The sequence below is a fragment of the Colletotrichum fructicola genome (genome assembly GCF_000319635.2).
Source record: "Colletotrichum fructicola Nara gc5 chromosome Unknown KSG_Nara_v1_contig11, whole genome shotgun sequence".
NCBI classification, from domain to species: domain Eukaryota; kingdom Fungi; phylum Ascomycota; class Sordariomycetes; order Glomerellales; family Glomerellaceae; genus Colletotrichum; species Colletotrichum fructicola.
Window position 1 is genome coordinate 2,630,031 of NW_027094061.1, and position 121,004 is coordinate 2,751,034.

General features: G+C 51.0%; 26 protein-coding genes across 26 annotated transcripts; 20 read left to right on the forward strand and 6 right to left on the reverse strand.

Annotated features, from left to right (window-relative positions):
- Positions 1-10,822: 10,822 nt before the first annotated feature.
- On the forward strand, positions 10,823-11,441 carry CGGC5_v017243 (uncharacterized protein; the record flags this gene model as incomplete). The annotated part of the gene is made up of 3 exons (XM_066153854.1): positions 10,823-11,169; positions 11,239-11,300; positions 11,353-11,441. 3 exons carry the CDS (start codon positions 10,823-10,825, stop codon positions 11,439-11,441), a joined length of 498 nt encoding a protein of 165 aa, XP_066007016.1.
- Positions 11,442-12,949: 1,508 nt separating this feature from the next.
- CGGC5_v017244 (uncharacterized protein) lies at positions 12,950-13,962 on the forward strand (the record flags this gene model as incomplete). The annotated part of the gene is made up of 2 exons (XM_066153855.1): positions 12,950-13,562; positions 13,625-13,962. 2 exons carry the CDS (start codon positions 12,950-12,952, stop codon positions 13,960-13,962), a joined length of 951 nt encoding a protein of 316 aa, XP_066006933.1.
- Positions 13,963-15,726: 1,764 nt separating this feature from the next.
- CGGC5_v017245 (uncharacterized protein) lies at positions 15,727-16,368 on the forward strand (the record flags this gene model as incomplete). The annotated part of the gene is made up of 1 exon (XM_066153856.1): positions 15,727-16,368. One exon carries the CDS (start codon positions 15,727-15,729, stop codon positions 16,366-16,368), a length of 642 nt encoding a protein of 213 aa, XP_066006831.1.
- Positions 16,369-18,482: 2,114 nt separating this feature from the next.
- On the reverse strand, positions 18,483-19,373 carry CGGC5_v017246 (uncharacterized protein; the record flags this gene model as incomplete). Its single annotated transcript, XM_032028479.1, has 1 exon — positions 18,483-19,373. The coding sequence occupies one exon, from the start codon at positions 19,371-19,373 to the stop codon at positions 18,483-18,485; it is 891 nt and encodes a 296-aa protein (XP_031875248.1).
- A 5,378-nt stretch (positions 19,374-24,751) lies between these two features.
- On the forward strand, positions 24,752-26,806 carry CGGC5_v017247 (uncharacterized protein; the record flags this gene model as incomplete). Its single annotated transcript, XM_066153857.1, has 5 exons — positions 24,752-24,787; positions 24,868-25,052; positions 25,105-26,540; positions 26,633-26,706; positions 26,756-26,806. 5 exons carry the CDS (start codon positions 24,752-24,754, stop codon positions 26,804-26,806), a joined length of 1,782 nt encoding a protein of 593 aa, XP_066006939.1.
- Positions 26,807-31,043: 4,237 nt separating this feature from the next.
- On the forward strand, positions 31,044-33,467 carry CGGC5_v017248 (Retrotransposon-derived protein PEG10; the record flags this gene model as incomplete). Its single annotated transcript, XM_066153858.1, has 2 exons — positions 31,044-32,576; positions 32,647-32,715. The coding sequence occupies 2 exons, from the start codon at positions 31,044-31,046 to the stop codon at positions 32,713-32,715; spliced, it is 1,602 nt and encodes a 533-aa protein (XP_066007087.1).
- Positions 33,468-33,523: 56 nt separating this feature from the next.
- Positions 33,524-36,857, forward strand: CGGC5_v017249 (Transposon Tf2-6 polyprotein; the record flags this gene model as incomplete). Its single annotated transcript, XM_066153859.1, has 3 exons — positions 33,524-33,542; positions 33,612-36,364; positions 36,687-36,857. 3 exons carry the CDS (start codon positions 33,524-33,526, stop codon positions 36,855-36,857), a joined length of 2,943 nt encoding a protein of 980 aa, XP_066006833.1.
- A 121-nt stretch (positions 36,858-36,978) lies between these two features.
- CGGC5_v017250 (uncharacterized protein) lies at positions 36,979-37,770 on the reverse strand (the record flags this gene model as incomplete). Its single annotated transcript, XM_066153860.1, has 4 exons — positions 36,979-37,313; positions 37,365-37,580; positions 37,656-37,695; positions 37,738-37,770. 4 exons carry the CDS (start codon positions 37,768-37,770, stop codon positions 36,979-36,981), a joined length of 624 nt encoding a protein of 207 aa, XP_066006979.1.
- Positions 37,771-39,214: 1,444 nt separating this feature from the next.
- On the forward strand, positions 39,215-40,475 carry CGGC5_v017251 (putative sucrose utilization protein SUC1; the record flags this gene model as incomplete). The annotated part of the gene is made up of 2 exons (XM_066153861.1): positions 39,215-40,388; positions 40,471-40,475. 2 exons carry the CDS (start codon positions 39,215-39,217, stop codon positions 40,473-40,475), a joined length of 1,179 nt encoding a protein of 392 aa, XP_066006839.1.
- Positions 40,476-44,387: 3,912 nt separating this feature from the next.
- Positions 44,388-44,960, reverse strand: CGGC5_v017252 (uncharacterized protein; the record flags this gene model as incomplete). Its single annotated transcript, XM_032028274.1, has 1 exon — positions 44,388-44,960. One exon carries the CDS (start codon positions 44,958-44,960, stop codon positions 44,388-44,390), a length of 573 nt encoding a protein of 190 aa, XP_031875433.1.
- A 1,984-nt stretch (positions 44,961-46,944) lies between these two features.
- Positions 46,945-47,436, forward strand: CGGC5_v017253 (uncharacterized protein; the record flags this gene model as incomplete). The annotated part of the gene is made up of 3 exons (XM_066153862.1): positions 46,945-47,168; positions 47,238-47,251; positions 47,348-47,436. The coding sequence occupies 3 exons, from the start codon at positions 46,945-46,947 to the stop codon at positions 47,434-47,436; spliced, it is 327 nt and encodes a 108-aa protein (XP_066007086.1).
- A 1,208-nt stretch (positions 47,437-48,644) lies between these two features.
- On the forward strand, positions 48,645-49,660 carry CGGC5_v017254 (uncharacterized protein; the record flags this gene model as incomplete). Its single annotated transcript, XM_032028273.1, has 2 exons — positions 48,645-49,257; positions 49,323-49,660. 2 exons carry the CDS (start codon positions 48,645-48,647, stop codon positions 49,658-49,660), a joined length of 951 nt encoding a protein of 316 aa, XP_031875432.1.
- An 8,997-nt stretch (positions 49,661-58,657) lies between these two features.
- Positions 58,658-62,404, reverse strand: TRA1-5 (putative AC transposase; the record flags this gene model as incomplete). Its single annotated transcript, XM_066153863.1, has 5 exons — positions 58,658-58,732; positions 58,810-58,841; positions 59,455-61,409; positions 61,459-61,811; positions 61,970-61,972. 5 exons carry the CDS (start codon positions 61,970-61,972, stop codon positions 58,658-58,660), a joined length of 2,418 nt encoding a protein of 805 aa, XP_066006758.1.
- A 1,277-nt stretch (positions 62,405-63,681) lies between these two features.
- Positions 63,682-64,552, forward strand: CGGC5_v017256 (uncharacterized protein; the record flags this gene model as incomplete). Its single annotated transcript, XM_066153864.1, has 2 exons — positions 63,682-63,690; positions 63,749-64,552. 2 exons carry the CDS (start codon positions 63,682-63,684, stop codon positions 64,550-64,552), a joined length of 813 nt encoding a protein of 270 aa, XP_066006810.1.
- A 792-nt stretch (positions 64,553-65,344) lies between these two features.
- CGGC5_v017257 (Retrovirus-related Pol polyprotein from transposon TNT) lies at positions 65,345-68,293 on the forward strand (the record flags this gene model as incomplete). The annotated part of the gene is made up of 1 exon (XM_066153865.1): positions 65,345-68,293. The coding sequence occupies one exon, from the start codon at positions 65,345-65,347 to the stop codon at positions 68,291-68,293; it is 2,949 nt and encodes a 982-aa protein (XP_066006753.1).
- Positions 68,294-69,123: 830 nt separating this feature from the next.
- CGGC5_v017258 (uncharacterized protein) lies at positions 69,124-70,125 on the forward strand (the record flags this gene model as incomplete). The annotated part of the gene is made up of 1 exon (XM_032028465.2): positions 69,124-70,125. One exon carries the CDS (start codon positions 69,124-69,126, stop codon positions 70,123-70,125), a length of 1,002 nt encoding a protein of 333 aa, XP_031875261.1.
- Positions 70,126-71,327: 1,202 nt separating this feature from the next.
- CGGC5_v017259 (uncharacterized protein) lies at positions 71,328-74,618 on the reverse strand (the record flags this gene model as incomplete). The annotated part of the gene is made up of 3 exons (XM_066153866.1): positions 71,328-71,404; positions 71,445-71,474; positions 71,528-74,618. The coding sequence occupies 3 exons, from the start codon at positions 74,616-74,618 to the stop codon at positions 71,328-71,330; spliced, it is 3,198 nt and encodes a 1,065-aa protein (XP_066006817.1).
- Positions 74,619-75,645: 1,027 nt separating this feature from the next.
- On the reverse strand, positions 75,646-77,875 carry CGGC5_v017260 (uncharacterized protein; the record flags this gene model as incomplete). Its single annotated transcript, XM_066153867.1, has 2 exons — positions 75,646-77,213; positions 77,284-77,875. 2 exons carry the CDS (start codon positions 77,873-77,875, stop codon positions 75,646-75,648), a joined length of 2,160 nt encoding a protein of 719 aa, XP_066006814.1.
- Positions 77,876-80,014: 2,139 nt separating this feature from the next.
- Positions 80,015-81,644, forward strand: CGGC5_v017261 (uncharacterized protein; the record flags this gene model as incomplete). The annotated part of the gene is made up of 6 exons (XM_066153868.1): positions 80,015-80,084; positions 80,156-80,298; positions 80,517-80,536; positions 80,595-80,622; positions 81,335-81,376; positions 81,477-81,644. 6 exons carry the CDS (start codon positions 80,015-80,017, stop codon positions 81,642-81,644), a joined length of 471 nt encoding a protein of 156 aa, XP_066006813.1.
- Positions 81,645-83,250: 1,606 nt separating this feature from the next.
- Positions 83,251-84,594, forward strand: sp8b-0 (Transcription factor Sp8; the record flags this gene model as incomplete). Its single annotated transcript, XM_066153869.1, has 2 exons — positions 83,251-84,003; positions 84,058-84,594. The coding sequence occupies 2 exons, from the start codon at positions 83,251-83,253 to the stop codon at positions 84,592-84,594; spliced, it is 1,290 nt and encodes a 429-aa protein (XP_066006811.1).
- Positions 84,595-91,490: 6,896 nt separating this feature from the next.
- On the forward strand, positions 91,491-93,468 carry CGGC5_v017263 (uncharacterized protein; the record flags this gene model as incomplete). Its single annotated transcript, XM_066153870.1, has 3 exons — positions 91,491-92,997; positions 93,063-93,325; positions 93,376-93,468. The coding sequence occupies 3 exons, from the start codon at positions 91,491-91,493 to the stop codon at positions 93,466-93,468; spliced, it is 1,863 nt and encodes a 620-aa protein (XP_066006757.1).
- Positions 93,469-96,591: 3,123 nt separating this feature from the next.
- CGGC5_v017264 (uncharacterized protein) lies at positions 96,592-98,145 on the forward strand (the record flags this gene model as incomplete). Its single annotated transcript, XM_066153871.1, has 2 exons — positions 96,592-97,096; positions 97,187-98,145. The coding sequence occupies 2 exons, from the start codon at positions 96,592-96,594 to the stop codon at positions 98,143-98,145; spliced, it is 1,464 nt and encodes a 487-aa protein (XP_066006893.1).
- Positions 98,146-98,254: 109 nt separating this feature from the next.
- On the forward strand, positions 98,255-98,827 carry CGGC5_v017265 (uncharacterized protein; the record flags this gene model as incomplete). Its single annotated transcript, XM_066153872.1, has 1 exon — positions 98,255-98,827. One exon carries the CDS (start codon positions 98,255-98,257, stop codon positions 98,825-98,827), a length of 573 nt encoding a protein of 190 aa, XP_066006807.1.
- Positions 98,828-99,892: 1,065 nt separating this feature from the next.
- On the forward strand, positions 99,893-103,210 carry CGGC5_v017266 (uncharacterized protein; the record flags this gene model as incomplete). Its single annotated transcript, XM_066153873.1, has 5 exons — positions 99,893-100,109; positions 100,181-101,889; positions 101,948-102,331; positions 102,372-102,921; positions 102,975-103,210. 5 exons carry the CDS (start codon positions 99,893-99,895, stop codon positions 103,208-103,210), a joined length of 3,096 nt encoding a protein of 1,031 aa, XP_066006805.1.
- A 3,798-nt stretch (positions 103,211-107,008) lies between these two features.
- Positions 107,009-107,746, forward strand: CGGC5_v017267 (uncharacterized protein; the record flags this gene model as incomplete). The annotated part of the gene is made up of 1 exon (XM_066153874.1): positions 107,009-107,746. The coding sequence occupies one exon, from the start codon at positions 107,009-107,011 to the stop codon at positions 107,744-107,746; it is 738 nt and encodes a 245-aa protein (XP_066006804.1).
- A 27-nt stretch (positions 107,747-107,773) lies between these two features.
- CGGC5_v017268 (uncharacterized protein) lies at positions 107,774-109,303 on the forward strand (the record flags this gene model as incomplete). Its single annotated transcript, XM_066153875.1, has 1 exon — positions 107,774-109,303. One exon carries the CDS (start codon positions 107,774-107,776, stop codon positions 109,301-109,303), a length of 1,530 nt encoding a protein of 509 aa, XP_066006834.1.
- Positions 109,304-121,004: the final 11,701 nt, after the last annotated feature.

Here is a 121,004-nt window from a genome sequence, read left to right on the forward strand (position 1 = left end):
TTTGCGTCCTACCACATACTAAATAGACATAGTCTCCCCGGCGAACGCAGGCGGCGTACCCGAGAACGCGAAAATGCCTCTTAAACATCGTGATAATGCTGCTATCGTACTTGCCAGCCTAGCCTTTCTTAATCTGAATGGGTGCTTCCTCGTGAACTGGAACGGTCCTCGGCTATTGTGAAGTATATCGAACGATGTGTCTGCCTTGTAAACGGACAGGCTGCAGCTACTGCGACCGTAGAAGGGTCAAACTATGTTTAGGCTGGCTGTCCTTTGGTAACTCCGCCTAGAGGCTAGTATACGATTATGATGTAGTATTTGAAGAAATCATTTGGCCTTGCTAGTAAAGCGCCTTTGATCTGCGGTCGCTAAGCTGGGAAAGAACTCGTTAGGGGAGTGGTCTTTAGTCTTATCCTCATCTGAAAGTTGCTTGTTCGATTTGTCAACAAGGCCCATCAAATCGTTAGCTGGATTCTTATTCGAACCCAGCACAGGCGGACAACGTGGCTGCATTGAGGAGATGATAGGGTTTATTTGCGGTGATGTGAAAGGATGCAGCTTATAATGACTGGTCTTTGCCGGAAGCGCGTGTGCTGGATCTTTGTGTACTATGAGCACAAGGTCTCGGAAGGGGCCAGAAGACAGTTATCATTTGCTAGCAGGTCGGGCCTGGTGGGCTTGAAATAGCCAGAGCCTTTACTATGCGCCGTGGAAAGCAACCCTGGTATGTTCCGCCCTGCCCTAGATAGCCGCCTAGAACCCTACAAGGCCTGAAACCAGGGAGTCACACTCTGGCTCTATTAAGAAGCATTCGCTCCTGCTACAGAGTATCAATAGTGAAGAAGCTGAAAATTGCTGTACTGATGGTCTTGCAGTCAGCGTTCAGTATGCGTTGCGGAGACAGCTTGGCATCTATGTAGAGGTTCTTTCCTGTTGCCTTATTTCACTCCCAGCGAGGAAGGCTCTGAGCAACCTCACACCCACAGGAGACATTATATTATCTACAATCTATATATAATATACCCAGGACTCTTATCGCTATATGCCCAGTGCCTGGGCCCTGCTGTTGCAGTAGAGCTAGAACTAGGTAATGGTACAAATATGCAGAATAGCCGAGGTTGCGGACGTAATCAGACGACTTCCACCTCCAACATATACATGGTCTGCTTTCCCACCCACCAGCAAACATGTAGTATATCACGAGGTTCGGCGTGCGAGGGAATTGATCAACGGCATCTAGGAGCATGGGAGCCTGAGGCTGTAGTTACGGCGAACTAAGGTAAACAGTGAGTCGGTGTGAGTGCGTTTGACGTGTGCCGGGTGTGGGATATGTAGACCTTACCTCTATGCTGAACTGCTGAAGGTGGTGATGGATGTCCCGTTAGGAATCTAGCTAGCAGCCAAGAAAGGCACGAAGGAATTCACAGCCATTCTTCTCTACATGAACCGACATAAGAGGGCTGTAACAATCAAAGCGCCTGAACGCATTTAGCCTTTTTTGGGGTCTATCAATACAGCGCGGGAATGGAGGGAGCCGCGCACCCCACCCCCCACCCCTGAAACCTAAAAAGAAAAAGGGGAAAGTAAATAGATCTTCCCCTCGCAGGCAGACACTTCCGTCTCGCACCCGTCTCCCGTGATCTGGGCCCCTCCACTAGCGGGAGTGGCTAGTGGAAACGCAAAGCCGAGACCGAGAACCAACGACATGGTTGGTCCACCGGGGGGGAATCGTCAACGCATCCCTGAACATCCTTCTCGGCCGTCGAGGGAGACGTTCTGCACGCAATTCGCGCGAACCTCCCAATATAACCCTACTAGCATATTGGGTCAATCGGGCCACCGAGGTCTAATTGCCAGGCTTATCCATACGTAGCTCTAGCGCCCTACATATAGAGCGAGGCGTGGTTGTGGACTAGCGTGCGGCTTCTAAGACATTTTTACTTCAAGAGCAAGATGGTCGGTCCCCGAGACCCGTCCGCCCGGGACCCGGGCTGCAAGTAGTTGACCTGAAGGCGAGAGACGTTGCCCTAAAGGCGGGACGTTGTCCCTATGGAGATCAGCACTGTCACTGCAACAGCAGAGGAAACATAATAGGAAGATGCTCTGCCAGCACAAGCCAAGGGCAGCGACGAGACATAGAAGTCCTTCTTTGCCTCGTTATTTATGCGTATAGTAGACCTATATACATTTCGCAAGCAGAGATTTGCGTGGCCAGTCATAGTACGTGCGTGCTTCTATCGCATCGCCTTTATCATTTATAGCATCGAATGATACGTTTTGCACTTGACCACAGTAAAAGTCCCGTGAACTAGCCCAAGACTGAAAGAGGGCACGTGGATTCACGACGATCTTGAAAGTCCGACAGGCTTCACCAGGTGTCATCAGAAGCCAGTCGTGAAACCACGTTGGAATAAAGTTTGAGAGCGGCCTCAACCGCGGTAACCAGTGCTTCAATAGGGACCTCTAACAAGCCGAACCATAAACGCTCAAGTCTTCCTGCGGCTCTCTACTAATAGGGTTAATTCCGCGCTGCACCTCATCAGGGTTGGAGGTGAAGCTTTATAGTAAGCTGGGCTGCAGGAACGTGACCTGCCGCGTTCACGCTTCGCTGTGCTATGCCACTGATTACTGCATGATGTCGGCACCTTATCACATGCAATTTCTTCTCTTCTCTCAGGATGCTCTTTTTTGTTTTTTAAAAAACAAACAAAAACAAAAAACAAAAAACAAAAAACAAAAACAAAAAAGCTGTGTTAAGCGGAATGACGGAAATAGAGCGGTATGAAACTGTGATTATTTACGACCCCGCATCGAGATCTACTGACGTCACATAGCAGTTGACGGGGTAGATTGAAGTTTCAGTTGTAAAAGTAAAGTGCAATGATAATATTCGCGAAAAGCATAACTGCAGTCATGGTTCGCATAACAGCCTTCTCGACGACCAACCCTCCCAACCCTGATCTGGCAGAATTGCTATCATTATGAAGGGGCTAGCCTCAACATGTATACCCAGTAAATTTATTCACTTCTTATTTCTTTCACTCTTTAAATGCTTCTTTGTCACCTCTTAGCCCACCAACTGCTTACACGTAGTACTACCCTCAATGCTTGTCCAAAGCGCAAACCCTGCCGCTCCCACGCGCAAACATCGTCAAGTGCGCCAGTCGTGTGATGCTTGTAGTCTGCAGAAAGTCCGATGCAGCAAACAGTGCCCGATATGCCACCGGTGTGCGAAGAAGGGGCAGTGCTGCCAGTACAGCATGTCCATGCGTACCGGTAACCGTTGTCGACCGACCAATTCATACAATATGCCGGGGAGTAGCACAGCAACGTTTTCACCATTTGCAGCTCCCCAGTCAGTGTCGCCATCGCTCAGTATGATAGAGTATCTCTTCACCCAAAGCCAGACATATTGCTCCCAAGGCTTGTTTGATGACTTCATGGACTGGAGCCTACCGATCGACGCGGCCTCTATATACCCGCTGGAGCCTATCCTAGAGCTCGTATCAGCTGATGGTCCTCCGACTACCAGCGAAGTGTTAAGCCCGCCTGGTATCCAAAACACGCTATACTCTTCACAGCATTATCTGAGACAGCTTGATGGGAACTGCGACATCCTATGTACGGGAGATTCTAGATCCACCGAAGACGCAAACGATAATATCCAGGACGCCGGCCCGCGCCCACAAGTGAAGGGTGACGCCCTCAATCCCGACGGAACACGCCAGGTACACGACTGCGCTACTGAGGCTTTGAGCCTCTTAAAAAACCTCCATATATCAGCGAGCGACTGTCTGACGGTTGTGCAACGCCCACCTCGTCTCCTCGCTATCGAGGGAGACTATAAATCAGGGGAGAGAGATGTGGGCGACATGCTATCAGAAAACGGAAAGGCACTCGCCAGGCTCAACAACCTGCTAGGCTGCCCATGCTCTAGCAAGCAGGAAATCCTTATTCTAACGTACCTGGTGATTGCTAGAATTGCGGATTCGTACAGCCAAATCCTCGGGATCAACGACAGCACTGAGCCTACAGTAACCCATCCGACAATGCAACAGCCACACAGGATAACGTTAACGGCTGTCTCATGTATCGGCAGCTACTCCTTGGACGACAGAAGCCGGAAGGTCCTCAGCGCGCACCTGGTCCTGACGCAGGTCAGAGATCACGTTCAGCCTCTATTGAAAAGAATACGTCCCGACCACAGCTGTGTTCCCGATTCGCCGCCACTTATGTACAGTCGGTGGTACCCATCGCTCTTAAAGCCTCTTCGGTCGACGTTACTAGTTCACCACCACTCTCACGTTATGGACGTGCTCGACGAAGTGTGTGCTGAGGCTAGTAGTATAAAAATAAGGTGCTGACACTGTTGGCCCTATTTGTAGGGCCATGACGCCTCTCGGCCCTGCGCCCTCGTCGCGGAACAAAACCCCCGTTGTCCATAGTTGTTAGCAGTATTCTCCTCAGCAGGAGGCAGGGAATCAGAGCCAAACTTGTAACCACCTGGTGACGTGTCGCGAGAGCCCGCATTTCTTTTGCCTCAGGTCGCGCATATATATGGCGTTGAACGCTTAAGTTTCCTTGCTCGGCTAGTGTCTAGTAACTTGGAGTTCGTCCGTTTCTCAATACTATAACGATCAGGGTGGTGTTTTAGTGGGGTGGAGGAACTAGAAGATTATGTACCCTCGTACCTCAGTCACTTAGCAGTATTCATCGTTCGTATAAAGTGTTAAGCGCACACACACACCCCTCTTCTAAAGCATGTCCTCTAAAACCTCCCAGTATCACCTACCGACTGCGTCCTTGTCTTCGCGGAGCGTCAGTTCTTTTATACAACACTGCTAGCCATCTATTCCCTGGGCCGGGCGGCGAAATTCGGACTCTGCAACCTCCTCGTGGTGCCGCCTGGGAACCTATCTTTTCTAAAGGTAGAGCCAGTGCAGAGACGTTACGGCGCGCAAGTGCAAGTGGTGGCGGGCGCTGCGCACGAAGTTTTTCTGGTGCGGCGGAAGGGCGGGATCGGACCAGAAGTGAGGGATTTTGGCGTCGCACAAACATTTTCACACGCGCCACCAACCACCAAAACACCAGCAATATCGACAGATATCGAGAGACCGAAAACCGAAATGCGAACGCGAAGCTGCCCAATTTCGAGGGAACTAGGTAAAAACCACCCGACGCTGCTTCTCGGGGCAGAGACAGGGCACCCTCACGCCTCCCAGATCTGGGAAATACCTTCAGACAGACAGACACTGAGGCGGGTTAGTCATGGGATAGATGGAGGCTACGCCGGCTGGGTAGCCCTCAGGACAGCCTAGGGCAAGACATGGTCGGCCTGCCGAAAACCAGCTGTGAGGCTGGAAGCACGGCCGGAGACGGCGGCGGGTAACGGGAAGCTGGCCCGGGGGGTTGTGCCCTCGGACAACCAGTGGGCCGTAGCAAACACATTCGAGCAGCAGGCTACAGAAAGGAAACAACCCCGACTCGCACTCGGGCTGCTGGAGGAAGGAGGGTGTTGAAGAATTGCCCCTAGGGGGACCGGTCGGATATGGTATCGCCTTAGGGCCCGGCCTCCGGGCCCGGCCCTCACTCGAATCGTACCCGGGGTATCACGGCATAACGGGAGGAACGCTTGGGTCACCGCTCGCGCCGGGATGGCGCCGCGCGCTTTGGAAGCTGGTAGGGTGTCGCTATTGTGGACTGGACGTAGGGGAGGACCTGAGAAGGGGTGTGTTTGGCTCGAGAGGACGGACGCGCATGTCGGTAGGCTTAGAGAGGGATATGCCCTTGCGGCCTGCTTAAGGTGCAAACTTCTATTTGGGTGGCTAAGGACTGGGCGGTGGCGAGCCGGTGGTCTGGACGCCCGCTAAAGGGGCTGGCTACCCCTTTGACTATTAGGACCCCTAGGTACTGAGAGGGCTCCAGTAGACTCTCTCTCCCTGTTTTGGGGAAAAGGTTAGGGATTGCGGACTGTAGGAAATAGAAGTTCCAAGCCAACCATAAGGACTGCCCAGCAAGGCCCTTAGTGGTTAACGGCTCCCCCACCCTCCCAGGTCGGAAGGAACTCTCCCGGATCCGTAAAGCCGGGCAGAAGGCCTATGAGGCCCTCTATCAGAGCAGCCAGGCCGGCACCCACGCCCGCAGCACCCAGCAACCTAGCAACAGCCTGACGAGCCCTCAGCCTGGCTCTAAGCGACCACGAGCCCCTACCCCTACCCAGGACTCAATCATCGTAGCGGACGTTAGCGATACAGCAAGCTCTAGCAGTATGGAGGAGGATGAGAATGAGGCTGAAGCAGACGTCTCTGACAGCAACCCTATCCTACCACCACTACCTACCCAGCATACCCCAGCTACCTCAAGCAGCAGGGTCCAGCGGGTAGCTCAGAAGCCTGATTATAACGTTATTAATGCCTACACCCACCTGGACCTCGACTCGGAGCAGTAGGCTCAGGACGGCTCCCCCACGGGTATTACGGGTCGCCCAGTGTAACGTGGGGAAGATAAGCCCAGCTCATACAGCTCTCCTAGAGCTCTGCTGGGCAGATCAGATCGATATAGTACTGATCCAGGAGCCCTGGATAGGCTATAGAGATAGGATGCAAATCAACACTCACCCAGGCTATAACTCTTATGTGCCAGTTGACTTCTGGAACAGCAGGGAAACAAGGCCTAGGGTCATATCCTATATACGAAAAGGTCTAAGGCTACAAGTACAGCAACAAAGACCTACCCAATCAAGGGATATCCTATGGATCAAGGCTGACAATATTACTATTATAAACGTCTACAGGCCACCAGGGGAACCTATAAACCATACAACAAACATCCTCCTAAACTATCAACCGCCAGAGAGAGCCCTTATTGCTGGGGATCTTAATGCCCGCCACTCTTCTTGGGAACCTAGCTCCCAAAGCCGGAATCGAGGAGATGATATTGCAGAATGGGCTGAAGGCTGTAATCTTGACTTCATCGGGGAAGTTGGGGCCCCTACCCATACTCACGGACATACACTCGACCTTACCTTCTCAAATATCCCCTTTGCAGAGGCCTATATCAGCCCGCACCTACATCCAGGGGCTGACCACCAGGCTATTACAACTATCATCCCACTAGGCAACACCCAGGAGCAGAGGCGACAGACTAGTCACCTCTCAGTACCAGACTCAGCCCTACCTCGACTTGCTGACTTGGTAAAGATAGGGCTCCCAGCCCTACCCACCTTAGGGGATATACCTGCTCCAGCAGAAATAGACACCCTAGCTATCCAACTAGTCAGCCTCCTCTCTACAGCGACTCAGGCTATAGGGAAGAGACGGACTAACCGGGGTAGGGGAGCTCCCTGGTGGACAGAGGAGTGTTCAGAGGCTCACCGAGCAGCTATTAAGGCTGGGCAACGACAAGCCCAGGATCCTGGGCTGGTACTACCACCGCCTATCCTCGAGGAGCAGAAGGCCTTTCTATCTACAGTTAGGAAGGCTAAGCAAGTCTATTGGACTACAAAGATTAACGAGGCTGGGTCTAACCAGGAACTATACAAAATCCTAAGCTGGCGTAAGTCTAGCCTAGCTATAAAGGCCCCGCCTCTTATAGTAGATGGACAAGCAATCAACAACCCCTACGATAAAGCCCAGGCTTTACGGAAGGCCCTATTAGAGAGATTTGACGCTACAGACGGCCTACCTGGAAACCCGTTTACTGTTCCTATAGTAATAAGGCGTCTAATACCCTGGCAGCAAACAGTCAGCATAGAAGAAGTACGCCAGGCTACTCTCACAAAGGCTACAACCCCTGGGATTGATGGGATTACTACAAAGTTACTACAATCTATTTGGGGCCTTATAGCTACACCTATACAGCAGCTCTTTCAGGCCTGCGTTCAGACAGGTTACTTCCCAAGAACCTTCCGCAAAGCAGAGGTTGTTATGATCCAGAAGCCAGGGAAAACAGACTTATCTAAGACTGGGTCCTGGCGCCCGATATCCCTGCTATCCTGCTTAGGCAAAGGCTTAGAGCGGCTGATAGCAAAAAGGATGGCCTACCTTACTATCCTAGAAGGGGTTGCCAGCCCACAGCAGGTTGGAGCCCTACCAGGGAGGGCAGCTGTCGACCTAACAACCTGTCTTACCCATGAGATCGAGAAGGCTCTGGATCTAGGGCTTACGGCAACACTAGCCACAATGGACGTGAAAGGGGCGTTTGATTCTGTCCTACGAAATCGACTTATTATTAGGCTACGACAGCAGGGCTGGCCTAGCAGTCTGATCAAGCTGATATACACCTTCACCTCTAGTCGAACTGCCCGGGTTAGGCTAGAGGACACAACTACAGAGGACTTTCCTCTTACCTGCGGGCTGCCACAGGACTCGCCACTATCCCCTATTCTTTTCCTGCTATATATAGCTGATATCCTAGCTGACGATCAGAAGCTACGGTTTGGGTATGTAGACGATATAGGCCTGCTGGCTTCTAGCCCATCCCTTGAGGGTAATGCTGCAGCCCTCAGCCAGGAGATAACTCAGATCCTCAACTGGGGCACTGATAATAAGGTTGCGTTTGACCCAGCTAAGTGTGAAGCAATCCACTTTAGCAGAAAACATAACCAGTCAAGAGACCTACCAGATATACAGGCAAAGGACCTTGCTATTAAGGCCTCAACTAAGCCTATACGATGGCTAGGGGTCTGGTTTGACAGGAAACTCACCTTCCGACACCACGTTGAAACAAAGGCAGCAGCAGCAAAAAAGGCAGTCCAGTTTCTACAGCACCTATCAAACACAAAAGGGGGGCTCCCAGCAGCTGCTGCACGGAAAGCAGTTATTGCCTGCGTCCTCCCAACAGCCCTATATGGGGCTGAGACCTGGTATGCAGGCTTAAATAGACCAGCCAGGAACAGAAGCACCACTACTACTGCTAGCAGCAGTGCTGCCAACCAGGTGGCTACAGTTAGTACAGGGCAGAAGGGCCTGGTCAAGAAGGCAGGGAAGGTCATAACAGCAGCAGCGAGGGCCATCCTACCTGTCTGGAAGACCACGCCAACTAGCAGCCTCCTCCGAGATGCTGGCCTGCCTACGGCAAAAGTAGCCCTTGAGGGAGTACGCTTACGCTTCGCCGCACGCCTACAGAAGGTTGACCAACAGCACCCTTTAGTCCCTAGGCTCTCACAGCCAGGACGGCAGCAAACAAGGCTTCAAAGAACAGCAGCTCTCCTACCTAAGTGCCCAAGGCCGCTGCTCCTACAGCCACAGTACCTCCTAGGACCGCATGACCCTACAGCTGGACAAAGTAAGGAGACTGCAGCTAAGTCGTTTCAGGCCTGGCTTAAGACTGTGCCAGATAACCATACAGTTATCTACTCAGACGGCTCAAAAGCCCCTGAAGGGGCTACAGGGTTCGGCTTTGTTATCTATCGCAGTAATAGACGGATAGCCCAAGGATGTGGCCGTCTCAGCATTGCAGAAGTATTTGATGGCGAGGCGGAGGGGGCGAGGGCAGGGCTCCAAAGGGTCCTCCTTACATCCCAAGGCCAGCCTATACACATCTGTATCGATAACACGAGCGTTATCCAGGGGATTCAAAGTAGAGCCCCAGACTCCTCTCAAGCTGCCTTCTTAGAGATTCAGGCAGTAGCCAGGATATATACTATACAAATCCACTGGTCCCCAGGGCACCAAGGGATAAAAGGAAACGAAGAGGCTGACAGCCTAGCCAAGGAGGGCACAACGCTGCCGGTCCCTAGAGGCTTACTGCCAACCCTATCAGGGATCAAGCGGCTTGCTAAAGAACGCAAACAGCACCAGCATAGGAAATGGTGGAAGCAAGAGGCATCCCCCCGTTATACCCAGCTAGGGCTGAAGGCCACCCTTGGCTGCCCTCCTGAATTAGCTCTACCAAGAGCTATCCTTCATCATCTCCTAGCAGCTCGATCGGGCCATGGGGACTTTGAACAATATCATCAACGCTTCAACCACACAGAAGCACTACTTACCTGCTCCTGCGGGGAGGCTAAGGAGGTGGACCACCTGGTCTACTGCCGAAAGACATTAGTGAGGAGGCAACGGTGGCCTACCCTCCACCCTTATAGTCGGCGGGAGCCTCTAGGACCTGTGGGCTCTCTAGAGCGCTACTTTAAGGGGCTAATCATCGACTCAGAAGGCTTTCAGGCCTTCCTCAGCGTGACAGACTTCTTTCAGAAGATCTGCCCGCGGTACTAAGAGATAGGCTGCAGCCTATCTCTAAGCAACCGGGAAAAAAAAAATCTTATAACGGAACTAGGGCACCAGTGGGAACTAGGGACGGATGGAACACGTAGTAGCCTGCGGGCAACACTTGGAGGACGTTAAGAAGCGGCATGTGCTTAGAGTATATAGATAGAACCTGCGGCCCTCCACGCCATATACCCTTCGGGAGGTCTGCCGCAAGGGCGTTTGCGTCCTTGCCGCCACGGCGTTAAATATAAAACAAACAAACAAACGAGTCTGCCAGTTCATCGGCTACGCTGATGAGGGATCCACCTTCGGCTTCTCATGTGTCCGTGGCAGAGTCGCCGACGGCTGAGTACTATCTGAACCAACGATTGCTGCGCACTGAGAGTTCCTCGGATCATTATTATGAATCGATAACTAGGCAAGACAAGCTTATAAAACCCGAGGATTCGCGGGTACCTACACCGTTTCCTTCCGCATCTACTTGCTATTGTCTTTCAACTTGCATCCCCTTGAACAGGATGAGGCTTTTGTATTTCCTCTCGTCCTGCATGGCCGTAGCTGGCCTTGCTGTACCAAACCCCAACAATGCTATAACAGTCCGTTCACCAGGCGATATGGCAACAACAGGCAGCGTTGTCTACGACAAGGACGGGATGCTGTCCCGCGATTTGAGCGCAGCTTGGGCAGCAGCTGAGAGGGTTGTGGGCACTCTCCGTCACAACACACACTACTACTTCATGTCCTGTAATAAAGCATATCCTGGACAAAAGGGTATGACACCTAGTCAGCAGTATACCATCGATCAGACGGGCTGTCTTCACGTGGGTCTCATCGTTGGCAAGACCGCCTTTCGCCAGAACAAGTTTACAGCAAGCTACTTGCACGTAAGGCGCCTGGCAGATAACCCCAACACCTGGACTCAGACACGCCATGACTGGGATGAAGTTAAGCGTATGCAACGGTACGTCGTCTATTGGTTATGAATCACTAATGCGCGTTGTTGGAAAGGGACTAAACCCATGCTATCCAGTATTGATTATGGAGGTACTACAACCTCTTCTAAAGCCAACATTGATAGAGTCATTAGAAAAGGTATGTTGCCGTCTTGCTGTGGATGAGCTATACTAACTGACCACCTCTGTAGGCGAAGAATGGATCACGCTCTCCAAGGGTAAATACGACAAGGAATGGAACTGCCTTGCGTACTACCGTTTCATGGCTTCTAAGCTGTAGAAAGGAATGGGATATGGCCCACGATCGCAATAGCACCTACTAACCTATCAACCTAGCAATTTCCAAGGCTAGCCACATATTCAACAGGACAAACGTGAGTGCGATGGAAAAAGTCAAGATCATGTTAGGTTTCAACGCCATAATGACCGGACCTGTTTCAGCGGTCTAGACCAGTTTCTCCTAGGGCATTAGGCAAACCGAACGCGTTGTGGATCTCCTATGCTCCAAAACTCTGATCAAACACCATCTCTGCCCCTGAACATTCAAGACTCAAATGACTAGAGGTCTGTTCACGCCGTTATGTCTTCTGGCCATTGTTCCCTTTTCACTAGGCTCTGTTAAAAAGTTCCAATGCCCCAGCTGTTTTTTTTTTCAGGTCGTCTAACTACTAGGTGTCTGAGCGATTAACACAGGTTCCTAAAATGTCGTAGCATGTTTAAGTGTTATTTGTTCTGCTTTGTGAAGGGGCTGATGGAGGACTGTAGTGTCAGTAGTCTGTGATGTTTAGGGGCGGTCAATTGCAGTATATCTGTCGAGCGAGCACTTGCTTCTAGAATGTGGATTCGGTCCCATCTAGCCAGTTGTCCATCTCTTCCTGCTCATCTTCATAGGATGTCAAGAGCTTTGCTAGGGGTAAATGGGCAACGCAACCCTGGACTAATCAGTAGCCTTATAGTGATCATATGCAAATGAGGGATGCTTCAGTCGGATGAATGTCATTTTCGATTGGATGGTCTCGTTCTCGCTATCCTGTCCGGGCGCGCGGTAGCTGTCGGCCGAGCCCGCTATCCGGGCCCAGGAGCTGACCGGAATATAATTTGGGACGGGGTAGAACATATCGGTCAAAAAATGAACCACGAACTCCAAGCACTCTAATTACCCCTTGACAGGGGTGGAGCTAACGCTGCCTCAAACGTGCGCTCCTTTCATAGCCACCATTGCCGAAGGGTACTAACTGGGGTCACGGGCAGCTTCGGCAGCCCCGGGCACCAGTAGGAAGGGCCCCGTTAAGTGTTTAGCGAAGGCAGCACCTAGTGGGATCGCGGTATCCGTAGGGTTATACATGCGATGGGCACCGGAGTGGGGGTGAAAGGGAGGGGGGGAAAAACGATTAAAAAAAAAAAGAGGAAACATACGCAAACACACACACACTCAGTCTGCAGTTCGTACACTGCCGTCGGGTAGTATCTATCAGATTCGGCGAAACCGGCTCTAGCCTTCTCCTTTGACCCACGGCCATGCGCAGGGGCCCAGGGTGGATAATCTGGTTGATGTTCGCGACACCTAAGTAGAGAAGGGATGAATAATCGGGTGCGATGCCCTGCAAAGAAGCGTGCTTACGTTAAGCATACGACGTCCTGCCCCAACTTCATAAAGCCAATCCTTCCTGCGCTTGGCACTATTATTTATGAACTACATAGCTTCGCTGGCTGTTTCGCGATCCTCAAGGTCGAGGACTTTCTAGCTTCGCAACATTTGTCTTGTAATAGATTTGGTCGGTTTTACCAATGGCACCGCCTCTACAGCTCTCTTGCACCATCTACTGGTCCCTAATAACCTTGTTCTGGCTCCTAGCTGTCTCATCAGAGGCTGCGCCGCTTGCGACATATCATGGCCGGGGCTTCGGCTCCTCTGTGTCGATAAAAAGAAGCGTCACCGACTTCACCCTCTGTGAAGTAGAAGCCCTCGCTAGGAATAGTAGGGGTGGATCATGCACCCAGTTCCCGAGGGGTATTACTGTTGTCGGCCGCGATATCACCAAAGGCTGGTTTGATCGACAGGAGGCAGCAACACTTCAGAAGGAGTCTGAGGTTGACGTTAGCTTTTTTAGTCTTCTAGACACCCTTGACCCGCTCAGCAAGCTCCTTGACCGGAATAAGATTCCCTGGGCTGTTGCTGGTGGCCTCGCTCTGAAAATCCACGGACAATCAGATCGACACACAACCGACATCGACATGGTTGTACAGACCACTATGCCTAAGCTACGGGCTGCACTAAGCAAAGACAAAAAGTACATAGTTCCTGGGCCTGGATGGCCGAGCGAGGCTCACCTGCGGGTTTATCGCGACCGAGGAAGTGCAGGGAAGCCTAGATACATCGAGATTGACCTAGTGATCGCCGGTGAGTTAAGCCCCCTACTCCGGAGCCTCCGGCTGGTCTGCGGACACTAACGGCCGGCCTAGGCACCTTGACGACACCCGAAAGCTTGCAGGTCAATTCGAAGGACTTCAAAGTGGAAAACGAGAGAAAGACGCCGATCAACATTCACGTCATGCGGCTCGGCAAGATCTTCATGTCGAAGGTCAATGCCTTAGCAGCGGAACATCGAAAGAAGGACGATAAGGACATGAAAGACATCAGCTGGATCATCGACAAGACCCCGAGGGCCCTGCTCAACGTTCAAACAGACCTGTCGTACGCTCTGCGGCAGCTGGTGATTAAGCATCTCGTTCGCTTAAAGTCGCCCCTGGTTAAAAAGGCTAGGCAGCTTCTCGGCGTCAACGGCCCTGCGCAGCTCTAGAGAGCGTCACCCACCCCCCTAACCTGACCAGCTACTCCTATGTAGTAAGCATGTCTGTCCGGGTAGATTCTAGGTATGATGGCTATAGAGACGCGAGTATCGGGGGGCAGGAAGGGCTCGAGAGGTGGTTGCCTCCATAGTGAGCTAGTAGTCTATCTGCTGCTTACTTGGAGTCTCGCCTAGAGATGGCTGTGATGGCTGTGGGTTAATCAGGTCACGAATAAGGGCGCGGGGACGGCGGGAGTAGCCTCAACTCCCTTCAATACCGGCCGAGGCCCGCGATGGTATTGATGCACCTGCTGCATGTACCCCGGAAGGCCGTATAAGAGGATTGTGTTCGGTACATCTGAAACCACTTATAAAGTTCGCCCAGATGTTACGCACACACGGGTATTGACTACGCACACGACAGGTGTAGAAATATATTCCATCGATACATCAGCCTTACTAAGAGCCGTCAAGCTGTACTATCTCTGTTTACACGCTCAGCGTACGTGCACTTATTCTTATCGTCGTGATTAAACTCTCTTGCTGTTTGGGTCGTTTTATCACCTGTTGTTGTTTTTTTTTCTTTTCTTTTTTTCCCCCCCTCTCCCAGAGCACCTGCATAAGTCCGGACCGGGCACCCGGCTGCCAGGGAAGATACGCCTCAGCAGGCAGGAATGATGGGATAAGATGGATATGGCGGTGTTTTAGGTGAACGGCTTATGATGGTGTGTGGTATAGACTGTAGCATGAGCCGAAGCTGGAGGTGAGATGTAGATAATGCTACTGCTGGTGGGCTCCGCCGCTGGCCTGCGTGTGATGCTTTGCCGGCCTGGGCCTCGTGGGTGCTGATTCACCCGACTCTCGGGGCCCCCGATCGACGAAGTGCCCCGAAGTGAAGGTGTCTCCTGATCCCCTGCAAGGGCGAGAATCGTCATGGCCATCTTGTTGACGTCAATAGGCCTCTTCTTGTGAACGTCCGTGGGCAGCGGGCAACATATGCGCCCGAGTACAGAGAATACTTCTAAGATATAAAGCAGGATTGGAACTCTGGAGTAGTATACTTCTTGACCAGGTACATAGAGACTTCAGGGATGATTACTTCGGGATCGGACACGGGACGAAGACGACGAGAGAGAAACCCATTCTTGTCCTCGACGCGACTTCTTACCTAGTAACGAGAGTCCAAAAAACCCAAAGTAGCTCGATCGAGAGGAACAGTTGATATGTTTAGCTGTTGTTTTAATGACATTGATATCGTGATTGTGGTTTTGTTCCTGGAATGAATCCCTTTGGGTACCTAAGGTATGTTAACAATGACACACGGAAATATACACACTTCTCTTTATTAGGATCTTTGTAGTGATTAATGATATTTTCTGCTTACATTATACTTGTGTTTCTTGTTTGATTACTTATTCTACGACTACCTGATGTGTTTAAAGCAGAACACTGTTCAGGAAAGTGCTTGATGATCAAACCCCTATTGCCATTATACGAACACAAACACACACACAAACACACACACACACACACACACACACACACACACACACACACACACACACACACACACACACACACACACACACACACACACACACACACACACGTATCTAAACATATGTATATGTGTGTATGAATATGGAAACAGGCCAAATGAGTCTCTATGGTATCCGTACACTAAGCTAGTAAGCCCAAACGTCGACTTCCACACTTCCATCTACTGACAATACAATACAATATCGTATACCGATCCTTAGCTGTTCTGTCCTAACCATGTATTACGTCATTCCCCTCCCCCATGAGATCCTGAGATTGATTGCTCTGGGGCTTAACACCATCGAAGACCGCATCAATCTGTCCCCCGTCTACCACACAGACACACCAATTCGCACCCTCATCGAGGGTGAAATTGAGGGCGAAATCGATGGACGGGCACTTTTCGCAGCCATCATCACCGGGGACACTACACTTCTCGAACTCGCAGTGGATTATACTAAGAGGAACCACCCCGATAAGTTAGATGTCACCTTGCCACCTTACTGGGGTCAACTCCGGGAAGAGGGCGACCCGCCCCCGCCCGTGATGCTTGCGGGATTGCAGAATATCATACCCTGGATTGATGACTACACTGCCCTTCAAGTAGCAATCGTTGTTGGGAACAAGCGGTTCGTCAAGAGACTGCTGGAAGAGGGCGCGGACGTAGCCCTCAGGAGCCCCGGGCCATGCTGGTCTTGCGATGACCTGGACGACCCTGGCCACCCACCCCACTTCAATCCCGACTTTGACGCCCCGAACGCAGCCAAGACACCAATTCATACTGCCATCTGTTATGGACAGTCCAAGATTGTCGAAAGACTCATCAAAGCCGGAGCTTCAGGCATTGTTTCCGATGGCGACTCACCTCAGCCCCAATGAGTACGACTTGTATCATTGGTGCTTGGTGCTTGGAGAGCCTCACATCCTGGAAACGAGCGTTCGGTCTCAGTGCTTCACGATCTCTGCTGTGTTTACATACCCAGGTCCAGGACCATCAAAATCGCTAAACGCATCCTTCAGCAGAGAATTACATCCATCACGGACCAAACGTCGTGGGGGCAGCAGACTCTACCCAGGGCTTGTCGTACCGGGCGGTTTCGATACGCGAACCGGCTCGCGCAGCAACCCTGTGTCAACGTCCAAGCCCCTGTGCCCTGACGCCCAACCTAAACACTCCTTCTCGTGGCACTGGGGGCCGCCGTGGACCTTTGCTCAGGTCGCACGACCACACAGGCTTGATACGACGCCCTCCAGGACGACTTCGATGTATTACCCCAGCTCGTGAAAGCCCTCATCAAATCGGATGACATCGATGTGACTGCCAAGTGACCAGACGGGTCAACAGCCGCCCATCTGTGCGCCCGATTGGGTGGCGATGGCAAACTGTTTGGACGTGGAGACAAGAGCATCATCCAACAGCTTCTTGACGCGGACGCTGACGTCTCCGTCAAGGATAACGATCAGTTGGCCGCCCTCGATGTCGCGAAGCGTTTGCACAGCCCTCTCCCCTCGGCCGCGGTCGCTTCAATACCCTGGCCCCACCAGCCGAGCAGGTCCAGCGGGGCGAAGGGCATGTCTCGGCGTACTTCATTCCTCTACTCGGAAAAAGCCTGGAACAACTTGGGTGAAGCCGACTTGCGCGGCAGGTTCCACGTTGACGTGGGATGGAATAGAAACCCGAGGTTCTTCGTCCGAGGTCTCCATTCGACCGTATCACCAGAGCCCGTGAGGAATCTGTAGTGGGTACACGACCCTAACGGGCCTAAGGGGTGTATGCAGCAGTCACAGTCCTCGGGAGGGGCAGGACATCGAAGTATAGACCGTCGTACTGAGTTCCCTATCCAAACCATACAGCAGATGTACTGGAGTGCGTGCTCAGGGCCCGCCTCAAACCGTCCTCTCATCAACTAAGGTAGTGGGGTACTAGGGCGGAGCGGCAGGATTGAGCACGACAAATACTGTATCGAATTCGGAGATGGAGGAGGTGATAGTGCGGCACATCATCTGCGCTTGTTCTTGCTGTGGTTGGAGGCTTACGTCCTGAACAAAACGGAGGTATCAGCAGCCGTGCTCCGTAGGAAGTGGAAACTGACGCCTGGGTGCTGAAGAGACGGTAGGCAGTGTTTTGGAGTAGGGTTCCCTAAAAGCGGTAGTTTTGAATATTAGACAAAATATCATGGAATGGAATGGACGTACGCATAGAGATGTGATGGTGAGTAAGGACGTTTGGGGAAGATGCTGACGTGGGTATATATAGGTATGCTTGCCTAGGTACCTTACTTGTTGAGAGAGGAGCAAAACCAGTGTGGTTTGCCTTTGGATGGAAGGTCTTGGTCATGTGTACTGATGGCATGCGAACCCCCACTAAGACACTTTTCCAATCACACTAGCCTTCAAGCTGCTTATCCCTTTCATTGTCATAGGTAAGGTACAACCGTAGGAACAAATAGCAGCGGCGGAAGCAGTGTTTGTGGTGTGATGGGCATGATATGATAGGTGGGGTCACCAGGTGCGGTCTCTGGCCGTTCTATAAGTCCTCTAATAAGCCACCGTGCACATCAGACTGGCGCGTGCAATTAAGCGCGGTCTCCGATTGACCGGCGGGAGAAGGGGAAGTGGATATCATGGGTTGGCTGGGGTTGAACATTGCCCCGAGACCAAAGCCGTCATCACCTAGCGGAAGCGGTGGAAAGGCGACCAAGTACTAACCGACTGTGTTCTTCTAGAAATGGAGACCTGCTTGCTGGCCCTCCATGTTCATCAATAGGTACCTAAGGTAGGCTGGCTAGGTAGGTACCTTGGGTTGCCTACGGGTTCTCCACCACCCACCCAACCCCCCCTTACGACACGCAATACCTGTGTAGGTTACCACCGCAACTCCTTCCCTCTGCCACAAGCGGGCAGCCTGCTGATTTCTGATCCTCATGCGTCGCAAAGCCACCCGACACGTCCTTGCTCATCCTCGCAGCCAGACGCCCTAGCGTCAGTCCCGACTATCCCTTGATCTTGGCCTCCAGCTCCGTAGGGTGGGTGATGGCCCAGTACAGCAGTCCCATCGAGAAGAACGTGGACTTCTGGTCGCCTTTGTCTTCAGCCCTGCACTCCGCAATCCAGTAGCGCGCCACGATGTCGTCCTGCAGCACCTTCCGGAGGCTGGTCTTCTCGTCGTCGGAAGGGTTGACCCTGGCAATGCGGACGGCCAGGAGGTGCATCATTGCCATGGCGAAGCTGCTGACGTGGTTGCCAGTGGTGTCCCAGACGGTTAGCTCGTTGGTGGACGGGGTGCGTCCGAAGTACTTGGCCGAGGTTTTGCCAGGCACCTTGTTGGCGACGCTCAGGTACTCCTGGAACAACGCGGCATAGAAGTCGCCCAGGTGAGCCCCCTCCTCGCCAGCGCCAGGCTTGAAGGGGACCCAGACGTGGGTGGTGTCGTGCTTCAGCTCCTTGCGGCAGCCGCCGGAGCCGTCGGGGACGGTGATGACCTCAACCTCCCAGAGAAGCGTTCCGGGGACCTCCTCATGTATGCCATCCTTGAAGAATCTCATCCGACCATTCTCCTGGAATGCGTCCTCATCCCACTCCCGACCGATCTTGATACCTCCATTCATGATAACCGAAAGCCTGGTCGAGTCTGCTTGCTGAAGCTTATCGAAGGCCAATGATAGAGCCCGAACAGCCCCTGGCACGGCGCAGGAGACAACTTGGTGGCCCGATGTGAACTCCTTCATCGTGAGGATGGTGTCCTGGCACAGGCGGCGGAGTTCGGCGTCCGTCGGCCTGCTCTCGAGGGTGCCCTTGGTCATCGACTCAGCAGCATGACGGGAGGCGAGGTTCCTCGAGATGAAAGCCAGGGTATCATTGACCGTGCGCTGCGGGGAAGTCATTGTTGCGGTCGTTTTTGTCTTTCCTTTCCTTTTTTTTTTTTTTTTTTTTTTTTTCCCTTTTCCCTTTCGTTCCTCTTCTTTCTCTCTGCGGGGTCCCCTGAGCACCTGTTAGCATTGTGTAGGTAAGGTTGCTCGGAAGGAGCGACGGGTATCCATGGGGTAGCGTGCTCTCTACCTTAGTGAGGATTGATGTGAAGTGCGGCTAGCTGAGGCTTCGGTGTTGATGGGTGATGTGTGAGAAGAAGCTTGAGGTTGTTGCTAGTGGTGGTCTAGGAAGGAAACCTGAGCTTGTAGGATAGGGCCGAGGGTGGAGATATTCGTCTCTTGCACTGCATGCACCCCTGGCCTGGTGTCTTGGGCGTGAGGGAAGGAAGGTAAAGCGGAAGCTGTTGGCCAAGGCCTGCTGTAGCGGCGGCGGCGGCTTCTGGTCGTGATTGTGAATGTGGTTGTGGGCGGGGTTGTTGTTTGTAGTAGTAAGGTACCTAGTGGTGGTGCTTGGGGGAACCCGACTCTCTGGCCCGAGTCTGGTCAGGAGTGAGGCCTTTTCCTAATGGCAGAGCTGAGAGGTCTCGACAGAGGCTAGCCCGCGTACGGAAGGTACCTTACGTACCAGCAGGCAGGAACAACCCGTGGGCTCGGGTGAATATAGCAGTAGTAGATAGCTTTTGATAATGCCGTATCTGGCATGGGGAGGCTTGTGGTAGCAGGAGCGGTGTCGTAATTGGGGCAAGTCCTCGGCTAAGCCCTCGTTTGAATGTGAGTAAGGCATCTAACAGCAGTGGAGTCAACGCAAGCTGGCGGGGAAGCTGCGCGCCAGCGCAGGCAAGAGACAAACATTTCAGGCATGAATATGATAGTGGTGTTTGTGAATCGCTTGTGAGGATGATGTCTCAGACGACAAAAGGCAGTTGCAACGGTTGGGTCGCGACTGCCCCCAATAATTAACTGTGCATACCTCACCTCCTCTCTCCACGTGGGCTCGCGCGGTGGTGCGGGGCGGTGCCTCAGGTAAGGTACCAGAGAGGGCAACAGCTATCCAATCACTCCTACTGCCTAAGGTGGACCATTATTCAATAAATCAAGCAGACGCCCACGAGCAAGTCTCCCATGTCTGTTACCAACCAGCTTTCCCTCAGCCTGAATCTGCTTACGTTGCTCCGATACTTGCTTATTGCACGTGCAGGGAGCTCCTTCCCCCCCTCTCTATGACAATCTCTCTGTTTAATACATATATATATGTAACATTGCGCCTGCTGTACTTTCAGAAACACCTACAAAGCATCACATAGCTACGTTCACATCACATCGCCTCACCTCGCCCTCGCCCTCCCCCGCGAGTCGTCACAACTCACCCGGCTACAAGTCGAACCCCTTACCTATCCTAGGTTCCTTTCCTCTCTTTTTACGCCTCGGAGAAAACGCACTAAAACAAGCGGGGGTCTCTAAGGTGACCACCGGTCCCCTAGGTCCGAACCCTCCCATTCCCACGGCAGGTGAGGGTGTCTAAAGACGCACCTTCCTCACACGAACCACTTAGCTTCCTACTTATATACGGCCAAAGCCGACTTTTGCTTTGCAGTCGCCCATCCCTCGTCTCCCGTCTTCAACGACAGCACAGCTAACAGGGGACATCATCTACTATTCCTTTGTTCCCCTTTCTGTCCTCACAAGTGAGGACTTCCCTGCTTACTTAATAATTCGAGCATTGGCGAAGAACCGTTCTATGTCGCTCTCTATTTAGTACTTACTTTATCTTTCGTCTACCTAGCACAGTAACCGCCCTGCAAGAGGTCCGCACCACGAAACGCTGCAAATGAAGATGGATAAGGAGCTCTTCGCCAGAAACAAGTACTGGGATGAGATACTGATGACGAGCTTCCCTCCGGATACGAACACCACACGATGTGACACGGCCCGGACGATTGGAACCTTCCACCCTTTAGATTGGGCTTTGAGAGTCTAGGTATCTCCAATAATCAACTCTAAGATATACCTTAGCTCTAATCCTTTCAGCGGGTTGGAAAGGTACGCGACCACTGCGCCTTCTTCATCGGGAGTACGACAACATAAACCAACACAAATAGCTCGTGGTATTAACGCACAGCACCACGCGGCTATCTTGATGCTCCATGGGCAGGCGGTAATGGGCTCTTATGTGCCCACTTGATAGGGCTTAAGCACCCCGGCTAGTTTGCACTCAACGACGCTTGGTGGATAAGGGTTAACTCGGATGAGGATTTTGTAACGATTCGAATGTGATATCTTTACATCTTCGTATCTGTTTGCGTATATATATATATATTTACACCTTTTTAGAGCGAAGAAATATAATCTGCAATAAGGTTACAGCTGTCTTCGTCGCAATCCGAACGTGTAATGCAATCGATCCTATCAGCCTGGCTCACAGGGATCCGAAACCGGTAGCTTGCTGTTCCCGGACGGGCGTTAACTATTATACATAATACGCGGTTGGGATAACGAACGCCGGGCAAAACTGGACGACGGAGAGGCTGGACGAAGAACTGTCTGTCATACCTACCGATACTCCATCCTCTCTAGTGAGAAGGTTTGAGTAAACATGGCATAAGATGAAGCCGGTACGGAGGGGCCGCTATGTAGGTTGAGGCTCCAAGTGCCTGGAGCCGATTATTTAGCTGTAGGGAGGGCCGAATGCGGTCCGTACAACGCTGTACGACGACGGAGAGTGCACATAGCGCTAGGAAATGTTAGGCTCTAATAAAATATCTCTATTAATCCTCAGTAATACGTATATAAGGGAGGACCTGGACTGCCAGCCGTACCCTTCACAACACAATCTCTCCAGGACAGGCACCGATTGTTCCAATCATCATCGTTTTATTGCGGGTTTGAGATAGTTAGGCCTGGGCCTAAAAGAGAATGACCGTCTCGGTCGCCCGGCTAGTAGCTAAAGTCAGCATACTATACCCAGCTCCCGGGAGGGTCTAAATAAGTACCAGACGAAACTGGACGACAGAGCCACTAGATATATAGATCCCGGGCTTGATAGCAGAGACGATGGAGGAGAGACGGCTATGCGTGAAAGACATTCCGACGTAACATACTAGGTGGTCACTACTATGGAGATTATGAGATGTAATAGACGTAGTGTACACTATTTGCATAATGCTTCAATTGCCTCTCCGGGGAGCCGTAAGAAGGCGGGGGACACTATAGTGCATTTATAGTTTTGGCAGCTGTCAGTAGTCCGTCTGCGTCAGACGCCGAGCTGGCATGTCTTCGAAAAGTTAGGGGAGACCAACCCTCTACCCTTGGAGGGTAGAGAGGTAGGCAGATATAAAGAAAGATGCGGAAGGACTTTCATTTGTAGCCGACAATGATAAGGGATGGCGCGAGATAAATCGACATTGAAATAGGCTCCTACAGCGATTGAGCAGGGCCTTCGTAGCGCTGGGATCCGAATGAACGCTGCCCTGGACAACGCCGGATGATAGGCAGAGTGGAGACGTTGGGTAAGGTACCAGGTGGTGGAGGGGTTTAGCTTCTGAGTTCTGAGGCTTGCCCTAAGGATTCTGGTAGGAAGGAAGTAGCCGCCGCCTATCGCTTTCTTTTTTCTTTTTTTTTTTTTTGCGAGAAAAAGGCCTGGGTTCGGGGAACAGGTTGGCTAGCGACCGCTAGTGTGACCGCTGGTGCGGTGTCGATGTCCGCAAACTATAACCCTTCGGCAGGACGGTGGATCGGGGTGATAACGGAACATAATATCAGTCGGCGCGGATGAAGAATTGGAGCGCTGGCGAGACGCCTTTTGCTAAAAGTCCCGGATTTAATACAGGCGGTAAACCTCAGAAGCCAAAGGTCCAATCTTGACCTTGCTCAAGCTCCTTGGATTTAAGGTGGTCGGTAAGCCTCGCGACATTAAGAGTTCCTCCTCGTTGTGCTCACCTCAGCCTTCTTCTTCCTCTTCTTCCTGTCGACTTGCATCATCCCGTAGCTTCCATTGTTAATTTCGTGATCGGTTGACGAGATCCTAGACATCGCTGGTGTTGCCTTTCCTCTTCTTTGCCCGTTGTGTATTCATCGGGGGTGGGAGATGCGGCGAGATCCCGTTGTAGATGATGATGGTAGTTGATGATGCGTCAAGACCACCCGGAACAGGTTAGGCGAGGCCACCTTAGGGAGTAAACAAAGGGCCTACGAGGTTATATATAGGTAGTAGGTTACAGGCATCTTGTGAGTTAGGGGGTGGCGCAGATTCCGGTAATCCGTTCTCTTGACCCTTACTGCAGCCCGCCTCTGAAGAGCCTTCACCCTGTGTCACGCACCTATTGACATGATAATGGTGGAGGAAGGGGTGGGATGCACCGCACCTGTCGTAGATATCAAGGAGGAAAAGAAAAGAGGAATTTATCACTTTCTCAGGCTTGGAAGCTACGTCCCTGACGGCTTGGTAACTGCCGCTTCTGTCGGCACGATCATTTGAGGAATGGGATAATCCCTTCCTTCCCCCTGAGGTCGCTACGCCCAGTAGCATGCACCTGCTGCTTGCGCCTCGTCCCGGATCTGGAAACTGTTGCCTTCTCCCTTATTGAGTAGGTGTTACCTGTCTCTGTACCGGTGAGCTTGCTTGCCTTCTCTCGCCATCTCTTTTGTTGCTGCTGGCTTCAGGCATCTACTCCCGGCCCGTCTCTCCTTCTTCGAATCGAGTGGAACCCTCCACCTACATCACCGGTGCAGCCTGCCTGCACTCACGCTGCATCGCAACTGCCTCATTTGACATTCACCACCCGCCGCCCTAGGTAAGGTATTTAAGGCGGCCGAGGCCCATCTGCTACCCTTTTCAAACCTCTCCTGGACATCAACAGCATCACATCACATCACAAACAGGCTTCCAGGCCTTTCTCTCCGTGACAGACTTCTTCCAGAAGATCTGCCCGCGGTACTAGGGACTAGGTCTTGACCTAGACCTTAGTAACAACCCCCTCCTCGTAGAGGATCGGAAGACCACAACGGAACTAGGGAACCAGCGGGAACTAGGGACGAATAGAACACATAGTAGCCCACGGGCAAGATTTGGAGGACGTTAGGAAGAGGCGTGTACTGTAGAGTATATAGCTTGAGCCGGCGACCCTCCACGCCATATACCCCTCGGGAGGTCGGCCGCAAGGGCGGCTGCGCCCTTGCCGCCACGGCGTTAAATATAACAACAAAAAATCTTATCCCCCGAGACATTTGTGATGATATCCATTGCCGTTCCCCCCCCCCGCAACTGCTGTAGAATGCTATGATGTCCCACGATTCCAATTCCAGCCGATGGGGGGTCGGGACCCCTGGTGACGCTCGGACTTCTCAATGGTTCGGACGTCGCCGGCGCTGAGGCCTAGACCTTGAGGCCAAACGGCATGGGCCAATTGCTGGGCAGGCACACGCTGTTCCCGGTTCGCGCATTGCCTGACTCGTGGTCCCGGGGTCTCTGAAGCATGCATCCGCAACAGGCTATTGTTAAAGCGCCCTCCAGAGCGTCCTGGCTCTCCACGTTCGGCCATATCTAGCCCTGCTTGCGCGCGACGCGGCCAGTTTCCTACAGAGTGGCAATAGGCAAGGAGTCTATGATCAACAATCGCATATCCCGTCGACCTGCCTCCTGTCGCGCTACGAGATCCTCCGCTGCACGCTTTATTATCAGTCATCCTGCGCGTATAGGTATGCTGCATCCGCATAATTGTCGGGCATCATACGGGACTAAGCGTAACAGCAACCAGGACACGTGTCGTTCTAGTGACAACAGCGGATTGGCGATAATTCCACACATCAAAACACGGCCCATCGCAGAGGACCAGTGTGGATCAGGACGTTTTCCCTTCTCCAGACCCTTGGGCCCAAGACGACCTTCGCCTGTCTTCGAAATGGTCGACGATTTGCCAACGCTCCCAGGCTCTCTCATATGGGACAGAGGCCGATCGGAGGTGCGCCTGGTCAGCTCGCCATTCTCATCGTCCCCACCCATCGCCATCGTCAGGGACATCCGCCCGTTACTGAGCCGCCCAGCACGTCTGAACGCGGTCCGCCATGCTACTGTGTGCTGTTCGCGGGCGTCAGAGCGCTTGGAGGCGGAGACGGCGATGCAGCGTTCGACGTTGGGGCAGGTGGCCGAGCCCGTGCCGCATGCCACAGGGGCGATGCTGCCGCTACACGCGGACTCCGTTGCTTCTGGATACGAAGAGGTGGGCACAACGCAGCCGGCAGGAGCCGTCGCTGCTTTGGCCGTCTTGCTGTCGCGCCTGCCTGCTCTGGAGACACTCGAGATCCGGACCTTTGACCGGGCCGAAGATGAAGAGGACGACGAGCAAACCGCATCTCTAGCACTAGGAGACCCCGTCATCTCCCTCCTCTGCCGGGAGATGCTTTCAGCCGCCACCATGGCCTTCGCACACGTCAGGACGGCCAGGGTCGTTGTACCATACCCGGACGATGACCCCGCCGCAGAGTTCGGCTTTTACGTCAGCGCAGACACTGTGCTACCCCTGTTTTACCTCCCGCAGGTCCGCACCCTCGAGATGCACCGCGTTGAGGACGATGGACGGTTGGTTTCATGGCCCGCCGGGGCAGGCCCCGTCTCCGCGACGCAGCTTAAAGAATTATTCATGAGCAAGGCCCAGCTGACTGAAGCAAGTCTGGACCGACTTGTGCGAGCATGTCCAGACCTGGAGGTTCTCCGCTGGGAGCATGTTATCGATGCCGAATACGCCCGGTCGTGGCTTGACTTGGACGCGCTGCGCACATCGCTCGAAACCCTGAAGCACTCGCTACAGGAGCTGTCCTTCAGCGTGATTCTCTGGACATCCACAGCTATCGACTGCGGCGAGCAAGGGCCGTGGGGTATTCGGGGCACGCTGGCGTCACTCAGGGGGTTCTCTCAGCTTAAGCGCATCACTATCTCGCTACCGATACTACTTGGGTGGAGAACAGATAACTCGGCAAGGCTCGCCGACGTGCTCCCCGCTAGCATCGAGTGTGTTACAGTCACTAACGAAATGTTCTTCTGGTGGCACTCCCGATGGGACGACGTCAAGTGGGAGGCGGACGACCCAAGCGCCCCAAGGTGGCACACACTCGAAGCTAAAATCACAGAGTACCTGGAGGCTAGGCCGTCAAGCTTAAGGCAGCTCAAGGTCGAGGTTTGGACAGCCGGTGAGACATCACGGGCTGAAGAGTTAAGGGACAGGCTGACATCAGTCGGGGCTGCTACTAGTGTTCACGTCACTGTTGAGCTGAGGTCATAGTTACGGAGGCTAAAGGAGGTGAAAGGACGGAGGACTACAGACATATTATACAAGTCAAGAAGCCTTTACTTATGGTAAGGTGACTGGTGCCTCGGGTGGAACATCTGGTTGATAGTAGCTTAGCTGCGACTGAGATCACTACGTAGTCTCAAGAATCATCAAAGAAGCTATTAGGAGCCCAAAGACCCAAACGCATATGTAGTAGTTACCCACCAGCCTGTGTACGTCTAACATCAGCTAGAGCACCCTCATCTCACCACTGATCCCATGACTAAGAACGTCTAACGATACCTTGGACAGGGCAGGGAAGTATATGACGTTTCTCAGTGTTCATAATAGTCTGTTTCCACAACGGACGGAGAAGTGCATAGATAGGCTAATATAACCCTGTTTTTCTTTGGTCTCTTTTGCTCTTTGCCTTTCTCAAGCATCTCCTCACACCTTAAAGCAGCAGCTGACACTGACTGTTGTACCAAGGACCGTTAAAGCTAGACACGATGTTCAACAGCTATAGGTAGTCACTTATGCCTTTGACTACAGAAGCAGCAGCAGCATCCCGTGAGGGCTAAAACGTCATACCACAACACAACGCCTAGGCCGGTTGCCGCACAAATGAGCTAGGTAGTCCGAAGTTTCATCTTTAAGCCACTCTAGTGTTCAGGAGCATTATAGGGGGCTAATTCTCTTGTATCCCGCCGCTAGGTTCTACAACGGGGTGGTGAAATCAGGGCTTCACACGAGTTCAGTCGCATATAAACAATCTGCCCACTGAGGTTTCACTCATTGACTTCAAAGGGCCACGGATCAGCTGTACTCATAAAGATAGCGGCAAGTGGCGTCAAACCGTAGCCGGGTCCAGGATTCCAGCCCTCCGTGAAAGCAGCGACAACTTCAAGTTATCCACAAGCTAGCAGTGGGATACTGCGTAATACTCCTAGGGTCGGCCTCTCGCCGGCTACTGGAAGATACGGACTATATACCTTAGGTATAGCTTATCCCAAAGAACTGAGATAGCAGGACGAGGTTGATGGACGTTTGGCAGGCACGACGGACCACCCTAGTATCTTAGCCAAGGTAGAAGTCAATATGCAGCGGGAATAAGAGGCTGCAACGCCGCGCAGCAGAGAGATATGGCCGAGGCCGCCCACTGGTATAGCTTAGCATAGTGCGTCGTGGCCCACCCACCATACGCCCTGTAAGCCGGGAGGATAAAGCAGTTTGGAACTGTCGCCATCACTACTTTATTATTTTAGGAGTCGCGTAAGCATACGTACGTTACCGTATGTTATAAAGACGAGGTCGGGGCACGGACGGCCCTCGTGATGTAGCTAGTGGATCTCGTGATGCACCTCTTCATTTACGGGGGCTTTAAGGTACTCGGGAAGCTCTGTGCTCTGGCTATTCCATCTATTATGTGTTGGACTTGTGACCTAAGAACCTCCTGCCTCCTGGCCGAACACGCCCTCTCCGAGGAACTGTGTAATCGCAAATGTTGATATATTCTCACCTTCACGTCAGTTTCCTGTTCTGATCCCCTATCTCGAAGTGCCGCCGCACGAGCCCTCTATTCAAGATAGTGCCGGGGCCACTCTTCTTACAGGATGTGCCCTAATGTGTTGTTACTCAGGCCAGCGTGGGCAGGTGGTTGAAAGGGAGGCACATGTATAGCTACGAGGGACTGCTGATCAATTTCCAGTATCTCCCTCCAGGAAGCGAGAGATTTTCCAAAGGCGGGAGATCTGTCATGTGCCCTCACATCTAATCCGGCCTGCCTCAGCGAGAGTCCACTCAGCGTCCGTCATCTGACACCCATCGGGACGAATCATGATATCCCGCTACAGGGATGCTTGTGATCTGGCTATGAGATTCAAGGCTACCGTCGGTTCCGCGTGGAGCTTGCCCGCCTTGTTGGCCGACTCGGCCGGGGGGACTGCGTGCCAGTCCTCAGAGCGTTCGCAAGGTGGTAACTGCAGCAGGTCAATGTATTCATTATGAAGGTAATAAGGTAGCATCTATAAGCCTCGCCATCCGTCGCAGCCTGCAGTAGGCGATTCCAAGGCTAGACCCTGGGCTAGCTTACAGATAGGCCTCGGTTAGCACATTAGGCTGTGTGCTGCCGTCCGTTGGTGATTGCGATGCTAAACACCTCGTTTCCCGTCCTTGCGTCTCTTAACAAAGTGGACGAGTCCCAACCTGGCGAAAAGAAACGCAATCCACTCCGCAGCGCGCTCCATTCTACGGCTTGATTTGAGGCCGTAATAGTCCTCTAGCGAGGTTGAGGATACGGGGTTGACGTTAGCGACGTCATCAGCACAGGCAGACCGAGACCGCTTCCCCCCAGGACGAACGGTGCACAGCTTGATTAGAGATTCGATATTACATCAGCATGAAGAGGATTGGGAGGGGGCAAGTAAGAGAGGGGACACCCCGAAATAGTGCTCAAGGGTTGGGGTTCTAGTCAGGCTGGGAGCCAGCTTGCGCCAGGGGTCTAAATGTTGGTAGGAGCAATGTTGCAACTCGTACTTCCTTTCTCAAATGAGAATCCTCAGATGAGGAAGGAAGGTTTCTTGTTCATCTCAGCTACATCTACATGCCCTTTTATCTTCGACCCTGATATCCTATCCCTTGATATCCTATCCCTTGATGTCTTATCCCTTGATATCCTATCCCTTGATGTCTTACTCAGTGCCGAACATAGCCGAGAGCATCCCATGTGACAGACCTAGCCTGTTACAGTCCTGACAGGATAATACCTATTAGAGTCGTTCTTGCTTATGCTGCGCTGGAGCGATGGACAAAGTAACCGTGGCGAGAGGGCTAGAGGGATGGTTTAGACGTTAACACGCTTGCCTTCCTTATACGTTACTGTTCTGACCGTGATAGGAAGGATCTCATCTTGAATAGTGTGTTAAAGTCTTGCGGCTAATGTCTCTCTAAATCTCTGAAACAATTACTGGAATCTCTAGAAGACGATAACGTGATTAATCAATCCAACAAAACACATCTCCTCGACACATGTACTCTTCTACCCACACCGCTAACAACAGGCAAGGCTTGATTCTCTTTTAGCTAACGTCCCCCGGCCCCTGCTTTCCAGCCCCACCAGCATGCTGACGTAGCCAGGCTACGAAACGCTGAGTAGGGAAGACTGGCCTAGGCATCTCCCTCGGTGTATTTCTGAGTATGATGTCCTGGGTTTACTGGCCATTTGGCCCTAGTTCAACACGATTGTCCAGGATTATAACGGAAAGACCGCAGCGGAGACGGGAACATTTACTAGTTTAAGGCCAGATAGTGGTAGTCGTAGACAAATGCGCAGCACTTCACTTCATGAACATAATCTACAACTGTATCTATCTAGTCGGTGGGGGTTGAAGGTTACGGCGATTGTATGTCTTGTGAGAAGAAGGAGACCTCAGGTTTCGGACAGCGCAGTGGAAGACCTGCAATGGTCGAGGCTCATGGTGCCACTATAGATAGCCTTAAAAGTATTGAAGTCAAAGCACACAAATCTACATGGTTTGGACCGAGGGAGTCAGTGGTGTCGAAGCCAGGCGGCTGATAGTGCCTGGGTCCGGAAGATCCCTATAGCGAGCACGAAGCGATAATGCTAGTGGTGGGACGAGTTTGCAGGCGCACCGCAAAAAGCTGATTATGCGGCATACTACGGACGGAGGTAGTGAGTAATGAGTAATTTTAAACACTACTCTCAGCTGCTATGTTAAGGTTGGTTTGCTCAAGACTGATACTGATGCCTATAGCCTGCTGGTGTGGTTGGTGATAACGCGCCTCCAGTTGTTACGACCCGTTATGCATGGATAACAGTTAACCGACCCACTCGGGCGTCGGGCGGCTAGGACAGGACATTTGTACTATGCAGGATCATGGGAACAACAGGGACTCACTCAGGAACGGAAGAACTATGGTACAGGTCACGTGATGATAAGGAATGAGCATAGATAAGGGACCCACAATGAGCGCTCAGTGGAGACTTGAATGAGCGCTCATCCCACTCTAGAATGAGCGCTCATAGTGACAAGGGGCACAGCGCTCATGAACAAGCAGAACTGTTCATATAAGACTTATATATATAGTATGACCCTGAGCCTGGCTCATGGTCATACTTCCATAGCTCTTCAGCAATCAACTTAGTATTCATCCTCAGGATACTCTCAGCTTACCTTCACTGCGAATTACTTGTTGAGTCTAAGACTGATCACCTTAGCCTCTGAAGATCTGATCTACTGTTAGCCTACGACCTATGACCCAGACCACGACCAAGTGTACTGTTATTACGTCTCAATCTCCAGCTTCTGTTAGCAGACCCTACTGTCGGATAGCTGACCGTAACACTTTGATTGCTCCTGTTCAGTAAGTTGACCATTGAAACCTACTAACAGTACAGACAAGAATGTCTTCACGCGCCTCCGCCAAGTCACCCACTCCGGGAAGCTCTTCTTCCTCCAAACAGCCTGTCAAGAGCCTGGCTGAGGAACTCGAGGGAGCTCCGATGGCAGTGGACTCGGACGACGAAGTCACCCTCAAAAAGGAAACCTACGACAAGCTTCGAGCCCGAGTCAAGAAAGGAGACGACGACATTGCTAAGGTCCAGGCCATGTACAACGAAACCGCCAACGAACTCCAAGGCCTCAAACAGATGATCCAGGAGCTCGGCAACGGACCTCAGAGACTTACGGACCTTGAAAACGGAATCGCTCTCCTAGGAGGACAAGGCAGCAACCCTCTCATACAGGAACTACAAAACGAAGTCAACACCCTTCGGGCTGCTGCCAACATCGTCACTACCCCCACTGGGGGACGACAGAAACTCAAGCTCAGTGCCCCTATCACCTACGACGGCACCCCTGGACAACTCAAGTCATTCCTGATCCAAGTCAAGAACTACCAAAACTTCCACCATGGAGACTTCACCAGTCAAACCGAGAAAGTCGTCCATGCCGCCACTTACCTACGAGGACGAGCCCTCAAATGGTTTGAACCCATCCAGGAAGAATTCCTCAAGTACGAAACCCTGGACGAGTGCTCCACCGAGACCCGAGACATCTACAGCAGTTTTCAGGGATTCGAAGATGCCCTACGATCTCTCTTCCAGGACCCCGATGAAAAGCGACAAGCTGAAAGAGATCTCGCACAACTGCGACAGACTAAGTCAACCAAGGAGTACGCCGCCATGTTCAGACAGCTCAGCATTCAGCTCGACCTCACCGAGGAAACCAAGATCTTCATGTTCTATCAGGGACTTAAAGACGAAGTCAAGGACGAAATCGTCAAGATCGATCGCCCCGAAGACTTCCTTCAGTATGCCGACCTCGCAATCAAGATCGACAACAGGCTATTCGAACGACGCAAAGAAAAGGGCGAAAAACGACAAGGACCCAACACGGGACGCAAGTACCAGTGGCAACCCCAGCACAAGTTCAACAACCAGCGGAACGACAACAGACCCCGCAGCAACTGGAACAACAATCGACAAAGCACCGCTTACGGACAACACAGCGGACCCATGGATCTTAGCATGATGACTAAACCCAACGACAGGAAGCCTTGGAACCCCAAGTGCTACAACTGCAACAAGCAAGGCCACATCGCCAAAGACTGCAGACAACCCAAGAAACTTCCCTGGAAACCAGTAGCCGAACGACCTCGACAAGTCAACACGATTGCAAAAGCCTCACATGCATCCCAATCTTGGACCGGATGCTACGACGATGACTGCCGAATCCACCTCGAAGACAAAGAAATGTCAGGACACTACCCAAGGGACAGCAACCCTGGACGATCCGGATACGACATGAGTGCCCCGGATACTCGCCCCAGAACCCTGGCAATGATGCATTCCAGCAACAGCAGAGTTGCCAGAAAACCAGTTGAACAACTCAACGAGATGCTACGAATCCAGCGACTAGAACCAATCACCTCACATGTGAATAACCAACAGTCCCGCCACGAAGAACAACAAATCCAGAGAGAAATGGAACTAATCCAGCAGGAAGATGCCCGACAAACGCATCTACGCCAACAAGAATCAGAGGAAGAACCAGAACATCAGCATGATCCTCTGACGGAACAACAACTTCTCAGTATGACCAGCAACTGGACTTTTGGAGAAGGCGAAAGCTCACCCTATGACTCGGACGAACCTCGCGACGTTGCCCGACAACGTACTCAGACAGAGATTACCTATGGGTTCACCCCCAGTGTGGACGACTCTAGCTCTGAAGAGGAACCTGACGACCAGGAAAACAGAATCAAGCAACTCCTGAAGTACCAGGAAATCGACATGCTTCAAGACAAGCAACATCGCCACTTTTACGGCACCTCGGCAAATCAGCGAGATCGGGACTACACCCCTCAGCTACACACGGAAGACCACCCCGCGCTGAGAAGCAACCACCGACTTCACCAAACCCTCTTCTGGCCCCAGTGTTTCCACGACAGATGCAAAGAACACATGGGAGAAAAGCACGACTACCAATTCTACCCCAGAAGACACAACGACGAGCCCATCCGCGAGATTTACTCGACATCCGCCATGATCGGATGGACCATGGTACTGTTTGAAGATAACCTCGCAGTCTTCAGACCCAGCCCTCAGTTTCCTATGAGACGTCAACATGACAACGACATGAAGTGGGACGAATGCCAACAAGACGAATGCCAGGTTCACTACCAAGAAAAGGCACGCGCCTGGAGAGTCATGAAGAACGGACCCAGACCTCCACAAGTCAAGATCCGCGAGAACAGCCTCACAAAAGCACGACGGGAAGGAAAGCAAATCACCTACCCAGGACACTCAGAGCAGTCAAAAAACTAGACTCGCCTACCGACGAAGAACCACGACAGGCAACAAGAAAAAGGTTCATCCACCAGATGTCACAAGGACATAAGGGTAATATCGAACTCGAAGTTACCATCAACCAGCAAACGACACTCGCGCTAATCGACAGCGGAGCTGAAGCTAATTACATCGCCCCTCGAGCCATCAACAGGCTAGAAGTACAATGGGGAGGAAAAGAGCGACCCTATCAGTTACACACGGCAGAAGGAGAAGAATTCAAGTACGAAGGAGGTACCATCTACAACGAGACTGCGCCCCTCGAGATGAGTTACCTGGATCGAAAAGAAAGAATCCAATTCGACATTGCCGACATAGGGACGTACGACATAGTGCTAGGATTACCCTGGCTACGGACGAATAACCCACGGATAGACTGGAGCAAAGGCCAACTCCATTGGGACCACGACGACTCAGTCCCTGAGCAGCCCTGTCAAAACCAGGCCTCAAACGAGCCGATACAGCAAGAAACAGCAAAACGATACATCTGCTACCTCAAGGCAAAAGAAGCCACGTCACAACCATTGACAACGACGGATCTCGAACAAAAGAATGATCCACTTCTGTCTATCCCAGAAGAATACAGAGTTTACGAGAAACTCTTTGCAGCCGAATTAGAAACCGGACTGCCCGAACACACCAGTTTCGACCACGAAATACCCCTCAAAAAAGGGAAGGAACCACGCTTCAACAAAATCTACGGACTCAACCAGACAGAGATGGAAGCTCTAGACAAATACCTTGAAGAAAACCTCAAGAAGGGATACATCAGACCCTCAACGTCACCAGCAGGAAGCCCAATCCTGTTCGTACCCAAAAAGAACGGAAAACTACGATTATGCGTCGACTACCGCATGCTCAACGAAATGACGATTAAAAATCGTTACCCACTGCCACTCATCGACGAAATGAGACGACTCCTCCACGGAGCCAACTGGTTTACAGCTCTCGACCTCAAGGGAGCCTACAACCTGATCAGAATGAAGCAAGGCGAAGAATGGAAGACCGCCTTCAGGACACGAAAAGGACATTTCGAATATCTCGTCATGCCCTTCGGCCTTACCAACGCCCCTGCGACTTTTCAGAACATGATCAACCAAGTCCTACGCAAGTACGTCGATATTTGTGTAGTAGTCTATCTCGACGACATTCTCATCTTCTCACCAACACTTGAAAAACACAAAGAAGACGTGCACCACGTCTTACAAGCCCTCCAAGAAGCTAAGCTGTTGGTCGAGCCTGAGAAAAGCGAATTTCACACACAAAAAGTGGAATACCTCGGATTCACCATCACCCCTGGCAAAGTCTGCATGTCAGAAAACAAAGTCAAAGCCATCAAGGAATGGCCGGTACCCAACAACCTCAAGGAAGTCCAAGGATTCCTAGGTTTCGTCAACTTCTACCGCAAATTCATCAAAGACTATGGCAAGATCAACGCGGCCCTCACAAACCTCAGCCGCAAAGACACGCCCTTTACATGGGAAGAACCACAACGAACAGCATTCCAGAAGATCAAGGACCTCATCGCCAGTGAACCCGTCTTGGTCATCCCAGACCCGACAAAACAGTTCGAAGTAGAACCCGACGCATCCGACTATGCGATCGGGGCGCAACTATCTCAACGAGACTCAGAAGGACGACTACATCCGTGCGCCTTCTTCTCTCGCAAGCTCCACGGACCCGAACTCAACTATCAGATCCACGATAAGGAACTCATGGCAATCATTGAAGCCTTTAAGGAATGGAGACCCGAGCTCTCAGGAACCACCCACGAAGTACTTGTGTATTCAGATCACAAGAACCTTTCACACTTCACGACTTCGAAAGTGTTGAATAAAAGACAGATTAGATGGTCGGAATTCTTATCAGAATTCAACTTCCGAATCATCCACCGCAAAGGATCAGACAATGGCAGAGCCGACGCTCTTAGCCGAAGGCCGGACTACAACGTCCCGGTACCTGAAGAAACCCAGGTGATTCTCAAAGGAAACAACGACGGAGACCTCGTGCCAGCAACCAAACTCTTGATGATGGCTGGACGATCTAGTACTAGCCTGACTAGCGAGCTAGACGACGAAGCTATCATGGAATTTCATGCTCGCCCCGCACACGGTCACCAAGGAATCACCAAAACCTGGAAACGACTACGGCAACAATATGGAGAAAAGGTCACTAGAGAACGTGTGGCAAAAGCAATTAAGGATTGTGAGGTCTGCCTCAAAAGCAAACCCGCTAGACACCAACCTTATGGTATGCTACAACCTTTGCCTGTGCCGCAAACCGCCTGGCAATCCATATCCCTCGACTTCATCGTCAAGCTACCGAAGTCTCGAGAACCCCTTACGGGAACACACTTTGACAGCGTTCTTGTCATTGTGGACCGACTCACGAAGTACGCCTACTTCATCCCGTACAAAGAAGCAAGCAACGCCGAAGAATGTGCCTATACATTTCTTAAGTACATCATCGCCAACCATGGAACACCCAAGGAAATTGTGTCAGACAGAGACAAGATCTTCACCTCCAACTTTTGGAAGTCAATCATGTCACACCTTGGCATCAAACAATCAATGTCCACTGCATTCCACCCGCAGACCGACGGACAAACAGAACGAATCAACCAGATCCTCGAAACCTACCTCCGCGCCTATGTCAACTACAACCAAGACAATTGGGTTGTACTGCTACCAATAGCCCAGTTCGCCTACAACAGCGCAGTAGGAGAAAGTACCAAGGAATCCCCCTTCTACCTCAACTATGGATTTGAACCTACCGCCTATGGAGAACGCCGAGCAGGCCCAACTGCAATCAAGGCTGTCGCCTCAGTACGGCAAATCAAGGATATCCAGGAAAACACACGCAAAGAACTCGAATTTGTACGACAAAGAATGACAAAATTCAGCAACAAACGAAGGATTGAGGGACCAACCTTGAAAGAGGGAGATAGCGCCTATCTCGTACGGCGAAACATCAAAACAAAACGACCAAACGACAAACTCGACTACAAAAAACTCGGACCTTTCAAAATCTCACGAGTAATCTCACCAGTCAATTATGAACTCGAACTCCCGGAAACCATGAAGTGTCACCCAGTATTCCATGTCTCATTACTCGAACCAGCTCCACAAGGATCACGGACGAACGACCTCATCATCGTGGAAGACAATGAACCAGAATACGAAGTAGAACGAATCATAGACCACCTCAAAGAGCCAGAAGGGTATCGATACCTCGTCAAATGGAAAGGATACGGACACGAAGACAACACATGGGAACCAGCCAAAAACATCACCAACGCAGCAGAAGAACTCACGATCTACTGGCAACAACACCAAGAACGAGAAGTCACACCGGCACCTGTTATACTAGTCCAGAAGAACGCTGGATATAAGCGAATCAAGCACCCACATCGCTTCACCGAACCACCAACAGAAGCAGATCGACCACGACAAGGAAAACCATTTATTCGCCTAGGAACACCAGAAAATAACTAGGACTCTCCCGACAAAAAATTCGGAGTAGCAGGATTCCAGTCGAACAAAGCATCCACATTCGAAGCACTCCAAGCTCCCGTTGACTGTGCCTCCAAGGTAGCAGCCGACACGTCCTCCGAAGATTCAGCAACAGCTGCTTTACCTTTCCTAAACACCATTCGCTTCTCTTCCCGCAATCGCTCCAACTTCGCTAGCGATTCGTTCAGTTCCGACTGAGCTTTTTGATAAGCCTCCGCCTTTTGCTGCAAAGCAGCAGCCCTTTCACGAAACCTCGCCTCCTCCGCCACTTCCGCCTGATCCAGACGATCCGACTCCGCCACCAAACGATTTACTGCCCACCACAATCAGTAAGGAACTATGCGACACGGCCAAGAGAACCCACGAGTACAGATCGCATCCTCAGAAGCATCGCAAGGAATACCAAGACGATGACAAGTCCCGCAGATGTCGGAATCCGGAAGAAGCAAACAGCGCACACCACGCGAGCGACAATTCGAGCAAGGCATTTCGTTTTCAATACCCTCGTTAATAAATCGAAGAATTCGGAACAAACGGCGACGAGTCGAGGCACCAGAAGACTTTGGTTTTTGAACGCGACCTGACATGGTGTCAGCATCATGAGTAAATCAGGAAACACGATTGACGGATCCCCAACCTGGGACCAACGACCTACTTATGTTGGGTCTTGAGGACAAGACCTTTGGAGAGGGGACCTGATGTTACGACCCGTTATGCATGGATAACAGTTAACCGACCCACTCGGGCGTCGGGCGGCTAGGACAGGACATTTGTACTATGCAGGATCATGGGAACAACAGGGACTCACTCAGGAACGGAAGAACTATGGTACAGGTCACGTGATGATAAGGAATGAGCATAGATAAGGGACCCACAATGAGCGCTCAGTGGAGACTTGAATGAGCGCTCATCCCACTCTAGAATGAGCGCTCATAGTGACAAGGGGCACAGCGCTCATGAACAAGCAGAACTGTTCATATAAGACTTATATATATAGTATGACCCTGAGCCTGGCTCATGGTCATACTTCCATAGCTCTTCAGCAATCAACTTAGTATTCATCCTCAGGATACTCTCAGCTTACCTTCACTGCGAATTACTTGTTGAGTCTAAGACTGATCACCTTAGCCTCTGAAGATCTGATCTACTGTTAGCCTACGACCTATGACCCAGACCACGACCAAGTGTACTGTTATTACGTCTCAATCTCCAGCTTCTGTTAGCAGACCCTACTGTCGGATAGCTGACCGTAACACCAGTCTTGCAACGTTGAGGTTGTAACTACTGCTAACCTATCGCAAGCCCTTTTCACCCGAAAGTTGTGGCCGGATGAGCGGATAAATTAGCTTGATGCCTAGGCCGAATGCGTCAGGAATAGTGCATATTGGCATCCTTAGCGGGGCCTGTCCCTTATCTTATGCACTAGCTAGTTGCTGCAGTGGGGACGTCTATTAGTTCCTTCTTCCGAAACTCTATTCTGGGTCTAGGATGGAGACACACATAAACGAGCGACGCCTTTGGTCTTCAGTCGCCCCCATTTGACCTCAATACCCCCCTTCCTCCTCTTTTTCGTCACCTTTGCCCGCCTTAGTTTGTATTAGTTCCCGCCCTACCTTCCTAACGAGATACCCTTATAAGTCGGATCAAAAACGAAGATGATGTAGTGAGTATTGCAGAACCTACCCTCAACCGGAATCCATTATAGCAATTCTAAAACCACCTAGAGGAGTAGAATGTTTCAAACCAGATCTAAGCACACGATCGACATAGTAAAGATAAAAATAGTGGACGTGAACCCTTGGCGCTATTGTTCATATGCGATCTCGCAGACGTTTTGCTTAGGGTTATGGAGAGACCCGTTTTTAGGACGACATGCCCCCACGAAAAGCTGTGTCTAAGCCCAGGAAACGGCCCACGATAAGAATCAGGCAGGCGTGTGATACCTGCCACGTCCGTAAAATCCGGTGCGACGGGCGTCACCAGTGCATCAACTGTCTCTTAGCTAAGGTTGATTGCTCATATAACGCAGTTCCGAAGAGACCGGGGCCTAAAGGGCCGAGATATGGAGAGAGACCTGATATTCGACAGCAGAAGGGACAAACTCCTGATCCTCACTACGGCATTCCGGCCTCTAAAATCCAGACTGCGAACGGACACGTCTATCGATCGTGCTTGACATGCTCCACATGCCAAATACAATGGAATATAGCCGGGATGGGTGAGAGGTTCCGGCCATCGCCGCAGCTATCAACTCACACAGTCGGACAATACCTCGACACCTATCTAACGCACAAATATCCCATCACACCTATGATAGATCGAGCACGCATAGAGGAGTACATCCGCAACTTCGCTCAATGCCCCGGATGCTATGGCGTTATTGTGTCCTGTTGCGCCACCGTCGCTTCGGACCGTGACGTGTCATCGGCCCCTGCCGCTGATTCGCCAGAGTTGCCTCGTCAGCGCAGCCATTGCGACCTCTCAGAGCCCTCGGCCGACTTCTTAGTCTCTGAAGTGCTGCGATCGAGACGGTTCTGTCACCTCGCGGACAACCAGTCCCTTACACAAGTTCAAACCTCTTTCATGCTGCATTGTGCACACCCTAGCCCCCGCAACGACTATGCGGCTTGGTTCTACCTTCGTGAAGCGATAACTATGCTACAGACGCTTAGGTACCATGAAGAAGCCACTTACGAGGAGACGGCCGACCTGTCTGTTGCAAGGGAAGCTAGACGGGCATTTTGGGTCCTCTTCGTCACAGAACGTGCTTTCGCGATTCAACGACATAAAACCCTGGCCTTGCATTCTACAGTAGACCTACCTTACCTCGATCCACTTCTTGGGGACTCTGAGATCCTGCATGGCTTTCTTGATCTGATCTCCCTCTTCCGGCCTTTCGATGCCGAATTTATTACAGCGTGGAACTCTTATGCGGAACGTCAGACGATTAAGCCGGCGAGGCCCCCAGATCATGAGCAGCTTTGCCAGCTGCAGAGATCTCTGTCAAACTGCCTCGCCGACGTGTCCGCCTACCCTGAGTCGCAGCAAGCCGAGCTTTTCGTCACATGCGGGTGGCTTAAGACTGTTGTGTGGCAGCTGTGCTTGTCAGTGACGACGCTGACGAGCACGGATTATTGCGAGAGTATGTCACTAGGCTATCCCTTGAGCATAGCCCAAGACATTGTTCTTGTCCTCAAACTCTTACCCCAGAAAACCTTTGCTGTAAACAGGTTCAGCATCTTAGAGAAGTTGTCCCAGGTTGGAAGTTCACTAGCAGATGTGCTTTCATTGAACACACCCGCTATTCTCCGGCCAATGACGCTTGATGCTTCTACGGACATTCTGATGGAGATTATCAAGATCGCAAAGAAGATGCTCGGAGCCGGTTGTAGGTCCCCCCCCCCCACCCCAAGCTCAGTCAAAGAGTTATGCTAGAGAAGGATAAGTATTAAGAGATGGCTGTCGTCTAGGTTAAGAAGCGTTTTGATAGGGACATCAGAAGTGTTCTGTTAAAGGCATGCTTTTGAAATTGGCATCCCTGTCTTTAAAGCTTCGTGTACCTAGCTTGCTCACCTCTCCCTTCTACTAAGCACTCGCTTCCCCCTTATTGTCGTTCCATTCCTAGTGGATGGATCGTTATAAGGGTTCAGGGCGCACCGCAAACCGTGCCTAAAATGGGAGCGCAACGTGCGGATGAATAGAGCCAAGTGTGGAGTAAGGAGTAAGGTTTGGGATACTTTGAGACTACCTTAACCGGCGCGGAATCCTTCATCGCCGGCTAGCGATTGTATCCGTGACTACCGGTGACAAGTACTATACATGGACTACAGTTCACTCGCGTCACTTTGCCTTCTAATAGGTGGGCATAATATGATGAATGGGGAGTTACGTGCCCGTCTTAATATTTCTTTGGTCACCACTGGGTGGACACTGTTTGGTCTCCTTTTGCTGTGAGTATCACATAGTGTTAGCTATCCTTATGGTGGAGAGCATAGGGATAGACGTGCCTGCCTACTAGGGTGCTGTACTATCCGCTTGCAAGTTGCAGATGCCCCTGAGGTGAACTCTAGCTCTAAGTTTTCGTCCTAGAGTTGAAGGCAGGATCCAAAACAGGATCGAACTAACCGAGTATCACACTAAAGACTTGTCCTAAGATGGTCTTAAGGACTAGAACGGGAAAGGCGCACCGACATGGATGTATGTATGTGCTGATCTTGCTACGGATGCGAATCTATGGATGATGAACTAATTCAATTGTATGCGGTAGTGCAGCATCTCTTTGGATGGCTTGTTTTGTGACTAGCTGCGTGTTTGTCTATGTACACTTAAGTAGGTATATACGTGAGGCTGGAGAGCGAGAAATGGCTGATAACGACCCACGCTTGGCGTTCCATCCTAGGCAGGCTAGGTTCATTTCCTCACTAAATCAACTTGTTATTCTCGTCTGCACAGAAACTCGCCGCTAATTAAAGCGACCACCCGCCGGCCGCCATCACCGGACTTCAGTGATAGCAGGTGACAACGCAGGTATTAGAAGTTGGGCCTGCTTAACAGGCCAACTAGTTCATGGTAGTATAATGTGCTTTGGCATTGCGTGCGACGCGCGCGCCCATTGACACGACTAGTCTTTAGGCCGTTATTTCATTGAATCGAATTCCGCCTAAAAAGTCTTGGCAATGCCACCCTGGGCGCTATCCTACGTGGCGTTAAAGGCTTAGCAGACCCTAAGCTTTGCGGGAGCATCGACACTATAGTAGGAGTTGCAGTATACCTAGGTCGGTGTGAACACAACACCCCTCAAACCAGAGAACTTACAGTAGCAGAAGGCAGATACAGTCGTTTGCATAGCATGTGACCGTTATGCTAGACTCAAGTAGCAACTCGCCTTACTTTTGTAGTAGAACCTTAAGGGAACAGTGTCTACAGCGGATGCTAATAGAGAAGAAACGATGGCAATGATGGGTGTAGCGTGTATTATGGTCCATGGACGGACGAGATGGTAAAGTGTATAGGAGTTTGTCTTGTCTAGAATGAAGCATAGGTAAGGTGGCTGGAGGTTCTATTTAGGGTTTATCTCAGAGGGTGCAGTTCAGGAGGTAGGTTGATAGCTGCATGTGAGCACCTGTCGCTGAGGAACAGGTTTAACATGGATCGGAATGTTGGATTCGTGTATGTATGACAATGACTGTTCGTATGTACGTCAAGATTGATTGCGACACCATGATATACGCATCTCCCTACTGTATGGTATGATGTTGGCACTGAACCCTCTACCGAGAGGGCTCTGGACCCACAGAATGTTGACTGCTATAGGGCGGCAGACGTGAGACTAGAACGACGAGGATGCGTGGCGTAGCTGTAGATCATAACACGTTGAACAAAGAACGGGTTCACTTATGGAACAATCCGGCGTCTGAGAGGGCCTATCGTCGAGGATGCTCTTCAGCGGATGAGATTGGGCGGGAGGGAGTTCTGTTGATTGTTCGGGGTAGGAGTGGTCACTTTCGTATTTGCAGGCACCACCTCGCAGCTCAAGCAATTTCCAGGAGAGTGGGACGGATGACAGGCGCAGTAGAATGCTGGGAACAGCTGCGCCCCCTACCCTTGTCCTAGGTATCTCAGATTGAGACGGTTGTGTGTGTAAGGGTCTAGGACAAGGTCGGTGCCATTGGTCTAGCCTACTACTACGAGCATTCCAAGCTGGAGGAAAGAAGAACCATTCTGGGAAAGAGTGGTGCCCTTCTCATCTTTAAATACATGTGAGTCTTCTTCCAGAAGCTTCCATTGAGTAAGGGCCGACAAGGTTCTCATAACCTTCCACGATATTCTGTAACCTTCCAAAGTATTCCATAGCTGAGGGTCTAGCCGAAGCTTCATATCGGTCCATAGACCGTGACAGTGTGAAGCCTGTTGTGGAAGGATGGTGGGATCGGCCCGCCCTGCTATGATCTGCACCTTCCTTCCGATGCAAAAGGGTGAATATATAACGCAGTAAGGCCGGGTCTCGTCGTCCCAACGACATTACAAACACTGGAATAGAAAACACGGAGCAGGGCTACCTAAGACCTAAGGCTGTCTTCAGGCCTAGCGATGATTCTTGCCACCTGCCTTGTGCACTGGCTCACTGAGCTAGGCTGCAGGGCTTAGGGCGGTCCAAAATACCGGAACGGATTGAATTTGTGACTAAAGTTTAGAATCATCATATAGGCTCAAGCCAAGGAATAATTCATTCTGTTGTTAGTATGAGTAAGGAATCATCAAAATGTTTCCAACGCTGCTGCTGAGCACTAGCACGACGCGAGAGTACCCACGCTCGACTGAAGAACGCTGTCTGCAGTCGTTACAGTAAATTAAAGCAAACCTGGATAGTATCTGGATCATTTGTCTCAACGAAGCCGACTTTGAAATAGTCAGCGATAACGTGAAGAAGAGCCTCTGTTCTGAAACATGAGTGCTAGTATGCAGCGAGCTCTACCCCATAAACGTTGATGAATGAGTCGGACTGAGGTACTTGATGACAATGAAAACACTAGGGCCGAAACGATGGCGAAGTAACAGTCAGTAAAGTTCACGTCCGCTGGACAGCTGGCCATCTATCCGGCGACAGATGAGCGCATAATAGTTCCCGAATTTATAGCTAAGTGGATGCGGTGGGCTGTACGCCGCTTGCCTCTATGCTGTGCTACCTACTACTTATCCCTGATATCTCTATCGCGCGGCTCGACCTGCCGCCCTTCCTACGTCTAAGAACCTAGCTGGCAAGGATTTCAATCGAAGAGCTTTGAGAAGCTCTGAGTTACAGGGCGTGGATTTCGGCTGCTGATGATATGACCTAGTGCGACCCAGATCGCCGCCAAATCGGTCTTTTTACGACTGGCTTGCTGCTCCGCGCTTCTCCTGACCACTGATGATCGAGAATATGTTGTCTACTGGCTTGGTAGATGTTCTGCGGAGCATCAATGAACCCGTAGGGATACTCGCCTACCTCGGCGCGGACCCTCATTGAGGGTGGGCCGCGAGCGAGCGTGGGGAACGACGCTGATTTGTTTATGCGTGAACGTTGGGAACGGCCGTGGCAATCTTATGTCGACTTTCTTGCCGGGCTTCCGTGGCACAGTGATCCCTTCGTCCGCCATGAACTGCCTGCACCCCCACGTTAGGAAACCCTCCTGGTTGATGACTTCACCGCCACCGCAGGGGTTTTGAGCTGTTCAATAAGCCGGTCAGCACGACGTAACCCATGTAACATACACTGGCAGGACAGGCACGAACTCACGGCCTACAACGCCTGTCTGGCCCCCTTTGCCGTAGGCTACAACGCGAATGGAGCGCGGGTGATTGTGGGCTCGTTGGGAGGCATCGCTGTCCAAATGGTACTCGGGAGGCGTTAGACGAAGGCGTCGGTAATTGGCGCCATAATCCAGGGGAAGGACCTGGTAGCAGAAGGAGCAGGACTTACCTGGTGGAGAGCGAAAATCTCCGCACAGCCGGCCTCAGTTCGATGCTTCTTGTTTACTGGGACCTTCTTTTGGCTCTGTAGTCTGGCTTGGCATCGGTCAAGGGCAGCGACGACTCGTGGTTTGGAATGCTGGGGGGCGAGACTGTACAGAGAAGGGCCGCTTCCCTTCAAACTGGACGAGATAAATACGTCCTTCTCGACGGCCATAACGGCCATCATAGCGGGCTGCTCCTGTGGCCTGACGCGATCAGCATCAAACTTGGTCTGCATTTGGATATAAGCCAAGTGAGCAAGCTCATAGAGTTGGTCATCGTTGAAGAGTGTTATAGTGTCTTGGGTGAAGGTGAGCTTAGAGGAGTAAACCATTTGTTGTGCTTTGTCTCGGGCATTTGTGTCAAGGTTCAGGCCGAGATCCTGAGCTACAATACTTCGGAGGAGAGCGAAGAGCACAAGGATGCCGGACAGCCTAACCGCCCAGCCCCGAGATGCAGGAGTCCACATTTCGAAAGACGACTAGTAGTAGACAGCAGTTGAAGAAACCCGCCGTGTAGCTTGCCGGGGAGCGGACGGTTTAGCAATACGTCAGTGGACAGCAGAAGGGAAGCCGTGCGCAATAAGTACCTATGTCCGGTCGAAGAGGCTGGAAACCTCTCGGTAGCTATTCCCGAGACAACGAGAGGATCCCGCGCGGCAGAGCCGAGAGGGCTACCGTAATTACGCGGTAGCATAAAGATGGGTCCCACCCGTCCTCCGGCTCGAGCAGTCACTTGCTCTGTAGGGGTGGATACTAACAGCGATACGGCTTGACGGCCTGGGTGCTCAGGCCGCCTGGAGAATGCTGGTCAAGATCCATGGTCAATGACATGTAGTTAAGTTACTCGTCCACGTTGCCGGCTATGACTTGACGGGCATCGCCGAGGCCGCAGATGATATAGCAGTTAGGCAAAGTTTCAGAAGGTCTCTCAGGATGCGGTCTGGTGGCTTGTAGATCGCTTTCCGCAGGTCAGGAGTGGGCCGAAGGCAGACTACCTTGCTAGGAGAACGACGTTGCTAACGAGATCTCCGTTCATAAACCAGTTCTCTGTATCTGGACATCTAGACAAACGTTTCGTATTACCGTAAAAGTCTGCATCAAAGGTTAGGGTGTGCGCAACCGCTAGGGTTCTCCGTTAAGTGAGGGTGGTGGCAGTTGGTAGCGAATGTTCAGTCTGTGAAGAGCGACGCAATCGGGTGTCGATGCTGCAAAATGGCAGCGAAGCCATAGAAAGTGTAGGGGTGTAACCAACGGCCGGTGGGAGAGAGGATGCAAAACTAGCTGTTGAACTCCGCGGTTGAAGCCGATTGGGCTTGTCGAGATAGCCACTGGTCCCAGATGATGCTTTTCAGGTGCTGGGAGTGCACATAATGAACGCTAGGGCAGGGAGATAGACAGAAGTTAGACGGAGCATCTAATGGAAATACACCTCACCATCTACGTATCCTGTTGACTTCGGTTGGCTTCTTGGAACTTCGAGGTCGAAGGTACTGAGTGTACACCAGAGAGAGCATCTGACGTCAGAGGACGTGTAGAAAAGGTGAAAGGATATGTGATGTCGAGGGGAAAGGTCTGTGCCGACGTTAGGTGATTGCATGCTAGTCAAGTGGAGAGAATGAAGAAGGGTGGCAGGGGTTAAAGTAGGCGGTACATATTAAAGGAAAGGAATGAGGTGAAGCGGAAAGTTACGCTACGGTCGAGGCCGAGTACGCAGGAATATGTCAAGCCATGTCAAGATCAATCTATTCTAATAAAATGTCCTGTCACAGCCGCCTAACCTAATACCTTAAGTGGGTCAGCTCACTACTATCCTTATGTGCGGCTTGTCCCGTCAGCCTCTTGAGTCCTTCCGTAGTCATAGAAGCAGTGAAAATGTTGCGGCCTCCAGATCCGGCCCCTTGTCGCTACCCAGCTTCTGTATCGTTAGCCTGTCGCGGTACTGCGCTTATTAGCTCCGTTCACAGGTCGAGTAACATGGCTATACCATGAGTCTGCCAGTTCATCGGCTACGCCGACGCGGGATCCACCTTTGGCTTCTCATGTGTCCGTGGCAGAGTCGCCGACGGCTGAGTGCTATCTAAACTAACTACCACTAGGCACTAAAAGTTCCTCAGGTCATAATCATTGATCTACAACTAGGCAAGGCAAGATTATAAAACCCGATGATTCGCGGCTACCTATGCCCTTTCATTCCACGTCTACTCATTTTGCAAACTCGTGTCCCCTTGGACAGGATGCGACTTTTGTATTTCCTCTCGTCCTGTATTGCCGTAGCTGGCCTTGTGGTACCGAACGCCGACAATGCTATAATAGTCCGCTCACCGGGCGACCTGGCAACAACAGGCAGCGTTGTGTACGACAGACGGAATCCTGTCCCGCGATTCGAGCGCAGCTTGGGCAGCGGCTGAAAAAGCCGTCGGTACTCTCCGCCACAACACACACTACTACTTCATGTCCTGCAATAAGGCGTATCCTGGTCAAAAGGGCATGACACCTAGTCAGCAGTACACCATCGATCAGACAGGCTGTCTCCACGTGGGTCTCATTGTTGGCAAAACCGCATTCCGCCAGAACAAGTTTACAGCAAGCTACTTGCACGTAAGACGCCTAGCGGAAAACCCCAACACCTGGACTCAGACACGCCATGACTGGGACGAAGTCAAGCGTATGCAACGGTATGTAGCCCATTAGTTGCGAATGTCTAATGCGCGTTATCGGAAAGTGACTAAACCTATGCTGTCTAGTATTGATTTTGGAGGTACTACAACCTCTTCGAAAGCTAACATTGACAGAGTCATCAAAAAAGGCATGTTCACCGTCTTACCTTGGATAAACTGTGCTAATTATTCTGTAGGCGAAGAATGGATCACACTCTCCAAGGGTCAATACAACAAAGAATGGAACTGCCTTGCGTACTACCGTTTTATGGCTTCTAAACTGTAGAAGAAAAAGGCAATAGCATCAACTAACCTGACAATTTCTAAGGCTAGCTACATATCCAACAGGACAAAAACAAGTGCAATAGAAACGGTCAAGGACTGCAGTTTCAGTAGTCTGTAATGTCGTCGAGCACTTACATCTAGAATATACACTCGTTCCTACCTAGCCCGTTGCTGTGCTCTCCCTGCTCACCTTAATGGGGCATAATAAGCTTTACCGGCGTTAAATAGGTAACGCAGGGCTAGTTAGTAGCCTTATAGTGATGTTTGATATAGCATAGCCTTGATGTTTTCTCGAACGCAATCTGGCTCTTGCAAACTTGTGGTAGCAGTGTGATACTTCATTGACACTTTCTCGGTTAACGTGCCCTCATAACCTTTCCTGAGTACAACCAGCTTGCGGCCACAAAAGGAGCATTAGGACATAGGGTAAATACTAGAAGTGAGACTGCGCCTGTTTGTATTGCTTCAGACACAAAGGGGGACGCTTCAATGAGTTACATACTGTTCTAGATGATCTCGTTCTCGCTATTTTGTCCGGGCGGGCGCGGTAGCTGTCGGCCGAGCCCGCTGTCCAGGCCCAGGGGCTGACCGGAATAGCTAGGACGGAGTTTAATACATTGGTTAATTAATGATCTACGCACACCTTGGACTCTGTTACCCCTCAGCAGTTGTGGAGCTGACGCTGCCTCGAATGTGCGTTCCTTGCATGGCCGCCATTTCCGAGGGGTACTAACTGGGCTAAGGACAGCTTCGGCAGCTCCGGTCACTAGTAGGAAGGGCGCGGTAAAGTGCTTGGCGAAGTCAGCACCTTGGGGGGAAAACAGCAGAAAAAAAAAGGAAAGAAACCATGCAGTTCGTACACAGCCGTCAGGTGATATCTATAAGATTCGGTGAAACCGGCTCTAGCCTTGTTCTCTAACCCCTGGCCAGGCGCAGGGGCCCAAGGTCGATAATCTACATAATACTTAATTCTCGCCGCCTCGCGATACCTAAATAGAGGACTGATGAATAATCGCGACGGGTGCGGTGCCCTGCTAACGAAGCGTACTTAAGCATACGACGTCCTGGCACAACTTTATAAAGTCAATCCTTCCTGCGCTCAGTAACATTCTCATCAGCCATACACCCTCACTGGCTTTATCGCGACATTCAAGGTCGAGGACCTTGTAGCTTCGCGACATTTATCCTATAATATATTTAGTTTCACTAATGGGGCCGCCTCTACGGCTCTCTTGCACCATTTACTGGTCCCTGATAACCTTGTTCTGGCTCCTAGCTGTCTCGTCATGGGCTGCGCCGCTCGCGACACATTATGGCGGGGGATTCGCCTCCTCTGTGTCGACAAAACGAAGCGTCACCGACTTTACCATTTGTGAAGTGGAAGCCCTCGCTAACAAGAGTAGGGGCGGAGCATGTACCCAATGCCCGAGGGATATTACTGTTGTTAGCCGCGATATCACTAAAGGCTGGTTTGATCGACAGGAGGCGGCGAAACTTCAGAAGGAGTCCGAGATTGACGTCACCTTTTTCAGTATTCTAAACACCCTTGATCCGCTCACCAAGCTTCTTGACCGGAATAGGATTCCCTGGGCTGTTGCCGGTGGCCTCGCTCTGAAAATCCACGGACAATCAGATCGACATACAACCGATATCGACATGGTTGTACAGACCACTATGCCTAGGCTACGGGCTGCACTAAGTAAAGACAAGAAGTACATAGTTCCTGGGCCTGGGTGGCCGAGCGAGTCTCACCTGCGGGTTTATCGCAACCAAGGAAGTACAGAAAGGCCTAGATACATCGAGATTGATCTGGTAATTGCGGGTGAGTTAAGCCTACATTCCAGAGCCTCGCCTCGGCTGGTTTGCGGACACTAACGGCCGGCCTAGGCACCCTAACGACACCCGAAAGCGTGCAAGTCAATTCAAAGGACTTCACAGTGGAGAACGAGAGAAAGAAGCTGCTCAACATTCACGTTATGCGGCTCGGCAGGATCTTCACGTCGAAAGTCCATGCCTTGGCCGCAGAGCATCGAAAGAAGGACGATAAGGACATGAAAGACATCAGCTGGATCATCGATAAGACCCCGAGAGCCCTGCTTAAGGTTCAAACAGACCTGTCGTACGCTCTGCGGCAGCTGGTGATCAAGCATCTCATTCGCCTAAAGTCGCCCCTAGTCAAAAAGGCCAGGCAGCTTCTCGGCGTCAACAGCCCAGCGCGGCTCTAAAGCGCGTTGCCCAGCCCCCTAACCAGCCATTCCCACGTGGCAAGTGTGTCTATCTGGGCGAATGTTAGGCGTGACGGCTATGGATACGGGAGTATCGGGAGGTTGGAAGGTCTCGAGAGGTGGTTATTTCCAAGGTGAGCTAGTAGTCCATCCGCTGCTCATTTGGGGTCTCACCTGGTGATAGCTGTGATAGCTACAGGCTTAGTCACAAATGGGGGTTTAGGGACGGCGGGGGTAACCTCCCTCCGCTAGCGGCTGAGGCCCGCGATGTAATTGATCATTTACTACGGCTACCCCGGACATCATCCGGGAGGACTGTCTTTGCTACGTCTGAACCCCTCTGAAGTTCACCTGGATGTTGCGCCCACACGTTATTGATTACGCACGTAGTAGGTATGGAAAGGAATTCCATGCTTCTTGTCAAATATTCTGTTGATCTCCCTCTCGTTGTTCTCGTCCTTCGGATTCTCGACGATGTATTTAATCTCTGCTTAACTTGACTGAGACCTTAGTTCTTATGATTTTCTGAGAGCCTGATATGTAGCGTAAGGAGGCACAGAGATACTGCGTCGTTGCTCTTGGCCGCAAGGACACGACCAAGCCATTCTTGAACATGTGGCAAACCGGCCTTCCGAAGACGTTTGATGTCGCTAGTAGCAAGGGCTATATCGTTATATCGTTTGAGTAGGGGGTGCATATGAGATTTATTCTGAAGGAATTTTAATTTGGGCTATGGTGTGATAAGGGGCCGCTTCTTCTGGGCCAGGCGGTTGAAAACCCCCCTTCATATACCCCATGGGTTAGCCATGGAGGCTACGCTGTGACCCTCCACATGTTTCCCCGTTAGATCAATACGGCAGTAAAAGAGGTGCGCCTCCAGGCGGCAAACTGCCAAAGAAAAGTTAGAAGGGAAGGGGGAATCTATTAGTACACCGGCCTAAAAGGCTGTTAAGCTGTATGACCTTAGTTTACACACTTAGCATACACACTCATTCTTAGCATGTTAAACCTAAGGTCTTAGCGATAGTCGTTGTCATATTGTTTGCTCTAGCCTCTATCCTATAGTAAAAGCACCCTATTTATATAAAGCAGCTTGATGTAGCAGATTAGTGGCTTTCGGCGGCGTCCCAGGCTCTTATCTTGGCGATAGGACGGATGTCTCCGAAGTACTTCGCAAAGAGCTAGCCAGGCACCTTTTTTGCCTCTTCCAGGCCTTGGTCCAGCCACTCGGCGTCGCAGTCGGCCAGGTGAGCCTCACGCTTATCGCCCCCAACGCCAGGCTTATAGGGGACTCGGGCGTTGGTGGCGTCACGCTTTAGCTCCTTGTGGCAGCCACCGGAGCCATCGGGGACTGTGATCACTATAATCTCCCACAGGAGAGTTCTTAAGACGTGTTAGACACTATCCTTGAAGAACCTCATGCGGCTATACTCCTGGAACGCGGGACCGCTCTTATTCTCTTCCGAGCTCCATGCCTCCGGCTATGATGACGGACAGCGTAGTGGCGTGAGCGCTGTTGTGAATCTTTTCGGAGGCTAACGTGAGATCCCGGACAGCGTCCGTGATAGTGCAGAAGATCACCAGGTGCCCTAAGGTGAAAGGGTTTCGTTGTGACGATCATGTCGTTAATAAGATGGCGGATGTTGTCGTCGGTCGGCTTGTTATCCGATGCCTCCTTGCTGGTCGACTCGGCATCATAGCGGGAGGGAAGGGGAAGGCTTGAACGGATGGACCGGGTGGGGGGGGGGGGGGTTGTTGAGCCCGGTCAGAGGGAGTCGCAAGGTAAGCTACATGGCGTTGTTGAGCGTACGGTAAGAAGCTATTATTATGAGTGGCTCTTGGATCCCAGGGCACCTGTCAGCATCGTGGAATAGGAAAGAGCACTGGGGTTTTATGGAGGCCGTACTGTCTGTTGGTCCTTAGTTTATGGTGCTATCAGACTCAGTCTGGGTGTCGTTGGTCATAATTATGTAGAGTGATGAGGTTGTCAGAGGTGGGCTCAACTTATGTGCTGGGGGCCTGAGGCGCGCTGATTGCGAAGATGCCTGTCTCTTGTAGCCCTTACTTAGTATGTGCAGCGTGGAAGGAGCTGCTTATGGTTGCTGTGAAATATTTGATGCTGTTTGGTTATGTATGGTTGCGAGTGCGGTAGTAGTGATAGCGGTAGTGGTGGTGACGGTAACGGTGGTGATGGTGTGTCAATTTAGATGTAATAATGTAATGGGGGGGTTTTGTTTCTCCCGAATAATTAGGAAAGGCAGTTGTAGTTGTGTGGTGTCTTCCCTCTCTCCACCTTCGCTCCTGCCTTCCGACATACCGCCTAGCGCTTTCCCAACTACACAGGCTCAGGTCAAATTCCCACGTCGCGGTCGACTGAAGGGCATCCTCGCGAGGCTCGCTCGCCCACGGGAAAGAAACACTAAGGAAAGAAACAAGAAAAGAATCGAGAAAAGGGGAGGGGAAAAAAAAGTGATCCACACACAAGCAGGAAAGGAAGAACTACAGAAGACTCGTGCTACCTACCTCTCAAACCTCTACCAACCAAACCTCTACCAACCTCTACGCACCTCCGTCAAACTATAATCGCAACGAAGAAACAGTTACACCTTTATCGCTATCTTGACCGTCTACTATTTAGCAGATGCAGTGAGTATAACGGAATACTTCAAACGTGTCCTCCGCTGGGGGCGAGCGCTTTAGGCCTAGTGACCCTGCAGATGACTGACCGTTAAGTATGTGCCTTGAATATGATTGCGTTGGGGATAACTCTGCCCCCTCTTCCACTGAGGCGTTGAAGCCGAGAAACCTAGCAGCATCGTTCGCGTGGTGCCTGCAGTGGACGTTATTAGAAGGCTGCGCCACCCCCTCTACTTATAGCTGCCCTCTACGCCACCCCCGCCAACGCAGTAGCAACGAGGAGGTGCTAGCTAACTAAACAAGTGAGTCATGGAGACGAGTTAGCAGTGGCTTTCCAGTTCCACGGAGCTTAACCTAAGAGACGGGCAGCGGGAATGGAAATCCCAACCAAGATCCAGATAGTCCACGGGGGCGGGGTCTGATCGTACAGGATTTCAGTGTAGGAGCGGGTAGTAACCCCATAGTAGTCGAGGACTTCGGGGTGATTTTTAGTGCGGTCTAGCTAATATAAGTACGTTCGTGTTCGATTGCATGAAAGCAGAGGAAGTAAACCGTTCTATGTGTGTTCTCAAAACATCCTTATCTCCAGTACTTCTATCACAAAGTGAGAGTGGCGGTCTTAATAGACGCAATGTCTCGCCTTGGGGGCAACATCCTGCGTTCGGGGCAACAATTTCTTACGAGCCGATCGCTGCTCCCAATAAGAAGACCAAACGCATTCAGGCGCTTTTGTCGTCACCACCTTGTATCATTCGTCCAATTTCAGCCAGCAACGTTGCGTTGGGGCTGGTGTTAGGGGTAGGAAGTTTCAAACGACTATGCCGCTCGCCTCCCTCTGCACACTATGCAGAGAAGAATCACGGTTAATTCTGTTGTGTCTGCTTCTCTTGGCTGATGACTAAATTCCTATGGGGACCTGCATCGTCACCTTCAGATCGGCATGGGGGTGAGGTCTCCGAGTTCTGCATCCAGCATAACTTAGCCGCACCCACACCGACTCACCGTTTAGTTCGCCGCAACATCCCAGCCCCAGACCCCCATGCTTCCCAGTCTGGTAGTCATGCTATCACCTGTTATCGTGGGGCATTAGGAGATCGTAAAAGAACTATGATCCGGTCTTTATACGCAGCTTAGCGCCCAACTATGTAATAAAAGGGAACGGCAATACAGGCATATCATCACTAAAAGGTTTGGTTGCCCGACCAGCTTATAAGAGAGGTTCCCCTTTACGCAGGACTCTCGCCTTGGTTGTTTCCGCAGCCTAGGTCTTCCCAGATGCGGTGATTCACTTCCTTCACACGCCCAACTTCGGCACATACTACGTATTTGCTGGTGGGCGGGAAGCAGACCGTGTATATGTTGGAGGTGGACGTTGCTTGAGTACGTCCGCAACCTGAGCCATCCTCCATATTTATACCGTCAACGATAAATCTGCTGTGACAGCAGGGTTCGAACCCTAGGTGAATGGCGATAAGAGGCCTGGGTACAAAGCTCGCACGGATTGTGATGTCTTCTGTGGTTGTGACGTTGCTCATAGTCTTGCTCGCCAGAAGTGAAGCTATAAAAAAGAAAAGACTACACGTCTCCGCAATACATACTCAACGCTGACTGCAGGGCCATCAGTATAGCAACTCACAGCTTTAGTGCTGTTGGGGTCCTATTGCGGAAGCAAACGCACTTCATTAGACATAGAGTGAGGCTCATAGTCCCAGGCCTCAGAGAGTTTCAAACGGCCATCTAGAGCTAGGACAGAAGGTATCAAGGTCGCTTTCCATGGCGCATAGCAAAGGTCTAGGCCTATCGAGCTAGCCAGGCCCAACCCGTTAGCAACCAATGACTGTTTTAGGGCTATTCCTGCCTGAGACCTTCTGCTCATGTTACCTCAGGCAGAGATCCAGCGGACATACCTCAACTCAAGACCAGTCATTATAAGATAAGCTGCATCCTTCCACATTACTACAGGTAAGCCGCATTATCTATTAGATGCAGCCATGCTGTCCACTTGTGTGGGATTCGAATGAGAACCCAGCCGACGATATGATGGGTCTTGTTGACGAATTAAACAAGCAACTTTCGGATGAGGACAACGCTAAAGACTACTTACTCCACTCAAGGGCTCTTTCTCGACTTGATGACTGCAGATCAAAGGCCCTTCATGAGCAAGACCACAAGACTTCTTCAAATTCCTACATCGTAAACCTATAGTGGCTCCTAGCTGGAGCTGCCAAAGGACACCCAGCCCAAACACGTCATGACCTTTCTACAGTTGTAGTAGCTACAGCTTGTCCGTTAGTAAGGAAGACATGTCGTTCTGTCTGCTCAATAATGGAAAGCCGAGGACCTTTCCAACTCATGAGAAAGTACTTATCCAGATCCAGAGGAGCTAAGCTAGCAAAGTAATTGCAGCATTATTACGAGGTCTAAGGAGCGAGGTCGTATTCCTTTTCGCTGGGGAGACTATTTATAGTCGGTGTGCAGTCTGATGTAATAAACGCAGACTCTATTGCTGCTGTAGGTTGTGGTAGATCGAGTAATTGGAGGCTAAGATGATTTGTCTTAGACTTGACTACTACTCGTAGAGGAAGGTGAGCTGAAAGGATCAGAGGATGCTCACGAGGTTGATTGCTAGAGACTTGCAGAAGTCCAGCTATAAGTCACCTCAGGCTCGGTATCAAGTAACCCTTAGCCCTGAAGAGTAGTCGCCGTACTGGTAAGTAGTAGTGCTGCCCCCGATCCTGGAATGGTCTCTTAGTATACGAAACTAGGTTTCTAGAACTAACAGGGCAAAAGCGGGCGAGTGGTTGCTCTACGTTATATCAGAATTCTACATTATATTTCATCTATCATCTGAAGTCATGAGTGGAATAGAAGCTTCTAGCAGATACTCCTCATCATCAACCCCCTTCTTCTTAGCACCCATCCGGCAAATCCCGATTTCCTCGAGGGGAACATTTTCTATCCATACGTGTCCCCGGTAGTCCTTCAGGATCTCCGTCGCGTCAATAAACCCCCCGTCGGCAATCTTCCTAGCATTCAAGATGGTGGCATGAAGGAATAAGCTGAAGCCTCTCTTATCGAAGATACCGGCATCCTCAAAAACATGCCGGATTCTTTGGCATAGCGCGTCGAAGTCATATTCGAGGCACGTGGGGTGCGCGAAGAGGATTTCGGCACGTACTGGGTCTATGCCAGGAAAGGTTCCTATAGGAGGCCAAGGAGCGAGATTATGATGGGGTTTTGAGGAAGCAGAGGAGTGATGCTCTGAAGAACCTGTGTTGCCTCTTCAACGTCTTTAGGCTCCGGAAGAGTCATGACTCCTAGAGTGAGGTGGATCGTGCTGAGGGGACGCACTGCGGACGACGGGATGCTGACATTGTCCGCACTAGTGATGTATGACTTGAAAGCGCTCAACTCAGCGGACAGCCTAGGCCGCGACAATCGAGTGACCAGTGGGATACAAAGAAAGTGTGTGGGTTTCATAGTGAGAATCTATTGTGATAAGCAACTTGATAGAAGTAAAAAGACAGGTCATCTGAGTCTGGACGTATCCTACTTTTGAATGGCCCTTACCTAGCTGAAATCGGCATGCTAGTCTGGCTTCCTCCTTACAATTTCTTTTCAATAACTTAGATAAGTCATCATTCCGTTGGACCATCCGCCTCGCGGGATGTCCGGATCGACTCTGACCCACCGACCCACCTGCGCGCAACACACAAACGCGAACATTGAGACCCCTGGCCCAAGCTAGCTCCTAGCCAGACTAAAACCCCGACACTTTAGCACTGTTGCTAGTTTTTCCCTCTCTTGCTCTCCCCCCCCCCCCTTCCAACTGTTACGGTCAGCTATCCGACAGTAGGGTCTGCTAACAGAAGCTGGGGATTGACACGTTATAACAGTTCACTGAGGTCGTGGTCTGAGTCGTAGGTCGTAGGCTGATAGTAGATCGGTCGTCAGAGGCTAAGGTGATCAGTCTTAGGCTCAACAAGTAATTCGCAGTGAAGGTAAGCTGAGAGTATCCGTGAGGATGAATACTAAGTTGATTGCTGAAGAGCTATGGAAGTCTGACCATGAGCCAGGCTCAGGTCATACTATATACAAGTTCTGCACAGTATCTCTTGTGGTGGCTATGTAGGATATCCGTGCTATCCAACATATCCATGGATAGCTGGGATAGCGGACATATCCAACATATCCATCTTTGCCCTGTATCCGTGCTGTTCCCGAAGTCACGTGACCTGTACCATAGTTCTTCCTTTCCCGATGGTTCCTGGTTACACCTGTGTTACTGCTTACATATGTTCTGTGTTAGCCGCCGAGATGCCAGGCGGGGCTGTTCCAACGTGTCATGCCTGTCGGGTCGTAACACCAACCCACCGGATACTGTTGATTTAACGGGGTAATCTTGTGGAAATAACGAGGATGTCTCTTCACCACCAGGGTAACCCTCTTTAGGAAGAAAGAAAAAGAAAACGGAGGAAAATAATCATGCACGAAAATGGTCACGAGACAGCGGCCCAACTAAGACTAGGACGAAGCTGTCCACAGTCACATCTGCCAGAGTTTGTCAAAAAAGTCCAAAATACAGTACAGTACAAGAATACAATACTGAATACAACACAGGTATGTGTGTTGCATTGATGTATTATACTCAATACATCTTTTCAAAATGTAGTACAATATTGGCGTATTATGTTTTGTGTTTTGTGCGGTATTCTTTTATTTTATTATATATGTGTTACGACCCGTTAGGCACAACACGTTGGAACAACCCCGCCTGGGATCTCGGCGGCTAACGCGGAACATATGTAAGCAGTGACACAGGTGTAACCAGAAACCATCGGAAAAGGAAGAACTATGGTACAGGTCACGTGACTTCGGGAACAGTACGGACACAAGACAAGGATGGATATGTTGGATATGAGCTATCCTAGCTATCCATGGATATGTTGGATATGAGCTATCCCAGCTATCCAGCATCGTAAGGAACTGTTCGGAACCTGTATATAGTATGACCCTGAGCCTGGCTCATGGTCAGACTTCCATAGCTCTTCAGCAATCAACTTAGTATTCATCCTCACGGATACTCTCAGCTTACCTTCACTGCGAATTACTTGTTGAGCCTAAGACTGATCACCTTAGCCTCTGACGATCGATCTACTATCAGCCTACGACCTACTACCCAGACCACGACCTAAGTGTACTGTTATTACGTCTCAATCCCCAGCTTCTGTTAGCAGACCCTACTGTCGGATAGCTGACCGTAACAATATGTTCATATAAAAGGCCTTTTTAGTATAGTTGTATAGATTTATATACTTTAAATACTATTGATGCAATGAACTACTCAGATTAAGAATATTGGAAAATTATATACAAGCCTGTAATCTGCACGCATTGCGTGCGCAACGTCCAGAAATTCTTACAAAATCAGGTAAAATCGGAAAAAAAAGTTAGGAAAGTTCCTCTTAGATATGGCGAATTTCGCGGTTAATATGCTAGGATTATGGTTAGGGCTTAAGGTCATAGGTCAGGTATTAGGGTTAGTAGTAAGAGGTTTGTGGTTGTGAGATGTGGGTTCTTCCTGTTAGTACTGGAAGGGGGCAGAGTTCTTGGAATTTTTGACATTTTCGACTTGGAGGCAAGGGGTCAGATGGGCGTTTTCGTAGGCGTGAGGCGTTATTATAGGAGGAAATGGCCTGTATAAGTACATAGAGACCTGCTCAGCCTACGACAAAAAATACCAAGCAAACAAGCAAGAAACACACTCGTTTTTGTACCTTTCCCGTTTTTCTCGATGACTTGAGTGATCAGTTCCCTAAGAGCCCTTGGGATTTTCAGCCCAGCCAATAGCAAAAATCTATCAAGTCCTACCCTTTGAAAATCGAATAAAAATAGGTGTTTTTTGGGCTCTTGTGGCCCTGGTCAGCCCTGGTCTTCGTCCTCCTTCTCGATCCCTGCTATGCCTCTTGGATTATTCGAAGCCAAGAAGGGGCAGAATACTGTGTGGACAGCGCTACTAAACTTGTTCTCAGCAGCGCATTTTCTCCTAGGAAACTGCACAACCCAAGAGATAAAGTAGAAGTTATGGATGAAGCACAATTTGGTCAGGGTTGCATTCATACAACCATCTTCATATCTCTTGTGGTTATGTGGGAAATCGATGCATAAGTGTTTGGGGATTTTCAGGGGGTTTTTCGCCTGAAGTGGAGTGCCCAGCACGACCGATGAGTTTTCTCCCTTGCCCCGTTGCAGTACGTGGGTGCTAAATAGGGGACATAGGGGTGCCGAATAGAACACCTCGAATTAACGGTGTCCTTCCCAAATACCTATTATCACATCCAATAACCTGTTACGAGCAGGTCAGGGCAACCAACTGTGGCACAAAGCAAAAGCTTCGGTAATGACAAATCCGTTGTCATTATCCCCTGTTCTGCACTATATAGTGTTACGGTCAGCTATCCGACAGTAGGGTCTGCTAACAGAAGCTGGGGATTGAGACGTAATAACAGTACACTTGGTCGTGGTCTGGGTCGTAGGTCGTAGGCTGTAGTAGATGGGTCTTCAGTGTAAGGGTCTAGGACAAGGTCGGTGCCATTGGTCTAGCCTACTACTACGAGCATTCCAAGCTGGAGGAAAGAAGAACCATTCTGGGAAAGAGTGGTGCCCTTCTCATCTTTAAATACATGTGAGTCTTCTTCCAGAAGCTTCCATTGAGTAAGGGCCGACAAGGTTCTCATAACCTTCCACGATATTCTGTAACCTTCCAAAGTATTCCATAGCTGAGGGTCTAGCCGAAGCTTCATATCGGTCCATAGACAGCGCTGCCGCTAAAGCCAATAAATCAAATAACGCCAAGATTTGACTGATTTGATTGCCCCTTCGCCAGTATTGGTTGATTTGCCCTGTTGGCCAGTATAACAAAGCAAATCCATAGAACACGTGACCCAAGCCCGCCAATACAGATTACCTAAATAGGAAATAAATGAAGCTATTCACAACCGGTCATGATCCCATCAATGAGCTAACCTCACTCCCCACAGGCATAACTCTGCCCTTTAGCCAATTCTTCGTCAGCTGCAATTGACCCATAGTCTGAGGCTTTATTGAGTGCCTTTGCGACGTCAAGGTCAACTTCGCAGTACTGAATGCCCTCTCACAGTCAGTAGCCATAGCTGGTGTTACCATCACATCAAGTGCTAGTCTACTAAGTAGAGGGTACGTTGACTTATGGTCTCTCCACCACTCAATAGGATCGCCTGTGGGTTGAGGAGGTTGCCTGAGGTATGTCTCAAGCTCATCCTGCTGTCGAGAAGTCTCACAACCACGTTTACTCTGTACCCATTGCCTGAAGTGGCTGTCTTCATGGGATGGAAGTGTGATCTCAAAAACAACCGTAGGGTCATCAGACTCTTCCTCTGACCTATACCAGCGGTCAAAGTAATCCCTAAGCCCCTTCTTTGCATCACGAACCCACTCAAGCTGAACCCCTTCATCCCAGACGGCCTCAAGGTATGAGATACCAAGTGAAGGGTGGAGAATAACACAAGCAGCAAACAAAGGGGACTCCTCTAACTTCGTATAATAGGAGGAGAGCTTCTGCCATGCCAACTCAACAGAAGTACGAAGATGCTCCTGGTACGAGGAAGAGAGACCCCTGAATCGAGCAGTACGTTGGCTGCAGTCCTCCCTTACATGTTGTGGAAGTATAGATTCCTGAAGAGGCTGGGTCTGACTGTCGACTGAAGATCGAATGGGACGCCCTGATCGAGTCTGTGATGGTAGGGACTCTTCATCAGCAGTCAGATCGATCGTAGACGACTCATCTTCCTGTTGAGAATCAATAGGATGGAGTATGGAGTTGTATAGACTCTTCCACTCCTCTAGATGCTCAAGGAGGTACTCCATGCCAGTCATGACTTCCCAGAGACGACCATGCCCATCCCCTTTACCCCATCCCTCTGTCCTCTTCGTCTGCAGGTAGAAAGGCTCAAGGATAGATCTAATCTCAACCAAGACTTTCCAGTCTTCTGAAGAAAGGAGGTCATCGTCAGGTATCCTCCTGGTGGCAACATCCTGCTCCTGAACCCAGTTGACGTAGGTCTCAATCTCTGCCCTCTTCTGAAGAGCTCGATGGATCATGAGGTAGGTGGAATTCCATCTTGTCTCGTTGTTGAGGAGATGTGACTCCTTAGACCCTTGGGCGAATAGCTCAAAGTCTGACCCAGCATCAACTTCCTGGGCTGCTTTCCTGAATCGCTCAGATCGCTGAGGGCAAGCCCTGATGAACTTCACGATGTTGCGAAGCTTGCCAACTGGCCCAGTCTTCCTCCAGAGTCTCAGATCTTCTTCCTCATGGTGGACAGTCTGGTAGAAGAGTGACTCAGCCTCAAAGACTTCGCGATCAGCACCAAAGAGAAGAGCCCGTGCTACCAGGTTGAGGATGTGGCCGTAGCATCGCATTCTCCTTGCCTGACAGTCGAGCTGATTCATCGTGGGGTTAAGTCTCTTGAAGAGGGCGAAGACACAGGTATCGTTATTGCTGGCGTTGTCACAGACCACCACACCCACTTGGCTAGTGATCTCCCACTGCTGAAGAGTCTCGTAGATGTTGTTTGATAGGTTGAGACCACTGTGGTCGCCACTCATGTGGTTGAAGGCGATGAGACGAGACTTGTGCTGGCCCATATTGTTGACGAAGTGGGCAGTAACTGCAAGGTAGGCGTAGTTGTTGGGTGAAGTCCACAGATCAAACCCAATATGGATCTTGGTGAGGGCACTGTGAAGTTCGGCCTTAACGTAGGCTTGGCCCCTGGTGAAAAAAAGAGGAAGATGGTCCATCATTACAGTCCTGCCCCATGGCACTTCTTCAACCAGAGAGGGGTTGTGAAGTCGTAGAAGCTGTTGGACGAAGTCGTCTCGGAAGTGGTCGAATGGTAGATCATTGATGATGATGATGGAGAGGCAGAGATCTCTGACAGTAGCCACTTTGGCCCTGGGTACGTGGGATACCTTCCTCCTTTTTGACAAAGGAGTACCATCCTCTGAGCTATAGAGAGTTTCCCCTGAGCTTATGTCATCGGAAGAAGGATCCCATTGTGTGATCTGGTGGCATCTGTATATAGATTAGTTAGCAATAATCATAACAGAAAACATATACATACCTGCGAAGATGGTCTGCAGCAGAGCTAGAAGCAGCGGCAGAAAAGAACTCTGGCTTTCCTTTACTATCACATCGTTGACAGCACCAGTAAGCACCAGCTGGCCCTTCATCACAAAGCTCAACAAGGAAGACCCCATGGTCCTTGATCCAACTCTTCCTCCCCCTGCCTCCTTTACGGGCCAGCTGCTCTTCAACCACGTATCTCTTATTATGCCATGTGATCGTAGGGAGGTCAAGGATAGATGGATTTGAGGGAAGGACGATGGAGAGACTGCTGGCCACTTGAGTGGTGACGCTTGGGGGGGATCGAAGCAGTTGAAGTGCGTTGGTGGTCAATGGAGTAGGGGATAACATCTGTGAATAGCATCGTTAGTTGTGAGTATTTGGTCCCTGACATTTTGGGGTATTCCAAGGGGATAGTTAAGGAAAACGGTGATGGGGACAATGAGGGGCATGGAAATATAGCAAAAGTGTGGCATTATCCCCCTTGTGTGAAAAGGGAGGCACAACACCATCATGATCCATGGTTCTCTATCACGGCGATGCCATCGCCGCTGATCGAAAGAACCAAGACATAATCGTGCCTGGGGAAAAAGAGCTTCCTGGTGCAAAGGGTTAGTAGGAGCAATGTTGCAACTCGTACTTCCTTTCTCAAATGAGAATCCTCAGATGAGGAAGGAAGGTTTCTTGTTCATCTCAGCTGCATCTACATGTCCTTTTATCTTCGACCCTGATATCCTATCCCTTGATATCCTATCCCTTGATATCCTATCCCTTGATATCCTATCCCTTGATGTCTTACTCCAGTGCCGAACATAGCCGAGAGCATCCCATGTGACAGGCCTAGCCTGTTACACCTGGATGGATGGGGACGCCCTTATATAGGGCCATGGAGAGGGGGAAGAGGAAGAGGGGGGGAGTAGCTGACGTACGGTTGAAGTCATCATGGCAAAGGTAGGCAAGCCTAGGATGTTGGCGATGTTGCTGATGCTGGCTGCTTATGAGGCATGAGGAAGAAGAAGAAGAGACGTTGAAAGAGGGCGATTCTACTGCTTTTATACCTATATCGAACGTATCTGGGAGTCACAGATCACTCAGGAGTATTATTTAAAGAGGAAATTTGGCCAGAAGGGTAGAAAATAACGTCCTAGAGCTGCCATGATTAATGGTGCTGCATATAGAAAAAGAAAGCTGACCGTGTTAGGCGTGAATATTCGCGATAATGGCATCCTATTGGCTATATGTATGCTTATATAATATGCCAAGCCAAATCAACCCAATATATCAAATCGGGGGGGGTCAGAAATTGTTTAATTGACAGTTGGGAATAGCTTCAATTGTTTGATATATTTGTTAGTAGGTTTGATAGATTGGCTTTGGCGGCAGCGCTGTCCATAGACCGTGACATTCAGAGGCTAAGGTGATCAGTCTTAGACTCAACAAGTAATTCGCAGTGAAGGTAAGCTGAGAGTATCCGTGAGGATGAATACTAAGTTGATTGCTAAAGAGCTATGGAAGTTTGACCTTGAGCGAGGCTCAGGTCATACTATATACAAGTCGGGTTCTGAACATGTTCCTTTGTTGTTGGATTGACGACTGTGTCTGGATAAAGGGATGCTAGAAATGCATTGAATAATATGCAAGAACCGATGATGATGGGTAAATACAAGACAGAACCCCGCTCGGACCGGTATAGGAGGAAATCCCTCAATCAAGCAGAACAATCACCTTTTGATCAATGGACCTCAGTGGTATTGCATTAAATCAACATCGTTTGTCTAACAATTAAGAGTCTCATATCGCTCTAGAACAAGCTTCGTGCAATCTAAGCAGATACGATGTCGACCAATACCGCTTCGTCGAAGAAGGTGCTGCTGCGGACCTTCGAAGACTGGGGCCGTTGGGACGAAGAATTCCAGACGAAGTCTATAAGCTTGCACCTATGGGATTGCATCAATCCTGACGGCGAAGAAGCGTTGATGGAAAAGCCCCAACGACCAGCATTTGAAACCTACAATCGGAAGGTTTCTTCTCGCGCTGCCGACCTAGACCAACTTTCCCCACAGGGAAGACAGACCCGCCACGGTGGGCAATCGACTCAGACAGTCAGCCAATCCTCGACAGGCGACCTTGCGCTTTCGACGACTGAATCGACCGACCCACACTTACGCGCTCGAAACTTGTCTGAACTGACGGCAGAAGACAAAGCTTCCTTCACATTCGAATGGCGAGTGTATGAGCAAGACTACAAGGAATACAAAGAGCAAGAAACGAATTCAGAGAGGTTGAAGGCGTGGGTCATTGATACGGTAGACTATGGTTTGCGCCAGAGCTCCTGTCGTGCAATGTGGGACCTCAGGACGTGGTACGCCAATCTACGGACAAGTGTTGGTGCCACTGAGAGGGAACAGCAGACTGCAGCCCGGCGTAAATACCAGACAGCCACGAAGATCCTTTCTAGTGTGCCTAAGGATTTCGCGGGATGGATCACCTCCTGGGAGATGGCCACCAACCATGCGCTTGTGAGAAAAACCGGAGGAGTGGAAGACCCCAACACCTGGTTTGAAGATTTGACGAGAGCCATCCAGCCAATATTCGGCGGTTGGGTCACCATATACGCTGGAATCTACAAGGATAAGCTTGAGGAGAAAACATTGACGATTGGGGAGGTCGCGAAGGACCTCAGGAAGGAGGCCGAGCGAAGGGATCTCCTTGGCCTTCAGGAGAAGGGATCACGACTCACCAGAGGCGTGTTTGGCCCGACCTTTGCAACAGGCCAAAGCCAAAGCATGTTACCTCAGCTGGAGGCTACACCAAGCAACGAAGAAGGCGACACACAGACCCGAAACCAAGCTACAGGCCGGAAGCGTAAGCGCGCATTCTCGCCAGGGAGCCCCGATGTGGTCTGCAAGGCCTGTGAAGGTGCTCATGGGCTGGAAAACTGCTACTATGTGTTTCCGAAGAAAGCCCCAGCATACTTCAAGGGAAGAAAGCTGATACGTGACGCGGTTGACCATCGCGTCAGAAATGACGCGTCTTTGAAAGATGAGATCAGCCGCATTAAGAGAGTTAAACCAGTCGAGGAGATGGATTGACTAGGAAGGAACGTCGGAGAGTGTGGAGCTAGCTTCATCTCATCCAACCTGACACTCCCTAGTGCGCTTTATCCGCTGAAGAACTCGGCTCTTCTCGACTCAGGAGCAACAGTCCATATCTTCAACAATGTCGATCGGTTCAATCACTACCGAAAAGGAGAGCTTGGAGACTTCGTTCTAGCTGGAAAGCAAAGAGTACCGATTCAAGGATACGGGAATGTAGACATCCGTACTGAAGGACCTGGGGGCTCGAGAATACTCCGACTATACGACGTCGCCTTTTGCGAGAATTTCCCATGCAACCTGGTATCGCTTCGGCGACTACAGAAACGTGGATACTGGTGGGATACTCGACCTGCGTGCAACTACCTACGGTCAAGCGACGACACTATTGTCTGCAAGTTGGTGGATCGCCATGATCAGTTCGTCATTGAAGATGTGCCTCTGAACACCACAAAAGGTGTATTTGTCACGCGGAGGCACAAGTTCAACTCCTGGACCGAGCGACATGCTGTGAAAGCAGACGCATTACGATGGCATCTTCGCCTCGGACACCCCGGTCCGCAATCTCTAGAACGCCTCGTCAACACCTCAAACGGAGTACGAATCAAGGGACCTACTACCGTCGAGTGTGACGGATGCGCGTTATCCAAGATCAAACGTCAAGTGCATCGCCAGCCACGAAATACAGGACAAGGACCCGGCGAAAGATTGGCAATCGACTTTCATGACCTACCCAGAGATCCAATGGGGAGGAAAAGCGTGATGTTGATAACAGACCGCTGGTCTGGAATGATTTGGGATTATTACCTGGTAGAAAGAAGCCTGAGCACAATCGATATAGTGCTCGAGAATCTGTTCGGCATTCTTCAACGGCAGTTCCAAGTCAAACCAAAGGCCGTGGAATGCGATAACGAGATTCTGAGAGAAGGAATTGTCGCTTCCTCGTTCCTCCACTCGCACCACATCAAGGTCGAATCATCAGCACCCAACACCCAGGCCCAAAACGGTGGAGCTGAGGCATCAGGTAGAGCAGTTAAGATGAAAGCGCGGGCCATGAGAATAGGAGCACGACTTCCCGAACATTTATGGGTTGAGATATATCGCGCAGCGGTGTACTTGTACAACCGAACGCCAAAGTACATGTACAGCTGGCGAACACCGTACGACCGATTCCATACAGCTCTCGCACACAGAGACGGAATCGTGGTTCAAGATCGAAAACCACATCAGGCACACCTACGCGTCTATGGGTGCAAAGCATACGCCATGACCTCAGAAGCTCAGCTGCAACAAAGGAAGAAACAAAAGTTGAACCCTAAAGCATGGATTGGATTTCTCGTTGGATACCAGTCAACGAATATATATCGCATCTGGAATCCACAGACAGGACGGATCATTGCGACAAGAGATGTCATCTTCAACGAAGATGAACTTTTCAACGGAAATATCAACCAACTAAGAGATGATATCCTTCACATTGGGCAGCAAGAGCTAATTGATTTACTCAAGCAGGTAGAAGAGCCAGAGACAGACCGAAACGCTACGACGGAAGACGACCTGAGCGGTGCCGTTATACCCGAAACATGGGATGGCCTTCAAGGAGAGGACGAGAGCGTCGCAACCTGGCTCAGTCGGGAAGACGCCGCTCCCCAAGAAGAGGAAAGAGATGCGGGAGCTGAACAGTTGGAGGCTGAGTCTGATCAACCAGCTGGTACCGACGAAGGCTCTGGAACATCCGGGGACGTGGAAGTCGATCAGGGGAAACCAGAAGGCGGCTCGGAAGACCAGGCAGAAGCCGGCACCGATGACCAAGCCAAGAATTCTGATGCCCAAAGTCGTCCGTACCTGTCCCCTGTGTCTCTTCCACCGACGGCACTTCTAGTCATGGCGATTCGGGATGATGTAAGTCGATCAAGAGTTGAGACTCGCAGATGCGACAACAACAAAGACGTCTTCGAAGTATGGAAAGCAGCCTTCTCTGCTGGACGTCAAGCCACACTAGTCGGCTTGATGGATGGCAAGAAGATTGACAAGGCTAAGCTCCAGCGACTCCTCAAAACACCCGACAGTTTACATCGAAGGCAAATGCCCCCATTACCACGGAGCCACGCAGAACTCAGGCAACATCCTATGGGAACGATCTTTGAGGCGGCGGAGCAGGAACACTTGCGCAGCCATTCCGAGATGAGATCCTGGATCGAGATCAATCGACAGGACTCCCGGGCAAAGGACTGTCAAGTCCTAGACTGCATGTGGGTTTACGTATATAAGTTTGACAAGCATGGACGGTTTCAGAAGGGGAAGGCTCGTCTTGTCGTCAGAGGAGACCAACAGGCCAAGCCCGTCAATGAGGAGACATACGCCGCGACACTAGCTGGACGATCCTTCCGCACGCTGATGGCGATTGCTGCACGCTTCGATCTCGAGCTCATCCAATACGATGCCGTCAATGCGTTTGTGAACGCAAGATTGGACACAAACGTTTTCATGCGGATGCCACCAGGCTATAGGAAACCGGGAATTATCCTGATGCTCCAGAAGGCACTGTATGGCTTAAGAGAGTCGCCCCTTCTGTGGCAGAGAGACCTCACGGCTACCCTGAAAGAGATCGGATTCGAGTCCGTGCCACACGAACCCTGCTGCATGACCAGAGGAAGTATCATCATCTTCTTTTATGTTGATGATATCGTCCTGGCATACAGAAAGCAGAAGGAAAACGAAGTTCAGAAAGTCACAACAGAACTACGAAAACGTTACGAACTGACGGGAGGAAAACCACTGCAATGGTTCCTCGGAATCGAAGTTCTCCGGGATAGGAAGAAGAACCTGATCTGGCTTTCTCAGTCTGATTATATTGACAAGATCGCTAACCTTGCTGAAGACATAGATCAGCGACACGATGTTCCCATCAGACGCGAAGAGCTACGTCCATACGAGCCACGGGCAGTCGTTGCGTCTGTCCGGCGCTATCAACGGAAGATCGGCTCAATACTGTACGCCGCTGTTATTACGAGACCTGACGTGGCCTTCGCAGCGTCAAAACTTGCCAGGTTTAATGCAAACCCGGGACCTGAACATCACAAGGCTGCCGATCGAGTACTTCTTTACCTCAGGAAAACAGCGTCGCTGGCCTTACGGTTTGGCGGAGGCGACGAGTTCATCGTGGCGAGCGATGCTTCATTCGCCGACGACACGGAGGACCGCAAGAGCTCTCAGGCATACGTCATGCGACTTTTCGGCGGCACCATCGGTTGGAAAGCAAACAAACAAGCAACTGTCACTACTTCAACGACCGAGGCCGAGCTACTCGCTCTTGCGCAGGCAGCCAAGGAGGCTATGTTCATCTCCCGGCTACTTGCAGAGCTTGGAGTACAACTGGACGAAGGACGCATACGAATCCAATGTGACAATCTCCAGACGATACAGTTAGTCAACAAGGACATCACGAAAATGCAGACCAAACTTCGACACGTAGACATACACAATCATTGGTTGAGACAAGAGGCGCAAATGAATAGGATCAAGGTGGAATATCAGCCTACCACGGACATGATCGCGGATGGGCTCACCAAACCGATGCACCATGCGTCATTGGAAAGATTTGTCGAACAAATTGGTTTGGCCGATATCTCTACGCATCTCAAGAGAAGAAAACTGCCAGGACTGGAAGAAAGAGAACTCTTGAGTAAGATGGGGAAATTGGATCTGGATCCAGCCGACGCACCAGTCTCGGCCTAAGCGGCTTCAACTGGGGGGGTGTGTTGGATTGACGACTGTGTCTGGATAAAGGGATGCTAGAAATGCATTGAATAATATGCAAGAACCGATGATGATGGGTAAATACAAGACAGAACCCCGCTCGGACCGGTATAGGAGGAAATCCCTCAATCAAGCAGAACAATCACCTTTTGATCAATGGACCTCAGTGGTATTGCATTAAATCAACATCGTTTGTCTAACATTTGTACCTTGAATCGTTTTGGATCATTTTGATCCAAAATGATCGTTATCTTATCGTCACGTGATTTCCACTATAGTTCTTCCGTTCCTGAGTGGAGTCCTGTTGTTCCCGTGGTCCTGCAGTACAAATGTCCTGTCATAGCCGCCCAACGCCCAAGTGGGTCGTTCGGTTGTTACTCCTGCATAACGGGTCGTAACACCTTAAATAGCTGTATTTCTATATGTCCTTTGCGATAAACGCTACAAATATTACATGGGATACTTTCCAGCCTACTTTTGCTGCTAATTACATTATATATGAAGCGTATGTACAACCTGATAGCAGCATCTCTTAGTCATCCTCCTATGCGGGGATCTCCACTACAGTGCTTAAGCATGTGTCTTCTAGCGACACAGCTTCAACTTCACAACCTCAGTCCCTACTCACCTCAACGGTCCATCTCAGAATGGCGCAAGGCCGACTCACAAATCTTCCCGCAGAGGCTGTTGGGTGTATATCAGAATACCTCGAGTCGCTCGATCTGCTAAGCTTACGCTCCGCCTGCCGGGCTCTAGCTAACAAGACATCTGGACCTTTCCAGGACCATTTCTTTCGCCCACGCCATATCATGCTTGAACGTCAGAGCCTCCAGAACCTGGTTGAGATCTCCCGCCATCCAGTTCTCCGCTACGCGGTGCAAGTCGTCGAACTCACCACGGATCACCTGGTCGCGCCTCCGGATTACATGAGCCGAGTGGACTATGAGATGTGTGGGATTAACGATGAATATGATTGCATCAGGCTCAGCGACGGTGAGGCTTTGTCACTTGGCGATGACAGTTACGAGGCTGTTATTGAGAGGTATAGGGCCGAATGGGGTAGCTACAGGGACTTCCTTCTGACAAAGGGAGATTGGATCAGGGACTTGGTCGAAGCACTATCCAACCTCCCTCATTGCAAAGCTGTCGGCATTGACGATGGCGTCCGTCCCTGGGGGAGTCTTCGACTTGGTCGCCGCATTGGCACGTTTCCGAACCGCTTCGTCACTCCCTTCCAAGCCCAGAGTATGATCTTTGCCACCACGTTGATCAGAACCCTGTTCATAGGACTGCTGCACAGTCGCCATGCTGTAGAGAGACTCTATATTCAGTTTGGCGATCTGAAGACGGGCTGCACCTCTGTCACCCCACGCATGCTATCAACGATTCCTGTGTCTGCAGACACTTTGAGGGGTCGGCTTGCTGCCATCAAAACCCTGCTACTTGTGGTCAACCCAAATAGCCACGAGAACACATTTAACAAGGATGTGAAGAAACTGGTTTCGAACACCGACCCAATCCAGACCGCGGATTCCGATTGTTGTCCAGAGTTCTGCGGCTTCCTCCATCTTTTTCCCACGCTGACCAACTTCACCTTACACTTCAATCCCTGCGACCAAAGGCAGCAATTTCCGACGCTTTCCGAGGATCTTCGAATTCCCGGCCTCCGGACCATCCGTATCGAATTCGTCGATTGCACCAAGGATGAGCTTATGATGTTACTAGAGGGGCATTGGGACACACTCTGGGAGCTTACTCTCGAGTCTGTTGATATTACTGGAGGGGGGCGAAAGACGTGGTCCTTACTGTAAGGGGCTGGCCCCTAGGCTTGTTCAACGTAGAGGTGCCGTCGATTGACTATTCTAAGCTGAAGAGGAGAAGGACTTTACAAGAGTGGGCGCCTAGCTACAGAGATACGTGATCGGGCTAGGCGGTGTGCCACGATAGAATAGTGGATCCGGCGGAGCCGGATCTCGGTAACTGCTCCGGCAGAGCCGGAGATCCCGGCCGGGCTCTAGCCCGTGACACTTACTTCTCAGCAGTCTCTAGCGTAGCCTCAGGTTAGAGGCAATAGACTTAGGGAACTGTATAGTGGATGGGTTCTGTCTTTGTTCAGGCTTCTCGATAACATTTCTTAACCAAAGGTTTTGCGCAAATAGCCCTGAGGAGATTGAGGCTATGCGGTTAGCGTTAGATGGGTTAGAAGAGTTAGAAGCGTTCCCCTGGTTAATACGATCTCATGATGAATAAGGCAGAGTTAAAGTAACGTATAAGATCACCGCGTCCACAAAGATTATGATACCCACTCGCCTGAAGTAAAGCATTCTTATTCCACTCTAACCTGCTTCAGTGATATATAAGCTATATACCTAGCTCCCTATCACCTATTACCTATAGATCTAACCCTGAGGACCCAGCTGCTGCGCACACTATATACGCGCTGAACATATAAACAAACGGCTAAGCGTCCTTTCCCCCGTTGCCAACGTCTCGCTCATCACATCGCTATCCGCCGCTAGGCTTTATCAGCAACGTCATCACCCTCATTCCCAACACCAGTCGAGAGGCCTCGTAGCTTGGTGGTAGAGCGCTCCTCTAGCTAAGGAGAAGATCCAGGTTCGAATCCGGGTGGGGTCGTTCATCCTTTTGTTTTTCTTTTTCTCCTTTTTTCCCCCTAGGTTGGCTGACGTCGAACACTTGATGCCCTTGAGGGTATGGAACACTTGATGGCCTTGAGGGCATGGAACACTCGATGCCCGTGAGGGCATAGAATACTTAATGCCCTTCGGGGCATGGGTTAGCTAATGCTTTGAAGGCATAAGACCTGCACACTTACACACCAGCGTTTTTAGGGAGTTAATAGGCTTCTTCATTAGGGCGAATAAAGTATAGGAATCCCTCTAGATGATAAGATATAAAGAACCCTACTGATCTTTAATGATACTCCCACAACGCTCCGTCCAGATACTGTCCTGGCTATGGAATACTATACTAATGAAGTCGTCCGGCTGTTTCAAGGTAGACTGTAGTTCTCGGAGTGTCCGGTGGAGTTCCTCTCGAGGCCGGAGCTGTAGGTCTGTGTTACGCGGGCTATCGCGGTTGCTTTTTGAGGTGACCCAACCTAGCTCACGCAACATCCGGTTACTGCACCCCTTATGCTCTGCAGCTCTGTTAGCATTATAGACCTCATACTATCCCTGCGTTATACCGTACCAATCTTCTTCGTCATCTCGGCTACATCATAGGCCATCCCACTTGAACCCTTCTTCCAGGGGAAAGAGGCGGGGTAGAGGAACCACATCATCCTCGTGACCATGACGAGGGCCAGCTGGGCCGGGTCCTTCCTCTTGGCTGCGGTCCCGAATTCGCGCGACCCAGGCGCAACCTCCGGCGTTTCCGATGAGGAGCAAACGGTCAATGTGATCATCAGCATCAGGCAACAGAGGGGGTCGTCGATGTTGTTAGAGAGGCAGTTTATCGCCAGCTGATAGTGGTCTAGAACCCGTAGGTCGCCCTTGTTAGAGAAGATCGCCTTAGCCTTGAGAAAACCGTCCGTGATAAGGCTGGGGACGTTGGTGAAGGGGAACCTGCAGCCGAAGCTGATGGTTCTGCGCGTCTGCCTGAGCGCCCGGTCGTGCGCAGCTTTCTCGTGCTTGGTTTGAGCTTCCTGCGCCGCGCGCCTCAGGGAGCCTGGCGGACCGGTTACTACTACGTGCGCGACCTCTCGACCGCGCAGGCTGACGACGGTGGTTGACGTTAAGCGGCCCTTGACGGCGTCAGGCACCCACTCAACACCGGCCGCGAGGAGTCGGCCAGCTATCACGGAGACCCACTCGTCAGGCTTGAGTCCGTTGCTAGCCTGGTTGCCGCTAGTTATGGCCGCCTGCAGATGGTCCGGCCATGTCGCGTTGACTGGCGCGGATGCTGCCCGCCCCTTCTCGGTAGAGACAACGCGGAGAAGCTCAGTAGCAAAGTCATGCCTGGTGCGCGTCCTCGACGAGGTTATTTTTATGCGCGAGCCGCCCGAGGTGAGACCGTCAGTTAGCCGCTGTAGCGCCATATGGGTGAAGGCGTCTGGCGCCGCTTCCCACGCCTCAACAGCCGACTTACACGCCTCTTTCTGCTCTAAGGTGATAGGTATGCTACTAGTGTCGCTACTACCTTCTTGCAGCCTGCGCCGTAGTTGGTTAGCTATGAAGAGCTTCGTCTGGGGGATCCACATCTCCCGCAGGAGTTCCGTCACATATTCTGTCACAGCTGCATGGCTCTTGAATGCGTCCCAGCCTAGCTGGCTGAACCAGATCTCGGTCTCCCGGTGGGAGGCAAGGCGGTCGCCGTAGTGGTGCTGTAGCTCGCTAATATGGAGCAGTATAAGCCTTCCCGTCTTCGCGGAGCGGGGCCACCGGCTGGTGTCCATGAAGCAGGTCGCTGCCCCGGCTGGACCGAAGTCTAGTACGGCTGGGTCGATATAGGGCCACGCCCCAGCCAGAAGGCTGTCGATGGTGCCTAGCGGCCGGAGCACCGTCTTCGGCAGGTGGCGCTCATGCCCGGTGAAGATATACCCACCAAGCCGGTCAAGTACTGCAACAGCCTCAGAGTGTGCGAGGTCTAGGCCGCGCTCGCCGCCAGCAACGTAACGCCGTTCCATCTCACAGATAGCAAGCTCAAACAGGCGGCAGTAGGCCGACATGATACGGGGGAAGATTCCGACTGGTATAGACCGAAAGATATGGACATACGACTCATGCTCTGTGAGGAAGAAGCGCATGAGTTGGAAAATGGGGCGAATGACGTTCTCGAATGTGCGCTCAACGCTGTCCATATGTCGTATGTTGAGTGATACGACCTGCTCCATCCGGTATGCTACCTCATCCTTCTCGATAGCGATGTCCAGCTGCCTGCGCTCTCGCGCAAACGGCTTAGACTCCTCAGGCTGCTCGGGCGTGAGGTCGCCACGGATGCGACGTAGCAGCCTCTCCCGCCTGTCTCTTGTGTATGACATGGCGGATGTGTGTGACGTTGGCGCTGTTAGCGCTGCTGTTGCGTACCCCTTCGTCGCGAGGAGGGCGCTGGCGCTGTGGCGCACGCTTCTCTTGATGTTGGAGTAGCCCTGGAAGTAGCCGAACGACAGCACGTCTGCGCCCTCATTGCGGTCGCTCATATTCCCCTGTAGAGCGGTGTAGAGCGAGTTAAGGAAGGCGGGCGGCTGGCTGGAAGAGAAGTTTCCATACGTGGGGTGGAAGGCCTGCGGGTAGAAGGTGTAGTCGCGGTTCCCAGGGTACTCTCGCGCCACCATGTTCCGGTCGGCGAGGAGGCAGCGCGTCTGTGAGCCGCCCGACTCGCTATTGATACAGACTGCGAGGGCGTAAGATATAGCACTGATACTGCTGAGATCAAAGCGGGCGTTGAGCTCCACGATCATGCTCTGTAGGTCCCTGCTCTCTCTGAGCATCTGCTGGTACTCCCGGCCTTCCACTGTATCGCTATGTGTACTTTGTCCCTCGTAAAGAGAGAGCTCTTCGACCTCCTGCCGAGAATTTCCATCTCTGAGGCCCTCCTCCTCGGCATCCTGCTCGGCGTCCTCCACCCCTTCCTCCTCCTCCTCCTCCTCCTCCTCATAGGGTATATGTCTCTCGCGCGGCAGGTCGTAGATAGTATCGCTGACCTGGATCTCGATATTCGCGCCGTAGTCATACGCGTGAAAGGCCGGCTCGTGGCGTCGCCAGAATGAATTGGGATTGTGGGTGCTAGCCCAGGCGGCCCAACCGTCCATGAACTGCTGCTGGAAGACCTGCCACTTAGCCGAGCTTATGCGCTGGGTACTCTTTGTCCCCAACCGCCAGCAGGCCTCAACCCCCTCGCCAAGCAGTTGCGGCGACTGGAAGACGCCCACGATGTATGCGGCCAGCTCGCGGGCTAACCCGGCCGGCATCCCGCTCTTGTCCAAGGCTGTTGGTCTCTCGCGTGGGGCCCCGCCCCTGGAGGTCGGCTCGTGCGCCACGGGGTGCATGACGACGAACCAGACCTCTCGGGTACCAGCCTTGGCGACCCTGAACGTGCGCCCGGTGATATCGAACGGGATGCCGCCGATGTGCTTTGCGCTATAGGGCGCTGCGTATGACTCAAGAGAGAACTCGATGTTGTCGAAGACGGGCCCGTCGCTTTTTGTGATGGGGCTGCGTGGCTTGCCGACGATGCTGAAGAAGTCAAGGAAGAACTGCGAGAAGAAGGCGTCCGTGGCCTTCGCTGGCGCGCTACCTCCATCGCGAGACCCAAAGTCAATCGTGTGCTTCTCCTGTAGCATCTTGATAGCATCGGCTGGCTCGAAATCACTTCGGAGGACCTTTTCGATAAAGCGTCTGGCTGAGGAGAGGGGTGAGAGGCGTCAGCATATTCTTCTCACTCCTAGTTTAATTCCTTCCGTATATACACCTCGGAACCGGTGGTGCCCTGAGGAGTGGTCCACAGCCCAACGGTGGCCGTTCCGCCCATTATCGCCTTCATCCTCATGTTGGCGGGTTGAGTCCTGGTTGCGGGCGAAGGGACCGTTACCGTCCAGGCTAGAGGTATCCTCTGTATCGGCTAGGCCATCACTATCTACTAGCGACTCGGTGATAACATCTCCCTTATAGGTTAAAGACATCTTAGTGTAGCTGCGGTGGGATGCTAGGTGTTACTGTTCACGGTCTTGGGTGTGCGTAATGTATGTGTGTGCTAGGTGAGGTCTCTTGTACTATACTCTCTGGGGATTCTATGTAGGACTACCTATATATCCTCTACTAGGAGATTACTTACTAACCACTTATCCAGTAGGGTATTGAATACTGCTTGTTGTCCTGCTCCCCATGTAACTCTCCCCCACTATAAGTCCAGGAGGGCAGATATGCAGCATGGGCCGCCTGTGTTTTATCGGGGAGAGTGGAGGAATCCTCTTGCCCTCTTACGAGACGAAAGCCCTATTAAGACGGCTTAATATCCTGTCAATAAAAACAAAACCTCGAATTGGCCTGACAGTGGTCTGCCTAAGAATGTACGGTCTGCACAAATGCCCTCCCGGGCGTGAAGCTGATGATGACGACCTCAGTAAGGGATAGACTGGGGCACACCTAGAATTTGGGGGCCCACTTAGTGTGAAACTAGACAACCTTCTTTGTATGTGCCCGCCGGGCGCAGGTATTTGCTGAGGCACAGGTATTTGCTGAGGCATCTTCTATTGGCTACGTTTCAAACGGGCTGGCTTGCAGCGTTCTTCAGATCAACTTTCCCAAACGAATTGTCTATGTAAGGTATGCAAGGGATCCCCAGGCCTGCAGACGCGACCACGACTGCTACTATACTGCTCTGGCTGGTTTCCTAGCTCTAGGCCCCAGCTTCCAGCGTGGAACTGGTTTCTGGCTGGCGGTGGTCGCTGGCCCCTTGGGCGAAGGCAGAGGGCGCCACTGTTGATGTGACGGCGGCGGCGAGGAAGGGGGGGAGGGGGAGGAGGGAATACTGTTGCGGCGCCTGGGCTGTGAAACATCTCGAGCATCGTCGTCGTCATCATCATCATTGTTATTGTTGTTGCTGCTGCTCTGTTGGCGCTGGCGCGCAGACTGCTTAGTGGTGATGGCGGGCGCGTCCTGTGTCGGCTGGTCCTCGTCGCCAGGGCAGTCCAGCGCTGCTGCAGATCCGTTGGAGGGCGTGAGGTAGGCGTTTACGAGCTCCTCCACCTTCTGCTGGGTAGCTTGTCTAGCGGCGACGTCCTGCTGGCCGGCGAGCTTGAACAGATTGGCGCAGAACCCCTGCACGAGGGTAGAGGCCTTGGCCTGGCGCTCGCTTCTCCTTGTTGCGCACTCCGTCGTCCACAACGGGCGTAGCGTGTAGCCCTCCCTGTCGGTTGACTGACGCACCATCTTCAGCAGACGCGCCCACGCCACGTGCTTGAAGCGCTGCCCGTATAAGCCGTCTTCGCTGTCCTGCCCCTCATCGCCTATCGCGTCATCATCCAGGAGTGGGAGCAGCTCCAGCGCCCGGAACTCGGCTAGGTTGTCCCGTACGAAGTCCAGAATACGTCGCTGGAGCTGTACTGCTGCGATCGCGGGGAAGGCCCCGGGAGCCCAGCCCCTATGGGAGGCGAGCTCGTCCAGCGCTATCGACAGGTGCTCCCGGAGGAGGGGCTTATTCCTATCCTTGGGCCTGACGTCGTCGACGGCTGCAGCTTGCTCTGGACTGATCCAGCAGATCACGTGGCAGAGCACACGGACGGCTATCTGGATCTCCGTCTTCTTGCAGTGGAGGATACGCCTTAGGTCGGGGAACTTAAGCACTAGCGAGTTTGTGATAGCATCATGGACGAGGTGGTAGGTGTGATCGTCCATGTTCGCGAGGAACCCGTCGACCCGTGTACGTGCTTCGCGCCCCGCCTGCTGCTGTCCGGACGTGTAGAATACGCTCGTGATATTGGGGGCGGCTTGGCAAGTTGAGAGCCTGTCCCAGTCGGCGGGCGTGATGTAGACCTGCTCGTCCGCGGGTAGGTCGGCTAAAACGCTGAGAACCTCGTTGAGGGCATCAATCCAGTACTCGTCGATGCGGAGGCTGGCAATCCACTCAAAGTATGAGATATTGAAGGTGTCTAACCCCAGCCTTGTGCAGCACCACTGCGTTGTGACAGGCCGCCATCTCTGGTGGTTCCACAACGTAACGAGCCTCCGCGTTGGGAAATGCTTCTCGCCGCCGAGGCGGAGTGCCTCAACGACGTGCTGGTCTACGGCGGCGTCCTCCCCGCCTAGCTGTCCGTCTGCCTGCCCTCCTATGCAGGCGATGGACGCAAGCTGCGTCCAGATCTGCCCGTGATTGTCGGGCAGGCTTGGGTCGCGCCTGTTGACGCGGAGCTTGACGTTCAGGTCGCGCGGCAGGCGGTCTTTGGGTTTCCATGTCGTCCGTTGGCCTCTTGTGAACACGGGCTCATGCTTTGTGCTTGGGGGCTATACCTTTGTCGTACAGCTCGCACGCCCACCATAGGTCGGAGCCTGGTGCGCCCGTCTCCTTGACGTACTCGCGTAGCGCCTGGATACGGTGCTGGCCGGCCATGACCTCGGCCTTGCCCCCGCTCACTTCGGCCCAGTGTAAAAAGGAGAGCTCGCAAGGACTGTCGTTATCATCGTTGCCGTCCTCTCCGTCGTCCTCCTCTCGCCCCTCTATGCCGCCGCCGTCCTGTTGCATAAGGCTGACTGCCTCGGCGCTGCAGAGGACGGTGATCCGGTTCTCCGGCGCCCGCCGTTCCAGCCCGCCGCTCCTGAATGCGTGTAACAGCTCCTGGACGTGGGCTGCGTTAATAGGGCGGTTCCTGCCGACGCTCCAGGCTGTGTCCAGCACGTCGATGGGCATCCTGGCAACGGCGAGGAGGAAAGGTTGCGCCCGTTCTCGCGCGGACGATGTTTCTGTAAAGGGGGAGCTGATCTCATCTTCTCTCCTGGCCCGGACCCGCTTCCTCAGCCCTGATGCTGATGGCGCTGTTGCTGCTTTCTTATTATCGCCCTCATCACACTTCCTCTTCCGCTTCTCGCTGAGCACTCTGGCCATTGCGGTGATATGTATTTTTCAACTGCCGCCTGATAGCCTGTGCTGGCTGTTCCTGTTGTTTCTTCGTTAATTTTCTTGTCTTTCTTGCCCCTGGGGGCTTAGGGATAGGTGGTTAAGGGGGTGGGGGTGCTTGTGATCAGATGAGACGTGTGCACAAATGAGACGGGAAGATGGGATGATGGATGCTTGTAAGGGGTGCGTATTTGGCAGGGCGGCCGGATGCGATTGGTCCGAGGCTGCTGTAGTACACTAATCTTCTATGTTTTTATGTGCTGGGTGGGGGACGGCTACGCAGCAGAGGGAGCCGACTCACCCCACCACAGCTAGCGTATTCTCGTCCAGCAGCAGCAGCAGCAGCAGCGGCAGCGGCATAATTAACCTCAGGTCATGCTGTAAGGTAATAAACAAATCAGGCGTCGGAATACACCTATGATAGGGGGTGCTATGAACACTTATACGCACTATTAGTCGCCCTCTGGATAAATAGCTGTCCTACCCCCATAATCGCACGTCTTTCATACTCAGGATTGGCGCCCTTAACTGGCTGGGTCACTGGCTGTGCTAGCTCCTGGGACGCCCTAGGTATCTGACGAGTGTAGGGCAGTAAGGACAAGCTATGCCTGCCTATACTGCGTGTGCTCCCTCCTGTTTTCTGGTTGAGGAACTACTCTGGGGAGAGGTGTTGAACATGGGGTCTGTTGTAAGGTTGGAAATACACTCCTTAGAGCTGAGGTATCATGGCCCAACCCATGCATGACTACAACTAGAAAGAGAAGTGGTAGTGATCCGGCTACTTGTTTATACATAATGATATGTAGATATATTTAACCTGCAGTATAGCGCGTCTTATGTTGATCTTTGCTCCGAGGTCTTGTCTAGGTGGCGGTGTTGATGATCGTGCTCTGCGGAACAATAACATCCTAACGTTGTGATAAAATTCCTTGGAAAAAATGTTGCCTGTTTATATGATGGCCTGTTTTGCCTGTTTGAGTTCTAGATCACTTTGATCGCTCCTATCTAAACTATCCCATCTGCCCTTATCCTAGTGTTACGGTCAGCTATCCGACAGTAGGGTCTGCTAACAGAAGCTGGGGATTGAGACGTAATAACAGTACACTTGGTCGTGGTCTGGGTCGTAGGTTGTAGGCTGTAGTAGATCGGTCTTCAGAGGCTAAGGTGATCAGTCTTAGACTCAACAAGTAATTCGCAGTGAAGGTAAGCTGAGAGTATCCGTGAGGATGAATACTAAGTTGATTGCTGAAGAGCTATGGAAGTCTGACCATGAGCCAGGCTCAGGGTCATACTATATATATAAGTCTTATATGAACAGTTCTGCTTGTTCATGAGCGCTGTGCCCCTTGTCACTATGAGCGCTCATTCTAGAGTGGTGTCAGATAGACAGCGTGGCTACCAGCGAGTAACGGCATAACTGTGTATTGATTGATTGACTATCTTGTTGTAAAGGATAAGTGGCCAGTTGGCCAGATCCATCGAGATGTGCTACACTACATGAAACAGATGCAAATAGGCCATATTGAGGTTAGGAAGCAGTACCGGATTGCATAGTTGAGATGCTTGACTCGGTTATGCAATGTAGGCCTGACAAGTGGGATGAGCGCTCATTCTAGTCTCCACTGAGCGCTCATTGTGGGTCCCTTATCTATGCTCATTCCTTATCATCACGTGACCTGTACCATAGTTCTTCCGTTCCTGAGTGAGTCCCTGTTGTTCCCGTGATCCTGCAGAGTACAAATGTCCTGTCCTAGCCGCCCGACGCCCGAGTGGGTCGGTTAACTGTTATCCATGCATAACGGGTCGTAACACCTAGGTAGAACGTTATGCGCAGGGCTATTTGCGATTTGCTTCCCCAAACTCATAATTTCAGAGTGATCTGCTCGGCCGGTTGGATACTCAACTGGCTATTACATAATCAACGGCTGTCGGGCCCTGGGTTATTCCGATGGAGTGGGTCGGGACCAACAGGGCCCCGGACCTACCTGAGGTCCTCCCTTGGCTCTCCCTTGCCCATTAACGATGAATTTGCGCTGTCTGAGTTGCACATCTTGCTGTATACCACAAGCAAACATGCTTCCTGTTACCCTTTACAAATGTCTATATACTGACTGAGGCTTTGCGCGCATGTCTGCTCACTGGTGCCCTGATATACTCTTTATCTGGGACGATGGAGTTTGTGATAGTTTGTCCTATGGTTAGCTGGCCTTCTTGTCTTGCCCCTACTTGACGCGTTGGTCTCACTCTTAACGCGACATCATACACTAGTCCGCTTCCGGCCAGGGTCTTACTTCTCGCGGACAAACACGCCTAGACCAAACGCGTGGATAGCTAAGGCTATCCAACCCTCTTCTATCTCCTACGCGTCCCCCGTTTTCTCTACCCTCGATCTCCTCTTCCTCTATTCATCTGTTCATCTATCTATCGGTGGATATATTTATTGCTACTACTGCTGAGTGAGGCCGTATATATGTATGGTGCTCCCTGTGAGCCAGCTCTATATGCTTATTGGGTTTGTCGTTTTGTGCTCCATACTGTCCTCCTCCTTCTAGGGATTTTGCTATCTTTCGAGCGATTGTATCCCTCCTTTTGAGATAGACAGGAGTGGGCTAAGCAGTAACTCATACAGGCTCTGGGAGAGCTATGCAGGTGGGCATATCTATAACTTGAGCGTCTGCGAGGGCTAACGGTGGGACTGGCCTGCTAGGCGTCTGGATATCGATGCTAGGGAAGATGTAGGTCAGCAAAGGCACAGACTCTTTTACGCTTTCCAGGCGGAAGCTTTCGAACGGAGCTTTATGGGAGGCTATGAAGCTTCCTAACTTCGGCTGGTTGATGCTCCCGAGGGCATGGCACTTTCTATGCCCCAGAGGGCATGAGCTGGTTGAACCCCCCGAGGGCGTGGCACTTTCTACCTGAGGGCATAGCACGTTCTATGCCCCCGAGGGCATGGCACTTTCTACCTGAGGGCATAGCACGTTCTATGCCCCCGAGGGCATGAGCGAGTTGATGCCCCCAAGGGCGTGGCACTTTCTATGCCCCCGAGGGCATGAGCTGGTTGATGCCCCCGAGGGCATAGCACTTTCTATGCCCCCGAGGGCATAGCACTTTCTATGCCCCCGAGGGCATGGCACTTTCTACCTGAGGGCATAGCACGTTCTATGCCCCCGAGGGCATGAGCGAGTTGATGCCCCCAAGGGCGTGGCACTTTCTATGCCCCCGAGGGCATGGCACTTTCTACCTGAGGGTATAGCACTTTCCATGCCCCCGAGGGCATGAGCTGGTCGATGCCCCCGAGGGCATGAGCTGGTCGATGCCCCCGAGGGCATGAGCTGGTCGATGCCCCCGAGGGCATGGCATAGCACTAGTTCCTCTATCAACTTCGCTAGTCTAGCTCACTACTTCTACTACTATACTATACTAATCGAATCGAGGTTGGTCCCATAGCACGAAGGACCTCTTCGCCCACGCCACGCTTACGTTACCTGGGTAAGTAACCCTCCTCCTTTCGTGGTCTTGTTTCCATGGGCTCAAGGCTTCAATCGCCTAAAGTCTTTGCTTGGGCGGAAGCTAAGATGAGTACATATAGCTTACCAACGACAACAAATCAATCGTAATCCCACCATCCAGCAATCTTACGGACCGCGCGTCAAAGGACATGTCCCCAGCTAGTTCGTCCCTCCTTCTCTCTCTCCAACCATGCCACGCCGTTGCCCAACCCCGTGCCCCCATTTTCATCGAGCCCGTACTTTACTAGGAGACACTCCTCTCCACTCCCCGGGCCGGCAGAGCACGCCGGCGCGGTTTCGGCTCGGGGCTGTGGATAGGAGTGCCCCGTCTCGCCCTATCGATAGAGGGTCGGTGGGCAACAGTGGATCGACGTCTTCCATCTCCATGTCGCTAGCTAGGCCCCCGCGGGCGGATGAGACGGTTAACGGTCAACCACGGGAGGAATTATTCACATGAGTAATGTCGAGAGGCTCCGGATCAAGATTCTGCTCATACGAGGGGATCAACAAACGATCCCCGCAATTCTCGTACGTTGCGGGCAGGCAGGCTCAACATAACCTTCCAGGACCCTGGGGTTCACTAGTTATATTGTAGGGATTTGACTTTGGATCTGACAGGAGTTAGTTCTTTGTCGTCCAGTGCTTAACCCCACTGGCTGCCCGTTCTGCCCGCCGGTGTCATGGCCGCGACCGATTCGCCGGGTCAAGCCCGGAGAAGCACCGCGGACCCTGATCCGTTCGGAGATGTCCGGTGTTTCAAGGATCTCACCGGCTCCTTCGGAACCTTCATTACCGGCTTTGTTCAGGGAAGGAAACCCCCCCCCCCCCCCCAAAAAAAAAAAAATAAGAAAGAGTTAGTTGTGTGTGGATAGGAAGCTGTCGCAACTTCGTATATACCCGCCGCTGTTTGACTAGGGTCTATGATCTGGTGAAGGTGTGCCTATGCGGCCTGGAACGGAGACCGTCTGCCGCATACGAGACCTTGCCAACATTACCAAGCCTTGGCCGAGGCCAGCACATAGTGGGGAACGGGAAGAATTGATTCTAGACCTGGAGACGCCGGCTGATGGTTATCCTGCGACGTTGTTCGCGTCGCAACCACGATGAGCTATACATACCTTACTCTGGTCTCTGCGATTCTTCATCCCTGCGCGGCACGTGCGGAGGTCGGGTTCGAATTGTGACAGGCTAACCCTGACCCAACGGGCCTTTCCTTTTTATAGCGGACACTGCTGCGTATCCGTACAATCGCTCCGATCCCGGGCATCTGGGCATCTGGGCATCTGGGCACCTGGATGGACTTGGTGGAGAGACACCCGCCCCCTGTCGCCAGTTTCCTAGCCATGTGTTTCACTGCCCATCGCGCCTTGATCGTACAGATGGGCTGAACACATCGTCGTTTAGCTGAGTTCGGCGCTGGTTGGATTGCCGCTGTTCGCGAACAGAAACGGTTTGTTGGGGCTAGTCAGTGCGAGGCTTTATTCCTCGCAACTTGTCCCTACATAACCATGCTCCCATCTCTCTGCCGACAGCAAACTCGGCAACCGCCGCCACTCAAACGCAGCGTGTGACTGAGCAACGTCTGCCCACCCGACGAGGTCCAGCGCGCCATCCAAACCCACTCATACACGGGTCAGGTTCACAAGGAGACAGCACACTGCAGGTAGAGACTACTTTTACATCGTTATCTCGTCGTCGCCTCTCCCGTTCAGACGGTTCATGCTGGATTTGCCTCTTGCCGCCGAGCCCTCTGCTCCTCCTGGGGTCGTCCGCTACCGCCGTCCTCGGCAATCCCAGCCAGCCCTACGGGCCGTGAGGCGCACCACACGTGTGTCCCGACGCCACCATCCCGGCATGTCACGCTACCAGATCCCTCCGACGCCGCGCACCGCCTGCTCTCCACGCACGCCTGACTCTCTACTGGCACTGACGGGCCGCCGTTCTAGGTCGCAGATCACCTTCATGGACTTCTCTAGCAACATCCCACTGGACGCGCAGCCGTCATCACCGACGGGTGCGGCCGGCAATAGAAGGCCCCCGCTATCCGCCCCGGACTCGGTCGTTGCAGCACCGTCCGATGTATCGGTGACCGGCCCGACCACACAGCAGGACCAGCCGGCAGCCCCCGTTATCTCGGCCTCAGCTCCGGCCGACCTGGACAACCCCGCGGCAGCCGGCCTTTACCAGTGCCCGCACTGCAAGCGACGGTACTCTCGCCCTGCGTATCTCGCGCGACACATCCGCACCTACACTCTCGGCAGGCGCTGCGCATGCCCTGTATGTTCCAAGGAGTTTACCCGAACCGATCTGCTGAAACGCCACGTTGCTAGGCACGCAGGCGGCGGCCAAAGCCACGGCAGCAAGCGAAACCGCCACCCGGGGACTTCACCTAACCCTCGTCGTGTGTCTTACGCCTGCCGGCGATGCGCTTCTTCACGTGTCAAGTGCGACGAGGTCAAGCCGTGCACGCGCTGTTGCAGCCGCAACGTCGACTGTGAACCCTCCTCGAGCCGTCATTCCTCCACGGCCGCCATGCACCTGCCCCCGCCCGGGAAGATCGCTAACGCCGGTGACACCGACACGAAACTGTCCACTGACTGTCCAACGGTACCTTCCCCCCTCCATACCAACAACAACCACTCCTCTTACGCCGCGCATCAGGAGCTTCACCCACCACAGCAGCCGGCGTGTTTGATGACGGACCCGAATGGCCTGGCGACTCTAGGACAGCAGGCTAAGGCTGGAGACGGGCACGCAGCGACGTTGGAGACATGGAGCGCGGGACCGGTACCGGATGCCGCGCACGTCATCGGCGAGATAGGCGCGTACTGGTCTGCCACCACCAGCCCCACCTCCACTACCATGAGAAGAGGCGTGTTGCCGGAAACGGGCCCCATGACCGTACCAGAGCCAGGGAGTCAGCCTGTGTTGGACTTCTACGCTGGCTCGAGCTTGGGGCTGTACGTGGTGAGCCCCGCGCCGTTCGAGCCATTCGAGCCATTCGAGCCATTCGAGCCATTCGAGCCATTCGAGCCATTCGAGCCATTCGAGCCATTCAAGCCATTCGAGCCATTGGAGTCATTCGAGCAGCCAAGCCTGGGCGGTACGAACTCGGCCGACAGCCAGCGTTGGGCTTGGCCTGCGGGTGACGCGGTCGAGATGATCCAGCACGCGACGGGCAGTCGCCGAGGCCCATGATAAGGCCTCCCCCCACCCCCGGACCCTACAGGCACTAGACCAGACTACTCCGATCATTGCGCTTGTTGAACGAGGCAAACTTCACTCGCGCTCATAGGCGTGTAATGATAGATGACTTGGGCTGTCGGTCGTTCCGGACACCGTCCAGACCGTCGTCGCCCAAAGCGCGTCGGACCAAACAGGCAGATTTCTCCTTCCAGGGACGCCCCGAGATTCGAGTACCAGGGGTTGGGCCGTTAGAAAGCTAGATGTTAAATAGCGTAGATTCGGATTCGCATACAGCTTGTCCTGATTCCGAGAAGGGCTCCATCAGACCATCGGAGCTTAGCTCCATTGGGTGTTGGGTTGGGGGGGTAGTGGGGTAGTAGGTTCTTCGAGAACACCCGTACTTTTTCTTCTTCTACTTACATCAAAATCCCGAACCCGAGCTCTTGAGACAGGCCGAAGCTGCTAGACCAGGCAAAGCGTGCACCTTATACGCACTAATCCCCATACATCATTTCGCACCCCGGATTTCACCGTTGTCGGTTGGGGGCTATAGCTCGGCGCTGCCCTGCAGGTTCGCTCCGGCGGGGCGACGGTTTCGCGCTAACAGGGTCACGGTGTGAGCCGGACTGATCTGGGCAATGGCGCGAATTGCGTGCAGAATGTCTCCCTCGACGGCCGAGAATGATATAGGGCCCGTACTTCAACGCTTGATGGGCGCAGTCAGCCACCCATGTCGTTAGTTTAGAGTTTCGGTTTAGCGGTTCCACTACCCCCACCCTGGGTGCCACTGCGGCGGCGCCCTCAGGCCTGATGAAGCACGACAAGCATCCCCGGACGAACAGGAACGCGAACGGATTTGAAGACCTGCGAAAAGGGCTTGGGACCCACAACTGGCTCGTGCGCACTCTTGATTACTATTAGATCATTGCTGAGTTCCTTATATAAGGCAAGGTTCCCATCACCTTAGTGGCCGTGGCTGTCATATCAAAGAGAAAGTTATACGTACCTTGATAACCTCGCCTTCGTTTGTCTAGAGACGTCCGTGTCTTCTAGTACTGATTATAGTACTCCTGTGTTCACTGTTTGGGTTATATCTCTTAGTGTTACGACCGCTACAGTTGGTCACTGTAGGCTCGTAACTATATAGTGCAGAACAGGGGACAATGACAACGGATTTGTCATCATCGAAGCTTTTGCTTTGTGCCACAGTTGGTTGCCCTGACCCGCTCGTAACAGGTTGGTGCGATCTCCGCAGGGAAATGCTGAGGCTATGAGTGTAAGGGTCTAGGACAAGGTCGATGCCATTGGTCTAGCCTACTACTACGAGTACAATAAATCTTCTTGAAGAACAGGAAACAGAACCGTATCCTCCCTATTTCCTGGGCATTTTTATAACCTTGCCATTGACCTTGTCGATATTCCTGGAACCTTCTAGCGAATGCGCCATTGGATTTGGTGGGTCCAATGAGTCGTGGCTGAGGGCCTTGCCGAAGGCCGAACACCGGTCCATAGACCGTGACAATGAGCACTAGATGTTTTTATATGAAACTCTTATGGAAGAGTATACTATGCAGGAGTTACACTAGAGGACTGTACGTCGCTTTCAGCCCGCTGGCGAGCTTGAATAGTCGGCGTACGATGCGGCAGAAACGTACCTACTAACCTCCCAGTAGGTTCCCATGGGGCTAGTCTATGCATCGCTTGACCATGTTTGTCATCTGCCTGCTGTAGCAGGCGCGCTATGCTAGTAGTGAAACCTCATGTTCTAGTTTGTAGGGCAACTTCATTATCAATCATGGGCGGACATTCACATGGTAGGACAGCTGCAATAGTTAGGCTTCGAACAGTGACATGAGAATCAGGACAGTGCCGTTATGCACGCGGCAGGTTACCCTTGAAATTCGGCCTCGAGCATTATATGAAACATCTTTGCACACCGCAGGGAAGGCTGGGGAACCGACTGCAAATTCGGCCTATGAACCAGTTGGCTACACAGAGACTGTTTGACATGGGTGTCTGATGATGAGGGTTCTTGATATAGTGATAAGAGCTACTATCGGTAGGAAGGAAGGGGGTTGGGGCGTAGGGGGGCATTAAGTAGAAGAGAGGATGTTGATGTCTGTGTCCCAGCATTTACTAACCTGACCGTGCTCTGGCCAATGATACCTCAACGTTCCATTGTGAATGGATCTGCACGGAGATTGTTGGCCATCGTAGATGTTACCCTGACAGGAATGCTGCATCACAGATGCAGCCGTTGTCGCATTCGGACTGGCCATGACATGCAACGCTTGGAATCCATAGTATGCTTCTTGGTGGAGATGAGCAGGATATCCCGTTTGCGCTTGTGTCAGCATCGCTTGAGAAGCTGCGGATGTGGCCCGAAAGTGTGGTACATTGCAGAGTTTTGACAAGAACCCCTCGGCCAGTTGGCCGGACTCCACACCTTGTTGGACAGGTATCTGGCCTGTCGTATGCATTCTGCACACACCAGCGACGGGCATAACGAAGTCCTCGCGAAGTCTGCCAATGCTGTCAGGATAAGTACCCAAAAGAAAGGCGTACTGAACGAGGAGCTTAATGTCGCCTATATGCCGACATTCTAATCTCTTCCGCAAGATGTTGGACGTCTGAGGGGACCACCTGAGAGATGTTCTCAGTGCTTCGCTCTGTGTCCACTCGTTCCAGGCGAGCTGCACCTGGCTCTGATGGAGTAAATTGCCCATCCTTGTAGAGTATGACCATTCGCCACAACTGGCGCCGTGCTCAAAGTGCTCCATCACATGACGGACATATCCTTTGAAGGTCGAGCTGGCGTCGACGTACTCCATGGCCTCAAAGATTTGCGAGCAGCCGTCAAAGCCGCAGGCAAATATGACCTGCGGGCAGAGTTTGACCTTGGCCCTGTCTATGGACGTAAGAGAAACGCAGTGGACTTGTTTCAGGTGTACCTTGAAGCTGCCCTGAGAATCAAACGCCTTATAACAGCCATGGTGACGGCAGAACCACTGAGCGTCGTTGTAGTGAAAGTCTTCGATGTGTCGTTTGAGGTCGCTTTTCCTTGCGCAGGTCTTGATGATACCTTCCTCCCCGCAAAATCCACACAGGAAATACCCTCTTCTCTTTGATTTCTTTAGATTAGCGGATGCCGCCCCGACTTTCGGCGGTTCCAGCAACCGCCGTCTCACACGAATATGTCCAGGCCGCCGCGTTGTCGAGGTGTGGGTGGCAACTGGAAGGTCCCCACCTTGGAAATGTCTGCTCGGAAGCTTCGAACCGTCCCGAGAGACATTCGACACCGCCCCCCCGGTAGTAGAGGACGTGACGGTAGGAGGGCGTACTCTTGGGGATTCCCGTGGGCCAAAGTCGGCTGATTCCGTGTATGATAGCGCAGGAGTAAGACTTGACGCTTCGTCGGGAGCCGCATTGCGTTCAGCTGGCACTGCAGAAGCAACCGACTCCTGGACTAGGCTCTTCAATGCGTCCATGCCGTATCTATCGACCAGGTGCTTGATCAACTGCCCATCGCCTAGTCTCTGCGCAGGCGACACCGTGATAGCTTGCCATTGACTGTGGGCTTTGGGCCGATCATATGAGGCCATCGTCTCGGGTACGAATCGTTCTCGTTCCTACGTCGGCAAGAGCAGGATGCAGATGCCGTGGGAAGAATGTGCCAGTTGCAGGTGGTTTTGTGAAGATTACTGGGGACTAAACAAGTGTAATGATGCGATTCATAAACAAGATGAGACGAAGTGGTTTGGAGGGGTCCGTGAGCGGGCCGGAAGTATGTGAATGGTGTTTGTTGGCGTCTAGTTGGTTAGCACTGAACGCCGTGCAAGCTATGAACATGAAAACGATTAACGAACGTCTGTTGAAAGTTGTGGACGAAAAGAGATAAGGAAGTTTGCTGCAGAGTGTTGGTCGTAGAGAGCAAGGAGCAGCGCAGCGACTGGCGAGACTAAACTGGCCTGGGTTCAACAAGTGATAAAAAGGTTGGACGAATAGCGCCATGTGACATATAGCGCTTGGTTTCCGAGTCTGTCTTTAATTTGACATGGACCGATGTGGCCCCCTGGCTAGTACCGTTGGAACCGAAACAGCGGTCAAAAGTTGCCTTGCCACAAAGGGCGCTAAGGGGGGTGGATGGGCAGGGGGGATGATGGTTTATGGCGAGTGGATCTAGTCCCCTTGTCAGTTGGGCCAGACCGCGGCCACCCCAGTCTGATGGTGCCCCGCCTAGCCGTTTTTTTTTTTTCTTTTTTGTCTTTCTACCTAAGTGGGTAGGTGTAGGGCGGGAGGGTGGGGGGGTAGCCGGGGGCCAGGCGGGGAATGCCAATCTTACCGGGGGATTAACGCTTGCTCTTGCCTACCTCTCTCTCGTATTCATTGAGACGTGAAGGCAGATGGAATGACTCAAGAAGCAGCGAGACATCCCGCGATCGGATTGCAATCAGGGAAGTCTTATCCATTAGAGGGGGTGATCCTTTCCCTCTACTCTTAGTCGCCCACTCACCCTAATTCAGTATAAGTTACAGCTATGGATATGTCCTCCTCCCTCTTCCCAATCGAACCTCGATTGTCTATATTGGAACGGTCTTTATGGTCTCTACAGGGGTTAACTTGGTGTCGCTAGAGTCCGCCACTTCAAGTTGATGTTGCGACCATGATAAAGAGGTAGCGGATGCGAAGACCGAGGATCACTCTACTATCTCTCGTATTAATGACTTAGAGGCCCGTGGTTAATAGCGACCAGCAGGCTGGAGCGGGATTGTTATAATAAAAACAAAAGGCTGTGCGTAAGATTATCTGATAGAACAGTCAAGACAACAACGCTTTGCCGATCAGCATTGTCTTAAGGGCAAACGGGCGCACAAACGACCCCTGTTCAAATGTCCTGCCGTAGTCTCCATTTTGTAGGGCGGAATAGTGGACGTTGGTGAATGACGGACTCGTCGGCAAGGACGAGGAAGCAATTAATGAGGCTGAGGGTCTGCGTCTGGCAGCGCCGACTTATAAGGGAGATCTCGTGAATATCGAGTCCACCGGTGAGTAACACAGGCACGATCCGAGTGTCCAGCACATCCGTGGACTTTTGACTACGGCAACCTCCGTACTTGACGGGTGTCTCGACATGCTGTCGGGTAGCACAAATCACCTTTATCGCGGCGGCTGCACTACTTATAGGCAGAGCTCATCGTCCCATGTAATGTTACCGCCATTCGCGCAGTTCTAGCTCGTAGCGTAGTGATCAGGGGTCTTGTATTTTTCCTCTTTAAATATCCTCCTTGGCAGGGTTGTTGGCATTGGAGACGTCAGGTACTTCCTCACCGATGTCCGATGAGTGATGAAATCTTAACGCTTGATTCAAGCTCTGCTCTATGTAGTAGTGGGTTGAATTTTGATCTCAGGCCACGTACCTATCCAATAGGCCTCGATCCCTGTCGGTATATTGTCCTCCCGTCTTATCCAGTGACCCTGCGGGTAAGCGAAGTTGCCAAGACCGCCTCACGATAGCAGAGTTTGGTCGGGCCCCCAGCCCTTAGAGTCCCATCTATAATACGATGCTTACTGCACGCTTCAGTCACTAACTTGATTGGTTATCGCAGATGCCTTACTAATTAGTAAACTTTACTAGTAGGACATTCTTAACTAAAACTGCATGTTAACGGAGTTAAACAGCGCCCAGAGACTTATGAGTCTACTATATATGCCTATTGCTAGATCATCCTCGAGGGCTCTTTGAATAGGAAGATGGATGTTCTGCGTTACGTCAGCCTCCTGCTACTACCAGAGGAGCAACCCCCAAGTGGGGTCCTGCATTGAGGAGGTCGATGCTAGAGGGCCCTGTCCTGAGTTTATATAATCCCATCTACGCTAGCGACAGGGCAAACTAGGTATCACGAGTGTCACGGTCTATGGACCGATATGAAGCTTCGGCTAGACCCTCAGCAATGGAATACTTTGGAAGGTTACAGAATATCGTGGAAGGTTATGAGAACCTTGTCGGCCCTTACTCAATGGAAGCTTCTGGAAGAAGACTCACATGTATTTAAAGATGAGAAGGGCACCACTCTTTCCCAGAATGGTTCTTCTTTCCTCCAGCTTGGAATGCTCGTAGTAGTAGGCTAGACCAATGGCACCGACCTTGTCCTAGACCCTTACAACGAGGATCGTCCATCTTAAATGTAGCGAGTGCACTCTAAAAGCCATAAATGGTGGTGTAAGAGCTTTATATTCCGTGGGAAAGTCACTACAGCAATATACTTTAGTAGGTTCAGCGAACCTCCTGGGTTTTTCTTAGCTTCTGTGCCGTTGTTCGCGGCAATCTCTACCACTTTTTCTGCATTCCTCGCATGTATATCAGGGATTTGTTGGGAGCATGTAGGGCTCTCGTGTGCTCTAGGCGTTGTCTATGAGCTTAAGATTGCCTCAGCTCTTCCCTCTCCCGCTTTTGGATTTCCTACTCAGTTATTCCATGCCGGAACGCGTCGAGATACGGCCGTCCGTGTACAGCTATTGGCCCGACCCGTCCGGAGCCCCACCCGTCACCCCCTGCCCGACTTGGAAATCTCGACGCGTTCCCTAGGGTCTCTGATTGGCCGGCATTGACTTCAGTGTCTCCACCATCAATTGAAATCTCGACGCGTTCCAAAATGAAACCTCGACGAGTTCCGAAATGAAACCTCTTCTCCTGACTGATGGCTTGTGAACTGGAACGAGGAGTATGTCAACAGCTTCTGCTATAGAGAGATAAAAAAGAAGAAGAAGAAAAGTAAGAAAGAAAGAGAAAAGAAAAAACGGGTTTAGGGAAGTAATGATTAAGAAGAAGAAAGCAGGTGAAAAAAAAACCGCTTTATAGTACACTTCTATTGTTGAAGAAGACCGGTTGAATCGGTCTACAGCGAAAGATGGCTTTCCCATCTCCCCCTCCGTCGTCGCCGCAGCCCGGGCCTATGGTACCGCACAGCTTGACGGACAAGCAACGCCGGCGCCTAGAAGCCTTGCAACTGCATTTCAACGAGCCTGAGCCGGTCCTCATCTGCCGGCCTTGCGGCTACGCCTTAAAGCCGTTCGGGGAGCGCGTGAGCCGCCACCTCGCCGAGAAGCATGAGGTTCCCAAGCCACAACGCCGTGGGCTAAGCGCTCTGGTGAAGTCCCTACAGCTAGGGGACCCGAACGACGTTGCTCTTCGTCCCGACGGCCTCCCGCCTCACGAAGCGCTGACGGTCACCCGTGGCCACGCCTGCCGCCGCTGCAGCTACCGGACGGCGAGCGATGACCTGATATGCCGCCACATCGCGAAGTCACACGGCGTCAAGGGCTTGCGGAAGACAGACGGCTGGCAACGGGACCATATCCGCAGCGGCGTCCTGCTACAAAGCTGGTCGCAGAACGGTGCGCGGGGTTTCTGGATAGCCCAGCCTACCGCGGCGGGGTCAACGACGCCCCGCGAGACGGGCACTCCTGATGCCGATGATGTGCCCGCCGCCCAGCACGCTCTGCTCGCCGCGGCTCACGATGCGGAAAGAGCCCACCTCGCCGGCGGTCTCCGTGCTACCGCTTCTGCCACGGGGCCTGTCGATATTGCATTCCAGACCGGCTGGATGCGTCGCACCGGCTGGGATCTCATGTTCGACGGCGCCCGCCGCGACTTCCTCGTGAAGATGTCGGAGCTGCCGGACGCCGGCCGGCACGTTGAAGACGACATGCCCCTTGCGAGCCCCCCGGAGGACGAAGCCCGGCTACGACGTATTGTGTCAGCCGTGGACGGCGTCTTCAACCGCTGCGAGGATACGATACGCTCCATGGATATCTCCATGCGCTGTTGGCTCCGCAGCACGGAGCCTCACCGCCCGTACAAGGCGCCATTCGAGCTCGTCGGCCGGCAGGCCACCACGTATAAGTACCGCAGCCTGGTCAAAAGGCTTCTGTGCTTCTGCATACGGCTATGGCGCCTTCCGCTAGGGACGCGGCTGTCACAGTGCCGGAGAAGCCTCACCATCGCCCAGTCACGCGCGCTCGACGCATTGTGGTCCGACGAACTCTGGAACACCCCACGCCCGGATGACGCCGCGGCCGCCGCTAGCCCTGCCAGGTCCGGCGCCGTCCTGGCTCACGGGGAGGCAGCAGATGCAGACGGACGGCGTGTGTTGCACAGGACAACAAGGATGAGAGCACGGGGGATACCGTCTCATCGAGCGTCCAACTCCCCAGCTGGTGGAGATCTCAGTGACGATGAGAGCGACAGAAGTGCGGCCGAGACTGATGATGAGAGTGACTTTGAAGACCTTGTTAGTGAAGGCTGGGAGGATTTTGATGGGTTTGGCCATGAGGATGCGAATGCCAGCAGCCATACAGATACCACCGAGGACGGCTGGGCAACCGACGCAACAGCCAGCCCCCCACCATTTCCAGGTCAGTCTCCTTTTACCATTTCTCCCTCCCTTTGCTTAGCAGGTTTACTCAGCAGGTGTCTACAGATTGGAGTCCAGCGGGCGGCTACTTCTCATCCGCACTCGAGGATCTCACGCTGCGCCTGCTGTACTTCCTCATGACAGAGGAGTTTGAGGACGGCCAGTCCAAGTCAACCCTCCTGGTCTACTTCGGCGGAGTCCTCGGCCTCACGTCCGACGGGTCCGGGTTCCGGCGCCCCGGGAACTACACAGCGAGCCTATCAGCGTTCATCTACTGCGCCCGCTTAGTCGTCGTCGAGGTGTTGCTCCCCCGGACCAGCCACGACTATGTGAGCTATCCAGATCCAGTAGTGCCCTCCCAAAGCTTAATACGGACCAGGTTAGGGCTAGGATTCCAGGCCAGATCGAGATAGCAGGTAGGAGCTTCTGGCTTGGGGCTACGAATGAGCAACACGGAGGGGCAATGGGGTAGGACATACGAAGGGAAGAAGTAGTAGACGACGACATACGGCGCGTATTCGCGTCCATATAGACCGGTGACAGTGTCTGTCTGTCTATCTATCTATAAGCCGACCAGGGGTATTTAGGAACTCAACTACCGAGTCCGTATAACAATTGCTAGTAGAAAGCCTTTCGAGGGCCCCTATGACTTGATTATAGAATCTGGATTACCTGACCTACTTAGCCAGAAGCCCCTGGGGGCTTCTGGGACCTGATCGTAGTAGAAGCCGGATGTCCCAGCCGACTTGGCCAGAAGCCCCTAGGGGCTTATCAGACTAAGGTAGACCATACAATCCGGATACCTCGCCCCATTCGGCCACAAATACTCCAAATCTCTCGCGTATACTTACCTAGCCCTTCACGTAACCTCAGGCAGATCCTCAGGTTCGTACGTAACCCGTCAAGCCTATAGTCACCGTAGAGCTTCTTGCTTGTAAACACAGCCGATCAGCCAGTCGAAGCAAACTATAAGCATCGTACTTGACTGCACGTATCCTCAGAGTGGGCGGTATGATCAGTGGCAGGTGCTCTCCCTCATCTCCCCTCCCTCGCAAAAAAAGGCGTATAGACTGCAGTAAACAGATATAAAACAGGAGAATAGTCAAGGTTTGGTATGAATTCTCGCGGGTGATGTGGACAGCCTGATGGGGATATAAGAGAATGGTTGACGCACATAGCGCGTGTAAGGTAAGAACAGAAGATAGAGAGGCAGCTTAGTAGTAGTAGTGAGAGCGGACAGAAGCAACTATTTAGATGTGTGGTAGGTTCATTGGAGCGCGTGTCTATGCGTGGCCTGAAGCGGACTTAGACACCGCGTCGCGTCATGTGGAGAGAAACCGACGCGTTAAAGCTAGCCGGATACAGAAGAAAGACAGGAGGGAGGGCTGCTTATGTCACAAACCACGTCATTTAACCAGTTAACAGTAGTAGATAGGATGAAAGACGACAAAACGCAACAGTAAGTAGCTCTGACATTTTCTTACGCAGCAGACTTGAGCAGAAATCAAGCATGTAGGGGCATGGTGCTTTATTATTTGAACAACGGACGGATCAGGTAACGCAAGGAAAGGGATAAATAAATGATCTACCACGCCCAGAGCATTACTAACCCTATCTGTGATTACCTAATATGCCGCTGCTGATTACATAACAGCTCATCTACTGTGAACTGCGATGCTCAATCACCCCACCAAATTCATAGCTTAGATGAAGTGAATGCCTAATAGCGCTATAGGGAGTATCCTCACGCAGGAGGAGTCAATATAGATGGTTTATGTATACCAGGAAGAAGTAATCTTAACTTTAAGGGAGCTCGCTCGCCGCCTCTACTAGCTCATATGAATTTTTTATCATGTCATTACTCCATATTCTTTGCAAACACACGCCTGCCTGACACGACCACGACCACACCAGCCACGTCATCTCCATCGGGTTAAGACTTAATAGAGTATACTACATAAAGTCAAATAGATTGGAACTGTATTCCAACCGTCAAGTGGCTGCTTCTAACCCCTAACACGTAGTTACAGTCGTATATAGGTCAAAGTATCCCGTTGAGTCCCGCATAACGCCAGTATATTGAGGAGCTATACCCTCTCCAATTCTGCTGCCTATATGAATCTCACGATATGCTGGAAAAAAAGTGTCGATCAACTAGGACAACTTTTAATTCGCTGTGTCCAGCACACTTGTATACCAGCGTTATGCGGTAACCGATAGGATAGCATAGGTAAGAACGTGGTCAGACCTACACCAGGACAGGCTCCCGTAATAGACATTCCTAACGAAAGATACCAGCTGTAGAGAGAGAGCATTCATCATATCTCTAATTCTGTCTCTAGCCTCTCATCTATATCTAGCTGAAGATGATAAATGCGCACTCACAGCTCACCGGACCAGTCATTCAGCCTATCTACAAAGAGCGTAGATTTCTACTACCACTTATATGAGCACTAACCGACCACAAGAACGTCTTGAAAGAGCACAGTACATTAGAAGGGGAGAGGTTGCAGGCATATCTAGTCTGAGGGTTATCAATATGAATAGGTGTATAGTCATTACAGCAGGCACCGCCCTCCTTCCTAGCTTCTACCGTGATGCTTATTGGTATACGTACCATAAACTGGATTGTAGATTGGATGGTTCTGCGCCCTGAACACCGCACAACTATCCTGTAAGCCGCCGAGGAAATCTGGCGCATGTGATTAGATAATAACCAGGGTCAGCCTAGGCGCGGATGGGGATAGAGGTAAAGATATAAAGGGGTTCAAGGCGGATAATGGATGTGATGATGTTTTCTTCCCACGCCAAGCCGAGAACAAACGAGGTCAATAGATTCAGTTAGTAGGCCTATATCTAGGCGTCTCATAAGTATGTCTATTCACTTGAGTTTCCCCAAGCCTCGTCCACGCGAAAATCACTGCGTGTGGGATCTTCTAGGAAGGGAAAGATATTCCATATCATAGTGCCCCCCTCACCCAAAGCCCTCAAGGGCTTTCTTTCACAGCCACCTAGACCAGCGAATCCAGGCACCCAGGCCCCAGATTGCTTCTACCCCTTCCCCCATAGGCTACAGGTAATGATTGCCCAGCTTTAGCCACAACAACCTGATAAGGGTGGAGAAACCGAAGACGGAAGCAAATCCTAAACAGGAACAGTGATCACACACATTCCTGGGGTGGAACATGGGCTGAGTGCGCACAGGAAGGTAGACAGAAGGGAGGGGAGGGAGGGAGGGGCACACAACATTCCTAGGCAACTGGCACTAGCCCCATTGAAATTCCAACGGAAGGCCAGTTAAACGCCGCATCCAATGTGAGACTTCGAAGGGGGTATGGTAGAAGAGCGCAGCAGGCAACAATAACGAATTTCTACCAAGACATATTTCCCACGTATGAATAACACAGTCTACCCAACCCTAATACAGCTAACCCCAAACCGGCCCAGGTATGCAAGCCCGGCGAGAACACATCACAACGCCCTCTTCCCATCCACCAACACATGAGGACCTCCCACCAACAGATGCACTGTCCACCTACGCTGCAGAGTATTCGCAAACCTCATTTTTGCCTGGCAGTCAGTAACCACTCATACCATGACGAAACGCAAGCGCAGCGCTGAGGATACAACTCCTGCGCGCCATGGCCATAAGAGGCGAGCGTCCAACGACCCCTTCCAGGATCAAAAGTCAGTCCGGGAACTTGCGAAGCCTTACCTCCTAGCTACCGCAAGACTACATATCGATATCATGGACATAACGTGGAGTAAGGGCGTCAACCGTCGAATCGAACCCTCCCACGTGCGCGAACTCCGGGACGTGTTTATAAAGGGTGGCCTTGAGCGTAGTGCGCCCGAAAACCATATGTTCGTCCTATGTGACGCTGAGGATGTCCGCCGAGCCCTCGAGACCAGGCAAGACGACGAGGATGGCGGCGACGAAGGCGCCAGGGAACACCCGTTGCTCCGGTGGGCTGACGTTAACGGGACCAAGGTCGAGGTGATGGCAGGCCAGCACCGTCTCCACGCCCTCCGGGAATACATCAAAGCAACAGGTGCTGTAGAGTCGGACGCCTGGTGGACGTGCGAGCTATACGACAAAGGTGAGTTGCAGCACCCTCCCCGCGCGCACGTCAAGAAGTGAAGGCAGCACAAGCCTAAGAAGCCAGGACTGACCTGACGTATGATAACAGATAAGCTGCCCCCCGACCTCAACATGAGGCTACGCGTCAACCGCCGAGACCCAAGCCTGCCTGACAACCACGGACAGATCTGGAAGCAGCTTGTGTCAGTGGCGTCGGACACAGCCGGGCCCAGCACACATATCACCGTCAACCACAAGCTTGTGGTAGGACTACGGCTAAGCAGCGAGAAGGGCCTCCCCACCCGCCGGCTCGTCACGTTGTGGAACCACGAGCGGTGGCGGGACATGGCCACCCGCTGGTGCCAAACGCGCCTAGGCCTGGAGACCTTCAACATATCGACCTTTGAGTGGATGGCCAGCCTCCGTGTCGACGGCTACTGGTTTGCGACGCTCGAGGCGGTACTCGACACGCTCAACGCCCTCCCCCTTGACGTGACGCAGGACGTGGGGCTAGGCGACTGGAACATGCTGTCCACAGCCCTCCCCGCCAGCAACAGCAACGGGGAAGCTCGCGCCCAGGACGTTGTTGAGGCCGCCTTTTTCCCCACCGACGGCTGCAACAACACCAACAGCGCCCCTCAACGTACGGCAGGGCTCCTCAGGACACTGGACGACGAGGCCTATAAGAGGGTTTATACCGCCGTATCAGCAGCGCCCAACCTCTCATTCGTCGACCTCAAGCGCTTCCTACGTCCTAAGAGGCCGGAGACGGAGACCGCAGTCCGTGTACTGCACCATGTCGTCAGTTGGATCGATAGCAGAAGCGCGGCCGAACTCGCAGACGTGAACCCCAAGTCCAAGAACAAGCCCCTGCTGCTCGAGCATCTTCAGGCCGCCCTCGACAACCTCAGCGCATACAGGGACTCCCCTGCCTATGCCGAGAACACGGCTGCACGGCTCCAGCGGCGTGTGCTTGATCTCGCGATACGTGACGCAGACGCCTTCCGGGCGCAGGAGGTGCAGACCCTGACCATAGAAAACGTCACCCTTGTCGACAAGGCCGACTAATTACGGTGCCCGCTTCAGCCACGGTGGCTGGGCACGCGTCCTCTGCGTCGTCCGCGGCATCACGGACGCCGGTGATGCAGTGACGGACGTGCTAAGGCCTGAGTGGGGGATGCCGGCCGATGTCAACGGAGACCTCCGCTGGGTGCAGGCCTGCACACTCACAAACACCTTCTGCGCCACCCTCTTCAAGATGAGCAACCAGCCTGTCAAGAATGGCGACCCCAGACTCCTCGAGTTGCAGCGCAGGATTGAGGAGGTCCTCGTCTCCTTTACAGATCTTCCAGGGCTTCCCCTCTTCAGCCCAGCCCCAACAGCCGAGAATACGACTACTGACGATGAGGACGATCCCAGCGCTAACGAGAGTGTCGGCCCCAGCCCACAGCGCCGTCAAAAACGCCCAAGCCCGGCAGCCGACGTCCCACCTCCGTCAGCGCAGAAGAACACGGGCAGCCGTGAGCCAACAGGCCACAGGGCTGGCCTCAGCCGCGCCGAGGCGCTCCGCGTGCTGTCGGACGTAGAAGGGCGAGCCTCGTCAGTCTCTCCCCGTCAGCCGTCTGACAGCCGGCGAAAGGGGTCGAAGACCACTTCGCCAGCTGTGAGGCTCCCATCGCCAGCCACCACCCCCTCTAGTAGAACGATAACAGGAGCCTGGAAATCAGGTCTCAGGATGGGAAAGCGATAGGCCAGTGGCTTCACTAGGCTTAGGGGGTTCTTCTACTAGCTAGCTGCCTAGGGATCAGGGGAGAGGGAGGGCGACGGGGCGTGGTGGCTGAAAGGATGCCCAGAAGGAGCTTTGCCTCTTAGCTACAACACTGCAAGTGCGTTTTGTTTTCAATACTTATACCCCCTGTTTGAGTACACTAAACAACATAAACATACCCATACATTACACGCCCGTATATCATACTCTCTTACCTTCATACCCAAGAACAAAGCGGACGTTTATTATACCTAGTTACGATGCGACCTTACGCTCAAAGGCTTATGTTCCCATTTCCATAAGAATACCCACATGAAGAAAAAGCCCCTAGGGGGCTTTTACCTGCGAAGAAGCCCCCAGGGGCTTCTCTCCCTATCTCCCTTTTCAAGACTACTCAGCCCTTCACTCTGGATCAAAGCCTTATATCTGCTCATTCTGCCACTGCAAATAAGCCCCAAGGGGCTTCCACCTTTCTCCTCTCACAAGACTCCTCAGCCCTTCACTCTAGATCAAAGCCTTGTATCTGCTCATTCTGCCACTGCAAATAAGCCCCAAGGGGCTTTTTTATCCCATGCATCTACGCACCTATCTCCGTTACTTACGCATAGGTCACATAACACCCTGTATTCCAGGATCCTACAGCAGCCTCCACGCAATATCCTATCACCATCCTACAGTTTCCTAGTCGTTATACTACGCTAGATAACAAGCATCTGGGACGGGCTCTTTCCTCAGGCTAGGGGCATATCGTGCCTTTCCCTTCTATAGTAAAACAAATTAAATGAAATTCCACTCCTAAGAAACAGGGCATTACAAGGAGACATGTTAGAATGTTTTAATAATATGTTTATATTCCGTTAGCCAGGCTACAGCCTCGCTGAGAATGAAGTAGCATGGCCCTCCTTGCGCCCAGACCTAGATAAAAGGCAGAGACCCAGCAGTCCATAGCATCTACCAAGGACCACATCACAACCAATCCCACCTAAACAGTTCAATCAGAGCACCAGAACCACAGCCAGACTTACACTCCGCCTCCCACACACCAATATGCCTACTAGCACCGACCCCACGGCACCCCACCAGACTTACGAGTTGCAGAGAGATGCCTCGGTTGTCGAGGAGGATGATTGCTACGAAGCAGGCCCTAACGAAGTAACGGATAACGAGGGTCGTGATTTTGAAGACGAGGTCGACATGCCCAGCACGCGCAGTGGACCGCAGAGATGGGCGGTTACCCACTCCACCGGTCACCACCGGCTTCATGGTGAGCATCAAGACCACTCGGCGTACACAGCATGCATAGGCAGCAGGGAAGCTCACATAACCTGGGAACAGCAACGCGGTTCATCTACAAGGTGCTATCGGACACCTTCGAGCCGGCTGACGCCCTTAACATGCTCCAGGTGAAGCACACAATCGATTTTGGGGCCCGATCAGCAGGGGCAACGCAGGCCAAAGCTGCAGACACCTTCATCCCACAGTTCTTCCTCGACTTCTTCAGCATTGTGGGTAAGCCAGGCCGCCCGATCACAAGACGTAGCGCGCCGCTCCTCGACAACGTCATCGTCTCATTCGAGAGGTATGGCGCACCCTACAGCACGAAGCATGTGGGCGGCGTCTTGTTTAACATGACGGGACGCACGTTCAGGATCGCGCAGGCTGGTACGCGGGAGGTCTGGTTCATCGTCATGCACCCACTAGCAGGCAGTTCCACCCAGTCAACAACGTCAGCAGGCTACAGCCAGCAGGAGCCGCAGCAGCAGAGTTCGTCAAAGAGTGCAATGCCGATCGGACTGGCCCGTGAGCTCGCATCCTACATTACAAGCATCTTCCAGTCGTCGCAGCTGCTTGGTGAGGGCGTTGATACGTGCTGGCGGCCTGGTGGCAAGGATAGCCAGCGCATAAGCTCCGCGCAGTGGTACATTTTCCAGACACAGTTTATGAACGGATGGGCGGCGTGGGTCTCCAGCAAGCAAGACGCCGATTCATACTGGCGACGCCACGAGCCGGCCTTCCATGCGTACGACTACGGCGCAAACCTGGAGATCAAGGTCGGGGAGGAGATCTTCAACCTGCCGCGCGAGACGCACGCCTTCAGGGAGTCGGACGGCGAGGCAGACGTAAGCCAGGCTGAGGAGGATGGGGATGTAGTAGCGGAGAACAACGTCCAGGCCAGCCTGAATAGCTTCATCCTCAACAACAGCGACAGCGAGAGCAGCGCGGGCCCCGCAAGACAAGAGGAGGATAGCCACCCCCACAACGCCAACAACCAGACATACCAGCAGATACTCAGGGAGAGCGACAAGCTCCACGAGCTGGTTACCGAGCTCAGCTCCAGGTTCAGCCTGGACGACACTGCTGCGATCTCCTACGCGCTCGCCGTCTGCATCCATAGCCAGTCGGATGGGGGCCAGACGCGGTGCCTCCTAGCGGACCGGAACATGGTGGCCCGAATGTTCCCCGGTAGCCGCAACTACACGTTCTACCCCCAGGCTTTCCATCCCAGGTATGGCAACTTCTCGGGCAGCCGGCCGCCCGCGTTCCTAGACCCCCTATGTACAGCTATGAGGGGTAACATGAGCGACTACAACGATGGCGCCGACGTGCTCTCGTTTGGCTACTTCCAGGGTTACTCCAACATCAAGAGAAGTGTACGCCACAGCCCAAACGCCCTCCTCGCAACAAAGGGGTATGCAACAGCCGCGCTGACGGCGCCAACATCCCACACATCCACCTCGTCACATACGAGAGACAAGCGGGAGGCCATGCTGCAGCGCATCCGCGGCCAACTGACGCCAGGGAGCCCGGAACAGTCCAAGCCGTTCGCGCGCGAGAGACGAAAGCTGAATACCGCTATTGATCAGGAGGAGTTCGCATACCGAATGGAGCAGGTCGTCTCACTGAACATCCACCATATGTGCCGCGCGGAGCGGACGTTTGCCGCCGTGATCCGTCCCATCTTCCAGCTCATACGTTTCTTTTGCGCCGAGCATGAGTCGTACATCCGCCTCTTCCGCTCAATCCCACCCCAGGTCTTCCCCAGGGTGATGTGTGCATACTCCCGCGTATTCGAGCTAGCACTCGGCGAGATGGATCCCCCAGACGAAGCTGTTCATAGCAAGCCAGCTACGGCGCAGGCTGCAAGAGGCGGCTGAGCCCGCAAGCACACCAATCACCTCTGCCCAGATAGCAGCATGCAAGTCCGCCATCACTGCGTGGGAGGCTACGCCAGAGGCCTTCACAAGCAAGGCGCTGCAGGAGCTGACCCAGGCTCTCACACCAGGCGGCTCACGCTTGATGATGGCCGAGTCAAAGACACGCACCAGGCGCGACTACGCTGCCGAGCTGGTCCGCGCCATCACCACCGGGAAGGGGCGGGCCGCAGTCGCCCCAGTCCACTCCACCTGGCCGGATCGGCTACAGGTGGCCATAGCCAGCGGCGGACTCAGCAACGACGAGTGGGTCACCATGCTGGACAAGCCGACTGTATGCCGCCGGCGTCGAGTGGGCGCCTGACGCCGTCAAGGGCCGCCTGACGTCCACGACCATCGTCTGCCTACACGGGAGATGCATGCGCACAGTAGTCACGGGCCCACCCGGCTCGCTGAGGCGCGCCGCGCAGGAGGCGCAGATCAGGCACGAGAATGCGCTGCACAACCAGGCGCTCCGCCGGAAACGCAGAGCCATCCACTTCGGCGACAGCTTCCCCTTCACCAACGTCCCCAGCCTTATCACGGACGGTTTCCTCAAGGCCAAGGCGACCTTCTCTAACAAGGGCGACCTACGGGTTCTAGACCACTACCAGCTGGCGATAAACATCCTCTCCAGCAACATCGACGACCCTCTGTGTTGCCTGATGCTGATGATCACATTGACCGTTTGCTCCTCGTCGGAAACGCCAGAGGTCGCGCCTGGGTCGCGCGAATTCGGGACCGCAGCCAAGAGGAAGGACCCGGCCCAGCTGGCCCTCGTCATGGTCACGAGGATGATGTGGTTCCTCTACCCCGCCTCGTTCCCCTGGAAGAAGGGTTCAAGTGGGACGGCCTATGATGTCGCCGAGATGACGAAGAAGATTGGTACGGTACAACGCAGGAATGGTGTGAGGCTGATGATGCTAACAGCGCTGTAGAGCATAAGGGGTGCAGCAACCGGATGTTGCGTGAGCTGGGTTGGGTCACCTCAAAAAGCAACCGCGACAGCCCCCGAAACACAGACCTGCAGCTGCGGCCTCAAGAGGACCTCCTCCAGACATTCCGAGAGCTACGGTCGGCCATGAAACGGCCAGACGACTTTATCGGCGTGGTCTTCAACAGCCAGGACAGCATCTGGACGGAGCGTTGCGCGAGCATCATCAAGGATCGATAGGGTTATGCAAATACAATAAACTGGAGTAGGAGATGTAGATGCTTTGGGTTTTGTCCAATTTCGATGGGCGAATCCGATAGGAGCCAGGTGATGCTTTTCTCCACCAGCCCCTCTTGCTGAGCTATCACGCGGGGGACACGTCGACTGTCGTGTCGAAAGGTTGTGTATCTTGCCAACAGGACCATTGTCCTGAGGAAGGAGAGTATAAACGGGGATTGGAGATACGAGAGACCTAAATATAGTATAGAGTATGAGGCTAGGCGGTGCCTTGCAGGATAGGGAATTTCATCAACATGTTCCCAAGTATACGTAAGTGTTACGGTCAGCTATCCGACAGTAGGGTCTGCTAACAGAAGCTGGGGATTGACACGTTATAACAGTTCACTGAGGTCGTGGTCTGAGTCGTAGGTCGTAGGCTGATAGTAGATCGGTCGTCAGAGGCTAAGGTGATCAGTCTTAGGCTCAACAAGTAATTCGCAGTGAAGGTAAGCTGAGAGTATCCGTGAGGATGAATACTAAGTTGATTGCTGAAGAGCTATGGAAGTCTGACCATGAGCCAGGCTCAGGGTCATACTATATATATAAGTCTTATATGAACAGTTCTGCTTGTTCATGAGCGCTGTGCCCCTTGTCACTATGAGCGCTCATTCTAGAGTGGGATGAGCGCTCATTCTAGTCTCCACTGAGCGCTCATTGTGGGTCCCTTATCTATGCTCATTCCTTATCATCACGTGACCTGTACCATAGTTCTTCCGTTCCTGAGTGAGTCCCTGTTGTTCCCGTGATCCTGCATAGTACAAATGTCCTGTCCTAGCCGCCCGACGCCCGAGTGGGTCGGTTAACTGTTATCCATGCATAACGGGTCGTAACAGTAAGGTATCGCACTCTGATGGCTCAGAACTGAGAGTATAAACGAAATAAAACCTAAACAAGGGATTTCCTGCCAACGGAGAGGCCTATGACAAAACGGACTGGATATTTGAGATCAGGGCAAAAGGTTGCACAGAAAAAAGCCGCAAAAGTCGCGACCCGCCCAGGACTCGAATCCGGACCTTCCCCTTAGCTAGAGGGGAGCTCTGCCAATTAAGCTGGCAGGCCTCTCATCCTAACTGATGACATCTCTGAGACGTTTCACGCCTATAAGGCATGCGCGGCCGTAGTCTCGCGCGCATGACGGTCGTTTCGGGCATACATACGAATCGAACCCGCCCAGCCCGGCGGCGGCCCGCAAGCGCACCCTAGACCGGCATCGCAACCAGCTGCCGCGCCGCCGCGCCCCTGCAGCGGCGCAACGGGGAAGAAATGCACAAGCGACGGAGGGGGCAAAAAAGAGGCCCACCCGGGACTCGAACCCGGATCTTCTCCTTAGCTAGAGGAGTGCTCGACCGATTAAGCTGATAGGCCCTCGACTGGGGATTCTATCTCTCACCGTTGTTATACTTGGCCTTTTCGACGTACGTCCAGCTCGGCGAGGGGGCCCGACGGGTCACAGAGCAAGCGAGGCGCACCGCGTCTCAGTTGTGTAGCGCATGCTTATGGACGACGTTGTCGCATGCTTCCGAAGTGGGTATGGCCGAGATTACGCGGCCGCGGCGGCGGCACCGAGCGGGGTGGTACGACCGGTCGGGGCGGGGCGGCCGGTCGCGGACGACGTCAACCACACTCACCGCACAGCGCAAAAGAGGGAAGGGGGAAAAAAAAAAGGAGGGAAAAAAAGGAAACAAAAGGAAAGCTAACGACCCCACCTGGATCTTCTACGACTGTCGGTGTATAACTGTTGGTCTAACTCGTCCTGTCCCACCTATCACCCCCTGCCTAACCCTAACCCTAAACGCCTTCCCTGGTGCCTCTTAGGGTACAGGTCAAGGTTCGGCTTGTTCACTGCAATCTCAGATGAGTCGAGATGAAGGGCACCAGTTGCCAGAGCCATCACAGCTCCTCCTCGTTCCTGGACGGGCTAACCTTACGACTTGGGGTTTTGGACTATACTATAAGCAATCTCACTACGCTCCTTTGGAGAAATAAACTAACGCTTTGAGTTTAGTCTTGAGTCTGCCAATCTCATAGGAAAGGGGTTAGATAGTTAGTTATTGGTGGTAGGATTTCCACGACACGAGCTGTTAGTGGAGGCGCTGACAGCTACCGTGAGGTTTGTTTTCGCGAGGATGCAGAACACTAAATAACCACCACGCTGCTTGGCTCTGTGTATATAGAGAACCCTCAGGAGCTGGATGGACTGGTCGTAGAGCTTGAGCATGTAGAAAAGCAAAAAGATGCTAAGGCTTATAGCGACTACAACTGCATACTGAAGTAATTCTAGCGCATAACTATTTCTCAAAGTCCTTGACCTAAGGCGAGGAGTTAGTTGACGGGATGGGGTAGTGTTAGGATTAAGAGCCAGCCCGGCCGCCCTTCTGCCACATACGACCATACCTACTGGAGAATTCGGGATCCCGTCCGCTCTCCCATAGACAAGCCAGTGAGGGCTGGAGTAGTAGTCGGGTCGGTGACGACCGGCGAATGCCCGGTGTTGTATGTTTCGCCCTTCTTTGGTGATTCTTGTTTTTTTGCGCCTTCGAGCCGCAGCAGGTGGCAGTGTCTCTGTATCTAAAGATGCGAGGGTCATTTAGCTAGCGGGTTTATCATAGGTTTTTGGCAGGAGGCTAAGCAAAGGAGCAGTAAGTAAGCTGTGTACTTAGCACTCGAATCAGGAGGCGAATCAATAAAGTTAGTTATAAAGCTGAGGAAAAGAACAACAACATAAAGTGTTATTTCCATCATAAGCCGATTAGACATACTACTCAGTTAATTTCATGCCGGAACGCGTCGAGATACGGCCATCCGTGTACAGCCATTGGCCCGACTTGTCCGGAGCCCCGCTTGCCACCCCCTGCCCGACTTGGAAATCTCGACGCGTTCCCTGGGTCCTCTGATTGGCCGGGATTGACTTCAGTGTCTCCACCTTCAATTGAAATCTCGACGCGTTCCGAAAGAGAACCCTGACCCTAACCCTAACCCTGCCATTACGTGGGCGATGGCTTGAAGTCAAAGCCGTTGTGGCCACCACCAGAATTGAAAGTGGGGCCAGGGAGAGGGGGGGTCAAAACCGGCACGTAGAGGGGGTACAAAGCCGTAGAGATTCCCCAGAGTAAAATAGACAAAAGTGGCATGCAATTGAAGCCACAAACCGGGTCATTACGGGAATCCAGTTTTCAGTGTTTTGTTTCGCCATTTGAGTCCAGAAATAGGGAAATAGGTTAGTAGATATTTTTGTGATGTCGTCCCGATCCCCGCATTAACCAGCCAATCACATAACAGGGCCACCAGCCAGGCCAGAAAGCCCGACCGAGCGATGGAACGTAAGCAGGGAGGAAAGTAGATCAAGGAGAAAGTATATGGAATTAAGGGGCAGGAAGGTGAGTTTTTAAAGAGAGGACAGGAGGAATCAGTCAGAAACAGTAGATAGAAGAAAGTAACCAATACATATAGCCAAAGATGGAGCCATTCGTTCACGACACGCAGTATTCCATTTTGATATGCACGTTATGTAAGTATGCAGTCGTAGCCAACGAAGTCACAGCACATTTACGCAATCACCATCGGTCAATCACCGCCAAGGCCAGGAGCAAGGTCGCCGGATTAGTCGGCGACATTCCCGGCATCATCCGCAGCCAGGCCGATTTGCAGTCGTTTCAATACCCAGACTCCACAGTCAAACCCATCGCCCACATCGCACCACCCCAAGTCGATGGATTACGTTGCCATTCATGCCGTTATATGTGCCGCCGCGTGCGAAACATGCAGGAGCATTGCCGGGCAGAACATGGATGGCAGAATGATTGGCAGAAGGGGGGTAATGTGCAGAAGAGGGCCATGGCAGCAAGGGATTTGCCGTGGGCGACGGGGGTGCCATGCCAGCGGTTTTTCCCATCACGCGCCGGGAGCCGGTGGTTCGAGGTCGGGCGGGGGTTAGGGGTGGCCGTTCGAAGCGAGCCATCGGGGCCGGGGACGGACGACACGGCGTGGTTTGTCGCGTTGCATGAGAACCAAGAGAAGCGGTTCGAGGCCGACGCGCGCGAGGAGGTTAGTATAGTAGACGAAAAGTTGGAGCCGAACGGGTGGTTATACCGCGTCGGGTGGACGAGGGATTTGGAAGGGTTGAACAAGACGCAGTTGCAGGAGGCCACGCAACCGATCGAGGACGGCGAGGAGACGTTACGAAATATGTGGGCCGTGTTCAACAGCGTCGCGGACAAGGCACGCGCAACAGCAGCACCGCACAAGGTCGGGCACGACGCGTTGTTCGAGGCGGAGCGGAAGGAGATCGGCCAGAAGCCGGTGCGGCCGTTCGATAACCGCATGGAGGACGACACGTGGCAGCGGTACAAGGAGGTTTGGCGTAAGATGGTGAGCATATGGTTCCGCATGGACGAGTGGCCGGAGCGCGAGCGGCCGCCGTACCGGTTCACCATGCGGCAGGGGTCGTTGTGGGATGCGTTCACCAGCCGTGTCGAGGCGGACGTCGGCAGCAGGTAGGCCGCGCAGGCGGAGGAGGTCGAGAGGATGTGTTTGGACGCCATCATCGCCATCATCGAGGACCCGTACAAGCAGAGCCAGAAGGAGAGCGCGATGATCGGCGCGTTGGCGGTGTTGGGCATCCGCGAGGACGGCGGTTGGCACCAGGCGACGGAGTACACGACGAATTATTCGGCCGTGATCAAGGTGGCCAAGATGTTCGTCGTATACCAGGCGTGGTTGGAGCGGCAGGACGAGGTGGCGGAGTTGACGGCGACCAAAGGGGCCGAGGCGGCGTACGAGGAGTTCCATTTGGTGCGCGACAAGGTGCGGCGGTTCATGACGCGGATGCCCGGGCGGCCGGACGACGAGCCCCGGGTAATGAATTGGATTTACGACGCGCGCACGTACGGGATGCACATCCGGTTCAACACGGTGGCGCCGGGGATGGTGGATTGGAGCGGCGACCGGATATCGTTCCGACGGGTGCAGGTGCGGGTGTGCGAGTTGGCCGAGATGTTCCACGGGGTAGCGCAGGAGGCGCGGTCGTTGTTGGCGCAGTTGGCGGTGGTGGACGGGGATGGGGATAGGGATAATGAGCACGGCGATGAGCATGGCGATGGGTATGGAGGCCGATCAGCGTTGGCAGCAGCGTTGCCCGCCATCAGGTGGGAGAGCATGCACGACGACCACAGCCAGGACCGGCCGGGGTATTCGTTTTTACACGACGACCGCAACGAGGCGTGGGTGGGCAAGGGGAAGGGGTGGATCGCACGGCGCATCGCAGAGTCGGAGGCACGGCGGCGGGCGTGGTTAGACCCGACGCGAGGGACGGCGGCGGCGGCGGCGGCGGCGGCGGCGGCGGCGGCGGCAGTGGCAGCAGCAGGAGAGGCGGAGGAGGCCACGTCCAACCACAGCAATAGTCACCACCCGTACCGCGAGAGGACGGAGGAGGCCACGTCCAACCGCAGCAATAGTCACCACCCATACCGCGAGAGGACGGTGCAGGCATACAGACAAGCGTTGGAATCGTTCCGGGAGCGGTTGTGGATGTTGATGCACATGGTGGCAGGGCAGCCGGCGCGGGCGCCCGAGTTAGCAGGCATCAGACACAGCAACACGGCCAACGGCGGGGTCAGGAACGTGTTCGCACACGACGGCATGATATGTTTCGTCAGGTCGTACCACAAGAATTACCGCCAGACGGGGACGGCCAAGGTGATACACCGGTATTTGCCGCGCGAGGTCAGCGAGTTGTTGGTGTGGTATTTATGGTTAGTGTTGCCGTTTTGGCAGCAGGTAGGAGGCATTATCCATCAGACGGACCGGAAGAGCGCATTTTTATGGGCGGACGACGTGGTTGTAAGGGGCAGGGCGGCGGGCGAGGCGAGCCGTGATAACACCAGGGGCGACGAGCGCCGCAATAACACCAAGGACAACGACGCCCGTGACAACACCGAGGACGACGACGAGTGGTTAGGGCAGATGATCCAATGGGGAGGGGTGCAGTCAAGCAAGTTGTGCCAGTTGACGAGTCAGTTGTGGCAGAGGGCAGTAGAGGGCGTAGCAGAGGGGTGATCAGGCAGGGCAAGGCGGGGCGAGTAGGCGCCGTACATAGGAGTACGACAGTTTAGGGTAGGGAGTAGGGAAGTATAGTAGTAAAGGATAATAGAAAACAGAGCATCAGATGTTTTTTCACACAGAAAGATTTAATAGCACAAGAGAGCAGGAGGTGGAAGATGACAAAGAGTAACAGAGGGGATGAATAATAAGCAAGGAGCAAGAAGGGGGGAATACAAGGAGCAGCAAAAGGTATAGGCAACAGTGGAAGGATGGAAAGAGCAGAGAAAGGGGCCGGAGAGAAGGGAAAAAACAGAAGTAAAAAGGGGATGTAAGAGCGTAAATATAATACAGATGTAGTGTTAAAGATTTCAGGGCCAGTTTTAGGTTAGATAGCGTAGCAGAACAAAAGGGCAGAACAGTAAGAGGTCAGTTAACAAAGGCGAATTAGTAAGAGTATAGGAGTTATAATAAAGCAGATTAGGGGGCAAGCAGAGGGAAAGAGAATAGTATTAAGATCATAGGAAAGAGTAAAAGATTTATTATAGACAGAGAGCAAAGTACGCCGAGAAAAATTACAGCCAAGAAGGGGTAGCAAGGTCAGCAAGAGAGGGGGAATTAAAGAATCACATACCAAAGATAGCAGAATTATACAGCAGACAGTAGTTAAAGATAAAGGGAGGTAGAAAGAAGGTAGACAGAGAGAAATAGAAATACAAACAGATGGAAGACCAAGGGGGGAAGAGTAAAGAAACAGATTTCAGTAAAAGAGAAGGAGGGAGATTCATTTAGCAGCCCATAGAGGTAGAGTATAGGGGAGCCAGGGATAGTACACAGTAAGGGTCAGAGATAGGTTAAAGAGAAGGATTAAGGTCAGAGTAGGAATCAAAGTCAGGAATACAGCAAAGAGAAGGGTTAAGAATAGGGCAGAAATAGAAGTCAGCAATAAAGTAAAGTTTAGGAGGGATAGAGTAGAGAAAAAGTAGGAGATAGAGTAGAGAAACAGATAATAGAGGGGATATACAATTAGCAAGCAACAAGAAAGGGGGGATCCAAGGAGCAGAGGAAAGTAGAGGCAAGAAGGGTAAAGCATAGAGAGGAGAGAAGGGATAGGGAAGAAGGGAGGAATATAAAGAGCAGAGAAAGAGACAAAAGTAAAGAGGGCAAGGATAGGAGCGAAAAGGGAACATAGGAATATAAGCATAATATAGACAGATACAGAGTTGAAGATAACAGGACCAGTTTTAGATTAGATAGCATAGTAGCATAGTATAACAAAAGGGCCGAGTAGTAAGGTGTTCGTCCGTAGAGGCGAGTTCATAAGAGTATAGGAGTCATAATAAAGAAGATTAAAGAGTAAATAGAGAGAAAGAGATAAGGGAGTAAGATAGTAAAAAAGAGTTATAAGTTATTCACAAAACAACAAGAAAGTACGACGAGAAAGGTTATAAACCAAAAGGTTAGAAGAGTAAGTAAGAGAGGAGAAGTTAATAAGTAACAAACCAAAGATAGCAGATTCATAAGGTAGATGGTTAATGTATATAATAGAGTAGGAAAGGGAAGAAAGGAGTTAGAGGGAGAAAGGAAACATATACAGACAGGATAACAAGGAGGAATAATAAGTAAACAGAGTTAGGTAAGAAAGAAGGAGGAAGGTTCATATAGCAGCCCACAGAGGGAGAGCATAAGCAAGTCAGAGATCGTACAGAGTTAAGGTTAGGGATAGGTCAAAAGGAAAGGGTTAGGGATAAAGCAGGAATTAAAGTGAGAGTTAGAATAAAGGCAAGTATTAGAGATAGGTCAAAAGTAAAGTTTGGGATATATTATAGGGAAAGGGTTAGAGATAGAGCAGGATTAGAAGTTAGGATAGAGAAAAAAAAGGGGGTGAGGGATAGAGCAGGAATAAGAGTTAGGGATAGAGCAGAAATAAAGGGCAGGATTAGAGTAGAGAAAAGGATAAAGGATAGGTTAAAAGAAAAGGGTCAGAGATAAAGCAGAAATAAAGGTGAGGGTTAGAATAAAGAAAAAGGTAAGGGACAGGGCAAAAATAGAAAGTTAGAAATAGAGTATAAATAAAAGTTGAGGATAGAGTAGAGAAAAAGGTAGGGGATAAGTTAAAAGAAAAAGGTTAGGGTTAGAATAAAGAAGAGGGTTAGGGATAGGTTAAAAGAAAAGGGTTTGGGATAGAGTAGAAATAAAGGTGAGAGGAAAAAGGGTTAAGGATAGGGTAGAAATAGAAAGTTGGAAACAGAGCAGAAATAAAAGTAAGAGTTAGAGTGGAGAAAAAGTTAAAAATAGAGTAGGAATAAAAGTTAAGGATAAAGTAAAGGAAAAACAAGAGGGGTGTTTATATTAATAAAGTAAGGTAGTCAGTATAAGCAGGCATAAGTAAGAGAGAGAGAGATTCCAGTCCAAAGCCAGAGTCAAAAGTTCCAATTCAAATAGAATTGTAAAGGCATATAAGGATATAGATGAAGATAAGGGGGTAAACAGGACGACAAATACAAGTAGATAGGCAGCATTATACAGAATTCCAAGTTCATAATATATACAGATTAAATAACACCAAGATATAGAAGAATAGTAAGCACCAGATAAATTAACGAGAAAAATACAGATGGAATAAAGGATGAGCAAGAGAGAGAAAGAAGAAGGAAGAGAAAAAAGAGTTAGGGGTAGTATATAGCAAAGAGGTTAGTAACAAAGCAAGAGTTAGAGGGATATAGACAAAGCAGGAGCAAAGCAGAGACAAGGGAAAATACAAAAACAGGAATTTAGATAGAGAAAGGACGGCAGGTAGATAGTAAAGGCGTTTTAAGAGGGCAGATAATCAGGAGTAAGAGAGGATAGAGAGAGAGCAACAGGAAAGGGTTAGGGTCAGAGGGAGCAAGAGAAGGGTTAGGGACAGGGGAGCAGGAAAAGGTTAGGGATAGAGAAAAGAAGAAGGTTAGGGATAGATGAAAGGAAAGGGTTAGGGATAGATGAAAGGAAAGGGTTAGGGTTAGAATAAAAGAACAAGGTTAGGGACAGGTGAAAGGAAAAGGTTACGGCCAGAGCAGAGGGAATAGTCATGATTGAAGATGAAGATAGGGAATATATTTCAGAGATAGGGGTGGTTTTGTTATTTACGAAAATTTACGAAATTGGAACAGCAGTTCAAGAGCAAAAAAAGAAAACAGGAACAGAAAAAGAAAAGGAAAAAGAAGAGAGAAGAAATCAAAACAGGTTAAAGGATAGAAGAGAGTATTATAGTTAGAGAGGAAGGAGTAGAGAAGTGTAGTAGGGAAGCAGAATAGAAAACAGAGTATGAGACGTTTTTACACAGGAAAGGTTTATATAACAAGAGAGGGGATAAAGGAGATAGCAAAGAGTGATAGAGGGGACCCAGGGTAAGCAAGGGGGAGGAAGAGAAGAATGGAAGGGTTAGGGATAGATAAGCAGAGATGGGTGGGGGGGAAGACGGAGGGGAAGGGTTAGGAACCAAACAAAATAAAAATGTTAGGGATAGGTAGGAGGAAAGGGTCAGGGGCAGGTGGTAGTAAAGGGTCAGGGACAGCGCAGAGAGGTCAACCAAAACAGCAGGAGAATAAGGTATACATACACCACAGGGCAACACAGTGCATAGTCAGGTTCGAAGGATTTGCCCAAGGTGAAGTAGCGTTCAGTTCGTACACATCACAGAGAAGGGAGAAAACAAAGCATGTATACCAGATAGTTTTGAAGAGGACAGGGAGATATATAAGGTATCAAAATAAAAATTAAAAAGATGAAAAAACAACAAAACAAAAAGAAAAAGAGAAAGGAAAAAAGACATAAAAGCAAGAACGGGAGGTTTAAAGTAGATACAGACAATATATCAAACAGCACGAGGCCAGAGGCATATAAAAAAGAGGGAGCAAAGAGAGGGAACATTCACACATATATAAAACGTAGTATAAGTAGGATTAAGGTAAGATAAATAGAGATAAGCATCCGAAGTTAGGGTTATACATTAAAAATAGTTAGATTTTAGGGTTATACGCAAAATTATAACATAATGAGGGTACAGAAGCCAAGATAATGGTAATCATTCAGGAAATGCAAAAGGAACGCCGATATATGGCCAAAAGCAGAGTAGTATAATAGAGAAACGAGAGGAGATAGTAAGAAGGATATAGTTAAAGGGTTCGCAGTTATATAAGACATACATAGATGTTTCATTCATTAGTAAGGCCATATTCAGAAGAGAAAGAACAGAATCAGTTTATACATCATTCAACATACGGTTCAGTAGAAGCAATATCAATCCAGAGAGGACGTTAAGATAGAACAATAGCAGTATATAAGATGATTTTCCATGCATATTTCAAGATTATTATAGTTATTACAAGAAGAATAAGCAAGCAGCAGGTTATATTAGAGATACAGGTGACAAAGACAATATAGTTTAAATATTAAAACGTGCCCACAAGCCCATGGCACATGGTGTATAATCAGAGTAGTAGGATAGACAGGTCAAAGTATAAGGCATTTTGAGATCATATAGTTCAATATGAAAAGAGAGTCAAAGAAAGAAAAGTCACAGAGGGAATAAGGAGTAGAAGAGCAGCAAGAAAAAAGAGAAGAAGAGGGAGGGCAAGAGGTTTAGGGTTGAAGGAGAGATCAAGCAGGGAAGAAGAGCAAAGATATTAATTTAGGGTTAGAGTAGAAGTGTAGTTTGCAATTTTTAGGGTTAGATAATAAATCAAGGTTAAAGGAAAGGTTAGAGTGATGGGGTAAAGTAGGTAAAAAGGTCAAAGAGAAAGTGTAAGAGAAGGGAGGTAGTAATAGAGGAAAGGGAATTCAACAGGAAATGAAGGGATAAAGACAATAGAGGTTATGTAGAATAAGTCAGAAGATAAGGGAGTCCGCAGATCAAGACCATAATAAGATAGGGTTAGCAGAAATGGCGAGGAGGGGGAAGAGAATGAAGGATGATAAAGGAAGGTTACATAGTCACCATTTAGAAGGAATTTTAGAACAGAGGAAAAAAAGTAGAGAGAGGTAGGGAACAAGTAAGACGAATAAACAGAGAAGTTAAGACGAGGAGGTAAGCGAGAGAAACAAATCATATAGCAGGTTAAGTTATTTATTCGTAAGTTCACATTTAACACGGACAGGAATGGAAGTTTAGAGTTATTATTGTAGGAGTAGGTAGAAATAGATAAAAGAAAAGGGTTAAGGTCAGAGCAGGAGGAGGTAGTCAGGAACAGATAAGAGGGAAGGGTTAGGGATAGACAAGGAAGATTAGAAACAAAAGGTCCGGGTTATAAGAATAGAGTGAGGGAGCAGAAGGGTTAGGATTATAATTCAAGATGAAGAGGAGAGGAGTATAGGGAAGGGACAAATGGGGAAGAAAGGTTAGGGATAGGGCAGAGGGAAAGGATAGGGATTCATAAGAAAGATGAGAGACAAAAGGTTAGGGTTTTTTTGGGGTTAAGGGTGAGAGCAGAAGGAAACAGTCACAATTCAATATAAAGAGGACAGGAGAGGAGATAAATAGGGGGGAACGGTTAGGGATAGATAGGAGGAAAAGGGTAGAGATGGAGCGGAGGGAACGGTGAGAATGAAATGGAAAGAAAACGTTACAGATGGAAGAGAAGTATTTAGCGTTAATCCAGATAGAGGTCGTCAGGAACAGATAAGAGGAGAGGTCAGGGATAGACGAGAAAGATTGGAAACAAAAGGTTAGGGTTATAAGCGTAGAGGGAGAGAGCAGGAGGAAAGAGTTATAATTAAATATAAAGAGAAGAGGGATTCGGGATAGGTAGAGGGAAAAGGTTTAGGGTTAGATAGAAAAAAGAAAAAGGAAAAGGTTAAGATAGAGCAAAGGAAATAGTGATAATTAAATATAAAGAAAATATTAGTTAGGGTTAGAAAGAAAAAAGAAAAAAGAAAAAGGTTAAAATAGAGCAGAGAAAATAGCAGTGATCAAGTACGAAGGAAATGGTAAAGATAGAACAGAAGTATTTAGCGTTCATTCAGAGAAAGGTGATTCATAATAAATATAAGGGAAAGAGTAAGGAAGAGATTCAGTCAAAGGAGCATGAGGAGAAGGGCAAAAGTTCAAAACAAACAAAGCAATAGAAAATAGAAATAGCAGTCAAAAAGGAAGAGGAAAAGAAAGAAACAAAAGCAGAACGAAAACAGGTTAACAGGTAGAAGAGTTAAGAGGAGGAAGGAAGGAAGCAAAATAATAAACAAAGAAGGAGGCAAAGTGATTACATGATAAGTTCACGTCAAATATGGACAGAAGAGTTAGAGAAAAAGTAGAGATAAGACAAAGGTTCAAGAAAGATAAAAGCAAAGGGTTAGGGATAGATGCAGAAGGAAGAGATAGAAGGTCAGGGTTAAGGACGGAGAAAAGAACAAGGTTAGGGACAGATGAAGGGAAAAGGTTAGGGATAGAGCAGAGGGGATAGTTAGGGTTAGATATGAAGAAAACGTTAAGGATAGAACAGACGTATTTAGCGTCAATCCAGAGGGATAAAGATGGTTTAGAATGAACATAAGGGAAAGAGTAAGGAAGAGGGCAAAGGTTGAGAAGAAATAAAGTGGTTAAAATGACAAAGTAAATAGTATAGTATACGCAGACATAATTACACAGCAAAACGCATAAGACATATAAGAGTAGGAGAATAGAATGGAAGCAAGAGAGGCAGGTGTTAGGGTTAGGGAGTATATTTCAGACAGAGGGGCGGTTTTATGGTTTAGAAGATAGGGATAGGAGTTAAGGAAAGCAACAAAAAGGAAAAGGGAAAAATAAAATCAAAAAGAAAAGAAGAAAGAAAAACAGGTTAATAGGTGGAGGAGTTGAGAGGGGGAAAGGGATAAGGATAAGCAAAAAAAGGAACAAAGAAGGAGGAAAAGGGATTAAATGACAAGTTCAGGTTCGATATAGGCAGGAGGGATGGGGAGAAAGTAGAGATAAAAGGTCAGGTTGGTGGCAGGGGGGACAGGGGTGGAGATAGATGTAGGAAAAAGGTAATATATAGAGCAGAAGGAGATAGTTAGGGGTAGATAAAAGCAAAGGGTTAGGGACAGATGAAAGGAAAAGGTTAGGGACAGATGAAGGGAAAAGGTTAGGGATAGAGAAAGGAAAAGGGTTAGGGATAGAGAAAGAAGATAGAAATCCAGGTAAGGGATAGATGAGAAATAAAAGGTTAGGGACACATAGAATGAAATAGGCAGGGGCGGACAGAGTTAGGGTTAGAGATAAAATCAAACAAACAGGTTCGGGATAGATGGAGGGAAAAGATTAGTAACAGTTAAAAGAAAAAGGGCAGGGACAGGGCGGGGAGGTTAAGTCAAAAGAGCAGGAAAACAAGGTATACATACGTAACAGGGTAATACAGTAAACAGTCAGGTTAGAAGCATTTCCACAAGGTCAAACAGCATTCAGTTCGTGCATATCACAGAGGAGGAAGAGGATACAGTATATATACCAGATGGTTTTGAAGAGGTTCGGGTGGTATATAAGGTTAGGGTTAATGAAAGAAGAAATAAGGAAATCATGAGAAGAAGAGAAAAGAAAAAAAGGGGAAAAGGGGGGGAAGGCGAAAGCACAAAGGTAAAGATGGAAGGTTTTAAGCAAATATAGACGGTATATCAATACGAAGCCAGAGGCATGTAAATAAAAAGGAGCAAAGAGAGGGAAGATTCATACAGGAATAGAGCGTAATATAAGTAGGTTAAGGTAAGATAGATTGAGATAACCGTCCGAAGTGAGAGTTGTTCGTTAAAGATGGTTAGGATTAAGGATTACATATGGAATAAATAACGACAAGGGTATCAACACAGACGCCAAGGTAATGATAATCATTCGGGAAATATAATAGGGATATTCAACAGGGGGCCAAAAGGAGATAAGCATCCCAGAATAAAGAAAAGAAGAACAATAACAAAGATGTAATTTTTAGGTTCGTAGTGATACATAACATAGATAGACGTTTTATTCATTAGTAAGGCAATATCCATAATACAAACACAAGAGCCGGTTCATATATAGTTACATACAGAGTTAAGAGAAAGCAAAGTCAAGCGGGGAGGAGGAGGTCAATATAAGATAACAGGAGTATAGTTCAAGATATAATCAGGGTTTATATATTTCAAGGTTATAGTATAAATCAATAAAACATAAGCAGAATGCAGGTTTTATTACAGGGTTCAAGCAGCAAATAACATACAGGTCATGTATCAAGAAGTGATTCGTAATGCCATCAAGGGTTACACACAATCACAGTAGTAGGATAGATGCAATGGGGCATAAGGCATTTTACCACGATAAGGTTTAATATTATAGGGGAGTTAAAGAGGGGATAGTAACAGAGGGAATAAGCAGTCAAGAAGCAGCCAGAAGGAGAGAGTTAGAGGAAAAGTAAGAGGTATAATATAGAAAGAAATAGTAAGTAGGTAAGGAGACCAGGGATTTTAGACCCAGAGTGATATAGTACAAAAGGTCCAGAGGAGCAGTAGAGAAGGTAAAGCAATACACACACATATATATATATATATATCATATATAGACGTAAGGGTCAGGGTTTCAGGTTAGTTTTAAGGTCAGATAACAAGTTAGTCAGAAAAGAAAGGCAGAATAATAGGAATAGGTGGGAGTAGGTAGAAAGTAAGAAGAGAGGCAGTAAGACAATAAAGGTAGCAATAGAAGGAACACAATTCGACAGTAAACAAAAGAGGTAAGCATAATAAGGTATGTTTAGGGTAAGGAGTGATATAGAATATAAGAAGAAAAGAAATAAAGATAAATTAGTAAATAGGATAGTTAAGACGGGGAGATAGGAAGGCAAAGTAGTTTATAGAGAAGGAGGGAAACATATTAATTTACATTTATTTACAAGTTCAAGTTATATATATAGAGGGGTAAGAGAGAAAGTAAAGACAAAAGGTTAAGGTTATACAAGAGAAAAAGGGTAGGGTTATACAAAAGTTTTTAGGGTTAAGGTTAAATAAAAGAAAAAAGTTGGGGACAGATCAAAGAGAAAGGTTAGGGATAGACAAAAGGAAAGGGGTAGGGTCAGAGGACAAAGAGACAGTTAGGGACAGATAGATTTTAAAGGGTTAGGGACAGGTAAAAGAAAAAGGTTAGGGACAGAGGAAAGAGCAAGGTTAGGATTAGATAAGAAAACGTAGAGACGAAAGGGTTAGGATAATAGTAGAGGGAGAGGGGTAGGGATAAATGAAAGAAAAAGGGTAGGGTCAGAGCAAAAAAGAGATAGTTAGGGACGGAAGGAAAGGGTTAGGGTCAGAGTAGAAGGAGACAGTTAGGGACAGATGAAAGAAAAGGGTTAGGGATAGTGCAGAGAGATTAAGGTTAAGGTTAGTAACAGGGCAATATAGTGCACAGTCAAGTTCAAAGCATTTGCCCAAAGTGAAATAGCATTTAGTTCGTACCCATTAAGGAGAAGGGAGAGAATAAAGCATTTATACCAAATAGTTTTAAAGAGGATAGGGTAGTACATAGGGTATGCGGGAGGAAGAAAAAAAAAAGAGAAAGAAAAAAAACAACAAAACGAAAAGAGAGAGATGAAGGAAAAGAAACATAAAAGTAAGGATAAGAGGTTTAAAGTAGACACAGACGATGCATCAAATAGCATGAGGCCAGAGGTATATGAAGAACAACAAGCGAAGAGGGGGGATATTCACACATATAAAAAACATGGTATAAGTAGCAAGGTAAGATAAAACAGATGGAGTTAACCGTCCAAAGTTAGGGTTATATATTAGGGTTAATTAGAATCAAGGGTTAGATATGAAATAATACAATGATAAGGGTATAGACCCCAAAACAATAATAACCATCCAGGAAATGCAAAAGGAACGTCAGTTTAAAGCCAAAGGCAGAATAGTATAAAAGAGTAATAAGAGGAAATAGTAAGAAAGAAATAGTTAAAAGGTTCGAAGTTATATAGAACATATATATAGACATATCATCCATTAGTAAGGCCATATTAACAAGAGAAAAAAACAGAACCAGTTTCATATGATTCAACATTAAGTTCAGAGGAAGTAATATCAAGCCAGAGAGTACGTCAAGATAGAACAATAGCAGTATACAAGATGGTTTTCCATATATATTCCAAAGTTATTATAGTTATTATGAGAATAATTAGTAAGTAGCAGGTTACATTAGAGATATAAGTAGTAAAGACGATATAGTTTATGTATTAAGAAGTGTCCATAATACCATAGCACATAGTGTATAATCAGAGTAGTAGGATAGATAAGTAAAGGTACAAGGCATTTCAACACCACATAGGTTCATATCGAAAGACAGATAAAGAAAGAAAAATAACAGAGGGAATCAGAAGGACCAAAGCAGCAATAAAAAAAAGGAAAAGTAGAGTAATAAGGTAAAATAAGCAAAAGATTCAAAGAGAAAAAGTTAGGGTTAAGAGGTAGCAATAGAGGAAAAGAAATCCGACAGTAAATAAAAGGATTTTAACAATAGAGGTTATATAGAATGCGTTAAAAGATAAAGAAGTCCGCAGATCAGAACCATAAGAAGATAGGAGTAGCAAAAATAGCGAAGGGGGGGGGGAGAGAATAAAAGATAAGAAAAGAGGGTTTCAGAGTTACCAGCCAGAAGGAATTTTAGAACAGAGGAAATAAAGTAGAGAGAGGCAAGGAACAAAAAAGATCAATAAATAGAGAAGTTAAAATAAAGAGGTGAGTAAGAGAAATACGTTATTCAGCAGGTTACGTTATTTATTTGCAATTTCACATTTAATATAGACAGAAAAGTTCAAGGGAAAGTTTCAATGAGGTTAGAGTTATTATGAGAGGAGCAGGCAGAAATAGATAAAAAAGAAAAAGGGTTAAGGTTAGAGCAAGAGGAAGTAGTCAGGAACAGATGGGGATAGAGACAGAGAAGGAAAATTGCAACAAAGGGTTAGGGTTAAAGAGTAGAGGAACGGAGAAGGGATAGAGTGGAGGGAAAGATTAGAGATAGATAAGGAAAATAAGAGATAGAAAGTTAAGGTTAGGAGAGTAAAGGGAGAGAGTAGAAAGAGACGGTTATAATTGAATATAAAGGGGAGAGAAGTAGAATAGAGATAGATAGGGGAAAAGGGTTAGAAATGGATAGAAAGAAAAAGGTTAGAGATAGAGCAGAGAGAACAGTAATATTTACATATAAAGGAAATATGAAAGAAAGAACAGGAGTATTTAGGGATAATTTAGATAAAGGTTATTTAGAATCAATAGAAAGGAAAGGTTTCAGAAGAGGTTCAGTTCAAGGAGGATAAAGAGAGGCGCAGAAGAAGGAAATAAATAAAGCAATAGAAGATAGAAATAGCAGTCAAAAGGAAAGAAGAGAAGCAGCAAACAAAAGCAAGAACAAATTAACAGATAGAAGAGTTATGAGGAAGAAAGAAGCAAGCAAAATAGATAAGAAGAAAGGAGGCGAAATGATTCAATGGACAGTTTACATGGAATATAGACAGAAGAGATAGAGAGAGAGTAGAGATAAGAGGTTAAGGTTATAGCAAGAGGGGAGGGGTTGGGATAGATTCAAGAAAAAAGATTGGATATAGAGCGGAAGGGGATAGTTAGGGGTAGGGTTAAGACGAAGGTCGGAGAGAGATAAAAGGTCAGGGTTACAACAGAGGGAGAGGGTTAGGGACAGAGGAAAGGAAAAGGTTAGGGATAGAGAAAAGAACAAGGTTAGGGACGGGTGAAAGGAAAA